This window comes from Chiroxiphia lanceolata, chromosome 2 (assembly GCF_009829145.1).
Source record: "Chiroxiphia lanceolata isolate bChiLan1 chromosome 2, bChiLan1.pri, whole genome shotgun sequence".
NCBI lineage: Eukaryota > Metazoa > Chordata > Aves > Passeriformes > Pipridae > Chiroxiphia > Chiroxiphia lanceolata.
The window spans coordinates 4,615,706-4,759,884 of NC_045638.1; the positions used below are offsets into that span (position 1 = coordinate 4,615,706).

The 144,179-nt window shown below is 43.9% G+C and overlaps 3 protein-coding genes across 11 annotated transcripts; all 3 read right to left on the minus strand.

Annotated features, from left to right (window-relative positions):
- Positions 1-21,332: 21,332 nt before the first annotated feature.
- PRDM15 (PR/SET domain 15) lies at positions 21,333-57,220 on the minus strand. Of its 5 annotated transcripts, none has more exons than XM_032678161.1 (25): positions 57,153-57,220; positions 52,815-52,860; positions 49,604-49,697; positions 45,808-45,961; positions 44,756-45,008; positions 43,520-43,639; positions 41,103-41,201; positions 40,108-40,332; positions 38,555-38,690; positions 37,290-37,471; positions 36,562-36,656; positions 35,592-35,679; positions 33,947-34,114; positions 32,596-32,690; positions 31,352-31,483; positions 30,794-30,928; positions 27,983-28,146; positions 27,175-27,254; positions 26,443-26,562; positions 25,687-25,818; positions 25,109-25,192; positions 24,752-24,924; positions 23,602-23,682; positions 23,051-23,263; positions 21,333-22,033 (listed from the first exon to the last, which is right to left on the minus strand). In XM_032678161.1, exons 2-25 carry the CDS (start codon positions 52,849-52,851, stop codon positions 21,557-21,559), a joined length of 3,537 nt encoding a protein of 1,178 aa, XP_032534052.1. In that variant the 5' UTR covers positions 52,852-52,860; positions 57,153-57,220; the 3' UTR covers positions 21,333-21,556. The 5 variants fall into 5 exon arrangements, with proteins under 5 accessions (XP_032534052.1, XP_032534049.1, XP_032534053.1 ...); XM_032678158.1 differs by having other exon boundaries at positions 24,752-24,927; XM_032678162.1 differs by having other exon boundaries at positions 21,557-22,033; positions 24,752-24,927; positions 37,290-37,414.
- Positions 57,221-60,901: 3,681 nt separating this feature from the next.
- On the minus strand, positions 60,902-100,169 carry C2CD2 (C2 calcium dependent domain containing 2). 2 transcript variants are annotated; one of them, XM_032678170.1, is made up of 15 exons: positions 99,798-100,169; positions 97,788-97,886; positions 88,202-88,321; positions 87,733-87,834; positions 84,498-84,620; positions 84,084-84,204; positions 80,789-80,897; positions 77,880-77,941; positions 76,250-76,380; positions 75,825-75,996; positions 74,992-75,105; positions 72,504-72,631; positions 71,086-71,398; positions 69,368-69,404; positions 66,386-66,495 (listed from the first exon to the last, which is right to left on the minus strand). In XM_032678170.1, exons 1-14 carry the CDS (start codon positions 100,092-100,094, stop codon positions 69,379-69,381), a joined length of 1,917 nt encoding a protein of 638 aa, XP_032534061.1. In that variant the 5' UTR covers positions 100,095-100,169; the 3' UTR covers positions 66,386-66,495; positions 69,368-69,378. The 2 variants fall into 2 exon arrangements, with proteins under 2 accessions (XP_032534060.1, XP_032534061.1); XM_032678169.1 differs by lacking the exon at positions 69,368-69,404 and having other exon boundaries at positions 60,902-66,495; positions 99,798-100,167.
- A 12,004-nt stretch (positions 100,170-112,173) lies between these two features.
- ZBTB21 (zinc finger and BTB domain containing 21) lies at positions 112,174-130,011 on the minus strand. 4 transcript variants are annotated; one of them, XM_032678167.1, is made up of 3 exons: positions 129,867-130,011; positions 122,059-122,113; positions 112,174-119,255 (listed from the first exon to the last, which is right to left on the minus strand). In XM_032678167.1, exon 3 carries the CDS (start codon positions 119,240-119,242, stop codon positions 116,066-116,068), a length of 3,177 nt encoding a protein of 1,058 aa, XP_032534058.1. In that variant the 5' UTR covers positions 119,243-119,255; positions 122,059-122,113; positions 129,867-130,011; the 3' UTR covers positions 112,174-116,065. The 4 variants fall into 4 exon arrangements, with proteins under 4 accessions (XP_032534058.1, XP_032534056.1, XP_032534057.1 ...); XM_032678165.1 differs by lacking the exons at positions 122,059-122,113; positions 129,867-130,011 and adding exons at positions 128,819-129,209; positions 129,255-129,523; XM_032678166.1 differs by lacking the exon at positions 122,059-122,113.
- Between the last annotated feature and the right edge of the window lie 14,168 nt (positions 130,012-144,179).

Here is a 144,179-nt window from a genome sequence, read left to right on the forward strand (position 1 = left end):
TCAAATCTGCTTAAGCTGTTATGCTTTAGTTAAAAAAAAAAAAGAAACAAACCCAACAGTATATAAACAGCTTCATTAGTTAATAAAATTAAAAAAACCCTTAATTTGGATTTATTTCCAATTTCTTTTCAAAAGCACCTCGAGAGAAAGGAATAAAACAAAACTAATCAACAAAAAAAAGCAATTCTCTATTTTCTAGCATAAAATATGAAAATTGAGATATTTTGGCCAGATGCACGTCAACTATAAAACCATTTAAATACAGGCATGGTCAGAGCTGGTAGCTCACAACAAGCACCTAATGAAATGCAGAGTTGCTCAGCATCCCTGTGTTGACTTGCAGTCAGTGAAAAATCGTGTTTCCTTAAGAATGCAACTAGAAAGCAGAATCTACCCCCACTGAGCAAGTCTGCACAAAGCTGCTTGTGTGTTTATACAACCTAAATGTTCCCAGGTCTGGCTCCATGGCTCGAACATTCCTCTTCCCAAAGCAGAGACCCACCCGCCTCTCGGCTTCTGCGTTTCCTGTGTGTCCGACAGCAATATCACAGGTTTCCTTGTGCTTGGATGCTGCAGGATTCTTTCCCAGCAAGTCATAGCTGTTGTGGGAACCTCTGGGGACCTGAGGGAGGTTGTGGTTAGGTCAGGGGAGGACTGCACTGTTTGAGTGAGGCTGATTATGCACTGCAAGGTGAGCAGAGCTGCAGCCCAAGCTAAAACACACCTTTGGCTCTAACCAAGCCCCGAGTCGTGGAAGCAAGTAAACAGATCTGCATGGGAGCTACTGCAAAGTAGAAAAGCCCCTCAAACTTTCTGATTTGAAGGCACAAAGAATGGAATTTCCAGGTAGTAAAGTCCTGGCTTTCCAGTATTTGTAACACAGTTGCCCTTGTTTCGTATACTGATTTTCTTAACCATAGAATCATAGAATGGTTTGGGTTGGAAGGGACCTTAAAGGTTATCTCATTCAACCCTCAGGAAAGGCAGGAAACCTTTCTTTAGACCAGAACGTTCTGAGCTTCCTCCAATCTGGCCTTGAACACTTCCAGGAATAGGGAATCCACAGACCCTCTGGACAACCTGTGCCAGGGCCTCACACCCTCACAGAGAATATTTCTTCCTATTAGCTAATCTAAACCTGCCCTCCTTCATCTTAAGGCCAGTTCTTCTTGACCTACCACTCCAGACCCTTGTCTTAAATTCCTCTCCAGCTCTCTTGGAGCCCCTTTAAGCACTGGAAAGGTCTCTAAGGTCTCCCTGGAGTCTTCTCCAGGCTGAACATCTGAAGTCTGCAGTTTATTCCAACCTGTTCTGTACAAGGTGACCTTGAAAAAAAGTATGTTTTATTTTAAAGAGCTCTGACTTGCCATGTTTCCTTATGTGATCTCATAGCAGCCTTTCATTTCTGACAGTTCTGACAAGCAAATATTTTTCTGAATTTAAACAGAAACGACTCAGTGGCAATGCAAATAACTTATGAAGATTTATTAATTAATAACCTATAGCTGTCAGTTGCATTAATAAACTAATACAGCACTGAGACAGTTTCAGTATGCTTTTCATTACCAGTTTAATTTAGGCTTAATGAAATCAGTTGTTTATCAGTAAGTCAATTTTATCCTAAACAGAACAACAATCTGTTCAAAACACCAGCTTGAAATTTGAGATCTTCTGTCAATCAGTGCACCTACTTTCCATCACCAAAACATCCACAAATCTTAAATATGTTCCAAGCACTTAGAACCAGAACAAAAATACCACCTCTCCCTTCCTTTTTAGCACATCAACACACAGTTGGTTGAGGTAGGGAGTGTTCTGGTGAAGAAAATGCTTACTGGATTTTCAGCAAAAAAAAGCAAAGCTGGAAAAAAAGTAAAAAAGCAAAAAAAGCAAAAAAGCAAAGCTGGAAAGGAAAAAAAGTTGCTTTTTGACTTGAAAGTAGTTAAATACTCATTGGGTTTACTTGCAGAGATTTTTTAATCCAAATCTGGCTCCTGGGGAGGCTCTTTCTTCGATAATCAACAGTCCTTCCCATTTGTGGACAGTTTCCCAGCATCAGTGGAATGTCACACTGTGCCATGGCCACCAAGGGAAGAGAGGCAGTGCCAAGGGAAAAGCTTTTCTGCTGAAACACAGACCTAAGGATGTTCTGTTGCTCACTTTCATTGCTCCAGTTCACCAAGCATGCAAAGCCAAGAAAACTTCTGTGCTTCACAAAAACAATGGCCTTCCTGGAGCAAACCCTGCTTTCATGCAATTGACTTACATGAAAAATAGTAATACTTATTAAATCACACATGCATGTTATCAAAAAGCACATTGAATCTTAGAAATATAAACAGAAATAAGAGCACACCCACTTACTGTCTTCTGAAACTTGTCTCCTTGCATGATCAAAAATCTTGATGTTGTTGGAGAACATCCCTCCACAAATAGGAGATGATACAACCTTGTCTTGAGTGTGGGTTCTTAAGTGCTCCCATAGCCTACACCTTCCTTGAAATAGGCCTAAGCAATCTAAACCACACAAACAATAAAAAAAGCTGCATGAGTACTGTCGTCTTTCTTATGTAGAAAAAGATTATTACATAGCTATGTCTTACTGTTAATATGTAACTTATATATGTATACAGACATTGATGTGGTCCCCTCTACATCTTCCTACTCTCTGGAGAACCAGGATGGTGGGGTAGTGAGTACATGACAACTGCACATCTCCAAGAACTCTGCCTGCTGATCTCCTTTTTTGTTTTTCTTCACACTTTCTGTCTTCACATTTACATTCACATGGTGGTTAACCACAAGCAATCAGCGATCCACCAAACTATCTTTGCATATAAAAAGCTCTGTCCTCAGATCTCTTCAGCTCAGGAATGCTCTGGTGCTGGGGACACAGTGCAAGCTTTAACAGCAGAAGTAGAAAGCTCTGACAGTGGACACGTGACAAGGGCAAAATCCCAAGTAGTTTTATGTTTAGGTGTAAATAGAGCTAAAAAACTACTTTTAGGAAAAAACTTCAGATAGATGTAAAGAAGTATCCTATTCTCTCATGCAAAAAAAGCAGCCACAAGTGTGTCTTATCTACCTTACAAAGGTAAAATCTATGCAGAAGGCTACCTTTTTAGAAAGGTGAAAGATAGCCTAGACCCAATCAAAGACTCTAAAGAATCAAGAGGACTAAATTCAAATTCAAGAGCAAGAGGTGGGGAAAGATACAATATTCCTGATGATAAGAATAATCAAGTGAATCAAACTCAATGACTCGTTGGGTATCTTTTGGTCTCAGAAATTAATACACAAAATTCATTTCAAAGAGTATTTACCTAGCTCTTTAACCAAGTAGGTGCTTCGTATGTTCCATTTCTGCTATTCATCAGGACACTTCTGCAAGTAGAACAAGTGTGAAAGCTTTGATGACAACCCACATCCACTGCAATGGTAGAATACAGGCTGGTATTCCTGGTGCAGAGTTCTGAGCTACATTAACATACTCAGTAAAGGGACAGAATCTAAACTCCATTAAAGACAGAGGAAATCCTAAAACCTCACCCTGCCTACAGTGAGGAAGCAGGATCATCAGTGTCTCTGTCACCTCTGCAGAGTACAGGACACTTCTGATGGAGGGACCATAAAAAAAAGGCCAAGCCTGTCTCAGTCAGAAGTGGAGGACTGATCATCCTTCTAGTGCAACGTGAAGATTTCCATCTCTGTTTAACCCCAGATTCAAAATGTGACATACAGGACAACAGGTGAATCCCTGACTTTCTATCTGGACTTCCTGGCTTGACCTCAGACCTGTGTTGTCACAGTGGACTTGGCTGGTGGTCACTGGGCTGTGGTTGGCCCTGGGCAGCACCACCAGACCTGCTCTGTTCTTCTTTCTCGGGCCCTGTGAGGAGACTGCACCCTGTCAGTGATGTCCCTGCCTAACAGTGACCCTTCTCTTCCAGTTTGCCCCTTGCAGAGCAGCCCACTCTTGCTGTTCACTCATGAATTCAACCCAATTACTTACTGAGGGTCCCTGGAAAAGGGAGATCACCTTCTATCCATTGTCTCAGTGCCATGACAAGCTGCTTCCACACAGAGATGAGACCCACACAGAGATGAGACCTCACTGGCCTGCCTTTGCCTGTTAGGTTGTGGAGTGTGTGTGAATGGAAAATTGTCTTTCATGCCTGGACACCATGATTTACATGTCACTTTAAAATGGATGCCACCACCCGAATGTCAAGAACACAGACTGCAAAAGACCCTGTAAAACCCAGGACCTATTTTTTTGTGCTGAGGCAGGATCAAGTACACTTTGGCCTCAGAAAAGGGTCTTCTCAGTTCCCCAGTGAGACAGCCTCTATAACCTCAACAGGCCACAGTATTTTAAAATACCCTATTAAAATGGCTTTCCTAACTTGTAACTTGCACTCTCCTGTTGTAACTGATGGAGTCCCTTCACCTGTCCTAATGGGCTTTATTTTCTAAAGCTACGATCACAATGATATGTGAATTTTGTTCCTCTAAGGACTAGAGATTCTACACTATCAGGCCACTGGAGTGAGTTCCCCAGCCAAAAAAAGTCCAGCTGTCAGCTAATCTCAAGAGGAAAATGAACAAATTTATGTTGCCTTGCATCCACTGATGGGATTTTGTCATTAACAGCCAACCCAAAAAGCACTTTAACCCATAAATTGAAAAGAGACACATATCTGGGGGGGGGCTCACCAAGAGGGTTCCAATCGGATCTGGACTTTATTGACACATTTACAAACAAAGCCAAACTGATTTGTTTAAAGTAAGTGCAGAATGATCTGTTCCAGGGCAGAGTCCCACAGATCGCCTCCTTTTTCTTCAGCAGAAAGGCTTTTCTTCTGGAGAGGTTTCTGCTCCTACACTTGGTGGGTCTGAAGCTGAACTGCACACACAGCAAATACAGCCCATAGTTTAGCCCTTACTCAAGCAACCAAGGCATGTGCTATGAAAGACTGTCAATGGAATGTGGCTTCTCCAATACAGCCAAGGGCAGGACATCAGCTTTGAAGCCATGGCAATAATTTTAACACAAGAGGTAGCTACCAACACAGAGAATGCATTAAAAATGCTCTTTCTAACGCAGAGCTGGGAAAATCTAGGACGGCAAAAGGTGTGCTTCCCTTGATTTGAAGGGATCAGGGGAACAGAAAGAAGAGTGAGCTCACCTTGAAATACTACTGTGAGGGAGGACAACTGTGATCCTGCCTGATAGAATACAAGTGAAAAATCTGTTTGAATGGTATATGAACTATAAACCACAAGCAGACTCATGAGGAAACCCAACCTTGTTTAGTACTGGCACTTCGCAGCTTGGACTAATTGGGAGTTGAGGGCATTCAACTCCCAATTAGTCTAAGCTGAGAGTTGCTGATGGGTGATAGGAACTATTCTATTAAATCATGATGTATAAAATAGCAATGCATTTGCAATTATTTTAGATAAATTAAAAAAAAATCTGAAGATCTCTCGCAAGATCCTGTGTTAAATGTAGCACTAAGTGAATTTTGTAAGAAACACTGCAGTGAAATACTTTTTAAAATAGATTTTTTTTTTTTAATATGAACTACCTTTCCAGTGGCAATAAACAAGTTCCTTCCTGATTTGTATCAGCTTATTCCTCAGTATCATACATGAAGAACAACATGCTTATAAAACCATACGGGTTACTGAGGGTAACCTTAAACCAAAATAGAAGCACGGAGAAGACAAGACAGTTCTGGCAGGAAATCAACTGACATGAACATAGAATTAAGTGTTTTTAGAAACCCAACAGACACCAGTAAATATTGCAGTAACATTTAATTAACTCACTCCAACACAGACACTATTACATCAACTACAAAAATGTGGAACATTCTGCAGTATCCACAACACAAACCAGGCCCTGGATTTTCACCTACCCTCTCATGGCTGAAAAATCTGTCTAGGCTAACTGGGTGAGTAGTCCCCATCTTTGTGGCAGGGATGTGCTGTTAATGTGCTTCTGCTGATTTATTTCTTTGGCATATTTCTACCTTCTCCTCTCTCTCCACTTCTCCCTGCTCCTATTCACGGGAAGGACGTGAGGGCAGTGCAGGTAATTCCAACAGAGATGGGAAGGCTGCACAATGACTGAGCTGAATCAATGTGTCAGGATGCAGCACTGCAGGAGTCAGTACTTATGTGACATGGGGGACTAAACCTTAACTAGCCTCTGCTTTACTCCACAAAAATCCACACCTGAGAGTGAAAGTAGACTCATATTGCATTTTCTTCGGGTTGACACAAGGTGTCATTCGACTGCATCAACTGCATCAGTCCAAATTCAGTGCTCCCCTCAGCTCCCAGTAATTTAACCCTTAACCTCTTTGCTGTGCTGGTACAACTTTTGTAAGGCCACACCCTGAATTTGGGACAAGGAGTGATCTGGCTCTCAACCAAATCAGACACTGGGGAAGGGAAATGGGAAACAAACTGAAACTCCTTGGGCTGATGTTGCCATGCTGACAATGTACAGCTGATTAAAATGTAAACAGCATTCCTTTTTTTTTTTCTTTTCTAAGAAAAACATGTAAATGAAAAACCTCACATTTTATTTTGGATTATCTGGTTTTAATCATCCTAATCTTAGCAGAGTGGATTAAACTAAGCTGCCAGGTATTCTGTGTGTGCAGACCAGAGCCCTCACACAAGGAGTTAATCCAGGCAAACCCTGCATTTTAAATTCGTATTCCAATGTATTTCACAACAGCTCCCTAAGGGAGACAAGCCCTTATTTCCTCTGAAGGGCTTGAACAGGATCTGAGAAATCCAAAGGTCTTGTGTGTATGGAAACATACAGGCCTAATAAGGTGAATCAACTAAAATATTGAGCCAGACAGATCGAAAACCACCTTCACTTCTAACTCAGAGTAACCCATACGGGGCTTAAACCGTTTTAATTTGTTGGCACCAAACTTTGAGTATTTCACTGGAACTTTCTGAATATTCTTTACATGTAAACAGGAGGGAAATTTTTGGGGCTGTTGCCTGAGTCAGAAGCTTTACTTTGGGGGAATCTGAATCCGACACAGCAAGAGGTACCACGAGTGTTGGGGAAGCTCTATGGGTGATTTTCAAGAGAATTAATTCATAACTGTGGGAACATATTTGCAGGAGGGTGGGAAAGGTAAGCAGTTTTCCCTGCCCTCAAAATTCTCCTCTTTCACAGTGTGCCCTACCCCACCTTCTGGGTCTGGTGGAGCCTGCCTACTAGGTTGGGGAAACATTCCTTTTAATTAATAAAATTCACGACATAGTTTGAACTTGAAAAAACATGTGTGAAAATATTTAGCAGAATGCTACGGAGTCCAGGGTTCCATCAGCCAAAACTGCCCCACTTACATAAATGAGAAATGGAACATGAAATCAATTAAGTGATTTTTAAGCATGTTTTTCAAGCGAAGGACTGTGCTCACTGACAGATGCAGCAAAGTAAAATTCTGAGGGCTTTGAGCTTTTTCTGAATCTCTCCATTTTTAAAATAAATAGACCAGTCACGGCAGTATGTGAGTAAAGGCTGATATTGGTATGTATTAAAGAGCATTAGTACAAAAATAACTACTGTAAGAAATATGATTCCTGTAAGATACGAGACGTAACGGCAGTAAGATTTGTTGTAACAACAGTTTGTAATCAAACTATGCAAATAATCCAAAAGTCATAAGTAATGCTTTAGTTTTACAGCTTTAAAAAGAATGGGGTACTACATGTGTAATCCACTAGTAAATTTTATTTACAAAGGTAGAGTTTCTCACAGACTGACGAAACAACAGAACTCTCTCCATAAAATTCACTCTCAGATTTTTATGTCATTCCTTGTTTGATGTAAGGAATAATTGATGAAAAGAGAGGTGTCAAAGCATTATGTGAATGCAGATATGTTAAAGTCAGAGCCAAAGAACCAAATGGATATTCTAGTCATTCTCTCCAGGAATAACTCACAGAGAGGAGGAACTCACCTTTTATATGTGCAATGGCAAAACAATCTCCAAGCTGATATGTTAGGGGAAACTGGAAATTAATATAGACCTAGTAAGGTGAAGGTTAGCAAAGCAGAGCCTGGACTATAACCACCACCAGAAAACAAAAGTAATTTCACTCCATCACTGCAATATATTTACTTAAATATCACCACTGGTTCCAGTTCAAGGATGTGATGCACGTGAGGGAGACAATGTCTATGTAAAGCACCACCAGTCTGACATTCCCTTGCGTGGAATTATATTTTCATCCTCATTAGTGTCTGTTCTTAACCTCAAAAAGATAGTTTGCATCATTAATTTTGTCATAATTTTAATATGAAAAAATCATGGGTAATAGAGAAATGGGATTTAAGGATGATAACCTGTGAACCTTTGAAAGGCTTAGATTGACCTAAGGAAAAAAAGGATCAAAGGCCTCTGAAAAATAAATCTGTTGTTTTGTTCATATTCACCATTATTAAACCTACATCATGTGATGTTTGAAAATTTGTTTAGTTTTACAGCTTCTCAGTGTCTCAATTCAGTTGTTTCTTCTTCACCAATATTTTGTTTTCAATTATATCACTTAAGTGAAACAGAAAAACTCATACAACGTGAAAAACCTACTGTAGACCAGATAAAAATTTTTCCTGCACCTGTTTCTTTTCTAAGAAACTATCTTGCTCAACATACACCAAAGGAGATGGTAAGAAAATGTCATCACACTGTGGGTGCAAAGGTAATGCTCAGTAGCCATAAATAACAGCTGAGGTTCTGAGGCCAAGAGTGACAGAAAGTGCTTCTCCTAATGTCATATCAACATGAAGCCACTTTTCATCAGGAATGAACACCTTCAAGATGCAGAAAAAAATATATAGGCAATCACTATTTATATCAATATTGTTAAAACAAAGGATATCAACTGCTGTTGTCTTGGTTTACTTGATACAGAAATAGCACAGTCCAAAACAGAACAGGGAAAATGATTTTATTGAACACAGGACACCAAAAAGTGGTCAAGATAAAAACCATTTTTAGCTGAAATCAATCTCTAGCCACATTTGGACATTAAACTTATATAAACAGCTTGTTGCCAGATGTTGATTTTTGTTCCAGTAAAGCAAAAAATCCCAAACGTTTGCAGCTGACCAAGGAAACATCAGATATTCTGTTGCCTTTCTTCAGACAAACAATAAACACTCTGGACCGGCTATGAATACCAAGTTCATTTATTTATCTTTAAACCAGGTGTATTAAACATTTTCATATATGCTCTTAAAACACAAGGGAAGTTGCATCTTTGTCAAAAAGAATTGTTTCAGTCCCCTCAAAAGAAAGAAGATTTGAGTTCAAGGTAGAAAATTTTATGCAAATATCCCAGAATCCCAGGATGGGTCAGGCTGAAGGGACCACAGTGGGTCATCTGGTCCAACCTCCCTGCTCCAGCAGGGCAATCCCAGAGCACATGGCACAGGATTGTGTCCAGATGGCTCTGGAATATCTCCAGTGAGGGAGACCTCCACACCCTCTCTGGGCATCTTTTCCAGTGGTTTACATTTTCGTGGTTGCTACTGTAATAATCACGTGTTACTTGCAAAGATAGTGGGACACAGTGTTTCAGAGTGAGCAAAACCACCCAATTGTGAGTCAAATCTAAAGAACGCTGAAGTAAAGTTGGAAAGAGGGGAAAAAAGGCAGATACATATCAGCATTTCACTTGCATCAAAATTCTCCCAACAGCGAAAAAACCTCCTCCAGAGTCCTTGGGAACTGATGCCAGCTATGCCTGTTCTCCAAACATGAGAATCCTTTAGTGGTAAACTGTGAAAGTGGACATGTGCTGTCAGCGTTCTGGGATCTTTCGCCCCAAAATTCACGACTTCTCCACCAACCTTGCTCTTAAAACACAAGAAAGAAGTGACATTTTATGGAGCACTGAAATCTGCATGAAATGCAGAAACCTGCACGAAGCACATGAAATCTGCAACTGTGCCACAACACCGAGAATGCCCACAGTACTTACACGGGTAGTGACTTCATAATTCTGTGAGTAACCTTAGCAGAGAAGCTGGTAACTGCTATCTACTGGTAATGCAACTAGATAAAACTTGCAAATCTCAGTGGCAAACAGATTTTTTTCTCTGTCTCACAGCTGCAGCAATACCACAGTGCTTTGTTCCCTGAAGCACAGCTTTTTGCAGAAAGGCACTTCATAGATGTGATAGAAAAATTTTGTAAAATAAGTATTTTCGTAGGTATATACTGTGACACTCTTCAGCTTAGGTCACAGAGACATTGTTAATGTGGTCCAATTTACTTTTTTCACCTTTAATTAAAACTCATTCACCTTTAATTAAAATGTCTACACCTGTAATTACACTTGATTACAGTGTTAAGAATAAAGAGCAGGATACCCAAGAGCCAAACCAGCTATATTAAAAAGTCTGGTATATTATTGCTATTACATCCACAGAGACTGCCTGTAATTTTCTGCAGAATCGGATTTTTTTTGTTTGCTTTTGAGCACATTTAATACTATTTATATAAAAAGTGTAAAACCCAATACCCATCATAAATACACCAGTGTATGTACCCAAATAAGGCAAATATCATGCAAACAGTAAAGTTTCCATTTTTCTATAAAGATTCATACAAATGCTGCTTTAAACTTAAAATTATGTAGCAGACCAGTTCCCTGACAGGGAAAATCTCCGCCATTCAAAATAATTTGCTAAAATCTGCACGTGCTGAGGCCCTAATGTTAAAAAACCCTATTTAAAAAACCTTCAGCAGGAATTCTCATGACATCACCCTCTCCAGTCGCTTTCCGTGTAAGTAATAGCTGTCAAAAAAAACCCCAAAACCAACAAAAAACAGAAAACAAGATAATCAGGAATGAAGCAAAAAGTAGGTATAAGCCCTTGAATAAAGGCTTCGTGCAGTGGGGGTTATCAAAGCTGAGGTGCAGATAAAATGAAGTCTGTATTATTTTTCAGGAAAAGTGTAAGTTGGAATTATCTCCTAGGCTAGGAATACTCTTCCAAACTGCAACGTAGTCTGTGTGACAGGTGAGATATGAATGACCTGCTGTTTCGAGGGGGTGCTGTAGGTACCTGTCCAAGTGTTCTGCAATATGATTACAAAATTCCTTCATGCATTTCCCTACAAAGCAGCATTCTTTCCATTCACATGGTGGGATCAGCTCAGCGTTCCTGAATTTGCTTCCAGGGGCCATTGCCTAAAATTTCAGGAGCGCAGAGAAGTTTTAGTTATCACATTGCATTTCTGTAAAATTCTTCTTGTAAATTAGTGGTCAGGATTGCAGTCTCCTCAGTGACATGAACATTTAATTTATTTTTTAACTACTGGATGCCTTTTTTTAAGAAACTCAGGCCATATTTTGCAAACATTTACCCCTTGCCAGAAGCCACAGGTTGTAACATTTTCATTCCAACCACACAGTAAGAGTCCTGTGATCCACCATCAACAAGCATCTGCTGAGGGTGCCTTATTGTAGTTTAACTCCATGGCACGAATTGTAAAACCTCTTTCCACACAGAAAGCCAAAGCAACCATTACCAAGGAATGTAATTCCAGTCACTTTAGCCCAACATCAGCGTGGGCTCCCACTGAACGGGCTGGTTCCATTCACCTGTTCTTCTTCTTAAGATCCAGCTCTGGAATTGGCACAGCCAGCCACTAAATTGATGAGAAAATGGGCCCAAGTGAAAGCTGAGTTTTGGGGGGAATGATGAACAGATAAATCAGTTTTCTGCTCAACTGGATGCATGTCTGTATCAATATAAAGGAAGCAACAGGAATATAAACCAAGGAGAAATAGTCCCACTGTTTTTGTTTTCCTGACTCTGAACAGATACAACAACAGCAAACTTTATTAAAAAAAAAAAAAAAAAGAAACCTACTGGCCCCTTCTCCATGGTTTTCCCACCTCCCTGCTCTTCCCTGTGTTACCAGCTTCCAAGATCTGCCAGTTCAGCTGCTGAGAGAACCACTCCCTAACTCACTTTATTCCCAGCACTCTTGGATTAGTTTTAAGAGTTTAAAGAGCCTCCAAGCAGATCAGCTGATGGAGCTCAGTCAGCAGCAGACTTGGGAAGGAGGATGGCAACAAGCAGCTGGGAGGAGCTTCTTCATTTTCTCATCAGCCCATAAAAATCTGGAAGACAAACTCTGTCCAATAGCCTAAAGCATCAGCGTAAAAGCCTGACTCTGTCTTCCCTGCTGCTGATTCTATTGATTAAAAAAGTTGGGCACTGACATAATGCCAGGTTAAAAAAAAACGTGTGTGAAAGTGGAAAAATGAGCAGGAATCGCTGTGCCAGCTCCATGGTGTTAAGCACTGACACCATCAACATAAATGGCAGCATCTTTGTACTTCCAGCTACTAAAAGTACTGATCTGGAAGTATTTCCCTACCAGAGAAGGCAGGAAATACTTTTCCTACTGTAAAGCTTCCAAGAGAACTGACGGTCTTGTGTTCCAAGTGGGGACTCTTCCCACATTGTAACAGTTTAATCTAAACTGCTACAACCAACCTTTTCCTTTCACCAGTGCTCCAGCTCGCTGACCTGGAGCAGGAAATCCTGGCATCCCTAAAGACAGAAGGAAAGGCAAGAAGAGTAGTGTTTATGCTGCACATTAAATAATCCATGGTCAGGGGACTTTATTAAAGTTATTCCAGCCGTGGCATTAATACTACTGGAACAAAATATTTCAAGTTATAATTATTCTAATTGACCAACGCCGGCATCCATAATATCCCAACGAGCAAACTGAGAGGCAGAAACCACCAGAGGGAAAACTGGGAGTGACCTTGAAATCCTCCTGCCCATAACGGCACAGCCCCACCTCGTCTCTAAATCCCACCTGAACCACCCACATCTCCCTTTCCTTGTCTCTACATCCCACCTGAAGCACCCACATGCCCTTTTCTTATCTCTTCATCCCAGCCAAACAACCCAGATCCCTCTTTCCTTGTCTCTACACCACAGCTGCTCACTCACCCTCTAATCCTTACATTTTTAATGTTGTCTAAACCCACCATTTTCAACATCCTTCACACAAAACACCTTTAAAAGTGAGAGTGTACAGCTGGCAGTGGAGACCTGGAAGGATCTCCACGCACAGACCACACACATTCACTTACTTCTTCCAAACTGGTGAGTATCCTGTGTGACCAGAATTTGTGATTTCTCATGAGCATTAATTGATAACAGCAAGTTCTTGCTCTACTTGAATTACTTCTTAAGCCGCTCTTCATTTTGATAAAATGCTTACACTTAATTTCTAGACATTTTTTGCCAGTAGGTAGAGTCAGAAATCCTGGCTGTGCTTTGAGAAGACGAAGTAAATTAAGAAGGAAATGTGTATTCTGTATAATTAGAATGACAGATATCCCTGTACTAACTACAAATGCTTTCAGGGGTGAGCAGATGACTTTAAAATACCGGTAGGAAATAGAGCACTCTTTCCAAGATCCTTCAGGAGGGAGCACCTCATATCTCTATTCAACCCACTTCTTACCTGAATAACCACACAAGTGTATCGTGCCTGGAGGAAAATTTAGTGCATGTTGGGATTTGCATGTATTTCATGGGAAAAAAAGTAGTGAAAAAGGGAGGAGAGTGAATGAGAAGTAGGTGCATTTGCCTTCAGGACAAAGTTTCTCATTTTTCTCTTTGATTATGCAATCTAAGCTCTTCTTTTTTGTGTCTTTAAAAATGGTGCTTTGTCACTGTTTCCAGTCTCTTCAGCAAAAACCTTCTGTTTGCATCAGCATAGACTCCACAGGAGGGCAATAAAGCAACTATTTTTTACTTTTAAAGACACACACAGCCCCAAAACCAACCTGCTCCTGCCCAAATACCCCTAACCTATGTATCCATATTTGCAATATAGCAACCTGGAATTTTACACCCTAACAAGGGCCCTTGGGTGCAAGTGCCATCTGTACATCTGTCAGACAAAGGTGTTCATTCCTTTGAAAGCTCAGACTAAGGTCCTAACACGGGCATGGGTGTGGAGAGAAGGGAAAAGGAGCATGAGCATGCAGTTAATTTATTATTTTTTTTAATCTACCAGCCAGCATAGCAGATTGAGAGCCATTCTTTTTTCATCTACCTCTCCTTGGCACAGAAAGGGTTCGAACTTCCTCGCCATTTCCTATAAGGAGCTGATTTGATTTTTTTAGGGGGGTTTTTTGACTGTAAAGCAACCCTTTATTCCAGTGCCATCCCCTTGACAACACTGGTGTACCTGGTATCATGGAGGTCTGTTCTATGCATGAGAAAGGACAGTCACTCTTGAGAAAACGCTGCCTATGACCTCGCTTCTGCTCTTCCAAAAGCAGTGAAATGTGGGCCTTCTTCCTTATCATTGATCATCTCACTCCTTGGTTTCTGCATGTTGCTGCACATAACACGCCGAGCGTGTGAATTCAAACCTTGGGATTTAATTTATGGTAAATTGAACACACAGTGACACTTTACCCTCATACAAGTAACAGGACACGGATTCTGCTAGAAAAAAGGTGCCTGAATGCAATAATCACTAATTAGTTCACAGCCCTGCAGCCACCACAGCTCATCACACAGCTCAGCACAGCAGGCTGAGCACGTGTTCTCTCACGTTTCTTAGCTGTACTTCCAGTGTTCTTTGTTGCCTCTCAGGTCCCTTTTTATCCACAGTTTTGAATCCACTTCTTGATGCTGAGAAAGTTGGGGCTTGGAGAAGAGAAGGTTGTGTGGAGACCTCACAGCCCCTTCCAGTGACCAAAGGGACCTACAGGGAAGCCAGAGAGGGACTGTTCGTTCATCAGGAACTGGAGTGATAGGACAGGGGGAATGAGTTCAAACTGAATGAGAGGAGGTTTAGATTGGATATTAGGAAGAAAGGCTTTACTGTGAGGGTGGTGAGGCCCTGGCACAGGTTGCCCAGAGAAGCTGTGGAAGCCCCATCCCTGGAAGTGTTCAAGGTCAAGTTGGATAGGGCTTGGAGCAACCTGGGCTAGTGGAAGGTGTCCCTGCCCATGGCAGGGGGTTGGAACTGGATGATCTTTAAAGCTGCTTCCAGCCCAAACCATTCTATGATTCTATGATAACCAGCAACAGGACAAGAGGAAATGACTTCAAGCTGGGCCAGGGGAGATTCACACTGGTCATCAGGAAGAATTTCTTCATGGAAAGGGTTGTCAGGCATTGGAATGGGCTGCCCAGGTGGAGTCACCTTCCCTGGAGGTGTTCAAGAAACAAATGGACCATGGCACTCAGTGACAAGGTGGTTTTCAGTCACAGGCTGGACTCGGTGATCTTGGAGGCCTTTTCCAGCCTAAATGACCCCGTGATTTTACGTTCACTAAACGTGAAAGATCCGAGTCCTGGAGACACCAAGGTTCCTGAGCTCTGTGAACACAGCCAGCTGTGCTGGGAGGAGATACTGGAATGGGCACATGGCTCGAGGGGAAGGCTGGCAGAGCTTTGCTGGTGTCTGCTCCCAGTAACAACACCCAGCGCGTCAATCCCTACGCGAGGAATTCTGGCAAACGAGCCAGAGCATGTGCAGCCTCCTTCCCTGGGATACCACCACAGCAAGAACCTAAGGCTCAGGTGGGCAGGGAAAGGGTGGAAATCTGTAGAAAACGAGTACCATTAGTGTCTCCTAATTTTAACTCCTCATTCTGCCACTATTACACCTTTTTTTTCTTTTTTTTTTTAGCCTTTTTTACTACACTTCCAGGACACGTTGAAAGTTTCTTAAAATCAAAATCTGCAAGCAAACAGAACAGTACAGGAAAGCACTCAACTGACAGAAAAAAGTGAAAAACTTAGCTTTAGTTGAAATAAATCCCCAAAGTCAGTATTTTAATTGCTTTTGATATCAGCTGCTCTGCAGCCATTGCACCAATAATGAGCTTTTCTGAAATGTTAGCAACTAACCAGGCACTGTGACTGGTCAACAGTGCTCATGGATAAGGCAGAAGGACAAGAGCATTTCACTGCAAATGATGATGAAATCCTGACTCTGGGGGTGACACTGAAGTCCCCTGAAAAAGTCTCACCCTCAGTGCCCTTTTCACTTCATATGTAGTGACAGGACAAGGGGGGATGGTTTCAAACCAAGAGCGTTAGATTAAATATTAGAAAGAAATTCTTCCCTGTGAGGGTGGTGAGGCCCTGGCACAGGTTGCCCAGAGAAGCTGTGGCTGCCTCATCCCTGGAAGTGTCCAAGGCCAGGTTGGATGGGGCTCAGAGCAACTTGGGCTAGTGGAAGGTGTCCTTGCCCATGGCAGGGGGTGGGACTGGAAGATCTTTAAGGTCCCTTCCAACCCAAACCATTCTGTGATTCCATTGCAGGGGCTGCATATGCTGAGTCCTGTCTGAATTGACCCAGCAGCAGCACACATCCAGAACAGCCTGTCAGCACCCAGGGGGAAAATAAATCCGGAAGAGCTTTCTCAAAGCATTTTAGGGCAAGAAACATATTTTCCAATCACGGTTGTACTGTATGGTGAAGTACCTGTGGCTTTTTACAGTGTTCCAACATTTTTCATCAAGACATTTTAACAGCTTCTTGCCATGCACAGTGCAGACAGCACAGCAGTATCTCAGCACCGAAGAAAATCACTCTGACTTGACAAAAAACATGACAGAAATACTTTTTTTCCTTTATCCTGTTGCCACCGTGACACTTGGGGTGTGCTATAGGGCAAAAGCCCCTGTGTGAACACAAACCTCAGCAACTCATCTCCATAAAACACTTTTCAAGCAGAGCTTTACTGTGCATCATGGTGTGGATGAGCAGTACCTCCTCCCCTATCTTTCCTTCTCCCTTTACACCAGATCACAGCCACCATGAAAAGGCAGCCAAAAATACAAGGTTTTAAAGACTTTCCAACAGGTAAACCCACATCAATAATAAATGTCAGGCCAAAAGGAATCTGGAGGAGTGACATTATTACTATTACTTTAAATAGCACCAAGGAAATCTCATTGCTGAATAATTCCCAAAGCAATGCTAACAAAGCTATTCACCCCATGCATTTGCATGTAGCACCTATAGTTTGCATATAACTGTCATTTGGATGTATGGTATTTATTCCATTCCTAGTTTTGAAGATGAGAAACTGAGACATCTTTATGCATGCAGAACACCAGCAAATCACTCTGACAAACTGGCAGGAAACTCAGTTCTTGAAATAAATCCAAGTGTTTCCCGGCTGTTAACTTCAGACAATGTCAGAAACAATAAAATGGTACAGAAATGTAGCTGGTTAGACTGACAGGAGACTGACTGGTAGGTTTGTGCAAAAAGACTCACTTTTCATAGTGACACAGCTAAAAAAAATAAATTACTTTCAGAGAGCACATTAGCACTTTATACAGTTGTTTTTCCTGAGAGAACTCACCACACAACACAGCCAAGGAAGGCTCAATCTCCTCTGCTTTCTGTTATTACCCAGTAATGAGCTATAAAATCAATACTTTAGAACACTACCTCATGTTTCTGTATACTGTGGGATCCATAAAGTTCTGTGAGATAATGACTGAGCTCATTGCTTTTGATACAAATCTCTGTGATTTGAAGAAAATCACATTTCTTCAAATTTGAAGAAAAAAAATGTTCGATACCTTAATGAAGGAACAGGAAAGAATAACACTGGTAGAGAAAGGGTTCTGTACCTTGATGCTCTTTTACTTCAGAGCCTGTGTGCCACAGACAGCATTCAATTAAACAGTCTCAGCAGTAAACAATGACAATACACAGAACACTACACAACATCAGTCCTTTGGCTCCAAGTAATTCCAGTTTTCGACTGAACAGTTGTTATGCAAATAACCTTCAGGTCCTACAGCTGAAGAGGCAGGTAACAAATGGGCAAAGGAAATTTGGATTGCACATCCCTTAACGGAGCTTTTGTCTCTTGTGCAGCTTGAAAACAGCATCGGTACAACTTTGGTATCCACCTGAAAAATGCTGGGCTGGGAGAGCAGCTGGACAAGAGTCACTTGCTTGTCCAAGGTAAGCTCTGTGTCTGAAAAAGCAGCTATTTCCAATCTCTCCAAATAAAATAATTTGAAACAAAAGCAAATGCAAGAATTTGGTTTTTTGAAATGTTTTCGTGGTGCAGCACGCCCAAGATACAGTTGTGTTCTCGTAGGGATGCCAATAACAGCAGTAATAATAAAGTCATGCTGAGAGATGATGAGGTACCATAGCAAGGGTTGCAGGGAAAGTCACTCTGCTGTCTCAAAGGAGTGCTCTGGGAAGATCAGCTTGCAGAGAACTTTCTATTGCCTGACACAGCCAAAGCCCTTCCAGTGGTTATATTTTTCCTTCCTGAAGTAAAACATTATTTAATTTCTAAGTAAGAACAACCATCCACTGGAACAACCTCCCCAGGGATGTGGTGGAGTGTCTGTCACTGGAGAACGTAAAGATGCAATTGGACAGGGTGCTGGATAATGATTCCATGAATCTGTAACCTCATCCAAGCTCCCTTTCCCTAAAAAAGGATGGACCAGATCATCTCTTGAGGTGCCTTCCAATTCTATGATTTTGAGGATACTGAGAGACTAATGAGGGATATTTCTAAGCACTCATTGTGTGATCATTCCTTCTAAAATCAGCTGGAATCAATCCCTGCCAGAAAGGCAGGGATCCCACCTGCCTGGGTGGGAATATGAAGGCCAGGTAGTGTGGGTGGCAGGCCAGGCCCCACAAGAGTACAGAAAACCAGGGGACCACATCAGGGTAAAGAGGTTTTGTAAAGCCAGAGAGGTCTCTAGTGGTCCATTACCTCCATGTGCAATTCTTATCAAACAGGAAATGATGTGTTAAAATGATGCAGGTTGATTCAGTGCAGCATCAGTGCTACTGTCAGTAGTATTAACATGGAGCAGATGGATTCTGCTAAGGCAAAACCCCTCTTTTTTTTCCCAGTCAAAACCTTAATCACCTTTTACATATGTCTAAACAAAACTTTGTTGTAGAAATTCTATATGCAGCACTGTAACCCTCCATCTGTGTGTATATATATATATATATATATATATATGTGTGTCGTTTTAGATGTTAGCCATCTTTTATTTACCACAACAGCTCAATCTAGGGCCTCTCCATTTGCCTGCCTTCCCTTTTTTCCCTGCTCTCTCCAAAGTACCCTGCCAAAAGATAATGTGCCTTTACCAATTAGGCACCAAACATGGGGGAAAAAAAGAACTTCCAAGTACATAAACAGCATATTTTGTAAATAAAACCTGGCTTCCTCTTGCCCAGCAGGTTTGGTGTGAAAGGGAAGCATTTGTGGACAAGACAGCTGAGGAGAAACTTAATTAGCTCAAGCCAGTGGTGAAATAATCCAGGAAATCTCCTTCTTGGGATATTGGGAGTCTAAAAAATTACAGCATCTCGTGATATTGTGTGAAAAGTATCTGAGGAAGACAGAACAGGGTAGGGAATGACAAATTCTCCTTCCCACACCACTAAAAGGTATTGTCTCTTTCTGATACATATCCTTGTCCCATCAAATACAGCTCTCTCCCATGCAGATATTTTATAGACTTGTTGACATTTACAGAAAAGTACTTCTGCTCCTCTGACACACAAAATCTGTCACCAGAAACCCCTTATTTACACATGTCCTGCAGCTTTACACAGAGCCTGGCATAGCAAGGCTCTGGACACTGCTATGGCACCAAAAGAACCACTGGAGGTTTATTTTAATATCCAGACATTTATACTTTGGAAGAATTTGTTGCAGAGATCATAAGGCATCCTTTAGGGGTCAAGTAGTCCATGTTAATAGAGACTTTCAAAGCTGAAGTCATTCCTATTCGTATTTTTGCTAATACACAGAACATTTTCATAACTATGATAGGCACAGACAGGATTTTTACAACCATCAATCCATCCTCACTGTCAAACACAGCAGGTGCTTTATCCTCAGCAAGAACCTCCAGCAAGGTTCTGTGGCTCAGTCTGCTGCCCCAAAGGACCTTGTTCTTCAGCTGGAAGGACAGATTTGCCTTTCAAGATTCCAGGCAGCAACATATTATATATATTATATATATATATTTTTTTTTTTTTAGTTTATTCCTTTTTGCTATCAGCTCTTTTTTTTTTTTTCCTGTGGGAACAGTACTATCTTCTTGACATGCAAAAGTCCAGACTGCACATCAATGTATGGAGAATGGAACGAGAGTGAAGTGTCAGCAAAGATGTCTTTGACCCAACCCACTATTTGTATCCCCAACAGTCATGCAAACCTTGCCCGTCATACACTGGGGCACACTGACTCCATGTGGCAGCACACAGAAAATGCTTCAGACATTCCCTTTTCCTGCATGTCACACAACCCCGTGTGTGGCCATGGATTTTGGAAACACTTCTGGAAACAGAAGGAATAGAATCCACACGTTATTTCCGTGAGAAAAGGCAACATGGGGATGAAAAAAAATCAATGAATCGTATTGGCAACAATGTTTTTCACACAAATATTCACCAGGAACACACAGTAAAGTACAAAGGCTATATATATATATATGTATATGTATATATATATAAAAAGAATGCTTTCTCAAATGTTTATTACACGATGAAATAAGTCGAATTGAAAAAAATTCACATCCTGAACTTGATCAAAGGGGACTGATTGCTCTTCAGGCCTATTAGCTAAAAGCAAGATTGAAAGAGCAGGTTTGAAAAATTACATAAAACTGTATCACATTCTTTTTTTTTTTTTTTCAGTTTGCAATTGGTTTGATTCAAACTTGACTAGAAGACCCTAAAAGTTGCTTTAGCATCAGACCAGCTATCTGATTCAAGTAGCACTAACACTGTGTGATGGGTACAGGGCTTTTCCCATGACTAAAATGGAAATACTTTGTAAAACTGGTATATTTTCTTCCACACCACACTCATGCCCACCCCAAAACCCCAAATTCCACCTAGTTTTACCAATGTTGTTAAGATACAAGACCTAAAGAAGATAAGAAACAAAGACAATTATTGTTTTGCCCATTTGTGTCTTCACATTTCAGTCTCTACCAGCTGACCACAAGTACATTCCACTCACTGTGAACAAGGTCTTCACATTTCACTTCCAGACTGCAGAGAAGTGACATGGTATGGCTGAAAGGGTTTTGTACATCACAAGTGCTGTAACATTTAGGATTTCCCTGCTTTGGTTAAGGTGTGTGATGATGCACCTGTCAAATCTCAATCTTACTGCACAAGTGCAAGGGGATGCTGAATTTGTGGTGAGATTTTTTTTTCCTTTTTGTTTTTGTTGTGGGTGTTTTTTTTTTTTTTTGTTAAGACAGTGCAAGGTCTAGAGACAGCACGAGAATCTCAGGTCAGGGTGCTGCAGGGTGCTACGCCAATTTTACCTCACGCCTCACTGTATATAAACATTTTCCCGTCTCTGTTTGGTATCCAGCAAACAATCCTATTAGAAATTTTCCAATGTTTTGTGTTTTTTTCCTTTTTTGTCTCTGAGTACAGTCCATTTCAAAACTTCCCAAAGTTATAAATTAATAGCTGTACATCTGCTGCTGCTGCTCTGTCTGAACCGGCTGCTGCCCCGGCTGCTGTTGCGCCGCCGGCGCCTGGGGCTGCAGGACATCAGTCTGAGGCACTGACCTCCAGGTCAGGGGGTGCTGTTCCGAAATCTGGTTCCCCAGAGGAGCAATGGAGTTCACCAGGGTGGTCAGGTTTATAAAATGGGCCACGGACTGGGGGTTGGCCGCCTCTGGCTGGGGCTGGATCTGGACGTCGTTCTGGCGGTTGTGCAGCATCGCGGAGCCGCTGACGGTGTCGAAGGTGACGGTGAGGATGGAGTTGTCCAGCTGCAGCTGGCGCTCCGGGGCAGTCAGGTGGCCCACGGCCACTGGCTGGAGGTTTGTGAACTGGGTCCCGGCTGCTGTTGTGATGGGGGTGACGGTGATGTTCGTGAGCCCCACGGAGCTGGAAGGGGCCGTGACGTTTGGGTCGCCGAGGGTCACCACCACCTGAGGGGAAACACAAAGGTGACCTCAACCCGTTTGAAGGGAGTTCCAAAATGCAGCGGCACCGGAGAGGAGTGAAAGTCTCTAAGGAAGTCCCCCGAAGGCTCGGGCTCGAGGGATTGGGATTTTCACAAAGTAAGAACAGAAAGATTCTGACTGCAGTACTCAGATCTGCTGCCTTAAAAATAAAGGACACTAACTAATACCACAGAAACTAATTTGAAGGAACTGTGACCTGAAAAGTGACAAAAACACTTTTCTCTTTTCTTCCTGGACTCTTGTTGAAGAAAAAGAGAAATTTAATCTAATGTAAATATATTATTTCATCGTAAAAAAAAGAAAGTTGTTACCTATATATATATATATGTATGTAAATGAACCTTGTAAGTATTTTCCCCTTCCCCCAATGCTGAGTAGTTGTGTTTTGCCTGAAAACTCTCTCACACTGAAGCAAATTGTGGGAGAGGGGCTTGAACTTAGAAATTGGATTTTTGAGGGTCTCAAACTGTGACACAACCTTAGACCTTGCACCTGACTACCAAATATCCTCAAGGAAGACCACCTGATGGGCTCACACGTTGCTATTGCCAGCAGAAGAAGTCACACACAGAGGGGAACATAGAAAACTTGGAATATAACAACTTCCAGGTGCAGAAAACTTGGAATATAACAACTTCCACACATAGCAATACGATGGCAATGGGAGAGGGGGATAGGCAACATTCAAAACAACCAGCCACATTAAGTTTCCTGCTTTTAATCTCAATTTTTAATCAGCCAGTTAGTGGTACCTGGCAAACAAGGAGATGGTAACACCAAAGGAAATGAAAACAAACATAAGGAGCTTACTGGTCCAACTCCTTGTTTTTTTTAACGTCTCTATCCATCTTTGTATTACCACTGTTTATGAAATCAGCTCCAAATGTTCAAATCACACTTTTGTGTTTGCAATTAGCCAAAAACAAAGGGTTATCCCTCTAAGCAATGCCTGCAACTCGTCACCCTGCTGCTGGAGCTCACCTGCTGGATGCTCTGTACAGCTGAATTAGTCTCATCTCCAACATTCCCTGTGAATTCACCTTCCTTCTCTGTGTATTCACTGAAGGCAGGGTCCTCAGGCACTTGAGCTTCCTCCTCCTCACCCGACTTTTGTTTTCGTTTCTGGCCACGTTTAGGAGCTTTTATGTGCTGTTTCCCTTCTGGTAATTCGCCCTGTTCCAAGGCTAATTCCGGCTGGAGCAACACAATTCCAAACAAAACATCAAGTCCTTTTGCTTAATGAAGTTCCAAGTGAGAGCCTATCACCTGAAGCTGTTTTACTGTCAGTTCTCAGGCGAAGAAATAAACTTTAGGAAAACCCGATTTTGGGGAATGAGACTTCATCCTGTAATTATTTCTGTTTTACCAGCACCCCTGTTACAGAACCAAACAGATCAAGAACCTGCAGCTGCTTGGACATGTTACCCTGAGGCTGGCTCTGAAAAAGCACATTCCTCACCCACAGCCTGTGCTCAGCTATGTTATGTACCAAAAATATCCCCACCTCACCCTCCAGTGGGCCTGGAATTTACCTGAACAATCCCAATCGAAGAGGCATCAATGGTAGTTGTCTCTGGCAGCTGCTCTAAATCATCAATCCTCACTGAAAGGATCTGTAGACAAAGAGGTATCAGCTGGTGAGCTGCAGTCAAACAATACAGCATCTCCCTGATAAATCCTGTCACAAAGCCCAAATGATGTAATCTAACATTTTACACGTATCATTTAACAGGAAGGAGTTAACCATGGCTTTTTTGCTAAATACTCTTTTGGCATAAAGTCTTCTCATTCTCACTGAAAACCAGCAAAGTTTAAAGACACCAATAGAAGAATATGTTTGTTTTCACATTCTAGACAGAACACAATCCACTGGGAAGTGATCAATTATATAGAAAACAATGTGTTTGAAAAAAAATACTGTGTCCTACTTCGTTATTTTAAGCTGAATCTCTACATCTCAGCTCATCAAAGAATAGAGCATTTTTAATCCCCAAATCAATAAATAGAGCACTTTGTTGACTTCCTTCACAGTCATCATGATAAAACAGCAAAGCAACAATAATGATAAACTGGTAGTCAAAAAAAAAGAAGCCTCAAAGGGAAGGGACAAGCCTCAGTCAAACCTAAACAAGGAATGCTGAGGAGAAACACAGCTATTCAGAAAATTAGAACACAGAAAAAACCCCGTTGGGGTCAGACAAAACATCCCTCTAATCCAGATTCTCTCCAGTCAGCATTCATCTTTAATACTGAGAATAATTTTGTATCATCAGCAGATGCTGCCACCACCTCTCTATTCACCATTTCTTTCAGATCACTTCTGAACACAGGGAACACAATGGGGAAAAAAGAATCCATTATACTCACTAATAGATGAAGACAAAACATGAAAAAACACACATTTAAGCTGAGGCAGAGAAAGAAAAGGGGTTTCAATAAGCAGAAGAACTTCATTTTTAGGGACTGGCAATCAGATCTGTTTACTACTAAAACATGTAACAGAGTTTAAATGGCTGATTCAGTTAAGTGCATGTTTCACAGACACTACCTAAAACTGGCTCCAAAAAAAGCAGGAAAAACAGAAAGAAAAAAAAAAAGTAATTCAAGTCACTGAAGGCCATAAACTTTCCTAAAAAAAACAACCCCCCAAACCAAACCACCCCACAGTCCAAACTAACTCACCTCTGGATGTTTACGCCTCATGTGCCGACTCATGGAGGCTCTGGTAGAAACCTTTGTCCCACAGAGTTGACAGCTCTGGGCTTCCACCTTATCATGAGTGAGCTGGATGTGCTTCTGCAGCATGTAATCAGTGACATACTTCTTATCACACACTGAACATGTCCACTGTTTTCCTACTGGTGGCAGATGGAAGGAAACCCAACAGATGAGTATCGTAATGTCAACACCTCAACAAGAGGAACAATTTTTTGTGTCTGGTAACAGGATATGCAACACCAGTTCCGAGACTGGCAAGACTAAAGTAAGCCTAGGAACAGAATTAAGATGTTGTTGGATACTGTTTTTTAGAGGGTTTACCTGTATGAATCAGCTTGTGAGTCTCCATTGTGTTTCTCTCACTAAATGTCTTCCCACAGAGCTCACACATGAAATCTTTGATTCCTGCATGAAAAGCACATTTAGCATCTGTCAAAGGAGCCTAAGGCATCTGGGACAATCCAGAGTCTCATATTACTAACATTAAAAAAACATAAAAACCACAGTCAAACAAGCAGAAGAAGCCCAGCTTCACCACCTACTTTCATCTAAGCCGTGGCACCATATCCGGCAGAAAATAAATCCAAGGGAAACTGATGTGGGAGGTAAAATTTTGGGAAATGAGAACCTGAAGACTAACTTAAAACAAAGCCAACGCTCTGGACCTATCCTAGACCAAAACAACCACTCTCAAAAAAAGCAAAGCTTGAAACCAACTAAACTGTACCTCTCCAGTTGTAGAACAGGTGATCTCAGCTGAGAAGAGGACAAAATCTCACTTTTCAAAAGGCAGAAAATACGTATTTTATTAGTTTTCTTCACAGTCCCTGACTGTTCTAGGTAAGAATTCTCTACTGGGAAGCATTTAACTGATTAGGTGCCACTTTTAGAGCCCTCACCTGTGTGTCTTTTGTAATGCTTCAGCATATTGACCTTCTGTGCAAATTTTCGGTGGCACTCCTTGCACTCATATTCCTTAATCCCTTTGTGAAGTTTCATGTGGTGACGAAGTGCATGTTTTGTCTTCATTCCTGTGAGACAAAAGGTGCAGCAAGACAGTTACTCCACTGCTCCCACCTTCAGAGAACTCAGGACGATCATGTTGTTACCCAAGAGCTCTAAGCTTATATTTGCCGCGAGTCCACAACTGCATATTTTTAATTGTTTATGTAGCAATGCACATTATCATTATTATTTTAATTCCAAGAAAAAGCTCTGGAAAACATCTGAATAACCACTGAGGAAGAAGCAAAACAGCACAGACAAGCAAAGACAAAGCATCATTAGAGGTGTCAGACTTACTACTCCCTTCCACTAAAACACCAGTTCAGATTTGTCCAAGTTATAACACGAACAATTAAAAAAGTCAAAGCAACTTTGACATTTAAGGCTCTTACAGAGAGAAATTATTCTATTTCTTAAGCCTGAAAACAAGTGTAGAATTAAAAAAAATAAATCAGTGTTTTCTTATAGGCCACAAAACAAAACTATAAAATTGGGGGTAGTTTATGTAATCCTAAGGCTCCTGATTCATACAGTTACTACTTCTCAAAAATGCAGGATTTACAGCACTCCCAGATCTTCCCAAGTCTTAATTCAGACATTCACCTGCTATTCAGTATCACAATTAATGGAAAACAAGGCATCAGACATACCTTTGCCACACTCTGCACACAAGTATTCTCGGATATTATCATGGACTCGCATATGTTCTTTTAACATGTCTTTCCTAGCAAATGATTTGCCACATTGCTCACAAGCATGACTTTTTACACCTTAAAAATAAATTTAAAAGACAACATAAACAAAAAAAAAATGTTAATGAAAAATGTGCATCTCCTAAAAACTGACTAAAGTGGTGGCTAAAGAGGGCAACAGCCCCCCTGTGCTGTTAACCACACCTTTCATGCATATTGTAGCCCAAACTAAATTAGCAGACTTTGGAGAGAGAGGAAAGCTGTTTTTTCATGTGAGATCTGTAAAAAAAAGAGGTAAAGCCTGAGGTAGGAAAATACTGAGTAGCATGAAATAGTAATGAGCTGTTGAAAATGATTTTGCAGTAGCAGTTTTCAGCCTGTGTAATGGCAAGAAGGTGATATGGATAAGAATCTGGGGAAGTACAGAACACAGAATTAGGTGAATCCTGCAACATCACATTATCTAGGAATTTGGATTGTGTGCCCAGATCAAATCTCATTAATATTACCTGCTTTAGAAAACCAGTCTACCCTAAAAGCAAAAATATTATTTATCTGATTGTATCTTACAGTAAGAACCCGTAACTTTTTTCCTCCAGCCAAAAAAAAAAAACAAAACCAAAAGGCAGGCACTGACAATAGAAATTTCTTTTTTGTATTGATAATTATAAAGAAACACAACATTTTTACCTGTATGTATAAGCTTATGTCTTTCCAGATTTCCTATACTGTTAAAAATCCTTCCACAGATTTCACATGGGTGGATGTATCTGAAACCAAAGAGACCAAAAACTGCGATTCTTTTCTTGAGACAGAAGTGATTTTCAGGCATCTCTGTCAGTAACTGTATTTCATTTGCTAATACTAATTATTATAAAAGTTCCTTGAAGCTTAAATTTTTTAAAATGAACCTTAAGAAACCTGTAAGTTGATCGCAAGCTTGGAGCAGCCTGGCATTGCTATTCACTCAAAAAATAGTTTCAAAAAAAAAAATTTATTAAAATCATCTATTTATAATTTGCAAAGCCCAAACTGCAAGGCTGTTGACTAACCATCTGTGTGAAGTCAATCATCAGTGATATTTACCTCAAGCTTTTAATAAACATTTTAACACCCATTATACTGTTTCAGATATTTTAGTACAGCCCAATTACACAGAATATGCTGAGCTGGAAGGGACCCACAAGGATCATCGAGTCCAACCCTCAGCCCTGCACAGGAGCATCCCCAGAGTCACACCCTGTGCCCCAGAGGATCATCCAAACCCTCCTGGAGCTCTGGCAGCCTTGGGGCTGTGCCCACTGCCCTGGGGAGCCTGTTCAGTGCCCAACCACCCTCTGGGGGAAGAACCTTTCCCTGAGATCCACCCTGACCCTCCCCTGACACAACCTCAGGCCATTCCCTCGGGTCTTTGTCACTGGTTCTCTAAAAGCACCAGGGGGCAGAGCCACTGTCACTCCAAGAAGATGGTTCCTCTTATCAGTGCCACATGTCTTACTTCTGCACCTTGGGGTCAGGCAGGTTCTCCCGGTGGATGACCATGTGCGCGTGGTACGTCGCCTTCAGGGCGAAGCGCCGGTTGCAGATGCTGCAGCCGTAGCCCTTCTCCTTGTGCACGTCCATGATGTGCTTCAGGTACTCCTTCCCTCTGCCAAAAGTCAGCTGGGGAATGAACCAATAGTGAATGAAAGGGGGAAAAAGTCCTCAGGCACAGCAACGAGCTGGGAGCGCGTTGCCAGGATCTCAAGTTGGCGCGAGTTGATGTGAATACCCTGTGTATCACTGAAATATCCTGTGTATCACTTCAATACCCTGTGTATCACTGAAATATCCTGTGTATCACTGAAATATCCTTTGTATCACTTAAATATCCTGTGTATCACTTCAATACCCTGTGTATCACTGAAATATCCTGTGTATCACTTCAATACCCTGTGTATCACTGAAATATCCTGTGTATCACTTAAATATCCTGTGTATCACTTAAATATCCTGTGTATCACTGAAATACCCTGTGTATCACTTAAATATCCTGTGTATCACTTCAATACCCTGTGTTTCACTTCAATACCCCGTGTTTCACTTCAATACCCTGTGTATCACATCAATACCCTGCGTATCACTGAAATACCCTGTTATCACTTAAATATCCTGTGTATCACTGAAATGTCCTGTGTATCACTAAAATGTCCTGTGTATCACTTAAATACCCTGTGTATCACTTCAATACCCTGTGTATCACTTCAATACTCTGTGTATCACTTCAATACCCTGTGTATCACATCAATACCCTGTGTATCACTGAAATATCCTGTGTATCACATCAATACCCTGTGTATCACTGAAATATCCTGTGTATCACTTCAATACCCTGTGTATCACTTCAATACCCTGTGTATCACATCAATACCCTGTGTATCACTTCAATACCCTGTGTATCACTTCAGTACCCTGTGTATCACTTCAATACCCTGTGTATCACATCAATACCCTGTGTATCACTTCAATACTCTGTGTATCACTGAAATATCCTGTGTATCACTTCAGTACCCTGTGTATCACATCAATACCCTGTGTATCACTGAAATATCCTGTGTATCACTTCAGTACCCTGTGTATCACTTCAGTACCCTGTGTATCACTTCATTAAAAATCCGTGAAAGCTGGATTTAGGCCTGAACCCCTTTGGCCATTACAAGGCCGCTGCTACAGGACATCGGTTCGTTTGGAAAACCTGCTTGAGATGGTGTCTCCACTTCTTACACTGCACAAGAAGAGGACCCCAAATTATTCGTGCACTGAGGAACAGCCTTGAAGAGAGCCATGTTTAACCTCCAGCAGCTGTCAAAGTGAGGGTGCCACAGGTGGAAGAAAAGTCTGCTGGGCTCTGAGGGCATGGCAAGCTCTAGTCTGCACAGTCAGCTTTGGCACTGGCTTCAGAAGAGTTGGAATTTCTAGGCATTGCAGGGCAGTGACTCCAGCTCAGCTCCTGGAAGTGCTAAAGCTGTGCCAGACAGGTGCTCCACTACTGAGCTCCCTGGGCTAAGTAACCCTGCATATCCAAAATGATCCAGTATATCCAGATATGCTACAGAACATCAGGGCAAAGTGCCATAATGACACGATCTTTTGCTCCAACTTTGGAATTAGTCAGGGTATTTCTGATAGCACTGCACAGCTTGGTGAAGGTGTACTTGGGGATGAGAGAAAACACAGAGAGATTTTGAAGAGCTCAGAAGAGAGCTTTCACCAAGACTCATTTGTATGTTGTTCTCCCTTTGGCTGTTCAGTTTTCCAGAAGAGCCTCCCCATCTCCTCACAGCAAATCTCACTTTCCACAGCTGCTCCCTTACACAACTCTTTATTTCACAAACACCTGCAAAAGTGCTAAAAACACCCCAGCTTCCAGAAAGAGCTTTCTGATCTAAATGGCCCAACTGCCCTCACTTGGAAGCACACAATTTCATGTAGTTTATGTACTCATGAAGTGTCAGGCAGGAAAATTAGCACACTGAAAGCAGCCATGTGATTAACTGCTGTGATTCCACACCTTCTGATGTTTACTGGCATAAGCTTCAAATCAGTTTTCACTTTATACCAGTTCACAGATAAGAACAGAAAACTCAAGGATTATTATCTCCAGGTTATAAAATGAAGGTAAGAGCTTTCACCAAAATTAAGTGGGCGCTGTGAAATAAGCTCTGATTTCCAGGGGTCAAGTCAGTGGCTTAACCACCAAAACTCCCCTGTCCCTATGTCAGTTTGGCCAATTTACTGAGTAAACTACATTCCAGCAGTACTCCCAGTGCCATCCTGTTAGTGACAGAGCAGCCCAAGAATAAGCAGCCACGCTGAACATAAGCAGCAGTCTTAATCCTCCAAACTGGATATCCACCAGAGGACCATCTGATCTCAGCAAAATCAATTTGTGGACTGTATCATTCAGAAATGCTGTAATGATTTTAGTTGGCACATAATCAAAAGGTGGTTTAAGATCTGAATGCTCCTTATTGATTTGAATGTTCCTTTAGTGATTCTTCCTCCGGTTTTGCTTGTTTCCTTCCACGGGTAAGCGAATATATCTGTATTTCTCTTTGTAAGTGTTTAGCATTCACCTTACAGAACACCACCTAAAGTGTTATGGAATAACATCACTACACAGATTAGAGGTAACAAGCACTGCAGACCTGTGGACTGGCCTTCTCTTTGAAAACCCTTAATGTTATTTAAAATTCGGAATGATTTACAGACATCGCCACTCTCCCATCCCCATCCCAAAACAAGTTAATTTGAAAGTATTTAAAGCTACCTGGCACCTTTTGCAGCTATACTTGTGAGGCTCAGAATCTGCACTTTCATCAGAGTTGTCATCATTTTCCTCTGATGAGATTCCAATTTTACCAATGAATGCTTCTCTCTGGTGATCATCCATGAGGGCTATGTCCTGTGCAGAGTGGGAAAGAACATTTTGTTTTAATAGATTGAACTTATTCTTCAAAAGGTAAAGACCTGTTCACCTTTTGTTGCCATGCAGACTGCCTTGCATTAACAATTGCTGTAATATTATTTATTTAAAATATCATCCTGCTTCATTCAATCCAGGTCAACAAAGTTCCTCTGTCCATGACTACACAACGAATAACTTAATTAATTTTTTTATTCAAACAAATAGTAATAATTTTTTGTGTGTATAAAAGGAACTTTTAATGTAAAGAGACTCGACTGGTACAGTATTACATCTATAAAAGAATCTTCATGACAACCACTGAGTGATACAATTCCCTTTCAATTCAATCCCTTACAATTCAGTGATAACCTAGTTATGTCAGAACAATCTGCCTCTTCTAATTAAATATTAACACAATACCTTAAAATGGACATGAATATGATCTCTCAACACATCCACCCTGAAAAATTTACGTCCACAGATTTCACAAGTGTACTTCTTGTCTCCATGTGTTAGAAGGTGTTTGTTCATGTTGCTCCTACATGAAAATACCTAAAAGCAAAGAAGGAAGGAAGGAATGAAGGCGTTTTGGACCATGTCCAGCAGGGCTACAGTTCTTTGTAATTTATCCAGTGGAGAGCACAGAATATATTTACTGTCTTTTTGATTCATTCTGGCCAGAAACATGTAGGATCTCCTGTTAGCCAGCCAGCAGGCTACCTTAGAAACTGCTGGCATGGCAAAATCCAGGGGCAAAGTTCCAAGGAACTGACTGAAACTGGCCATTCATCACAGATGGACTTCCAAAAAAGCTGCAGCAGAACTACATAGGGTAGAATTAGAAATATTTAGAGTGTCTTTTGAATCATGAATGTTCCACCTGTCTACAAAAAGATATATGCACAAAATCTGCCTTGATTGATATGTAACACATCCAAAGCATCAAAACCAGAGGTCTACACACCAGCTTAAGAGTTGCTCAGGTACATTTTGCACCATGAATCATTAACCATTTATAAAATCACTAGTTAAACCCACACTCTCTGTGATAACAGCAACTTAAGATCATGAGTGCTAAAAGACCCAAATGCAACAATGCCATTACTATGCTATGAGTTCACTTTGATTCCTAGTGGAAAATGATTCCCAGTGCACACAGTCAACTCCAGCTGTTTACATTCAGGCAGAAAAATTCCACTTTAAGTAAACTAAGCCATGAGATTTCACTGACACACACAGGGGCCATGTGTGACACTCCATGTTGTGCTGCATGTCCTGAAAAAAGGTCTTGCCTGAACTTAAGTTTTGTTCTTTGTCCTAACAGCTCCCACCATCACAGTGGGCTTGGATACAATGGAGCTATATAGGCTGTTTAAAGAGCAATGTCTTGACTGGGCTCCACAACCCCACTGGGCAGGCTGCTCCAGTGCTCTGCCACCCTCAGTAGAAAGAAGTTCTTCCTCATGTTGAGGTGGAACTTCATGTGTTTTAATTTACAGCCGTTGCTCCTCATCCTGTCACCGAAGAGAGCCTGGCACCATCCTCTGACACCCACCTTGGAGATATTTATATGTATTGATGAAATCCCCTCTCAGCCTTCTCTTCTCTAGACTAAACTGTGGTATCCTTGGAGCTACAGTGCAGACCTGGCTACACACACCCACCTTCCCACACACGGGGCATCCCGAAGGCTCCTTCTTGTAGCGAACCATGTTCTCCGTGCTGTGCTCAAAGTCTTCTCTTTTCACACGCCTCACCCCTTCACAGAACAGTCCCCATCAAAAAAACAAAACAAAAAAATAAACCATGGTTTTCCACTCCAATCTGCATGTCCTCTCAGGGGAGCACTGGGGAGAAGAGTGAAACACTGGGGAGGCCCTCGATGCAGGATTTAATTGATAACAAAAGGGTGATTTCTCAATTAAAACAGTGTCTTAAGAATATAAAAGCAGTCTCCCAAAGTGATGTGCTATGGCTTAATGGTTATTACACCAACTGTAAAATGTCTGAAAACAGACATTTGCTGTCAACACCAGGAAATAGGCAGATCTAGTAGGCCTTGGTACTTTAATCAAACATTTTCACTAAGAAGAGGGAGAGGAGGGAGAGTCTCTAAGAAGAGACATTAAAGCATCAGCTTTAATGCTCAGTGAGGATTTCAGACCTCTTTCCCTGCTCCTTTTAAGAGGACAGAGGGCTCCAGCTCCTCTGTGACAGCTACACGAGACACTTGGCCATTGCCATTCAGCCCCTTGTCCTCTGGCTCTCCTCTGGTTCGTGACACAAAGGTCTGAATCACAAAAAGAGCCAGTGACAATCAGCTATGCCCAAAACACAAAATTAGACAATCTGGCTCTTCTTTTTAAATCACCTTTGGTTTTATCATCTAAATCACCGAAGGCATTTTAATACATATTTAGCAATCTATGAAGTTTTTCCAGTCTTTCAGTACCTATAACATCCTTAGATGCATGAGATTCTGAACACTAAACTCTCATAATCTCATTCTCATATATTCTCAAGTGTTTGAAAGATAATATCCCACGGCATCCCATTGATACTATATTTATATAGTAGCCACTTCAGTTGTACATGGCAAGTTAATTCTCTGCCTTCAGATTTTCGAGTTACCACACAATTTTTTAAAAAAAGGAAGAATAGAATTCAAACCATAATTAAAATCAGCTAGTCTAAACCACTGCATAACAAGCCAAGCAGCTTTCACATGACTGTTAGTAGCACTGGATTCAATCACATGAGGCTGAAAAAAAAGGCAGGTGCATCTCCTAGAAAGTTTTTCACAGAATTAGACAACTCCCCTGCAAGATCCATGACTATTATTTTTAATAAATGTCACATTTTGCTGAAACTTGCTACTCTGGATCAGGTAACTGACAATAAAATAAGAAGACAGCTACCACTCAGAAGAATCTAATGCACACAGTCATTTCCCTAACTTTCTCACCTCTACTGCTGTTTGAGAGTAATAATTAGGTTGATCTGCAGTAAACTTACCTCCCAAGTGTCTTCTTTGATGGTCTAGCATGATATCCCTCCTGTAGAACATCTTATTGCAGATTTCACATGCAAACTTCTTATCCCCGTGCTTCTTCTTGTGTTTTGAAAGGTTGCTGTTTGTAGAAAAGAATCTGAAACACATCTCACACTGGAAAGTCTTGTCATCTGTAAGCAAGAGAAACCATGCAGAGCTCTTTACAGATGGACAGGGGCTTTGTATGCCTGTGAGGCAGGTAGTTCTTTTGTTCATCATTGCATGGGTTGAGGAGGGAAATGCAAAAGCATGTGTGTTTCTTTAAATTTATTTTTTTTTCAAAGGTAATAAATATATATGATGCTAACCTGAACATGGAATCTAGCATTTTAACTTCCTCACATGGGATATTTCCACTGTGGTCTAGCATACACCAAAATGAAGTTTTGGAATGGATTCTGTTACAACTGATTCGAATATTTAGTGTTGGTACAATCACTAAACACAGAGCAACAGAGCATTACAGTTGTGTCTAAGCACCAGAATATTTCTGCCACCATTGGCTCCTGACACCAGCCAGTATAGAATACTCCAGAATAAGGTATAAAACCTCAAAAATATACCATCACACAACAATAGGCCTATGGGGAATTTGTTTTGTAGTCAATAGTTGAGACCGTTCTTGGAACACAAAAACATGGTCCTGTAGAGGGAACCTGTCAGTGCTGCAGCAATCCCAAAGAAGTTACAATCTGATGCCTTGAAGAAAAGAGAAAACTTTGACCTTTTCAGTCAAAGGTTTGACTTGATGATCTTGGAGGTCTTTTCCAACCTTAATAATTCTGTGATTCTATTCTAGGAAAAACTGCTGCTTGTATTGGTCAGCTCAGAGGGAAAATGAGCTGCTATCCTTGAATAAACAGAATACTGAGGTTACTTGGCACTACTTTCCATTTTGCACAAGGCTGAGGTTTTATACAAGTTGCACCCTCTGAAAGGAAATAAGAAACCCTGCTTTGAATGGTGCCCTAAGGGGCAGTTACCTGGGGGATTCTGGACTGACAGTTATGGTGGGTCCACAAAAGTAAACCAGGATGTCATTTTCTAAGCATAGGATCACCCAGCATAAATAATATGAGTAATCACAAGGGATGGCTATGGGAGAAAAGGACAGGTTCTAGTGACATTAAGAAAAAAACATCTAGAGACACTATTTCCAAGTATAAAATGTGAAAAAGCTGAATAAAACTGAGATTCCAGAAAACTACAACTATTACTAGTACTGATCCCCTTTCCAGTTCCTCTGTTTCAGAGAAATTAGGTGGAACTTAGTTTCAGGAAAGAAAATCAAACAGAGATGGTGACAGGTTATCTGTGAACATACAAATGAAATACCAGTGAGGATATTAAGACAAGTGAGCAGGAGATACTAAACAAAGCAGTACCTAACTGCACAAGCTGCTCTACAGATTATTGGTTACACTTTTCTTATCAAAAAACCTTTTTTTTTTTTGAGGGAAACAGGACAGTTTGTTTCTTGTGATGATGATGATAAAAACCTAAATTCCTACTGCCCTTCTGTAGTTTCTATGCTTAGATGGATTTGTGGACATCTCCCCAAAATGGAGTAGAGATGCCAGAGGAAGTGGAAGAGTTATCCATTCTCACCTGTCCTGCAGTTATGGAATTCCAGTGCACTCTCTACCCGAAAGGCCTTTTCACACGTGGTGCATTTGTACCTGTACTCACTGTCAACCTGAGGATTGCAAACAGGAAGAGTTTAAGTTGGGGAAAAAGCCAAGTCATGTCTGACAGAGAAATTCTGAATCTCAACTACTTTTTCTGCTTTCTGTCTTTGTCAATTTTTTATTCCTTCAAGAGGACATTTAAGTACACATTGATGCAAAATTCTGATGCTGTGTCATCCTGCCATGTTCCTACATCTGAGCTATTAAAAAAAAAAAAGGCCATATAGCTACTATGTTCATGTCACAACCTTCCTGATAACCCCCCAGTCCAACACAGAGACAGAATGTTTGGGAAATAAGATGTGATCTGACTCATCCTCCAGAACAGATGGCAGCAATCTGAGAGCTAAGGACCTTGATGCCAAGCAGAAAAGGGAATATTCACTAATAAGGTGCCACTACAGGTGTGTTATTAATATTCCTATGGCAGCAGCACCAAAAGGCCCTCACCAACAGGCACAGTTCACACTCTTTGCCCACAGCTCACACATTAAAGGACACTACAGGTGGTGATAAATGAAAAACACAGGCAAACAAGACTGGAACAGTCCTATTTAGTACCAGAAACTCAAGTCAGATCTCACTTCTATTGCATCCAGGTCTAGCTAACTCCAGCTTGTCTTGCTGTAACTGATGCCTGAAAGCAACTTTCTATAGGAAATTCGGATATGGAAAAGGGTTTGTATGTGCTCAAAAGCACGTCCACACTTTGCAAATTCATCAAGCAGAAGATGTTACCTCTCCCCTATCAGTCTTGTCTCACTCCCACGGGATCCCTGCTCACAGGGAACCGACCTAAGCTGCCCAGCTGGCACCTGGAATATCACTGTACCTTCCCATCCAAACTCAGCAAGAGCCCAAGAGTCATTTCCAGAGTCATTTCCACTCACTTCGTTTCTGCTGTGCTTGTATGAAACGTGCTGCTTCAAGCTCTCCTTCCTGCTGAACAGCTTTGCACATTCCTCACATTTAAATAGTTTGTCACCTGAGGGGATCAATCAAGATAAAAGGACAGTAGTCAGTGATTGATTATAACCAACTCCAAGCAAGACAGGGGAAACCAAAGCACATGCAAACTGCAAACAAACAGGCTAGTGATGAAAAACAGTAATTCAGGAGATCTAAATAGTGGATTTTAACCATTTCCAATGATTTTGTTAAGCTCCCCCACCCTTTTTCGGTGATTATTTTTCAAGGAACCCTTAGAATAGGACACAGATCCCTGGAACTGCAGATCACAAGCTAAAAAGCACTCAGCTGACATTTACACAGCTCTGTTACCCATGTGCCTGTGAAGGTGAGGGTGATATATATATATGCATGTATTTTAAGGCAAGAATAGTTTTGGAATAAACAGTGCATCCTTGCCCTTACTTAAAAGATGTACTCCATTCAAATTTTAAATACTCTAGCTTCAGCTTTCAGCTGTTATCTTCTCATGCTTTGGTCTGCATAACTAAAAGAGTTTCCTAGAGAGAGTCAAGAGAAAGAAAAAAGGAAAAAGTAGCTCTCTTATAGCTACGTATCCCAATACATAAAATATCCCAGCTATTTTACTCAAAGGTGGAAGCAACAAGAGACAAAACGAATCCCCAGGTGAGGTGAAGAGCAAACCCACCATGAGAACGGATGTGCCTGCTGAGGTTGCTGCTGTTCTGGAAGATCTTACTGCAGATACTGCACTGATAGACCCGCTTGTGCTCCCCAAGCTGCTTTATCAGCTTCCGCCGTATCCTGTGTCTACTAGAGAGAATTAAACTTCTTTTGAGGGACATGGTGTTTTGGTGATGAGCAAACCTACTGGATCAGAGAAAAAGGCAGGGACTGAAAGGTATCCCACAGGTTGCAAGAGAGTTCCACCAGCTGGCAGAAGCTGGAGGAGTGTTAATGCTCAGCTCCTGGCAGGAGAGAGGGAGGGAGGGAGCCTGGATGGAGCTTCCTCAATGCCAAGGTGCCCCCCCCCCCGGCCACCCCCTGGAAGCAGCAGATGCCAGAGTGTGTCTCATTCCAGATTATCTTCACCCAGCACGAACAAGGCAAAAAGTAGCAGCAGATTCTCTTTGCAGGCCCCCTCAGAGGAACAGCAAGGATCTGTTCTGCTCACCCTCTGAAAACACCAGTGCTATTTCAGCTTGGAAACCTTGGCAGTTCCCAGGCAAAAGGCATTGCCAGGCAGCAGCACTGTGCTATTTCCCAGGACAACCACACTCTGAAATGCATTTTCGATGGCTCTGTGTCTGCTAAGAACTTTAATATATAGCATTACTAACTAATTTTGAAAAAATCAAGTGCTTTATTATAAAAAAAAAAAAAATAATTCAAGAGGCCAATTTTACCAAGACAAAAAGACAAAAAAGAATCCAAATTAATCAAACGATACTTAAGAGTCTCCCTGAGGTTCTGTTATACCTAAGTTTTCCCCTCCCACTGCTTTAAATCTGAAGTATCACACAAAACCAACATGAAGTCATTCATGAGTTAAGATGACAAGCAAGACTGAATAATAATAATAACAGTTAGCAAATTGGGGTTTTTAGCAAAAATTTCTTTGCCTGTCTTATCACCAACGTTCAATGCAGCTTGCAGCTGCAGGAGGCTTTTGGAACCACACTGAATAAAAGCAGCACTGTGATGGAAAATGAAATTCTCATTTATGTTCCAAAATTCTACCACCAATATCACACCATCTTCCAGTGCACAGGTCATCTTTGTGGCACTCAAAAGTCAGCTCTTCTAGTTGCAGCAGCAGCAGCAGCATCATAATCACACAATTTTATGCTGATAAAAAAGAGCATCTGTGGGCCCAGAAGTCTAGCAGAGCTGCTACATGCTACATAATCTTAATTAAACCCAAGAGGAAATCCTGCATCCCAGAACACTTACTTTGTCACTGAACTGATGCTATTTGTGGTGCTAGGCATCTTTCCTAAAACCAAATCCATAATCCTCTCCTCTGCAGGTGGAGGCAGGGCTAGCTCTTCTGGAGGGAGCTCAGTTACAATGTCAGCCACATGATCCACTGCAAGCACACCATAAAAATACAGCATTAATGTGGACAGCTAGAAATACAACCTCAAATGTAGAATTTGTAACAAGATGTGGCAACGGACAAATTAATCGTCCGCAAACACGTTCACAGAATCATAAAACAGGGTGGGTTGGAAGGGAGCCTTAAAGGTCATCTAGTCCACCCCCTCTTGCCATGGGCAGGAAGGTCTCTCACTAGACCAGGCTGCTCAGAGCCCGATCCAAACTGCCCTTGAATGTTTCCAGGGATGGGCATCCACCACCAGTCTGAGCAACCCATTCCAGCGTTTCACCACCCTCACTGCAAAAAACTTCTTCCTTATATTTAATCTAAACTGTCCTTCTTTTGGTTTAAAGCCATTCTGCCCTTGTCTTATCACACAGGCCTTGCTTAAGGTCTGTTCCCTACTCTCTTACAGGACAAATTTAGGCAATGGAAGGGGCTCTCAGGTCTCCCTGGAGCCTTCTACTTCTCCAGGATGAACAACCCCAGGTCTCTCAGCCTGTCTTTACAGGAGAGGTCTTTGTAGGTCTCCTCTGGACCCAGTCCAATAGCTCCATGTCCTTCCTGTGCTGAGGAGCCCAGAGCTGGATGCAGCACTCCAGGTAGGGTCTCATGAGGGCAGAGAAGAGGGTCAGAACCACCTCCCTCGAGGGCAGCCCAGGACATGGCTGTTTTCTGAGCTGTCAGCACACTCATGTCCAGCCTCTCACCCACCAGCATCCACCAAGTCCTTCTCAGATGGGCTGCCCTCAATCCCTTCATCCCCCAGCTTCTTCTGAGACCACCACCTTGCACTTCTTGAGCCTCATGAGGCTGCCAGATGTTATTTGTCAATGACAAATAATGCATTGCTAACAAGCCACTTTCAGGTCAGAGCAAGTGGCTGCTGAATGACAAGTAAGATGTAGCCAAAATCTCACAGGGAGGCCTAATTTCTTACCTTTCCAACCTGTCACTAAAGCGTCAGTTGGCCATGCATTGTAAAATTTCCTACTAGAACTTCCCTTCAAGGAAGATAATGCCCTGAAAAAGGCCTCTTTCAAGAATAAACCTTAAGGTCAAGAGGAAGATGTCTCCTCTTGAGAGGGAAGATACTTTCTCTCCTGTTCCTTCCTGCAGAAAACAAGGCAGGTCTCATAACCACTACCCCGTGTTTCTCTGGGACTCTCTATTACTAAAACCATCACAGGAGAATGCAGGCAATCTAAATGTAGGTCCTGCAACATCCAGCACAGACAAGGCCCTTGGAGATAATTAACAAAGCCTGTTAATTGTCTGCTTTGCTGGTCTAACTAAAAACCTCCACCTCTGTGCTACTTTCTAGGCCTTCCTGAGAAGCATCAATACAGATGTATGAGCGGATATATTCCTTAACATTTTCTCATTTTCTTAAGTTCTCTTTTACCTGCAGGATCTTTCTCTTCATCAACGACAGGAGGTGCTTCTGCTTTTGGTGTTTTGGCCTTTCTCCCCCTCCTGGCCTTTCTCCTGGAGTCTGTGCTGGCACTGGCTGCATCACTGGGCTCTGGTTGGTCCGTGGGGGGAGCCTCTGCTGGCTTCTCTGCCACAGCATCATTTGGGCTGGGCTGGGGGGCACCTTTGGCTTGTTCCAGGTGACTCAGCAAGTGCTCTGATGGGAAAGAACAAGAGAGTAAGGAGGAAAGAAACTGTCATGAAATAGTCCAATGGATCCAGTTGAAGCCCATCTATCAGGTCCACCTCTCTTTGCAGAGACTCACTTCAAATTATTTCAAAAGCAGTCCCAATACCTTCCTAAATAAGAGCATATCATTTATTTAACACTGACACAATTACAGGAACTGAATTTTTTAGGAGATTTGTTGGATATCACTGTTGTGATATCTAGTAAGGTTGTGCATACTAATAACAGGTACATTTTTCCAAATGCCCAAGTTATTTAGGGGCCTAAGCCCCCTTTTCAAAAACAATTCATTGAATGGTCAGAGCTTCTAAATATTTTTTTTTTAAAACTGCATAATATAGCTGCAAACAAAATGCAGAAAAAAATAAGTATCTCATTACCTTTACTAAATATGTGCCATAAATACCAGACAGAAAATATTACGAAGTATAAGCTGGCATCACTGACCTTCCACACTGCTCATTCAGCTCCCCATCCTTGATTTTCCTGATAGTCACATGTCATCTTCTAAACAACAGTTTTATTTCTTCTAGATTCAACAATAAAGTTGTTTGCCCAGAGACTGACCACTCACATCCAAAATATCACTGTTTTACCTTCCCTGCTACCCTTTTTCTTAAAGGAACACAAAAACTAAAACCTTTATCTTACTGCATCGTGGATTGTCATGGCTGTGGAAGAGCAGAATTCTGCTGATGGTTCTCAGTATTCTCTCATGAATTTCTAGCACTTCTTACCTGTCAGCAGCTGAGGCTCCTGGAAAGCAGATGAACACACTTTACACATCCACTGGCTGGGCTTTGCTTCTGCTGCTCCACTGCCTTCCGGAGTGTTCACTAAATCACAGCAAGAAGAAATACTGAAACGCCTTGGAAAGGGAAAGGTGGCAAATCCCTGTGGCTTTATTTATCTTGCAATACCTCACTGAGTATCACAGGTTACAATTTAAGCAGTATAAAAGGCCCATGGGGGCAGCTGGGATCACTTCAGGATTTTCCAAACATGAACATTTGAAACACCAGAAGATATTAAATGATGCCAGGAGAGAGTATCAGTGCTCTTGTAAAGTCCTGAGGGCTCCTTTTTCACTTTCTAAAGAACTGTGTTTATGAAAGTCATGATATAATGCAATTTTTAGCACCTTTAAAACTGGAGTTACCAGTGCTCTTCTGAGTCAGCTGAGGAAAGAAGCAGGAGAAGCCTCCTTGTTCTCTGTGAAGAGCATTGCAGAGTAAGAACATTTGGATTAATGGAAGTAAGGGTGAAGACAATGAAAACCTGGGTTTGAGCAGTTCCATTAATCAAATGTGCTATGAAACCACCATATTAATGTTTTGATTTAATGTTTTTTCAAGTTCAGGCCATATAGCGAAAACAAAGAAGAAATTAGGAGGAAAATGAAAAAAAAAGAGGAAAATGGTTACTCTGTTCACAGACCATTGTATTTTAGTCCTTGAATAATGTGTCTGAATTTGTCAAGAGGAACCAATAAATCTGGACCAATTCAGAGATTTTTTTGGCTCACACAAAGCTGAATATTCCACAGTGTACAATACTCCCTCAGAGGAGAAGGATGACACTGAAGTTTGGGTAAGTGAATGGCAGCACAGGGAATTCAAACTGTGCTTCAGTTTCTGCCACAGATTTCCTGGATGATCATTAGCAGGTCAGTTCATCTCTCTCTGCCTGAGGACCCCATCTGTGAGGGGACAATAAAGTTCTTCCTCCTTTTCAGTGTTGGCTCTTAAACCAAAATAACAGATTCTCTGAGGCAGAGGCTGTTCCCTGCTACAAGTTATGCTCAACATTCTGCACTACAGGGGTGTGATCTCATCCATGCTGTAATAAATAAATAAATAAGAAACTACTAGATAGTACAGCAACAGAAATTCCTTCTTCACAGGGTACATAAAGAACTTCTTGAGAGCTCTGTCCAGGAGGACAAAACCAGCAAACCTAAACCCCAAGATTCTGCATAACTGAATTTTCCCTGACTCTGCACTTCCTTTGCTCTTCAGCTGCCTCCAGCAGTAAGCCCAGAAACCCTAGATATGCTCTGGTTTGTCAGGAAGAGTCAGGTCCTGTTTAAGTTCCCACTTCCTCAGGCTTCTAGGGAGGCTTCAGGGCAACGTGGTTTACTTGGAACCACAGATCTGTCAGTTGGCAACTGCTTTGCATGACTTGAGGCAAACAGTCAGAATCAAAAGGAGAATATTTTGGTTTGGAAGCACCGAAACACGACATCAGTGGGAACACTTTAGGGTTCCCAAAATACAACAGGCAGCATTTTGTTTCTACTGAAGTTGGACTTTCAGACAGCAGGATGAAGGATGTGGGAGGGGCTGTTGAAATTCTTCATAATTTACCCCTAGAAAAATCAATAATGCCAAGCTCAAAGACAACTCCCCAGTCGACTTCCCATTTTTAGCTGTGAGAGTTACCAATAGGAACAAATGGATCTTCTAAAGAATTAATTTGTACACATCTGCAACAACTCTCCTCTTGGCTACTTTTAGTATTAATAAGCAAAATTTAGGAAAGTGACCTTTTAAAGAACAGGCCCAGAATGGTTTTCTTTGATCCTGATCTCCACACTGCGTACTCTGACTGTCCTATTTCCTCAGCCATATGTTCTTTGCCAAGAGTATCTGTACTGCTTAAAAATTTATTTAAATTTGAGTTCCTGTACTCCAGAACAGTCTCAACATGAATAGGCTTATGGTATTATTGTAATTTGGGGATGGCCAGTATTTTTGTAATTTCCAAACTGTTCTTACACCTACCCAACAGTCTCATGTTTTCTTCTGGAACCTGATCATTTGAACTGTTACACTTTGCACAGGGAGTCTGAAGATTTTCTTTAGGATTGCCCCCACTCCAACACCAACCACCTCCAAAGTCAGGAGCAGTTGTGTTTTTCATGAAAATCACCTGCCTAAAGGTTTGGCCTCTCTGTTTCTTTTCGACCTGCATATGTATTTTAAGCACTGTGCCCATGAAAATTAAAATCCAGACTTTCAAATCCTCTCTGAATTAATATTTGCTGTAAGATATATAGCCATATATATACAATTATATACATAGAACTGTTAGACCTAAGAGCTCTGTAGATCTGCTCTCTACCTCCTTAAAAAAAACCTGTAATTTTGCCTACCTGCTGGATCAGCTGCTGATATGCTGGATTTCTTCGGTTTTTTATGGGGTAAGACAGCAGAAGATTTTGAAGAGACCTTATTCCCCTCTTTATCAGATTCCATCATTGCCAAGCACACATCTGTGAAGAGGAAAACCAGTTCATCTTCTTTACTTTCCAGACCTTTTGATTCTGCTGCTCTGTGCTGAGAGCAGTAACCATAGTTGTGGTGGTTTGAAACCACCACAACAGTCAAAAAGTTTTACTCTGTAACAGGCCTGCAAATAACATTTTCATGTAAAATTTTAACCAGGATCTTCTTATACCTGAATCTCATGCAATGTGCCTTTAATATTTTGGAGTGTACAGTGAAAGTGCTGAACAGAAAGAGCAGGACATAAGTAATATTTTTAAATGCCCATATCCATGCAATAATACATGAACAGGTTAAACTAAAGAGGAAAAGGATGAAACCTCTCAATATCAACCAAAAAAATCTCGTAATTCAGAAACCTGTTAACTGCAATAATTCAGCTGTAGCACTTGAGATTCTGCTTATGATCAAGATTCAGCCATAAAGCTGATGGCAATGGCCTCTCCCCAAGCATTTGTCACCCCAAATTATACTCAGCATAGCAGTAATACCATTCAGGGAACACTCCCAACTCCAGAGCAGGAGGAAAACACCCTTGCAAACAAAGGGGCAGAGGAACAGCAGAGTTCTGGCAATTCTAATTCAGATTCTAAAAAAATCCGCTGCCTTTCTTTCCAATGCACAAACAGTCATGTGGATCTTATTCTAGTGGGTCCCATGTCTTAAGACAAATGTCTTAAGTTATTTCAGAACTGTGTAACAGTTTTGTGCAAAACCAAAACACTTTCACTGCAACTGAAGGGGAATGGCTTCCTTAGAAAATCTGCACATATGTTTAGACTTCACTGATACTCGAGTTCCTTTGCCCTTCTACCCAGAAAAACAGAAATGCAACCACCAATTCTTTAGTTAAGAACTATTTATCCAGTTTGTTCACTCTGAAGAGGCTCAGTCACCAACTAGGCCGTCTGTTTTCAAAAACTTGGCTGCACCATGGTGAAGAATCTGTGCTTTCTTCTTGCAGGGCACCCCTGTATGCAGGTTAGCCTGACTCAGGGGGCAGAGCCTACTGGATAAACAGCCCTGTCAACTACAACAGCAAGGGACCGTCAGTCCCTGTAAGCACTGGGCCCTTAGGAAGGAAGAAAGGCCCCCACACATACCATTGGCAACACTAGGGACCTGCTTCAGCACTGGCTTTTCCATTTTTTTGGCGTAAAAAGCTGCATACCACACTCGCAGCTCAGTCCCTGGCGGGATATCCTGGCAGGTGGTGAAGTAAATGTCATTGTCATGCTGGAAGGCAGTTAAGTTTTGATGCTCATACTCGGTGGCCGGTCGCACCATCATCATCCAGTTGCAATCGTCCTCGTTTGTGGTGTCAAAATACACCAGGGGCCCATCCTTCTGGAACACCTACCAAGAAAAACACGTGCATGTAATAAAACCCCCCGATAAATAACACAAAGTCAAGGAAGATTTTTATTTCCTGCTTTTGCAATGGCTTCTTTTCAGCATACACCAGAGACAAGGCAAGCGCCAACGCTGGCACGAGGCGTGTTTCATTTATCAGTCACACCTTCAGATGGGTAAGTCTGAGACAGACTACCAGGAGCAGGATGGGAACAAACTGACTTCCTATCCCAAGAATTCTTGCTACAGCCACCAGTTTCTCAAAAATTGGCTGGATGCAGGAGGATGGAGTGAAACACGCCGTGAAACACCCATCAGCCCAAGTCACATTCCTAAGTCTTTACTTCTGACTTAGGTATCAGTGAAAACTAAGACTGAATTCCATTTTTAGAGTAGCATTTTTCCTGCCAAAACTTGTCAAGAGAGGAATAAAACAAATGCAAGGCAGAAGAAAAAACTCAACTTATTCTGCATGTTCCATAAAGCTAAACAATCCAGTTGAAGAGTCTCATTAACTGCCATAGTTGTTGTCCCTCCTGTATCATCACATGCAGAAGGTGAAAGACAACCAGTTTTGCTGACTGTACCTCTTATAACACTTCAAACACAGAATGATCCACTAGTTTGGTTCTTCTGTGCCTTGCCCAGAGATTGTTTCTTTAACTCATCCATTACAGAGCACACCTAAAAGATGTTCCAAATAATCCCCCTACATACACTTTTTTCCATAGTTTCAGATGGCATAAATCCATCACAGGTAAAACTGATGGTTTGTTCTTGATTCTCACGTGCTGTGTCTCACCTTCAGGGGAAAAACTGATTCTTTTTCCACCTTGAGAACTCTCTTGCACTCAAATGGGCCGAACTGGGTGCGTTTCACCAGCTGGGTCAGAGCAAACACTCCTTCAGTCCCATCTTCCAGTTGCCTTATCTCCAAATTAGAAGGCAGAGATGACCTAAAAATTGAAGAGAGCCTTAAGAAAAAAATAATTACCCATGGGACAACACTGCAGGAACCCATGAAAGAAAGAAGTCAACATGTATTTCTCCAGTCTCTGGTAACAGCAAAGTTTTCTGATCAACACACCCTAAGTTCTGTGAGGGTTTATAAATAGAGGAAAATAACTACCAGCAGTGGAGGAGGGACAAATCAGTGATTACTTGAGAAAGCTCAGACTGTGTAAGTCCAGGAACCTACGTGGACTGGCTGCACCTGAGAATCCCAAGAGTAGTCCAATACCATACTGAGACTACTCTCAATTGTCTTGGAAAGACCATGGGCATCAGGGGAGGTGTCTGATGACTCCCCCTCTACTCTGCCCTCACGAGACCCCAACCTGCAGTGCTGCATCCATCAGGAAAGATGTGGACCTGCTGGAGTGGGTTCAGAGGAGGCCACGAGGATGATCAGAGAGCTGGAGCAGCTCTGCTGTGAGGAAGGTCTGAGAGAGCTGGGGTTGTTCAGCCTGGAGAAGAGAAGGCTCCAGGGAGATCTCACTGTGGCCTTTCAGTGGGCTTATAAAAAACAGAGAGTGACTTTTTTGCACAGGTGGATGGTGACAAGGGGCAATGGTTTTAAACTAAATGAGGAGAGATTTAGATTAGATATTGGGAAGAAATTCTTTCCTTTGAGAGCAGTGAGGCACTGGAACAGGTTGCCCAGAGAACCTATGGATTCCCCATCCCTGGAGGTGTCCAAGGACAGGCTGGATGGGGCTTTGAGCCACCTGGTCTAGGGAATGGCATCCCTGACCATGGCAAGGGAACTGGATGATCTTTGAAGTCCCTTCCAGCCGAAACCATTCTCTGATGGTGACTGAAGAAAGACAAATGTTGCACCCATCTTCAAAAAAAGGATTATATTCCAAAGGGAACTACAGGCTGATTTGCCTCACTTCAGCCCCTGGGAAAGCCATGGAACAAGACCTTTTGGGAGGCATTTATGGGCACATGAGGAGAAGGTGGCTGGAAAGAGTCCCAACTGAATGAATAAGGGCAACTCATGCCTGACAAACTGTTTGTTTTCCAGGACAAAATGACTGGCTTTGTGGACAAGGGAAGAGCAGTAGATGTCATTTCCCTTCAACTTAAGGGAAATTACTTTTTTTTAGGCTTTCAACAATTCTCTCTGTATCCAAGTTGGAATGTTATGGTCTTGGATGGGTACACAACTACTAGAGGACATAACTCATTGGGTGGTCAGGCTTAGAGGGTCATGATCAATGGTTCTTTACCTGGAGGCCACAACAACTGGGGCAACTGATGGTTCCCCTCTGCTCTGCACTCATGAGATCCTAATGATTTACTGCCTCCTTTTTTGGGCTCCCAGTACAGGAAAGACATTAAAAATGGGCTCATGGCAAAAGCAGAAGGGACAATATGCATAAAAATGAGTGGTTCAGCATGGATGTTAGTTCTGACTGGAATATCCTGAGGCCTCTTCCCAAATTAATTATCCTACATATCCTTGGTTATGATCATGCTTACTTTAAAAAATAAACTATATCCCTCCCCAAATTAACACTTTACAGACTTATGCAGATCAAAAGCTTCCCATCTGCCTTGTACATCCCCTATTACAAATACTGATACATTGATCACAAGTACTTCTGTGCAATAAAGATTGTTACTACACAGAATACACAGAAAACATCTTCCCAAAAAAATCACTGTATTGGTTTTACAGACCCCAAATGCAACTCTGTTTTTTCATGTCTGTGCTAACAGATGAAAAGCTAAAAATAATCAGACAGACTACTGACTACAAAAGTTGACACTGGCAGAACTGCTTTAGTGTCTACATGAAGAGAAATACAAGATAAGCAAATTAATTGAAAAAAATGTTTTCAGTTTTAAACATAGAATAAGCAATGTTAGAGACAGTGAAGTTCAGGAGATGTTTCTCAACACTTCTTTTATAATCTTTATGGTTTATTCATTTTATCTCTTCATTAGGACAGAGGAAATAACAATTGTGGTTAAACAACTAGACTGTTTTTTAAGAGTCATATCCACTTTGTGGTTAAATTTGCCCTCAACCTCAGACAACTCACTCTCTCAGCTACTGTTCCCAGATGTAAAATAAAGCTTGCCCTTACATTTCTTCTTTCCTTTTCTTATCTTACCTGATTTCAGTTGTAAACTGTTCAGGAAAATAAATACATTTTTCTGTTATACAGTTAGTTTTAAATTCTGCTTTCAAATCTGCTGTCCAGCAGCCCAAACTTCCACTAGGGAAAACTTGGCATTTGAATGTCAAAAAAACCCCCTGAAAACCAGTGCAAGCACCACATTTGCAAACAGTCACAGCTGGAAGTTCTGGACACTGTGGTAATTAACTTTCCACCATACAAATAAGTAAGAGCATTAAATTGCAAGGAAAAAGAAAACAGAAAAAAGGTAAGAAATAACAGTCATTCAATCTGTGTAGTGCAGGCTGGAACTTACTGCACTGCCCAGATTCTGTGTGTAAGAAAAGTGCCTCCATCCCCAGTTTCTGTTGTTCCTATTTTGAAACTACCCCCAAAGACAAAGCACCTCTAGTGTCAGGGCTGTTAACCATTAACATCTGCTGCAGCAGATCATCCTTGGCAGGCTTTTCCAGGCACAGGAAGGTGCTGCCTGGTAGGAGCTGCCAGAGCAGTTCCTTTTCCAGAAAACCAGTGACAGCTCCTGCACAAGTGCTGCCAGTGTACAGGGTGGGACACCAGCAGCATCCTGCCCCACGTGGCACATCCAGTATTTGTTACAAAAATATCCTGGGAATACACACTACGGCCTACAGAGCCAGCAGGTGCCAAACTTGCTGCCCACATGCCCATGTTTTCTGCCTGTGACTTCCCCAAGGAGAAATACAGAAGCCTTGAGCACATTATATAATCCATTTGAACTCCATTTGAACCCTCTTCCCTTTTTGGATTTGTACTACGTCTTCACAATAGCTGGTTCCTTTCCTGAGCCTTACATTTTACGTCTTAATATGAATTTTGCTGACAACGCCTGATTGTCTTTCTCTGTAAAAACCACTACTCAGTGTTGTTTGCTCCCAACTACATTTAGTCTGTTTGTTTCTTTTGGCAAACATGAGCGTTTCTGCTGGGCTGTCACAGATTTTCTGACAGAACTATTACCCCTAATCATTCCTAAAGACCCACAATAATGAGAACAACTTGTTTTGCTTCTAAGCGGAGGAATAATGGAGTTCATACCAAGCAGGAGGATACAGCACGAACGAGAAATCCTCACACACTTCTCTGAAACTAATACAGTGCATCTGAGGAGGGGAAAATGTGGCAGGTACTCAACCAAGACAGGAGTCATCACCCCATCTGGCACTACCTGACTTTTTGCCAGAAACCTCTGCGGAGAAACCAAATCCTGATGAGCAGCAAGTTATTTTTTTGGCTTCAGTTCAGTACAGCACTCAAGTGTGTGCATCAATTTTTCTATTTAATCAAGGCCATGTGCTTTCCATAAATTTCTGCAGCCCACTGGGACTTTGCTTTCCAGCTGTCAGCGACACCCATTAGCCAGCAGATATGTTTTAAAGGACTAACAGGGGTGTTGGGTTAGGCAGGACTAATTCAAACATTCCTTACCTTGCCCTGCTCAAGACAAAGGAGTCTTTGACTGTCACCACTGGGCCCAGCTCAGGACACTCTGAATCATGGTACTGCCCACAGTCCTCACACCCTGCAAGGAAGCAGAGAGAAAAGGTTGATAAAACACTTCTGTGAGACAGCCACCTCCTTCTTCCAAGCCAAACCTGGCACCAGGCAAAATACATACATAGAGAGGCAGATGTTTATTTGTATTGCTTAAAAGAACATGAATAATTGAACATGGAGTTGATAGCTGGCACCTGCATAGGTGAGATAACACACACTGTGATCAGTGCTATCAGAAGACAATTGTTTAAATTCTCTCTCAGAGGGAAAATAACTGCCTTACATCCACAGTAAATATTCTGCTTAAAGATGGCATTATTCTTCAGATAAAGTGCTATAACATGTAGCAGATAAAGAAAACCACATTACTACCTTCCCCAGAACCTGGTTTTTTAGAAACAGCTTGGCTAATGTGGTGCTTTCAGTGACAGGAGGCATAAATCAGTACCAGAACTGGCACAGACCTCAGCACAAGCATGTTTTGGGAGCCCAGCTCTGCCCAGAGCCATGCCTGGCCCACACACACTTCTCACCCACAGAGCAGGGAGACAGACCTCTAAGATACCTTCTGGTGCCTTTCCAAACAAGTCATCTGGCTGCACAATACACTTAGTTCACTGTCAGTTTACCTAAATTAACTTTTAGTTTAAGTGGCTGTAAATTACCCAGAACTGAGTGGTTCCTAAGAAACCATTTTCAGACCACGATAATTTGAGGCTTTCTAAAATAAGCAAACTTAACAGGATTCCAAATGCATATACATTGCTTTGCTGTGAAAAAATAGCTGCCAAACTGCCCTGCCTGGTCAGCTGCTGACACAGCTTCAGAGGAGATCATCACACAGGGGTTATATTCCTGTAGTGCCATTTCCACCTGAGCTCCACACTTACAAGGGCAAGTCAGGTAACCACAGTAAAGATGCAAAGAAGAGGATCACTACACCTTGTCTGGGAAGAGACATGACAAAAGCCATGTCATTCCAAGGTATGTCCCCTCTGGTAAAGCTACTCTGAACTCCTGACTGGAAACTTTTCTCCCCCAGGTATTTGTCCCAGTGAATAAAAGGACTTTTTCTAAAACAGGGGATCCCAAACTGCAATACACAGCTCCATGTTGTTTCTTCTTCTGGCAACAAAAACAGCTTAGCAATGAAAATTCACATATATTTGACAAACTGCAGTACTGACTGATGCAACCCCCAAGCCTGGCTGCTGCCTCCTGTTTGTGCTGCCTTCTGATGAACCGAGGAACGAGACAACCAGCTCTTCCCATCAGTTTATTTTTCAGCTGAATTAATTTCCCAGTCTGGCTTGCTGTACAGCACCAGACAGTTGTGTCAGAGCAAAGAATCCGTGGGGAAGTTCCATCCATGCAGCACCAGCATCTAAACTCAGCCTACAGCTGTCCTGTTTACTGTCCCACCATCCCCACTCCTTTAGGTGAGCCTGTAGCTCACACTGTGCTTAATATTCCTGAAATAACCTGGGCTAAATACAGATTTCCCAAAGCAGAGAGGAGCCACACTGGAATGTGTAAACCAGACTGCTGAAAAAAACTGGATTATCACCCACAAAGGGCTGTCATAACCAACGAGGACAGGAAGGAATAGCCAGAGCAGCAGCTTCTCACACAGGCTTTGCTGTCAAAGGAAACTTTGTGTTTTTCTTTTCTCCTGATTGCATCAAGGCACTCCTCACTTCTGCAAAGATAAGCCACTGTATGGGTTCAGACTGCACTGTCCACAATTACATGCAGGAATAAAACACACATTCCTCTCCCTCCTCTGCAGAGGAATGACCAGATCCAGGGGAATATGACACTGACATTGTGTGGCATGTCTCAATATCCAGGGGATACCTTACAGAAACCAAGAGATTACAGCCACAGGAGAAACAAAAATTAGCATGGGAATAAGGATAAAATACCTCCAGGGGGGACTGTATTCACAGACTCCTATAAAAAAATATTCCAAAACTCTCTTGTCTATGAAATATGTACTCAAGGTTGTTAATTCTGAGAGTGCACAGTATCATTTGTAACAACTCACTTTTTCAGAACATAAGCAGTCCCCACATCCCATGGGAAAAACTAATTACGGAGAGCACAAGAAAACTCGAGACATTCAAAGACCACAGACTTCACTGTGACTTTCTATCCGTGCAATTAAGGAATGGCATCACATCTCCGTTCTTGTTGCTATCCACCAGAATCTTTTTATGAAGGGGAAGACAAGGTAACTTCACCACTGGTATCTGCGACTCAATAAAAATGCCAGCAGTCAACACTATTTTTGAAGGAATCTGTGGTGGAAGGGAAAAGTGGAACTTTCTGATACAGTTGCCATAAGGTTAAAGTGCACCCATCAGGGGTAAAATACTGTGGATCCAAAAACCAAGGACACATTCTGGGCCCCCTCTGCTCACACAAGTAGGTAAGTGGACTCTGCATCTCTTAATTTTTTTTCACAGCGACACCAGATCCTGCATGTCCAGACAGGTAACAAAGGCAAGGCTGCAGGGCTAATGTGCCACTGGGAAACGAGCTACTGGCCAAGCTCCACCAAGGATGGGACACTGCCCATCACACTCCCTGGCACACCACTGCTGCAGCCTTCCCTCACTCACCACGATCCCACGAGTCCAGATCCCAGGCACATGGGGTTACACAGAGGGCAGAAACACGAAGCACAGGCAGTGAATGCCACGAGTGAGACTTGTCAGAGCAGTTGGTGCATCTCAAACTGGGCTTGTTCTGAAAGAATAATGAGCCTGCCTCCCCCTCCTGTGGAGGTGCAGATCTTCAGGTCAGGCCAGAGGTCACAGTTCCTCACAGACACCTTGGGGTTGCTAAAGCTGGCTGGATAAACAAAGGCTTACACTGGTGTTAGGCCTTCAATCTCACTTACTCCAGCCATGAAAAAGCTGTTCTGCTCACTCACATTCAGAGGTTTCCTTGTGTGTTTGCCAACAGAATCAGAATGTGTATGCTTCAATTACACACCCTCCTCTCTATTCCTCCATAAGCTTCTTTTAATAAAATATTTTTCTAAATAAAATCTTAGTTTGTTTTAGTCTTTAATTTCAAACATTCTGAGTAGACAAGCCACACAACATGAGAGTCAGATCTTTTTCCTGATACTTACAAATAAACATAATCTCATCACTGCCATCTTCAGCCATTTTTTAAACCTGCCAAAATACAAAAGATGAAGTTAGTTCCGAATGACTTTTACTTTCCATATTATGTAAACATCCCTTCGTAAAGTAACAATGTTGACTGGCCGAGAGCACACCCAAACATATTAATGTCCCTGCAGGAGTATCAATGGAAAGTTAAAGAAAGTAAAGTCGTTAAAACCCCCAGTGACTGCAGAAACAAGGCCCCATGCAACATTTTCCTGAATAGTAGCTTAAAAAGATTATCTCTGAAAGGCAGATTACTTATTTAATAAACACAATAATCCTAAGAACCTAAAAACTGCAGGTAAAGTCACAGATTTGTTCTAAAGGTTAAGGTTTATTGAGGTAATGAGCATCAGAAAACCTGGGAAAACAAATCCCATCTCTGACACTGGCCTTCCATGAAACGGTAACTCATCAATTTGCTTTCATGGTTAAATAAGGATAATCTACATTCATTTCATTTTTGTTGGCCTGTATTTATAGACTTGCATGAACACTATGTATTGCTCCTCAATGATTAAATTATGGCAGAAAGTCTGATTATTTATGGCTAAGATCACAACAGCAGGTAGCTCTCCCTTTTCTAACCATGAAAAGGCTCCCCTCTTCAAATAAGCAATTTTCCCAATAACCCAGTAAGAGGCAAAGCAACACGAAAATCGTGACCCAAGTCTAAGAGAGATGAGGCTCCAGAATCAGAAAGCATATTGGTCAAGAAGAAAATAGGAAGGAGAAAGAGAGAACCTGTGAGAGGGAGGAGGACAAGAGGAGAGGAAACATGACACACCAAACTATCAGAGCCCTGTTTGAAAATAGATAAAGCATTTGCTACTACTGCAACAAAAGTCAAGCCAAAGATATGCACAAGAACAGTCATTACTCAGGATCAGGGCAGGAGCAGGACTCTCTCCATTAGTTTACTCTTGAAGACTGATGCTCCATGTGCTCTGCCTGGCTGGGCTGTGGAAATAGGCCTCAGGTTGGAGCCCAGAGCAGCAGCTACTTCTGCACAGGTACCTCTCAGCACAGGTACTACACAATCCATTTCACTGCTTCAGGAAGGATTCCACACTTGTGCCAAGTGTGCTGCTAAAGCCTGGGAGCAATGTCTGATTCCAGCTGCACCCACACCCTGCTCCACCTCCAGCCTCCACCAGAAGCAGCAAACAGGTTCCTTCACCAACCCATAAACAACTCCCAGTTAGCAAAGGGCTCCATCCCCACACAGAGATGCACTGGAAAGCCATCACAGCTGATGGGAATACAAAGGGACACCTGGTCACTGCAGCTCTTGGTCATGGCAGGAGGGATCCTGTTACTCAGCTATCTGGGCAACAGCCTAAGGGGAATTTTGGTCATGGAGTATGGGCAGCCTGACTTTCCCACATGGTCTGTCCCAAGCTCTGCCCTGCCCAACTCCACCTGCCAACCGCAGGATCCCTCCTAACACCCGCTGCCCTGGGAAGGGGGCAACACTGCCTATCTGTGGCACAAAGCTGGGCCTTTTTCAGCTACAGCTTTTGGGGACTAAGCTCATGTAACATAACAAACATTTATACAAAAGCCCAGTGCCGAGCACAACAGCAAATTCAGGAAATTTCCCCAAAAGCTCTTACCCTGAAAGCACAGCAAACAATGCAACAGGTATTTAGGGAAATCCAAATGACAACGGTGCAAAACCAGCCACAGAAAGTGCATTGTAAGCTGATGTAAAAAATGGGTTTGCTTTTTAACCAAGACTTTATGTGGATGCTTTGCACTATTTCAAGAGGTGTACAAAGGTGTACTATTTTTAGATAGTTGATGTCCTGACAAGACTTTCATCCTAAATATGGCTGAATTAACAAATAACGTCCTCGTCAATGGTTCAGGGGGAGATGCAGTGCAGCCACACCAGCAATGCTGCTGTGTGACCTGCTCAGCAAAGGCATTCCCCTTCCAGGATGTTCCTGTGTTGCATCCTTGACAAACAGCAGATTGAGGATATGTGTTATTACAGCAGCAGCAACATCAGCCTTGTTCCAGGGCCCGTCAGATGAGAATAGCAACAAAGGGGTGGAGAAGTCACAGTAGCATCAATGTTGTTCAGGGTGATGGGGAGAAAGCGTGAAGGTCCCTCAGAGGTCCCTCACGCAGTGGGTAAGGACACCACACCTCACTTATCACCTGCATTAGCGCAGTTCTCATCTCTGCAGCAAAGATTTTTGTTTTGCACGTCGCTGGATTTCTGATCTGTCACCCACCGTTCCTGTGCTCGGCACAATAACCCACTGGGCTCTGAAACAACCCCCCCTATCTGCTTCAAAATTCGGATTTACAGACTCACGCTCCTCACCCATGGGCTTCAAAACTCCTCCCAAATCTCACATGTATTTCCCCAAGAGTTTTTGAGATACACGACACCGTGCCACCCGCTCCAGCTGGTAAACAGAGTCACAACGTTCCACGTGGGCTCACATGATGGCACTGAAGACAGGCTTCAGAATTTTTTTACCCTCTTTCTGCTGTTGTTCTGGGCCATGTCTGATTTTTTTTTTTTTCTTTTCAAGCATTTGTACCAGAAAAATACTCCATTAAGTCACTCATCCCACTGCCCATAATTCTGCTCTTGTCTTGCAGAGATAATCAAAGCTTCTTGGAATTCCAGGTATTTTTTATATGAAACAGAGAGCGATCATTAGCAGTGAATAATCAGGTAAAAAGCTACACGGAAGAAATAAGACCAGGTACAAGGCCTAATTCTGACGGCAGTAAAAGAGCAGAAAACCACATTTTTTTTCTGCTTGTATAATTAAATGGGTGACTTTGTGCCCAAGAGTAGAGCACATAGCTACATGCAAAAATTCCAGCTGCCACACGGGCCTCCAAACATATTTGGAACTTGAGGAAACCCAAATGAAGACACTGAGGGGCTGCAGCATCACAGGTACCTGCGTGTAGAGCATGACATGTGAGTTACTGTGACAGAACCACTCGTGCCATAAAGGATCCAAAAATGTAAAAACTGATGTAAAAACACACTTTCCCCTAATAAACTGCTGAAGGAAGAAATCAGGCTCCAGTAGTAAGCTGAGTAATTCTGATCTTGCAAATGGACTAAAAAAAAAATAGGCAAGAATAACTAAAAAGTAAATCCAACGCCTCAAAATCTGTGTTTGAACTTAATGACCAACAAGCTAAAATTAAAGTTTCCCTTTCTTCAGTTTTCCATTGGTTTGAGAATGGGCTTCTAGTAAGTGTGAATAAATAATTTGAAAGCACAAGTGGGTGGGTGCTGCAGATGCACGTGTGCAAGAACGCACTTAAAAATGCAGTTTTGCTCATGATGTAGTCAAACTTGTTCATGCTACTGCTCAAAGTAATTGCAGAACATCTGGCAAACTACAGAGAGGCCTTGCATTCCCACAAAATTATGGCCATTCTATCAGTTCTTGTCGAGGAGGAGGAGGAGGGGGGGTGATTGCCACACCAGTCGGGGGGGGACACGGAGTAACACACCTGCTGGGAGAGTCGGCGCCACCTGCCCTTCCCAGCGCTCCCCATCACCATGTGCATGAAGTATATGCAAAGTTTAATGAAAACGAGCGTACTGCAGAAAATTCACGTGTGCGAAGCGCCGCAGTCCGCGGCTTTCCCTCCTTTTGTCTCCTCGGGCTCCCGCCGCACCTTCTCCCACCGGGGCAGGATCGGCATCGCTACACCTGCCTCTTCCTTTCCCTCCCCCCTTCCCTTTGGATCACACATGGAAGCTCCCCCCCTGCCCGCCCCCACCCTCCCAATCCATTCCCGACCCCCTGCGGCCAAGCCGAGGCGCTTCCCCGCTCCCGGCCCCGCATCCCCGTGGCCCCGACGGGTCCCTCTCCCTCCGCGGGCCGATCCCCCGCGGACACCCCACCCGCGCCCCGCCGCCCCGGCGGGACCGCGCCGCCTCCACCCCCTCCCGGAGCCCGCCCGGGGCCCGCGATCCGGGAGCGGCTCCGCCGGGTTTTGCCTCGGACCCGCCTCGCCCCCTTCGCTACCGCCCTCCCGGCCGCTGTAACAAAGAACAGGCGGCCTGGAGGAGGCGGCGGCGGCGGAGGAGGACGAGGACGGGGAGGAGGAGGCGGCGGGGCCGCAGCCGCCGCCGCCGCCCCGGGAGCCGCTCGGAGCCGCCGCCGCGCCCGCCCCGGCCCCGCCGCGCGGCGCGGGGGGCGGCGGGAGGAGCCGCGGCGGGGCGGGCGCGGGGGGTCCCGGGCGGGGGGTGCCCCGGGGGAGGGCGCGGGGGGCGGGCGGGAGGAGCGCGGGGGGACCGGCGTTACCTGCCCCGGCAATGGCCAGACCCGGATCGGATCCGCGCTCCGGGTTCCGATCCGCTCCGGAAACCACGCGCCAGCGGAAGGCGGCGGGGCCGGGGCGCGGAGCAGGGCGGGAAGTGTAGTGCGGGGGGCGGCGGCGCTGTCCCCGTCCCTGTGCCTTATCCCTATCCCTGCCCTTATCCCCGTCCCTGTCCGTGTCCCTTCACCGCCCTGGCTCGGGATGCCTCCCCTCCGCCACCCGGAGCCCTTCCCGGGAGAGCGCCGCACCCGAGACCCCGCAGCCCTTCCCCGGGAGGCTCCCCCGGCTGCACTGAGCGTGGCACAGCACCCGCTTCGCACCGGCTGGATTTCCCTTCTCCTCCTGAGCAGTGCTGGCTGGAGGCGTCCCGGCGAAGGGGATCACAGAGTCAATGACAGGTTGGAAAAGGCCTCTGAAGTCATCGAGTCCAACCTGTGACCGAACGACACCGTGTCAACTAGACCAGGGCGCTGTGTTGACATGTCCAGTCCCTCCAGGGATGGGGACTCCACTACCTCCCTGGGCAGCCCATTCCGAAGTCTAATCACCCTTTATGTGAAGAAATTCTTCCTAATGTCCAACCTAAACCTCCCCTGGCGCAGTTTATTTCCTTTATTCTTGTCACCGGTTTCTTGTGAGAGGAACCCGACCTCCAACTGGCTACAACCTCCTGTCAGGGAGTTGTAGACAGCAAGAAGGTCCCCCCCAAGCCTCCTTTTCTCCAGGCTTAACACCCACAGCTCCCTCGGTGATTCGTCATCAGGCTTGTGTTCCAGACCCTTCCCCAGCTTCATTTCCCTTTCTGGACGTGCCTTGTGTTTCCAAAGCCAAGCCCTGGCCACGTACCTGAGCACCTGTGCCTCTGTATCCCAAGCCTTGTAGAGGTTCAGTGCGCCAGGATGAGAGGGCATAGCCTCGAGCTACCCCAGGGGAGGTTTAGATTGGACATTAGGAAGAATTTCTTCACAGAATGGGTTATTAAACATTGGAACGGGCTGCCCAGGGAGGTGGTGGAGTCACCGTCCCTGGAGGTGTCTAAGGAAAAACTGGGCATGGCACTCAGTGTCTAGTTGACATGGTGGTGTTGGACTCGATGATCTCAGAGGTCTTCTCCAACCTAATGGATTCTATGATTCCTAAGTCTCGTCAGTTTGGTGGTAGCAGGGTCTATCAGGGCCCAGCCCTGCTGTGCCTGACAGCAGACACTGCAGACACACATCACTCAGAAACCTAACCAGCAATGCCTATATTTTTATATAATGGGCCACCACAAAGGCTTAGTGCCCAGGAAACAAAGAGTGCTCTTCTTCCCCCAGGAGGCTTAAACCTTCAGTTCAGGGTACTTCACTACTCCCCATGTGAAGTGTCTCTGTGCAGCCAAGAACCCCCTCAGAGGAGGCGGCCACGGAAAGAACTACTCAGGCTTTTTGTATTCAAGGAAGGTGCCCCAGTTTTTAGCTCTTGCAAGAAGTGTTGCCTGCATCAGAGTCTCCCCAAAGCCTTATGCTGTGCCACTGTGGTGTGACCGGTTCACAGTCAGAGCACTGCTTCAGATTTAAAGGTGATAGAAAGCAGGCACCAGCTCTGTCCTCTCCAGGGGATGTGCTCTTTTCACGTCTGGTTGCATCTTTTAACAGTCGGCAAAGGCCGGGGCCTTTCTTGCTTCTCACCTTACCCATCCCATGAACCCTTCTGCACAAGTACCCAGTTTCAAAAGGGATGTGTAGAGAGTATTCACAGAATCACAGGATGGGTCAGGTTGGAAGGGACCACAGTGGGTCATCTGGTCCAACCTCCTTGCTCCAGCAGGGTCATCCCAGAGCACATGGCACAGGATTGTGTCCAGACAGTTCTGGAATATCCCCAGTGAGGGAGACTCCACACCCTCGCTGGGCAACCTGTTCAGTGCTGGGTCACTGCACAGCAAAGAAGTTCTTCCTCATGTCCAGGTGGAACTTCCTGGGCATCAGTTCCTGCCCGTTCCTCTTGTGCCATTGCTGGGCCCCCCCGAGCAGAGCCTGGTCCATCCTCTGCCCCCTCCCTGCAGCCCCTACAGACCTGGGGGAGGTCCCCTCTCAGTGTCTGCTCTGGAGGCTGAACAGCCCCACCTCCCTCAGCCTTTCCTGCTCCCAGAGATGCTCCATCCCTTCAGCATCTTCGCATCTTCCTCTGGACCTGCTCCAAGAGCTCCATGTCCCTGCTGTCCTGACGAGCCCAGACTGGACACAGCACTGCAGATGTGCCTCACAGGGCTGGGCAGAGGGGCAGGATCCCCTTCCTGGACCTGTTGGCAGCGCTCTTCCTGATGCACCCCAGGACATCGACCATCTTGGGACTGTCTTCTTGTTGGTGCTTGAGTAAACTGAAATAATGCAGCATTTGAATTTTGAAAACATTGTTCTTGGCAAGACAGTGTTAATTTTGGGAGGGGGAACCATTTATTCCTTCAAAATGACTCACCAGAAGTTTTCGATGAGCACAGGAGCAGTAAGGGGAGTTTCTTCAAGGATCTGACTGCAGGTACAAGTCATTTGCTTTTTCAAAGACCGAAGCCGACTGGCCTTTAGCTTTTTGTAGTCTGCTTTAATTTATTTTCCCTGTACATCTCAGTGCAAACTCACGTGGACCTCTGTCTAGTTTTTTCCAGCATCCAGTACACAAGGGTGGTTATCCTACTTGCAGTGCATTCACTTTGTCGGAATAAGTACAAAATAATTAAGAATAGTTATCTGTATGTTTAGAATGAATGTGAGTCTGGATCCTGTAGCTCTAAAATTATTATTTTTTTTTCAGAGTTAACATCACACTGTGAACTTGCACCTTACACCAGGCTGGCCTGGATAGAGAGATAATAAAAACATTCATTGTTTAAGAACGATGAACTTAAGGGAAGGGTGTGGTGCCAGACAGTGCTACGTCCATTCCTGCTCTCCCTCTGATAGGCCTTGTCACTTTTGCTAATGTACAGAAATGGCATCACACAAAGTATAAAACCTCTCCCCTGATTAGAGCAGGAAGGAAAAGGAAAAAGTTGGGAGACTGTTAGGAACTTTCAGCAAAGCAGTGAAATAAACAGGCATGTAAATGTGAGCAGTAACCCCAAGTAAGGAAACATAATATTTCCTTGTAAAAGAAGGGACAGCACTCACTTTTGGAAGGGAACTAGAAACACTGTTGTGGCTATTTTCATGCGAATGCCTATTATTTTTTTCGTTGGCTGTGTGTTCTGTTGTTTTAGTTTTGTTGTTCCCCCTGCCCCCCCACCCCCCCCCCGCTCTGTTAGGGCTTTGTGGCAGCACTGATTTATAACATAACATTTAAAATAAAATAATTGCAAGAGAACCTTATTCCCAGGCTGTTCTATTTTAGTACTGGCATCTTCTCCACAGGATCAAGGCCTTAAAACTCTTTCCCCTTTGCCCCCCAATTCAGGGTATTACAACATAACTGAGAGAAAGAATAATCAGTAACTGCAACGAGTTCCACAATTCCTTCTTGCCATTAAATTCCCATCCAATCCATGTTTCAGGTGATTTCTCAGGCAACAAGGGGGCCATCTGATAGGCCAGGGTTATCAGAAACAACCCACAGTGTCAGCACAGGGCAGGTAGAGAACTCTGCTCCTGAACAAACAGGTAAATGGACTGTGTTAAGCAACAGGTCGAATGAGTGAAGGAGAGTAGAAAACCATCTGTTATGCTTGGCTGGCTGGGTATGTAGGACAGCACACTACACAGAGACAATAGGCTTTTATTGTATGTACAGCAGCAGCTACTTCTTTAAAAAAGTCCTCTTCTCAGTTTTTTTTTAATGATATAATAAATCTGTACATTGTATATTTCTTAATTGCACCAACTTAAATTCATGGACACAAAGAAAAAAAAGAAACAAACACCACAGAAGAAGTGACCGTCACAACCTGATGCTAGAAAAAAATGTTTTACCTCCCCTGGAATATCAAAGCAGAATACACTATTGGAAAATACAGAGTTACAGTACTGGAAAGACTCCAGATCCATCCTTCCCAGTAATTTTCACACCATGCCAGCACCTTGCATAGTAGCAGTTTGGATATCCTGAGTGAAGTGGTATTATTCACCCTTAACTTAAAGCAATCACCCTTGTTATATAATTAATCTGGAGTTGTTTGTCACCAAGGCTGTGGCTTAGCAATGTACAGAAGCATATGCTGACTTTAAACACATGAATAAATCCACTTAGATCCTGTGGAGGTCAAAGCATGAGGTCAGCTGTTCCCACTCACGGCAGGAATGTCTTAGCCTGGAGCTGTGGCATACTTAATTCTGTACCAGGATAAGCACTTGTCTCAAACTTCAGCTCTACAATTCAAAACCTGCAATAAACTGAAGTGAAAAACCCAGGCAGCTCTTACCTTGGATAGAGCTCTTGCTCCTTGTAACCAAGAGCTACCAGAGCTGAAAAAGGTGATAGAAGAGCAAAATTCTTATTTTGCTTCCCCATCCACATTTGGTAGCATTTTATGTAGTTGACTTTTGCTTTTTCCTATGATACTCTGCACATCAAGAACACCAGAACTTTACAAGAACTACACAGCAGAAAGCTTTCACTTGAAAACCACCTAGAACCAGGGAGGAGATGCAGCACTAGGAAAGGCTGTAAAATTTCACTGATCCCCAAAACTGGTGTCATTGTCAGGCAATTTCCTCAAAAGAAGCAGTGCTGTGAGCCAAGTCCTCTCAAGAGCAAGACAGTAACCAGGTCTAAATACGGCCTGGAGCCCCAACCTCTCTCCCAAAGAAAGAGCAGAGAAAAAAGAAAATCTGACAGCATAAGAATAAAGCCCAGTATTTATGCCTGCACGGTGTATGACCTGTCCATTAAGCTGAAGAAGTTTGCCAAAGGTGATTTGCTTTTAAAATGAACTTTTTTCCATTCTGGCATTCCTTTTCCTTCCTGCCACCTCAGATTCACAAATTTCATATATTGTTAGGAGTGAAATGACTGTCATTTCTTCCTGGAGTGAATGGGATGAAATAGCAATGATCTAGGGATGAAGGCCCCGCCCCCCCTTCTCTTCAAAGTGACTCTGAAAGTGATCTCAGTCACTTTTAAAAAGTTATCTGGCTTGTATCCACCCTGGAGATATTAGGCAGTTTTATTGCTTTAATCTACAAAGAGAAATTTAATTCTTGTCCTATTTACTTGGTCAAAATTCACACTAAAGCCAAGGCAAATCTTGGTTAGGAAGGATGTAAGCTGTCTCCATCGAGGCAAGTGAAAAGTTCAAACACCATAAAGCAAAACAAGCCACAAACACTGATTAAGAAGGTTCAGCTATGGGCAGAAAAATTCTTCAGAAAGGAAAAGCCAGCCTTCACCTCTTAGTCCCCATAAAATAAATACCATGCCTTCTTTGCTGTACAGAACATCCAGAAATGCAAAAGTATGAGAAAAGGGACAAAAAGGAAAAAGTATTTTCACAGGTTGTTTCCAAGCTATTGTTCTGACACAATTAAACTGGAAGGCAGAAAACAAGAAGTCTTCAGTGTAATAATATTCTGTAGAGATTTCATCTACTATTCAAATGCATAGTTATCAAAATCATGAAGATGGCAAAACATAAAAAAGCAAAGTGATTCCCTCTGGCATCCTTCACACAACTGCACAGGACATATGCAGGATATGTCAGTGTTAGTTGTGCCAGTTGACACATCCAGTCCTCCTGACCCAAACCAGCAGTGTAGATACCACTGGTTGTCAGGATCCAGCTCACACTGACCTAAATATTAGTACCCCAAAAATGTACATCCTCAGATCTCCTGATCTTAAATGACAACCTAATTGTCTCAGAAGGGGGGAATGGGATTCAATATTCTGGGCCTTTGGGGTTGTCAAGGCTGAGCAACTCAACTGTCCCTTTGTGTTCAGTACCTCAGCTTGTTTTTACAACAGGACATAAGTTATGGGGAGTAGGAAGAGGTGAGGAACACACCAGCCAGACATAGATAGAACCAGCCAGTTCATCAAACCAAACGATGTTTATTTTCCTGAGGAGTGAAGGCAAGTAAAAAAAAACAAGATTCCCTTTTTACCCCAAATGCCTTGCTTTCCTCTTCTTAAGAATTCATTGTCTTTCCATACACGCGAGCTCAGACCTTCACGCACTTTGTAGTATAGAATGTTCTTGGTTCCCACCATCAAGACAAGCATTTAGGTGATCACCAAGGCCTTAAGAGGAACCAAAAAAATCACATCTTCAGTGTGTATCTATTCTTTGGGGTAGGCTAGGAGCAAGCCCTACTCCTGTATTCTGCAAGTTACTCGGTGTTATTTCCACCCCGTTCTACAGTACAAGCCAAAGCTTCTGTGAATGAAAATCCCAGTTCAGTAACTTCAGCAAGACTTCAAGCAGTGTTACTGCTTCTTTCCCAGTTCCACAGGTCTTTGTTTTTAGGGTAAGGGTGTTGCTACCCATGGAGCTCAGTTTGATTTCTTCAACTGAGAGACCAGTCGTGGCTTTCTCCTTCAGCAAACAAGACCGAGCATTTAAACGTGGCAGGGACTTGACCCCCACCCTGCCCTGTCATGCAGAGAGCTCCAAGTAAAATCAGGGGAAAAGATGTATGTTTAGAGAACAGGACATCAGGGGTTTTACTGCTCATACCACAAACCACTGCAGAACAAATGATGAAACCAACTCTGCAGTAAATTAACAATAAACAAAAGTGTTCAAGCACATTCAAGCTGGACAAGCCTGTAGTACTGAACTGGGATTTCTAAGCACATTACAGCTCTAGAAGATTCATTTGTAACCAATTTTCAAAATACAGGACATTAAAATGCCTTCAAGCGTTTTCATGACAAGCAGCATCCTTAAACATACAACTATTTGATAGTCTGGTCTGCTGTACTACCACAGTGATTTCTGGAGGTTACACATAAACAGTATTTTTTACACAGTTAAAAGACTCTGACAGTTCTGACAGTTCCTCCAATATTTTCCTGGTCGAAAAGAAACCAACCCCCCTCTACTTTGATATTCATTGTACAAGTATTTACCAAAGAATCTCGAGTCCATCAGAAGTTTTGAAATGTTTCTGTTCCTCAGTGACTTTCTATTTTTGATGAATCGTTTAAATTGAAAGCCCAAATATCTGCCAAAGAGTTGGGATAGCTTAAGGGGAGGAAAGGGGCCAGGGGGAAAATCACTATTGGCAAAGTAGGCACCAATCTATCACCCATTCATTTCAGTAATTTAGATGGAATGAATGGATGTTTTTCTTGGCCAAAGAGAACAGGCTTGGTCCTTTGTCCTCAGCAGGAATGTAGATCATGGAAAAGTACAGGTAAGCACAAAAGATGGTACCTATGAAAGACTGACATTTTACTCTTGATAGCCAAAACAAGAACCATGCCTTTACTTCCAGCAGTTTTTCATTTTAATTTAAAGGAGCCAGCTGCAATATTTAACAAGGAGAAAAGGTTAAAAAACTCATCTGACCAACCACTCACCACATGACAACACTGGCAGACCTAGGAACTGAAACTGAACTAAGGGAATTGTTATTATTTTTTCAAAAGCTTTCTTCACAACTGTGTTTTCTAAGATCCCAGTAAGTGTTTGGCAAGTAAAACAGGCTGTCTACTGAAAAGCACTGTAGGGTTAACTATGCTCTATTCACCACTTATTGCTCCTAGCTTTGCATTTGATATGATGGTTAATATACTCGTCTAACAAGTATTGGGAGAAGGAATTAGAGCCCCTAAGACAGGTTTTTGCATCAGCAGTGCAGCTTCTCACACAGGGAAGGAAAGCTACATATAAGACTCGGTAAATGTGTTGTTTGCGAGTAGACTCAGGTAGACTTTAAAAAAAAAAAAAGTTCTGTTTTGTTAAGCATAACTTCTGCACAGAACATTAAACAATGTGCTAGTACAGATATTTGCATAATTTATTGATTTATGGCTAATATCAAAGGCATCTCTCCACCTACATGGACCGAGCAGTTATTACAGCAGGCTACAGTTAATACAGTAGGATATCTGAATCAGCATTTTCCTTCTGCTTCTGAAAACTTACCCGTTTCCACATTACAATACAAACTGGATCTGGGTCTCTTTTTTTTTTTTTTTTTCCCTTTCAGCCTGACTAGAAAAATCAGTTGAGCCCTGCATTGCTACTGTTGCAGGCTGCAGTGAGGGAGCACAGTGGTGTCTTCTCTCTCTGTAGTGGTTCAGTCACATAACCTAGGGACAATGTTTCAGTTCTGAGCTCCCCGTTAATGTAAACCAGGTGCTCACATGTGGGTCCTCTTCACAGAGTGGGTCAGGATGGAAGGAACCACAGTGGGTGTTCTGGTCCAACCTCCCTGCTCCAGCAGGGTCATCCCAGAGCACATGGCACAGGATTGTGTCCAGACAGTTCTGGAATATCCCCAGTGAGGGTGACTCCACACCCTCTCTGGACAATCTGTTCAGTGCTGGGTCACTGCACAGCAAAGAAGTTCTTCCTCATGTCCAGCTGGAACTTCCTCGGCATCAGTTCCTGCCCGTTCCTCTTGTGCCATTGCTGGGCCCCCCCGAGCAGAGCCTGGTCCATCCTCTGCCCCCTCCCTGCAGCCCCTACAGACCTGGGGGAGGTCTCCTCTCAGTGTCTGCTCTGGAGGCTGAACAGCCCCACCTCCCTCAGCCTTTTCTTATCAGAGAGATGCTCCAGTCCCTTCAGTATCTTCGCATCTTCCTGTGGACCTGCTCCAAGAGCTCCATGTCCCTCCTGTCTTGAGGAGCCCAGACTGGACACAGCACTCTTCCTTATGCACTCCAGGATACCAGTGGCCTTCTTGGTCCCCACCTGCACCATTCCCCATCCTCCCTCATCTTCCACAATAAACCACATGGTTCTCCAGAGCCTTCACGATTAATGTAGCACTGCTTGCATTTGGAGGAGCAACTTCATCATCAGAGAGAAAAAGCGTTTTGGTAAAACAAACGAAAAAAGACCACTGTATTAGTGAACATCCTTTTATGCGAGTCACCAGCCATATTTATACTCTCTAGCACTGCTCTGTAAACAAATGCTCAACTGATGTGCAAGTATCCCAGCAGAGAGGGTCCGGTCTTATATGTACGGTTCTCCCGGAGCACCGTTCAGTTTGCTCTTGCTTTTGTTTCTGGAAAGCAGCTTCCTGCTCAGGATCCGGGACAGGGTGCCTCCCTTCTTGCGGCTCTCCTCTGACAGGGGCTGCTGCAGGTACACGAGGTCGTTGTGGGACTGGCTCATTCCTGGGTCCTTCTGATGGTGCTGCCGGCGGAAAAAGAGCTTCGCGCTTTTTTTCAGAATCCCACCTGTGGGAAGGAAAGAAAAGGACACTTGAGAAAGAACAGGCTGCTTTCCCTCTTGAAGCTCAGCTTCAGTGGCAGCCTGACTAAACAAAGCTGACCTTTGATTTCAGCTTCTAAAGTCAATCCACACATCTTGTGGAAGTTTCCTTCCTTACACACCCTTAGTTTCCAATGCTCTTCTGAAAGCTGCGTTAGTGGTCACACACACATGCACAGCCACTGGTGTGGGTTGTACACTGGGTTCTCACGTGTCCAAGAGGCAAAGCCAATCCTTCCAACCAATAAAGGGAGAAAGTATTTTACAAAAAGAATGGAATAGAGGAGGTAACGTTACTACTCTTTGTTGTTTCAGAGATCAAAGGAGGAAACGATCGGCCTGTGATACACCACACGAAGGTGGTATCTCAATTTGAGGTGAAAGAGAACAGTACCTGGCATTGAACCTGTGTGCAGTGGGCTCAGAGAAGCCAGGCAGCAGGTGTTCCACACAAATTCGACAGCACCACCCACAGCAACACTCATGAAGCATTTGCTATTTTAAAATCCTGTTAGGAGTAGCAACTCACTTCAAGCAGATTAAAAATAATATTACATCTGCTTCCAACAGGTTCAGCAATCTGCCCAAATCCCTTCTGCGGTAAATTAAGTTGCTGTATTTTGCTGTATTCCTTCCCTTGATCCCATGTCAAACCCAGCACGCAGCCAAGGCAACTGCAGCTGTCACCTCACCAGGGACTCATGTTGCCAGCACCAGCTACCAGTGCTCCTCTCTTTGCAAGCCTGGGTTGTTTTTTGCAGCCGTTCTGCCAAATTCCACCTTCCTTTTCCACGTGTGCACACGTGTGCCTGATGTGTGAGGCAGCTCGGCTGCAGCTGGCAGGGACACTGCTCCAGGCTACCAGCAACGCTCGACCTGCTGTGGGGACATCAGCTCCACGTTTAAAAGGAAAAGTTTGGTGCAGAATTGGGTGCTGGTGTTGTCCCCAGGTGGCAGGAGCCAATTTGAACAGAGGAGGACCCAGGTAGCAAGCCAACACAGGAGCCTTCTGGCAGTCAGACCAGTACGTGAGGACAGTCATCTCCCTGGCAAAGCTTCCACACCTTGTTCCCGGCACCACTATCAGGTTTCCTCATTCTTTCTCAGCCCGGCTATTAATTCCTGTAGCTGCACAGTCTTGACTCTGCTTTTCCTCCCATTGCAGATGGATACAAAAAGCAACACACAGACCAGTTCTTTCATGCAGTGCTGTGCCACAGCTAGAATTACGTGTTTGTCCCCCAAGGACCCGGCACGGGCCCCGTGTCACTTTGCACAGTGACAGCTGCAGAACAGGTATTTCATGGCAGCCAAACGTTGCTTTGTTCAGATCAGAGCACTTGCAAACATGTGCTTGGGTTTATTACTTTAAGGGCTCAGCACCTGGGAGGATATTCCAGTATGTTTTTCTGCCTGCAGGCTGCCGAGATGCTTCTCACAGGGATGAAGCAGAAATCAGCTGAAAGCAACTGGAACTCGTGGATTTGAATCTTGACTGCCCTCCCATCACCCTCTGATCGATCTGTTTGGCAAGGCAGCACCACTTCAAGCTGTTGTCAGCAGCATAAAAGAAGCAGTGTTCAACCCCAGGGCACTGACAGTTGTATTTAATATGCAAAGGCTGGGGGGGATCCACGAGGCCTCGCTGCTGTGCCGCTCTTGTTTGAGCAGGCAGCTGTTCTGCCCAGCAGCCCTGGCAGCTGCAGCTGAAGCTGTGCCAGCAGGAGCAGGACAGAAAGGCTTATCCATAAGCAGATATGTAGTCCTATCCATTCTGTGATTCAGGCTGACTTTCCACACCAGGAGTCAGAACCAAACCAAGAATGCTGCGAAAATGGGTGGCCTGGGACAACTCACTGCAGCCAAAAAATCATGGGCAGCGCTTCCCCGAGGCTCAGCACAAGCAGCAGCCCCCAAGCGTGAAAGCTCCCTGTGTTTTCTGGAGGTGCTGAGGTCATGGATGTCTGGAAGCTTGCCACATCCCCATCAGTCTGTACCAGTTTGGTGTGTGCTGCCTGGCAGTGGCTCCAGCTGCTGTGGAGACATGCAGCCCTGCCAGGGAGGCAGGGCAGGGCACATCCCCAGCTTGGCAATTGCTCGTGCTATTTGCATGCTCACTTCTCGAGTCCAACAGGATCCATATGCCAGCTCTGCCCCTAACACCAGGAGATGAGCAGAGAGCTTACTGTATGAGCTGGCTGGGCTACACAGCCTCCTCTGCACTAGTTCAGGGTGTGCTGAAAATGCTTGTGATCACTTCTGAATGTCACTTTTGTTAATCAAGGAAGATTTCCTTTCACATCTACAAGGATATGAATAGAGATTGCTTTCCATTCCTTCCCAGCTTCCAAAACAGCTTTTATACAGGTGGTTCTGCAGATACCTGCTGAGGGCCTGGTAGCTCTGCAAGTCAGGGTAAAAAAGCTTTACCTAGAAAACTGTAAGCAGCAGGTTTTAAAGTAAGTTTTTTGCCCGTGTATATCCAGTTATGGGGTCACACGTGGTTTGTATGAGCAGAGTTTGATTGACTATCAGATGTTACAGGAATGGGCACAATGGAGAGAGATTAGGAATGCAGAACACCCCTCCAAGCCTTCCTTACTGAGATTTCTGTGTGACCCACCTGAACAGCATGACCACCAGAAAAATAATTTGCTACAGCAGACTAATCTGCTGAGACACTTGAGCACAGGAAGGTAATTTTGGAAGGAGGAAAGAAGTGGATGGGGGAAGAAGAAAACAGGTGCCAAACTATGTTTTGCTTCAGTTTTTACAATGAGTGTCCCATTGTAAAGCTACATTTTCTTAGGGAAAAAAAAATACACAAAACCAACTTACTGTGTGGGTAATTAATTCTGGCTGGCATAGTAGTCCTCTTAAGTTTTAAAAGGGAATGGGTAAGAAAGAGGAAGTCAGAATGGTAAAAAAAAAACAAACCAAAAATATGCAAGAGTAAAAAAAAACCCAGTGCTAACCTTAAGACATTAATACAGATACAAGGCTTTTTAAAACAGAAGGGGTTTTGTTGGCTTTCAGTTTTGTTTGGGTTTTTTGTTGTTGTGTTAGGGGTTTTATATGTTTGTGGGTTTTTGTTGTTTGTTTGTTTGTTTTTTAAGGGAAAGTATTTGACAAACAGAAACCTTGAACTGTTCACAGCTAACTGAAGGCAGGGGGGTAGGAATGTTTTCCTATCTTACTCCATAAAAGCTACTCAGCTGTGACAAAGCGGAGATTCAAGACTTCCACAAAGACATCTGTGTATAAAGAAAGGGATTTGAGCCAGTTTTCTTAAAGTATTACTTTAAGATGATACAACTCTCTCAAATTAGAGATACTTTGCAGTTTTTAGCAGCCTTACACTGCATTGTGTGAAAAGGCTCTTTAGAAGGCTGATCCCTTTGCAACACACAGCACGGGGAAAAATAGAACTAGACAACAGCTCACATACAAACTTGCAGTTGCTTGTTTTAGAAAAACAAAAGAAGAGCCCAGAGGTTTTGCAATCTCTCCTACAGCTTCCTAAACTCTTCCAGGCTCCAAAATGAGACAAATCCCTGCACAACTAACCCCCTACCCTCACCCCAAACACACCCGAAACTTTCCAGTGCCTGACCATCTATGTGACACGGATTGTTGCTGTGCCACCCTGATCTCTCATGTGGAGCAATACAGCTGTGGGAAGGCCAGAGAAACTCGAGGCTCTAAGGGAGGGCCCTGACAAAGGGCTCCAGTGTCTGCCCTGTGTGGGGGGGCTTGCGATAATCAAGTGAAATAGTGAGGTTTTGTAGTGAGGATCTCTGGGCAAGGAAGGAACAGAAAATAATAAACCAAAAGGGGGATGGATATGGGTGAAAAACACAGTATTTTTTTCAATTTCAAGGTGCAGCCCATGACACTGGTGTGTGCCTGTTCAGGGCACAGTCCACTGCACTGGCCCTTGTGTCAGACATCCTAACAGTCCTAATACCACATAGACACAAAACAGTGCTCAGAGTTTAATGGATTTATCAAGGAAACACAAAGAATCCTAAGACACTTTCAAAATGCAGCTATTCAGGTGTGTAACTACCTAAGCAAAATGATCCAATGCTTTATTTACTTACTAAATTAACTTTTATTCCATTTTCTTTAGCAAACTACGTATTAATGAAATCAGTGAAAAAGGGAGAAACTGTTCACAAGGCAGCTTCTGGTTTCAGCTGCTTCCTGAACACACACTTTAGTGAGGGGAGTCCTGAGCTCAGAGGTGTGAAGTAGGAGAAGGAATGTGTAAAAAGCAACTATGAGCCCTGCCATTTTCATGTTAGTAATGGGGCCGCCCTTATGTTTCCTGACTGAGGGCAGTGTAAGAGAGCCTGAGCTGGCTCAGAGAGCAGTGGACTGCACCCTTTGTGCTGCTGGTGAGACAGCTTCAACCAGCACCACAGTCACATGGAGTTTAAGGACAAAAAAAAAAAAATCAGCAAGAAAGGATGAACTGCTACAGCACTGCCTGACTCTGCCAATTAGGTAGAGACAGCAGCCAGTCACTGAGGTGGAAAGTAAGGATCACATACCTTTGGATTTTTTCATGCTCCCACTTTCTGAAACGCTCAGTGAGCTCCCAGATATTTCTTCAGAGGTCTGGTCTAAGAGGGTGCTGGTGTCCCACTGTTGGCTGCCGTTCTCCAAACCCCAGGCCCTCTGGGTGCTGTGCTGTGGGCCGGTGTCAGGTACTGTTTCTGAGGGACCCAGTGACAGCTTTTCATCAGGGGTGGTTTTTGCAACAGCTTCCTCCACAGGGGGTGGATCTGCTTCTTTGCAGGAGCTGTCCATGGCTGCAGCATAGTCCATCATGAGTGAAGCTTCACTGTCCTGAGATAAAGAGGTCTGCCCAGTGGAAATAAGAGACAACACTGATAGAAGACATTCTGCTGGAGGAAAGCAAGACTCCCTGCAAAAGTTATTTTCTCCTCTTTACACTTGTATACTTGTATTGCTCAGGACTATCAGAAAAAGACCCTTTAATCTTCCTTAGCTTTACTGAAGAAGCACATAACCAAGTTTTAATCATGTTGTTAAGGCCAAATAAATGAAAAAAAAATAAATGAAGTACTTGCCTCTCACCTATCCCTGGCCCCACTACAAACAATAGGACTCTTTCCTGCATGTGCTGCTCTAATGAAGTATCAGCATACACAGAGAATCTTTTGGTCCTTTTAAGAAAAGAAACATCAAAGCATTTCATCTTATAGAAGGATTTGTCAGCTGTATCAGCTAAAACCAAATCCAGGAAGTCCCAGTGCCTTCATTTCCCAGGTAGATACATCTGGCACTGTGGCTGCTGATCCACTTTTTCCCCCTCATCACAGCACAGTGATGATGAGGGGATCCATGCCCACTGATCTGACTTTCACTTAGACCTCTTTAGAGGTCCTGTGCCCAACAGCAACACTGGACAGCACAGATCCATAGAGCAACCTGCAGGGAAAGGACTACAGGCAGGCACCAGCCATCAAATAGGACACTGAGGCTGTGGATGAAGAAAGTCTGGAGGAATGCTATATACCATGTGAAAACCAGTCTTGTGTTTGCCCTCCCTCTGGAACAGAGCCCAGGAGGTTTTCCAGAGGGTTTCATTTTAACAGCTCTGAACAAAAAAAAAAACTAGAGAAATCTTTCATTTTTCTTTTTCTGTGCATCTTCCCTACATGGGTGAAACACAGAGAAGGACTGATTATCTTCTGTTCTCACCCATATTTGTTTTCCCAAATCCCTAATCATTCCACTCCCATCCAAGCACACCTTGCATTTTAGTCAGGCTGTCAAAACTAACAATCAAAACCCTGATTTGGCTTAACTTGAAACAGTTACAGAAACAACCTGGCACGCAGACCTGGATTCTGCAGAGACAGCAGAACCCACGTTAATGCCACAGTCAGTGGAGCAAAGGCTTTTCCTAACATAATAATGTAAGGGTTGTTTTCTGCTCTACCTTGGACACCCCTGATATGATAATGGTGCTTTTCTTTCTAGGAGACTTCAGCTTCTGCTTTGCAGACTCGCTCAGCTGCCGAATGGCTGCTTCTGCCACGGGATCTGTGCCATTCAGTACCAGCAGCTCTGGAAAGAAAGGATTATTTCAGAGGGAAGAAAGGAAAAAACAGGAAAAAACAGAGCAAAGAGAGGCGGAGTTTGTCCTTGACTTAAAATTCACAGAAATTGGCAGAAATGGTACAAACAGCAGGCACACCAAAACAGCTTCCAGTTCACCACCCGGCCATCAGGTCTTGTCTTTCCCTCCCGCAACCATTTCTTTGGAGAAAAGGTACTGAAGCTGCACTTACAAACCCTCTCCCTGAGCACAAAGGGGTTCTTCTGGAAGCCTAGACAACACATCAAATTATTTCAATGCACTGCTACACCGTGATGACAGTGGTGAGAGCATCAGGTATCACAGTCACTAAGAACATGGTGCAAAGCTGGTGGATGACACTGCTTCCTCAGGTAGCTGTTTTGCTCTTTTTCCAGACATCCTTGCTCAGCATTTCCAAATTTGCTGTGGCACTTTGATAGGATGGGGAGGGCAAAGTGTCAGTCACTCTGCTCTTCATCAGCTGCCCCCAAAACCTATAAAGTGCACCTCCCCATTTCTCCCCTCCAAACATTGCACAGGAACGTAAAACCTTCTTTATAAAATGCTCTTTAGTGACAAACACATTTATTTTTAAGCATGGCCAATTCTGGCATCTGGTAATGCAAAGTACTTTGGGCACAGCAAACACACACTGATAATTCATCAAGCTGAGGAACAAACCAGGCAAAGAAAGTCAGCAAGACAAAAATCCCCATATTTAATTGTCTGAGGTGAGCTTTTCTGCTAAGAGTTTTAACAGTAAAAAAAAACCCCAAAAAACAGAGGCAGGAACAGCACCAGTGTTAATTAAACTGAGCAGTGTCTTTTGTTACTGTGACATTAATGCAATAAAAGATGAGGCCTGGAATTTAGGAGTATATATGTGCACAAGGGATGTGCATGTCTGCACACTCATCATAAACCTTTACTTTTCCATCTCCCCAGCCTCTGCAAAGCCCCCAGGAAGAGCTGAGACCATCCAGGCACTTGTTAATTCTCACTGCTGTCATCACTTAGAACTATAGCACCGATACAGCACCTTTTCCAGAGTGCTTGTTGCAATTTTGCCATGATTTTTATGATAACTGTTACCCAAGTTACCGCCATACCAAAAGCTTCTTTCTGTTTCTTTCATTTGGCTTAACCTTTCCTTCTAATGAGTAATTCTTCCTGCTGTACTGTATAAACATTTCCCAGAAATTCCCCTGCACTCCCATTAAAAACACTGTCTGTACCATTAGGGTCTAAGCTGCCTTCAGATGAGTTTTCCAATAAGTGTTTTGTACCTTTAATATCATAAACGCTTAAGGGAGTCAACTCAGAAGTACTGCACTATCTCAACATTTCCCAAATTGAGGCAGTAATATTCCACATTGCTTCATGGTATCATAGCACTTGTTAGCCTGGAGGTGGGAGAAGATTCAAGTGCTATTACAGCTATTCATGGTTAGTGCTTCATGCTCTTCCCCATATTTGTTGGCCCCATTTCTGTCTCTCAGCAAACCTTCTGACTCTGCCAGGAGCAGTCTAGATCATCTCCAGATTGTCCCATCTCCACTGAAATCCCTACAGAGCAATCTTAACTCCACATTATGTGTCACTGGCAGCCAGACTGGGTCACATCTTTTATTCCTGTTGCCCATAGAGCTACTAAAAGACTCAGTGGTGACCACACACAGGACTGAAGAAGATGCAGAAGATTCAGAGTTGCAGCTTGCAAGGGTAGAACAACCCTGAGTCAAAATCAGGTTTAATAAATTAAAGTGAATTTATAATTAAAGTTACTATCAATGCCACCTGCCACTGTGCAGGCACCTGTATGCCAGGTGACTTAGGAAGGTGGACAAACAGGCACAGCAAGATTGGGTATTTGCATTAGCCCAAAAAAAAGCTCAGGATTAAGGCTAGGAAGAGAATTCCATCTTCCTTACATCAGTCCAACCTCTGTCTTCTCTTCAGACAGAGGGGACTTCACAATGGCCTTAAGAGGTTCTTGTCACAGGGTTTTGATTTTGTGCAGCATCCCCCACGCCTTTATGAAAGGAGGAATCTTTCACTAAAAAGTAAGAGAAAACACAGCCTGGCTTTTCTGCAGTCACCTCCCCTCTCCAAACCACAGCTCATTGTTATTTATTCAAAACCAGTAATTTAAACTGCCAATGAAAACCAGACTTTTACTGCAAGGCTGCCACATCCCTTAACCACAGTGCTTTGTAATATAAACATCTCAGTGCTGTTGACAGGCAGCAGCCATATGGGTTGGCTGTTATTTTAACAGGATCACATTAATCCCACGTGCAGCAGAGAGAGACATGTCCTCATTAGCACCTTTGAATATTTCAATTACCTGTGTCTGAAGATGACAAAGTTTTGCTGACTGGAGCACCATGAGAATGGAGGGCTTCAACAGAGAAATCCTTTTCAGTCACCTTTACTTTAACTGGAGTTTTCACAGGAGAATCTGAGGACCAAGTTTTTTGGTTATTTGAACTATTTGAGACATTTTTTATGACATTAATAAGAATTTATTATACCTGTTGTGTCTGTTCAAAACATAAGTATTTAAGCAAGCTGTTTAATACACATTCTCAACACATGTTCTATGGTAACCTGACCCCAGAAAGACCTGTGAAGTGTAGAAATTTATGGTTTTTAAACCTTCTACTGTAATATGCTAGATGACACCCACTTAAGTAAAAGATCTGCTTGAACAACTTAATACTCATCTTTGTAAGACTTCATATCGAGACTGTTCACAGGTTTTACTTTCATATTTATCCCAAGAAGAACTGGAAAATCTACTCCTAAAAGACACACTGAAAAGGACTTTGCCACACACCAACCTTCATTAGAGATGATAACACAGATCAAGGTTAGAAGGCACAGGATGATCTGTCATCAGCAAACACCCTGAGAGTCTGATACATTTGTGAAAAACTATCCCCCAAAATCCAGGTCTTCTGCATTATCACCCTACTGTGAAGCTTTACAGTGTGTATTAAAAGAAGCATTAACTGTTCCTGTTGTAAGAACAAGGTTCCATGAAAATTAAAAACCCGATTCCAGAGGACACAAACAGCAACCCCACTCCAACACGTGAGAGAACTCTCTCCTTACATCCCATCCCGGTGCCCATGGATAACCCTGTGAGTGAGCACAGGAAGAACTGGAGCCCCTCACCTGTGCTGAGGGGAGATGCTCTCCCTTCCAGACGAGGTTTGGTTCTCACAGCAGTGACAGTAGTGACCACAGTCCCACAGGGCATCACAGTGCGATCCTTTTCTATCTTGGTGGCCAGCACTGGGGAGGAGACTTGCCTTGTCTTCAGTTCATTGGGTTCTATAAAAGAGAACTAAGGAGACCGAAAAAAAAAAGTCACCTTAGAAGCACAGTCAAGCAAGAAGGACAGTATTTCTGCCTAGTACTTCTTTAATGTTTCTGCTGATGCTCAAGAGCCAAACTCAAGAGCTCGTTCTTTTGGTGAGACACAAACACTGCACAATCAGAGTGTGCTACTCTGACTCAGCTACAAGCACAAGATAAGCACTTGCATATATTTCCAGAGGCAAAAGATCCAGCCCAAACCCATCCAGACCCAGAGGTACCTCTGCACTGATGGATCCCAGCCCAGGCCCTGGCTCCGAGCTGCCCTCACTGTTCAGGGCAAAGCTTTGCTGGCCAGAGGGTTGTTTCCTGAACAAGTCCAGAGGTACAGTCACCTTCCCGGATAAAGGACCTGGAACAAAGAAAATCAACAAAATCAGTGCACACCTAAGCTGTGAGTATGTTTAAGGGGGGGGAGATGGGAAAAGGGGAGGAAGAGCACAGGCAGCTAATTCCAGAAACTGGTTCTACGCCATGGGGCAGAAACCTGGCACTTTTCACAGTTTTCTTTCCATTTTATGACTATTCCTCAGCCTGGCCTAATACTGTGCAACAGGAAAGAATGGAGAAATTAAATACTACTATTTACTAATATTTACTACTATTTCTGGCCATTATTTTTCCCTGTATACGCAGAATGTTTAGGGAAAAAGAAAACAACTAGAAATAGTCCTATTAGGTCCTTGAACAATCCCCACAACCAGCTACCTGCATCTTTCATTCCAGAGAACGCTCTGGATTCCTGCTAGACTGGTGCATCATTGTCTTTCTCAATTTGAACTTCAGTGCAAGTTCAGAAGTTCTCTTGTTCCTCTCCTGACCTTTTTCATCTCCACTAGATTTAACAGCAAACTATTAGCAAAAGTGCTGCATGATTTCAGAGATGAAATCCTAGTTTTCTGTGAAATTCAAAGACAAGTAGGGAACTACATTACTCAGCTCTCTGCTCGTTAATATGATTCCACTTTGAGTCTTCTATTCCAATTTTGGGAAGAAGAACAGCTAAGCTGGTATGGGGGGGGCAGAGGGGCAGGAAGACAAATGTCAGTGCAATCCACTGGGACCTTTTTCTTCAGGAAAACAGACTGATAGTCACACCCTCAGTAGGATGTGGAACATTACTGGTGTTGTTTGCAAGACCCATTGTTAAAGATGCTTAGGTACAGGCAAGACTAAACTTTGTGCAAGGAACAATATACAATTGTTGAGTCTGTATAGATTCCACATTTTTGTTTAAAATAAAAAACTGCATCCATATCAGAGAAATTTTTTCAATCTTGTGCCTACATTTAACTTCCCAATCCCTCCAATAATTGCACATCATATGCAAGGTATCACACAAGTCTGTATATCTAGATTATTAAAAATAATTCTGCAACAACGGAGTCAAGTAGCAAAAAGGCTTCAGCCCCCTTTTACATTTAATCCAATATAATCAGAATGAGCATGTTTTATATCTGATAATTTTTAGGCAGCCCCTGGGGCTTGAAAAGGAAGGATTTAGGATTAACACTCAAGATTCCCCTTCAGCCACAGAAAGGCCTCGAACGCTTAACTTGAAACCAAAAAGGCTCACAGGGGATCTGTTAGAAGTTTAGAAGGCTGAAAAATATAGGATATCAGTACATGGAAGACTCAGTATGTTGAGAGTCTAGAAAGAAACTCAAAAGAGTCTCTGTAACCTTAACCCAGAGCAGGACAGATGCACCTGATCAGTGTATTCTCTCTTCTATCCACAGTTACTGATGGGTGTGACCATCAGTCTGGCCATCCAGAACTAAAAGGGGACTTGTCAACAGTCAGCAAAGCTCACAAGCTGATCATGCAAAGCAATTCAGTCTTAATACTTACTATCCATCTTTCCATCTTCTACTATTTGCAGTTGCAATGCTTTTGATTTGGCACTTAGTTCACTGTGAAGTAAACAAAACCACGTTAGGTCTTTGCAGGAAAGCAGATTTTCCTCCCTACTTAGGTTTTTCCCTGTTCCCCAGCTTTTCTCAGCCCTCTCCAAGCCAAGCAAGTGCACCATGCTGATTAGGGAGGTGGCGCTGCCAGGCTGCTGGGCACACAGGTAAGCCTCCCTAAAGGGATCACAGTCAGAAAACCATGGCCTGGTTCCCTCCACCACTGTGGCACAGCTTCAATCTCCTAAAATTTCAGAGGCTCTTCTTCTCCCCAGTAGCTGACAAACACTGCCCTCCAAGCTGATGTTGGTCCCTGGTCTGACAATTACACCACAGCACTAAGAAGCTTTTTTTTTTTTTTCCCCTGAAGGATCAAATTTGTAAGTCAAGATGCTGGAACATGTTCTTTCAAAAACCCATTCAAAGCTGTGGGGTTGCCTTGTCAAAGAAGGAAAGTGTCCTGCAAAAACAGGATAGACGCAAGAAAATAAAAGTAATTATAGTTTTAAGTGAGAAGAGTCAGTATCGCTTTTCCAAAATAAGGAAAAGCAACAGGGATGTTGCAAGAATTGATTTCTGTGTGACAGGACCAGTATGAACTATTGACAGAACTACTGGCATATGTGGCACTTCACAAGATGGACCAGACAACAGATACAAAACCTTTCCTCTGACTGAGACAGTGAAGCAAACTGGGTACCTGCTGAGGAACCCTCCAGTAAAACTTCATTTTATAACCCTCTCAGTGGGTGTTCTGCCAAAAACCCTAAGGGCATATATGTATTTTATTTTGCTGTGTCTTTTTGGTTGCAAACATCCCACCTCCATTAGATTCTGCGGGACACCATCTATGCAGCACATTTTAAGCTTTTCCCTGCCACTACCACCCTCTCCTGCACCTCCAAAACTTGAAAGGAAGCACTTTGTTGGTACTCTTGCTGCTTTTGCCACAAAGCTAAAGCAGAGCCTGACATGGTGTTCAGTACACTGGTCCTCAGAGTGGTGGATATTTTTGGCTGTGAAGAAAGAAAAGGGCAGAGGTGCGTGTCCGTGAACTTGAATGAAGTTCAGAAAAAATCCTGCCAAAATCCTAATCACTCATCTGTAAAAGTCCCCAGGCTTACCTCATGCACTTCTGAAAAGCAGTGTGGAAACCCCAGCATTATCCCTGGTGTCAAGGCCAAATTCCAGTCAAGTTAATCACATCCTGCCTGCCCTCTGTCTGCACTTTCAGTTGGAAAGGGTATTATTCTTACAAATTTCCTGTCAGAAACTGCTGGGAACCTGTCTGCTCTGCAGCATCGAGCACGGGTGCTGTTCCACCAACAGATGGCTGAAGTGATTCACAGACCCACTGGTGGCTGAAGCACTCTGTGATGCTCCAGAACAGAGAGTTGCAACAGAAGGGTGATTCTCCCCTTCTCACCACGGAGAAGAAATCACACCATGTTAATCCTTAGGTCTCGATGGCAACACAGCACGGTGTCACAGAAGAAGGTTGTCTGATCTGTGGCTTTCTTCCAAAGCTGTAGCTGCTCATAACTAAAATCAGACCTCACAAATTGTTGGTTGAAGGGATGAAGCTTCCTGGATGGTTTTCCACTGAACAGCAGGAACCAGGTGCACACACCTCCATCAGGCCACACAGAAAGGTGGAGGCCTTCCAGTGTTGTTCTACAATATCACTGTTTCTTTGCTAACTATAGTGACTTCTGATCATCTTCATCCCCTGCACATGCAGAGGGGTGTTCTCCAAGCCCTGTACAACTTGTGATGACTGGTCAAAGGTGAGGAGGAGCACATCACTCCTCGAGGAAGAGAGCACAGACAGGCACAGGTTCAGTTCCTTGTAACTAAATCTCTGCTTTGCAAGAGAAGGAACAGATCCGGTGGATGCCAGGCTGTGACTAGACAATGAAGAAAAATGTCACACAAAACCATGCAGCATTGCTCTCATATAAAAAATATGTATTTTTTATATATATGTAAAGAGGAATGGAACTGAGACAGAAGAGGGAAGCTACAGAAAGAACCAGAGAGATTCCACTGCACGTGTAAGTGCCTCTCACCTTAATAATCTGGTAGAAAAAATAAGAAAGCAGTGTCTGCAGTATGTTGTATGGCAGCACCTCTACACAATTCCCTTGGAAAGCTGCTTCTGCCTGACTGTGCATGTGCTTAAAGCCACTAAAGGAACATCCTCTGACCTACCCTGCCATCAGTGATTCCTCCTTCCTAAACTCGTACATACAGAAGCTACCAGGTATTTTTGCTCTGCTGTTGGAAAGTGAAAATGAAAATAGCTTTAGAACTGCTCCCTTTTGACCTTATTTACAGTAGCTGTGTGAATCACAGAGCATTGTGTAGGCTGCCCAAAAGTCCCATTTTTGTTCTACAGGAATAAAAAAAGCTAGTTAAGTTTTACTCTCCCTTTTTAGTCACAGCCACCATTCTTTCAGATGGTCAATCGTTTTTGCACATTTACTTTTTTCCACTCAGGGGAGTGAATGGAGAGACACTACATTCCCTCAAAAGCAGTTTTCAAGGTAAAGTGACTTCAAAACCTTGCTAACACTTTGTTTTGGCACTGTATGAAAGCACAGGGTGATTTACTATGCCTGTTACTGCTGTCATTTACTAGAATCTGATATCTACCATGGATGATCTAGAGACCTATTTGATCTCATGTCCACGCAGAGGGTAATTAGATATCCTGAAGTCCTCATCAGCTCCAGATTTTTCTGAGGCCATCCAACTGCTTGTACTTCAAAATGCCACTCTTCCCTCATACAGTTCAAGTACGAAAAGATCCTTTACTGCAAAAGTATTCTCAGTAGGTAATAAGTTACTTACAAGATAAACTCTTCCTTCCAAAAGGGATGTGCAGCATTTTTGGCTACAGAGCTGGAAAACTTCTGCATAGGGTCATTCAACTGAACTATACACACAAGGTCTGTGCTGCCTGTGAGGGCAAGAAAAACCAAGCCATTATTACTCCACCAGCAATAGGCCACTTACCCAAAAGAAAGCAAAGAACCCCTTTCATTGCATCCTGCACTTCAGAACAGACTGTTGCAAACACTCTCTCACCCTCCCACAGAATAAATTCCCTCCCTTGGTTTGTACAGCGACAACATTAATGGCAAAGGTCAACATTGCATCACCAGTGTCTTATGTGCTGCTCTACACAGTGTGAAACATGACAACCCAATTTAAATTCTGGTGTGAAGCAAGAAAGTGAAGGCATAAAGAGATCAAAAAGGGTGGGGAGACAGCACGGTGAGGAGGTGGCAGTGTGGGTGTGAGGCAGGGAGAGAGCAAAGTTGCCTCCAGCTGCCTTAAGAAACCCAGAAGTTTTTAAAGTCCCTACTGCCCACAGTCACAGTGGTTTATTTGGACATGGAAACAAGCTTTCTCTGCTGGCAAGTGACTGATGACAGCAGTGCTAATTCACAATGGCTCTGTGGACTGCGGTTTTTAACAAGTTCATGGCATTTTAAAGCACTGCTGCAGCCTTATCTCTGCCTTGATCTTGGAATTTGATAGTGTGGCAAATCGGCGTATTAGAGTAGTCATATTGCTGCTCCAAGGGGGACATAGTTTGCAAAATGTGTTCCTCTTAAAACAACTTCTTTTGTAAGGCTTTCACAGCCTCGGAAAAAAATTTCAGACCCAGAGTTCCTAAATATCAAGGAAAGTGACAAAAAAAGCTCAGTGCTGACTGCGTGCAAAGCGAACAAAAGATGCTGCCTCCAATTCTCCAGAATATTTACTGGTTTATATTTACTATCATCAGCTTTCAGTTGTCCTCTGCTGATGACTCAGGGCTGTGGATCATCCCTGTCTCAGGCACAGAGGCAGCTTGGGCCTGGCAAGGTTATTAGAGGAGACAAAGCACGGCGTACACGCAGCTTATTTGGGATCCAAGCTGACCCTGGAGTAAGTAGTTGAGCTGCTTTCCCAGTGAGCTGAGCCTGAGTTAATGAACCTGGGGTGGTTTCTGCTCACCCAGCCATATGTCCCTGCAGCCTGTCCTGTGCTCAGCAGCCCAGGGCAGAAAGACCTGCACAGCTCTGCCTGAAACTACAACCAGAGCCACTCACTGATCGTACCCAGCAGGGGACTGCAGCACTTCTGCCCTGCACACCCTGGTGTAAACAACCAACAGCTTCTTCCTTAACAGCAGAAATCACTTTTGCCCTAGATGATTCCCTGTGGACTATGCAGTACAAAATCCAGGGTAATCTTTGTTTACATACACAAACTGAGGAGAGAAAAATGAGCACAGCCCATAAGCAGAGACCAGTTCTGCTACTGGTTATTCACCAGTTGAACTAACACATCAACAGCAGAGCCACAAGCTCCTATAAACCATGTTAGCATCCATGATTTATGATAAATCATACTTGGTTTATGATCATTATCATGGATGATAAATGGTCAAGACAGACAAACTGCCCTTCTCCAACCCTCCATGTACCTATGCAGGTTGGCCTGAAATACTGCACAGTCTTATGGGGTCTCAGAGTTCCAACAGGATAATTAATTATGGCAAGATAAGGACAGGAAAATGGAAAGGAACAATAATTAAAAGGCAGCAAGCTATGTCCAGCAGATAGCACCTTTCCAGCTGTGCAGCATTTCCACTGGATTTCAAGTGTACCAGTTAAACCACGGTGTGAAGTTTTGCTTCTCATACTCAGTTCCAAATGTTTACACTCCCAGAGTTGCTAAGGAAACAGCAAAATTCCCTCCATCTCCTTTGACAATAGCAAATGGGGATTTTGCCTCCCAACATCTGTGTTCCCAGAATAGAGCAACATTCACTGTGCACTCTTCCTCTCATTTTCAGGGAAGGTGCAGAGAGGTTTGTCATAAGGTCAATCTTCTACTCTATGCACTGTATGCACATAAAGGTATCTCATCTCATGGCTTTTAAATGCAGTCAAAATGACTTGCTCTTTTGGAAAGCTTAATTTGCACTACAAAATTGTACAGTAATAACAAATCACAGAATCATAGAATGGTTTGGGTTGGAAGGGATCTTAAAGATCATCTTGTTCCAACCCCCCTGCCATTGGCAGGGACACTTGCCACTAGACCAGGTTGCAGTTTCCAGTACAGTTTTATTTATAGAGGACATTTCACAGCACAGAGTTCCAGAACTGCTTTAAAAATAATTTGTTTTTAAAAGAAAAAACAGCCTGCAGAAATTTTTAGGGGAATCACTTCCAATCAGGATAAGCAAAGCAGCATTATGCAAGAGTCTAGGGCAGAAACCTATTACGTCTAACTGAAAAAAGGAGTACAGCAAGTAGGATATATTTATCCAAAACTTGTGCCTTGCCTAATTTAGCAGCCAAAAGCTTCCATTAAAAAGACTGTTACAGAACTGTTTAGTGACTGTAAATAACAGAGCCTCAAATTCGTATTTCTGCTGACAAAACCTGAAACGTTCCTCCTCGTGCCTCAATCAGCAACAGAGGCCTGACTGCACTTGGAGAAGTCTGAATACTTGTAAGACAGGCTTGGTGCTACTTTGCAAAACCAACACAGCAACTTCACTAGGCAGTGACCTCCTTCCTGGCTTCAGTCTCCACTTGCAAGAGGTACTGCCTCCCCTACCCCCAGAGGTACTTCCTTAGGGGGAGAAATCCTGACAACAAAAGATCACCTCTGAAGAGTTTACACAGAGGAGAGTTTCAGATGAACCAGAAAATTGCTCAGAAGTAAAGAAAAGCAGCTGTAAAAATAAGATAACACTGAATCAAACCAATGTCACTGCCAACAGTATAAGCCAAAACCTGCACAAGCAGGACTAAGTCAGCACTGGCACCAGTTGCCCAGAGAAGCTGTGGATGCCCCACTCCTGGAAGTGTTCCAGGCCAGGCTGGATGAGGTTTGATCCAGTGGAAGGTGTCCCTGCCCACGGCAGAGGGGTTGGAACAGGATGATCTTTAAGGTCCCTTCCAACTCAAACCATTCTATGATTCCATGAAGTCTGTTTCTCGGAGTAAAGCAATTCCCTTTTGAGAGAAGGTCGTAACCCAGAACTTCCACATTATTTTGCCCGAAAGGAAAAAAAACAAAACCCACCAAACAATCCAACCCTGCCTGAACACGAGCAGCACCTCACGGGCTGCGTTACCTGCAGCACGGTGATGGGGCGGGTTTACCGCGATGTTCTTCACCAGCAGCTTGAGTTCATGAGCCCTTGGAGGTTTGGGAGGACTAGTGCCCTGAGGGAGAAGGCTTGTGTTCTGTACATTCTGCAAAAGGCAAGCAGAACAAGAGGGATTATGGACATGAAAGCACCCCGGGCTCATGTCACGCTGATGTAGGGGAACAGAGATGAGACGGGGTGTAACCCAACAGAGAGCCACGGGCCGGTGTGATCACAGAGCCCTCACTGCCAAAGGCTACGTTGCTTCAAAAAATCTCCTCCAGTTGTTTCTGATCACACAACAGTCTTAAACTTGCTCATTTGTGAGTCACGGATATGTAATAAAAACACTAAGCAGAAGGACGCTTCTCAAAGGATTTTGGCAGGAGCAAGACTTACCTGGACCTCCTTTGTATCTGCAGGCCTCACACTCAACACCACAGATGGAGAAGCTGAGCTAAAGAGGTTCTTCAAGACATCTCTGAGCGTTTCAGGTATTGCACGTGTCCCTGCTGCCTGTCCCTAGGAGGAAACAATCAATAAGGCTTCTCAAAACTCAGAATAAGGTAAGGCAAAATTAAATTTGGTGTACCTAAACCACCAAAGCTATCAAACGTTAACCTTGTCAGAGGGAGACGTGGTTTCTGTTGCCAACAACAGAATTTAACAAGAGATCATGCAAAGAATTACTTAAATTTCTATGTTGTGCATTAAAGGAAAACTAGAGTTAAACAGTTAAAAAAGTCACATGCTGTTCTGAGAGCTAGGAAGACTATTAGCCAGAAGTTTCACTAACAGCTTTTATCTTATGATGGGTGTTTTAAAGATTTTGTGCTGCTCTGCACTCCGAGGAGCGAGCAGATCAGGTCATCAGATAAGCAGATCGGCACCGTTCCGCAGATTTAATGGGAGTTATGCCAGCCTGCAGCAGCTGAGGAGAAACTAATCCTGTGCTGCACTGACAAAAAAAATATTACAGCATCTCCTGGAGGTCTTCAACCTTGCTGAAAAAGTGCACTGCAAGGACAGGTACTCGTGATGCTCTGGGGGACTGGCTTGTGAGTTTGCCCGTTCAAAAAATGTCATGGCTGTCTGTGCTCAGCACCACAATCTCGGAGGGATCAGAACAGACCACAGATTTTGATTACACATGTAGCTTCACGATTGGTATGATAAGGTGTGTGAAGACAGTGACCTGCCCCTGCCCTTTCTGTGTTCCTGGAGAATGCCTGCTTCCCATAGCATGGTCCTCAGGAATTTTCTTCTGCTCAGCTGCCTACAGGGAGTAGATTTTTAAACTGAGCTTTCCCAGAAGGGACAGTCTGACACCCAACAGCTCTGAAGGTAGCACAGGAGAAATCTCAGTGAGGTTTCTTCTTTAAAGAAAAGATTTAAGCAGGAGACAAACATCTGACCTAAAAACAGAGGACTCATCCATCTTTTCCCATCTGATACCACACTGGGAGACTTTACTGTTGTGAGGTTACACAAGAGGCCAAACAGATTTGGAGTAACAGCCCTTCCCCAATTACCCAAGTGTTACAGAAACATTTAGGGTGTTTCATAAAAATCCCAGGAATGTTGTGTACAGAATGCCTGCTTTACTGCCTTCTTACCCAACTGGCCTCTGATGACAGGTTCAAAACATACAACAGCATTGGCCAGTCCCACAGAAACTCTGCTGTACTCACACCATCCTCCTTCAAACAAGAGCCAAGGAAAGAGGCACATCTGTAACCTGAAGATAATACTTGTCTACTTTAAAAAAGATTTAGGTAAATTAGGCTGTTTAAAGCAATTTCCATGTCAGCAATTTCATTACTTAAGTTATTTAAATAAGCAGATAAACTGTGGTTAGTCCTTGCTGTTTTGGAGGTAATTTCCCTCCCCTGCCTTTACCTTAACACTGCTTGATGAACAAATCAAATTCTAAAATCCCGGTTGCCACTTGCTTTGCCATCAACCTTCTCTGACATTTGTTATTTAAAAGAAACAACAACAACCACAGTCACTGGACTTCTACTCATAGGTATTTTCTGTTGTTTCCATAGTTACTTGGAAAAGAGATCAATTAAAGAGCCTCCTGTCAGCCCAACCTCATTTTTAGCCATCCTTACTCAGAAAGTCATGCTCCACCACGACACCCTCAACAGGGCAAGCCCAAAATGATGAAGTCAACAGGTTTCACTTTGGGTTTGACATGGGCTAGGGGTGCACAGCCAGTCACCACAGCCAGATTGGGGCACACCAGCACACCAAGTCACCCCATGCAAACCCAAGCCCTACGAGTCAGCCAGGTTGCCAAACACAGCTCAGGTTCACCCAGCCACTATCAAAAGAAAATGGGTTGTTATACCCAGCCTGTGTGATGACAAAACCACTGTGTAGATAATCACAAGTAATTACAGGTATTTATTTGTACACACGATCTCGCTTCCAAAAGAGGAAAAAAAAAACAGGACACAAAAGCTGACGCTTGAGTTTAGGAGCTGAAGCAATTTCTGAGGTGTAGGTTGCTCACAGGTTTTAGATCTTTGTTTATTGCCTCCCCTCTTCCCTGAGTGCTAATAGAAACTTCAAAGGGAAAATAAAGCCTTTAACTATTAAGAACTTAACAGGCTCATTCTAAAAACGTGGGCAAAGCATAACAAGTTGCAACCCTGCAACGCTGGACTTGGGCACCTCTCAAAAAGCTGGTTGTGAAGTCCAGTGACTGTAGAGTCATCTGTGTTTGTCAGGAATAATTTAATGACTGTTCAATATGTGGATAATCAGCATGACACCCCAGCACGTGAGGGTCATTTACACTGCTACGTGTGCACAGTAAAATCTACATTAAAGCACACTTCAAAAGACTTGTCTGTCTTTAGTTATGAGTTTCACATATTTGTGTACAAAAGCTGTGGTAATAAATTAGGGCATTCAGTACAGGTCTTTAGAAGTAGCTCTACAATAAACCTATTTTTTAACAAGGCCTTCAGTCTGAAAAGCAGCTTCACAAAACACAAGCAAGTCTTCACCCTCTGTTGTAAGAAAGGCTTAAGTCACTACATTTATGCCAAAAAAATATAATTGTGAAGGGTCAAAAGCAGAAGAGAACCTCAGTCATGAAGAAACTCTTTCAGGGGATGTCCCAGTAAAACAATCCCCAACAAATCAGTTGTTTATATACAAAGATAAGGTGAAATTCCAAAAGCATCAAAATATTTTTTAGATCGTCCATCATTTCCTTAAACAACTGTATTTTTTCACAGCTATTTCTGAACTATCATTACCAGATTTCAAAACTGGTTTAAATTAAGGAAAGGAGCAACTTTGCAATTGGTTTGATGAGGATACCATTACAGCTGGGTTTTTTAATTATTTTAGAAGTGCTCAGAGAGAAGGTATTTAGGAACAGACGTTTTTCACACTTTTGAATTTGGACAAAAAATGTTTGCAAAGTTATTTGTCCATGAAATACAGACTTGACTTATGTCTAATGCCTCAGTAATCTCTACAGATGATCCCAGATTTCAGAGATGGAGGGGGTTTGGTGACTGAGCCATGGCAGAGGCTTTACACTACGTTTTGGACCGAAGGGATGGAGACCTGTTTTCTCTACCACTACAACAAATAAAACTTACTGACTGACCTCCTGCACTGCTGGCTGGATTTCAAAGTTGATTTCATTGGTGTTAATGAGGAACCACTCAACTTTGACATCTTCTCCTTTGTCTTTCACAGAGAGCTGGAGCTGTAGATAAGAAAGCAGTTATTGGAGAGTGTTCTGGTGTCCTGTCGAGAAGCTGTAGGCCAAGCCCCATACCAAGGCTTGACAAAGGAAGAATGTTATAAGTAACTTCACAGTGACAATCCAAGAAGGCAGAAGGTGCTTAATCTTTGTGAGTGCATGCCAGTAAAAAAAGGGAACTGTTCTATACATCCGACTGTTCTACCCAACGTGTTATTTATCCGTAATTTATGAATTTACCACTTGCCCCGGAGGTAAAGTGTAACGTTACTAAATGTTTTACCAGTGTTAACACAAGTGAATACGCAGCCTGCAAACAGCTGCGGGATGAAATGAAACAAAACAAAGGGAAGAGAGAGGAACCCTTTACCTGCAAGTGAAGTGGAGACAGTTTCACACTGTAGGACTGAGGTTCGGCAGCCGCGGGCGAAGGGTCAGAGACGGCGACAACAAACCTGACAGAATCCCCCACAACATTGCAAGAAACCACCTAAAGAAGTAAAAAGGGCGAGGGGAAACAAAGAAAGAGAAAAACAAGTTAGTCTTCAGATGGTTGGGTGAAAGCGAGAAAGGAACTAAGGAAGGACTTTAGGCTATCAGAATTATGCCAAATTCCACAGGTGGGAAATTCCTGAGCAATTTCATGAATGTTCCTGCCTCCTTCTGTACGTTCTTCTAAAAAGATGTAGTTCCAGTGTTCAATTCTGCACATGAAATTTAATGCCTGCAAATTATGGTGTTTCTCAAAATTTCTTTTGTATTATTATCTCACTCAAAAGTAACTCCCCACCTGACAAAGACTCCTTTCAATTTCATATATCTAGATATTAAAAGCTCAAAGAGGCAGTTTTGCATAAGGGAGACAAAGATGTTTGTTCTTCTTCCTCTTCTGCTCAGAACTAAGTAGCCTGACACAGGACAGTTGGTTTTAGTTTAGTGGTATCCTACAAACGTGAAACTTTGGCATAACCCTGCTGCTACAGAAGAGGATTTTGCCTGAGTAATTCCAATTCCCAGGGGGATGGGAAAGAACAGGAGCCTTCAAAAGTTTATTCAAGCCTTTGGCCAAACCAAGAAAGGTCCTGAAATTTGGTGACAAAACTAAACATCTGGGAAAACTCTGTATGCCACCACACTGCGACAGACTTTGTTGAGTCCATTCCCTCACTTTTACAAGCAGTAATTTAACTTGTTATCACATTGAGTTTACAAACACCAAATAGCTTTTCCTCCCTCTCCTCTGCAAACTGACTGGGGTGTTGGAGCTGCCAGGCAAAATTCCTGGAGTGTGCAGGCTGGTGGCACAGGAAAAGCCCCCAAGGATAGAAGTCAGAAAACATTCATTACACCACGATCACTTTGCAACCAGACCTGCTGGCTGGAGACATCTGCTTGTCACTGTCCCTCCTCTGTGGTTACTGTCCCCACAGCTCCACTGGAAAGGACAGCTGAGCCCTCCTTAGACTGACTCAGGCGAAGGTAATCAGGTCAATGCAATGCACAGACAAATTAACTCGCTGTGAGATCTGTCTGACAGAAACTCTGCATGATGCTATTAAACTGTGTTTGTGCACTCACTGCTCCACTTATGGGCACTGGAATTGAAGCTGAAGGCTTTAAAGTGAATCACTGTTCCTTCTGGAAGATCCTTATCGGCCTCTCCTTAAATATATTTCATCTCCCTGGGCTCTCTAGGGTGCGTTTTAAGGATGACCAGAGCATTATCGAGGGTTTCAGAGCACATCCATTAAGGTAGAGACTTAATTACAAAGGAGAAGGGGGTGGGGGGGCAAAGATGACAAATAAAAATCCCAACCACACCCACAAGCAACAAGATTTGCCTTTTCAGGTTTGTCTTCTGCAAATTATAGTTTAGAAGTGGACAAATAGAGAGAGCTCACCTCTCCCCTTTCTCCAAGTCTAAATGCCCTCAGAAGTGATTTCTGACATTAATCCCAGACAATCAACATGAACACCCACTATTATGGTCAAATATAAAAGATTTTAAGGTATTTTTAATAGCTAACAGGAATGAAGAGCTCAACTGCTTATTTCACTTGTAGCTGAGTTGAAACACAGAATCACTCTATTCATGATGGACTGACATGGTGGCTCTTGGAACACCTCAAAAATAAACAGGTTCTTCCCTCTTTTTAGAGGGAAGAGGAGCAAAAAGGACAGGCCTGATGCAAAAGCTGCTGAGACTTGCATGTCCTAAATGCAGTGGTTTATCATCCATGCACATTTCATCCACACATCCACAGGATGTTCAGTGCATGCAAAACAAGTTGGACTTGCTGCACATGTGCTGCAGAGCCAATCATCTGGAATTTCTGGATGTCCAGGAGCCAAGCTTGCCAGGTATGTGGTTGATTAATGCTTTAAAAAAAAAGTGTGGCCAGAGAGTTTATGTGCCACTTGTTTCTTAATCATGTTTAATTCCAAGTAAAGCATGGAAACAGACAATGAAGGTGGTGGAACTTTCGTTCTTGTCAAGAGATGCTAAATTATTTTTTAAAACTATTTTTACCTTTAGCTTCAAAGCCCAAACCAGTACAGTTTGCACTTTTAGTCTCCTTGAGGAATTTATTTTCTGCCAAGACATCTACTAAGTCCTACCCCTCTTCTGCCCTCACTTCTAATAAAATAACTGTGGTCTTCAGGTACAGATGTGTTATTTTTTTAATCCAATCAGAAAAATGAGCAGTTCCATGTTTGTAAATGGAAAATAACATATCTTTATATCAGTTGAATCTCTTCGTTTTGGGATCAGGATGGATGAAGGGGTCAGAATACTGAGAGCAGTAGAATTCTGGGCTAGAATTTGAAGAGAAAGCGACTTTTTTTCCATTTAAGATCCTGCCACAAGTGGTGAGAAGTTGATTAAAGAAACCACAACTATTGTTTCCCTTGTTAAGTGACCTTCCTTTAGAACTGTGGATGACTTTGATAGACCAGAGCAGAAACATAAAGGCCAATTTCCCCAGGAGTCACACAAAGACAAATACTGAAGCTTTCTGTGCTGTGCTCCTCTCCCACCCATGCCCCCCATCCAACCTGCTTCCTCAAATTCATTTTCTCTGCACAGATGAAGAGCTGGAGAAGGGATGATCAGGCAAAGCATCCCTTTCTGGTCAACAGGGGAGAGAAAGAGGAAGGACAGACATCCAGAGGAACCTGAACGGGAAGAGAGTTGCCCTTCAACTTCATTTATGTTCCTCTCTCTCCCACCCCACTTACCAGGGACATCCCCGGTCATCAACACTTTGTGGTTTAGAGTCTAGAAAACTGTTCATTTTTATAACAAGCAGCTCTTGAAAAATTAAGCCCTGTACAGCAGCTAATTCTGGACTCCTGGAGGGGTCACCCCCAGCTCTCTTTTGTGATCCTACATCTGGGCAAGACAGATCTTCTAAGGAGGTAAAGCAGCAGCACAAAGAAACCAAGACCAAGGTATTTTCCCCCTCCAGCACCTCCCCTGGCACAAACAACCCATCACCAGCCAAGGTCTCTCCATGTGCTTTGGGGATCCCCCATGAAAGGGGTTCCCAGCCCTTCCTTGGGTACTTTTGCCTGCAAGGCTGTGTCCCTGCTCCTCCTCAGTCCTCTGCCATCCCTTCCCATACTCAGCTGACTCCTGGCACGTGATCACCCCCATACCAGGGTTATTCCTGATGCTTCCTCACCACCCTCCAGCCTCCCTTCTCCACCCCTGACCACACTGGCCCACGATGGGGGTGAGCTGTGGTGGCAAAACTCCTTGGCCCAACTGGGCTTTGTCCCCCCATGAGCTGCAGGTGCTGTGACACAGCTTGCTTACAGGTATCTAAAACTGTTAGTACAATTATCCTGAAAACAATTCTCTTCCAGACAAACAAGAGCAGGAACAAAGGAGACTGAAAAAGCACTACAGTTGGAGCAAGACTATTTTGCTGAGACACTCAAGTGCCCAAACTTGTGCACTCATGGCTATTAAAACCCTTCCCCTTGCTTTGCCCTCCCCCTCTGTATCTTGACATTTTCCCTTTGCAGTTCCTCTGGACAGAGCTGCAAAATCTCAGTTTTTACTCCTTCCTTCATCTCAAGAAGCACCATGTTGCCCTTGCTCCTCACACGTGGTGTCCTCTCACCTTGAGGTTTCAGCTTTGGCATTGGCACCCCAACAATCTGCACCTTACACGTTCCCTTTTTGTTACTCCTCCCTCCCCTCTCCAAGGGCAGCAGCAGGTTCCCTCCCTGAGCTGAAGGGCTGGGACTTCAGGGGGAAGTTCTGACAGACCTGATGGGGAAGATCTTCTTCACCTTCCCCAGGCCCTGACCACATCACACGTGTGTGTAAAACCCCCAGCGGTACAGGCCTTGATTGCCTTTTTTTGTTTGTTTTCTGGAAGGAAATCAAGTTTTATAGCACGTGGTATTTATTTGCAGAAAGAACAGGTTACTCGGGGTTACTCACCAGTATGTAAGCAGCACAAACATTTAACATTTTCACAAGAAAATTAGTATTCACCGTGAGGCAACCACACAGTGAAAGCTGCCCTGATCTCAACTGTAGGGATCAGATTTAGGATCCTCACAATTTCCCATATTTCTCCCATAGAAATATTTCTCCCATAGAAATATTTCTCCCATAGAAATATTTCTCCCATATTTCTCTGGGAAGGCTCTTTTTTGGCATGGAAAACTTATCTTCTCAATGGCCACACAGACAGTTTGTGTGCTTGGTTTAAAACTTCACCAGAAGATAATTTTTCCAGTCAGAAACTTGTGCCTCTTGACACAAGTTAACTTGACACAAGTTAACACTGAGCTGTTCAGAAAAAGAATTACATGATCTTCTTTGTTTACCAGAGCCAATGCCTTAAATTCTTTGAGGGGGTTTCTCCAGCCTCTTCACCAACTCCTCTTCACCCAGTTTACCAAGTGACACAGACCAAATGAAGGAGAGAAGACAAATAAAATATCTAACCCAGGCACAGGTAGGTGTGGATTTTTAGAAGCTGGTATCAAAGTGAATTTGCCTGCAAAGGCAATGAGACAACCTCAAGTCAGTTTTCCAACCTGATGGTAAACACCACGGTGAAGGCAGGGTGAGTGATGGAATGAGTGCAGGAGAGAGAGATTCCAGCTCAGCCACAGAAACAAGGCAGAAACTGATAAAACATGTGAATTTATCCACTCCTTTGAGAATGACACATACAAATTCAAGTACGTGGGGAAAAAAAGGGGAGAGGGAGTAAAACAAACGAGCAGGGAGTACAAGGAGACAGGACAGGAAGAATTTTCAATCCACCTGTCAAGTTAAGTGAGTATCAAACGGTGCAAGGACAGGAAGCAGTCCTCACACTTCAGAAGGGGGGAAACAAATAAACACCAGAAGCAGACCTGCTGGTTTGGCCTCACTAACATGCAAGTCTTGTCAAACCACCTGAGGGACAGCACAGCTGAAGATACGGAGGCCAGTAAGAGACAATGAACCCCAGGAGAGGTTTGCCAGTTTGTGCTACAGTAGCTTGGACAGCAATTCAGCTGCAGAGACAGAATGTACCTGTGTGGGGGTGCTGAGGCATCCCTGCTCCCTGTGCCAAGCCGGCAGATGTGGCACAAGCTTTCAGGAGGCCCACACACATCTGCAGTAGCAACCGAAGACAAGACAGGCCACCTGACAGTGCCAAAACCAGTGTCATCTCCAGGGAAGCAAACAAACCCCCAGCCTGATGTGCTCCTTGGACAAGACACCCACTTCTGAAGTACCTTGGATCGTTGTGCTGTTTTGTCTGTCATTCCCACGTTAAGGGGAACGGGGATGTGCTTTCGGATAGGGAGAGGACAGCGAGCAAGGAGGTGAAAGCTGGAAACAAGTTACAAAGGAGCCTGTCAGGTATCAAACCTACTGCACAATTAACATCCAAAATCCCTCAGGAGAAACCTGAAAGAAAATGCGATGCTCAGGAAAGCAAGCTGGGAAACAGCAACACAAAGGAAGACTAGGACATCACACAGGAAAGCTGAAAAACCTTGAAATGTAGGAGAGAAATGCAATACAAAATGTGCAGTGCGTGTGTTAGTGTAATAATTAACAACTACTACTCACACAGAGAACATCTTATCACTGGGAGAACACCACAGGGAGAGAGACCTGGATGCAACAAATCAGTCACAGTGTGAAGCACCCACAGGAGGCAGATTGGAGCTTAAAACCCCTCAAGGAAGTACTTTCAGGGACCAAAAGGTGCTACCTCCTTGCACAGTGAGACCTCACCTGTAGGGCTGTGTGTCACTTCAGCCACCAAGTTCAAGAACATGGATTTAATTGGAGCTGCTGCTGAGAATGGAGAAGAGACTTATGAGCCAGGACAACGTTGTGAAAGCAGACTTAAGGAGCAACTTATGTAGCCAAGCTAAACAAAAGCGGGAAGGAAATACAATTCCTTCATAACACATTTACTGACAGCAAGAATCATGGAAGAAGAGTAAACACAGTAAGGATAAAGGGTTATACTAGCACAGAAACTGAAAAAAAAAAAAAAGGCTGCATGGGCCATAATTCTACCTAGGTTTGTAAAAAAACACCAGTCACTGAAGCAGCAAAGCTCTGGGACAGCTTTTCAAGCAAAACTGGAGGTAAAAGACAATATATCAACTTATTATCACTCATTAAAGGAATGGCACTCTGAAGAAATTTTATCCCTTTCCAGTTAAGCATGAAGCAGAAAAAGAAAGAAGAATTCTGTGGTTGCCTGCTCCTTCCAAACCCTCTGTGCCAAGTCCCCAGCAAGAGAATCTTCCTTTTTGTTGCCTTTTTTGTTGCTGCCGCTGTTGTGAAGCTCAAATCCTCTGGAAACAGACTGCACTAATGGAAAGGCTGGCAGAAATAGCTAAGAATATTCCTAATGTTTACTTTATTAAAACAAAACAACCAATACCACACAATGAAAACAGGCCACTTCATTCTATATATTTAGGCTCCGGCCCAAAACTGGGAGTGAAGGCGACACATAAACAGAGGCTTTATCAAGGAGCAGTGTGGTGTAACCTTCAGCCACAGAGCAGCTCTGTTCCCATCACAACAGCTTTGGCCAAGCTGAGAAGCAGCAGCATTCCAACCGTGTCTGCAGCATTTCACCGTGGAGCAAACACAGTTTCACCACTTCCAGCTTCTTCAAGGCCAGGACAGCGGGTACATACCTAAGGACTGCAGGTGCCAGCCCATGTCCTGGTCATAAACAGGGCTGACAGCAGTAATATAATAATTACAGTCTGCCTGGCTGTTCTTTTGGAGCAAGACTTCCCAGGCTCATCACCTGGCTGTGCTCCATGGCCCAGCACACAAGAGGACAGAGGACCACCCACCTGATAAGAGGCCTCTATCAGCACACAGCTGCACGAAAGCATTGCACATCCCATGTTTACTGCTATTTTGATCCCTCGCCCTCAATCCTCTGCTTCCTTTGATGGCCACAACCCTTCTGATGCAAGGTCTAAGTCATATTTGAAACGACGTGCAATAAATCAAACGCTGGCTGCTGAGCCAAGGCACCCACACGCTCCTTCCATACAGATCACAAGGAAAGCAGCACGTTGAACAGGTTGCAGGAAAAGAGTCTTGTGTGAGCTGATGCCTCAGGCAAGTGCAGAGCTCTGTGGGATGCTACAACACTGACAAACACACAGCACGTGGTCACAAACTGCATCCAGAGCCAGTCGCACCGGTAGAGACTCACAAACATGTACCAGAAGCTTGAGTTTGGACAAACTGCAAAGAGAGATTTCAATTTCATATGCAAATACTGAGAGTTTGAAGAGCAAGGGGAGGGGGCAAAAGAAAACACCACAAAAAACCCCTTTGGACCCTGGTATTACCTGAGGAATATGTAAGAGACAATTATCATATAGGAGAACTCCTGAGGTGTTTAGAGAAAGGTATGCAACTAAAGAAGAAGGGAAAGTAGGTACCAGAGTGCCACTCTAAGGTTATTATACACTGAAATTCAAATAAATACTCAGGTTGTAACCTTAACTGAAGGAGTAAGAATAATTTAGAGAAATTCTTCCAGCAGCTGTGTACAAGGCTATAGAAATGGGTTTTTTGGAACAGTTCAGAACAACCCAGAGGATGAAAGCAAACCTGGTTTAGTCGAATAAATTTTTAAATGTGCTTATATTTAAGCTGCTTTGAAACCACATTAGATTGCTGTCTGCAGTGGAACAGCTCGATTAACATGCTCAAATGGTTCAACCAAAGGTCAGAGAGAAGGACCAGAGACTGCACAAGGGAGGGCGGAGGATTCCAAAGCCACAGGTACAGGAGAGAAGTTCCCTGGATTCAGGCTGCCAGGGAGTCAGAACCTACTGCTTCCAGCTGCCCAAATTTCACCACAGCAGGGGAAGGTGCCCACAGGGCACTGTGGGCACTAACTTACCTCCCTGCTATGGCAGTCAGAACCTACAGGTAAACAACACCCAGGTTAGCTGGGGACTGCAGCATTGGGTACGACAAGACTTCAGGGGAACCCAGGACTGCAGCACTGTGCCTTGGTTCTGGCACACAGGCACCAGTGTTAGCCTGGAGATGATGATGCTCTCGCTGCCCAAGGGCAGCCAGCAGACCCAGACCTCCTCCTGGCCATCTCCCATGAAAACACATTTCACAGAATCAAGAATCAGCTGGGTTGGAAGGGACCTCCGAGATCATCAAGTCCAACCCTTGCAGCCCTGCCCAATTTTCAGCAATGTTTTAGAAACACTGCACTGCAAGACAACAGTTTTTTGTGCTGTTACTTGCCAGCTTTTATTTGCAGCAGATCTCCCCCGGGTGCTGGCTTCACACATTACACAGCACATCCCTTTCAGACCCAGCAGCCCCCTGTCCTTACAATTCCCCATCCTGGTGTCTTCCAGTGGCACAGAGTTAACACTTGTGCCACCTCTACAGCCTCACTAAATCCAGTCTCTCCAGCCCCATCTCTGGGAGAGGAAAAAAAAACAACAACACCACCAAATAAAAAGAGAGAAAACAAGTGCACAAACAACTTTACAAGTTCACAGTCCCCCAGCTGCCACCAGTCAGGGTGTGCCTCTAAGTTGTGTATCAGGCAGATAAGCATGCATAGTTTTCAGAGGAATCATAGTAGAGCTGCTTAACATCTAAATCAGACAAGCAAAGCAAAATAACAGAGCAAAACTAAAAGAAAAGCTGCAGGCTACTTTGATGCAGGTGCCTAAAGCTGAGCACAAGCTCAGATGTAAGTAGCACTTACAGTCACTAGGACAAAAATTCATAATAATAATAAGCATACACAGATCTTTTTTCCCTTTTAATGCATTTTTGCCCTGTTCTAAGAGCCACATTCTGCCTTATTTTAATTTCACAGGCACTAAAACACCTCCCAGTATGTGCAGTGGGAGAGGAAGAAAGAAATCACTTGCTCCTCACAGGATTCAGCACAGTCAAGACTTCACCCCCAGGGCTTTGCACCTCTTCCAATGATCCTTACTCAGCTCCCACTTACGAAGCAAACCTGTCATCAGCCACACAAACAGCAAGAGGCAGACAAGGATGTTTTCCTGTCCCAGAGGAGAAATGTCCCTTTCTTTCTTTCTTTCTTTGTGGAGTCTCCACCCCACACTTCAGCAATAGGATGGGGAACCATCCTAAGGACTGTGGAGGTGGGGGAGAGGGCTCTGCTCTGTGAGCTCATTGAGGGCGTACCCCTAAATTTGGCATAACCCTGGTTATTGTTCATCTGGTAGAAGCCCTGGAGCACCTTCTGCTCGTGACTTGCAAAAGAATTGAATCAATGCAGAGGTTTATTAGAGAGGTACCCTCTTACCAGCCCCTGCAAACGCAGGGCAAGGGTACAGGAGTATTGACAAATAAAGTTCCCACCTACGCTAATAAAAGGTAACATTTCCTGCCCCAAAGTACACCGGAACACAACGAATCCAAAGTTTACCTTCTCTTCAGCTGACTTTACAACACTAATAACTTCTTTAACTGCCAGCTCAAGTGGTTCTGGTTGGTCATCTTCCTCAAACGTGAGCAACTGAGAATCCTGAGAAAGAAGACAAAAAAGAACCATCATTAGGTGACAAAGCCACTGCTTGAAAACAAGTGATAAAAAATGCACCGGAATTGCAAATGTATGCCAAAACTTCTACGTATTAATTGCACGACACCTCACTACATAATATAGGGTAGAGCCTGAAAACATATACTTAGGACATAACCATGGGCCTAATCATAACTCATCTTTCTCTGCAGTAGAATACCAAGGTGCACAACAGTACAGTGCAGAGCAAAGCAATCGAGTCCAGTGAAACTGCTCCTCTTGAGTAAGGATTTATCAGTGCTGCAGTTTGAAAAGGCCTGTTTGCTTTGGCCTAATAATATGGCTGCACTAGGCTGTGCCAAAACTAAGAAATCCCAAATATCATCTTTCAGAGGTGAGGAAAGAAGGCTTCCCCTCCCTAGTCCTCCCTGTCTGTGACGGGAGGCAGTGCCGACAGCCACCCAGCCTCCACGCAGGCAGTGAGGGGAAGGCAGGGTTTTGGCAGTGAGGTCATACTTTCAGAAGCATCAGCGCTGCATTCCCCACCTGCTCCCCGCACCGGGCCGTCAGCCCCGCTCCCCTCGTCACCCGGCCTTGTTCTGCACGCAGGAATTTCATTAGCTGCGTGCCGCTGACATTGTTTTGGGAGCCTGACAGCGGGAGCACGGCCACGCTGCAGTGCCAGGCGGGGAACTCGGCGCTCCAGCTGCTCGCCCGGGCAGGGAGGGTGTGCGTGTCCCTGTCAGAGCGGCTCCGGTCCCTGCGCAGGGACGGGAAGCTGCCACTTGTGCCCGGTTCACTTTCAGTTCCCAGCACCTGTGCCCGAGCTGTCTGGGCTCTTCTCTTCCACAAGTGCAGGGCAAACGTTCATTTCTCAGCACAGCCCCTGCTTTTCTCCTCGTGCAATTTGAAAGGGCGGACGAAGTATTTTCCTCCCGCTGCCCTAACTCACAGTGGTATTTGGAAAGTGTTAAATTTATATTCCTTATCTTTCATACACACATGTTGCCCCACTCTTCCTTCTTCCCCAGCCTGCTCCCTGGCGTGCAAGAAGAACGGAACCTCCTAGGTCTAAGAAGTCTCCCCCAGGGAGAGAGGGATGCAAGGAAATTTGGAGACCTGGGGACATGCTGCTTCCTAGACAGTTTAGCCTCAGCATTTTTCACTGACACGACATGGATTCAGTCCTCAGGACAAGGAAATCAGGTTGCCACAGCCTCGCCTAAGCTCCTCACCTCTTAGACCCGAGCATACCATTACACACCAAGGAGCAGGATCCCACGCTGCGCCCTTTGCGGGAAGGGCAGGGTGGGATGGGAAGGATTGCCATCCTCCCTGACCCAGGTTAAAAGCAAACTGACCAAACCCTGAGCATCCCATCACCCAGCGGGTCTGAGGGACGCCAGCCTTTGGAGTTACACTACACACACACACGGGTTCAGCAGGGCCTCAGGCAACACTGGGGAAGCCCAGTTCTGGGAATTATTTGCCGAAGGACGGGCCGCAGGCCCAGGCCAGGAAGTTTCCATTGTTTCCTCCTCCCCACGCCCGAACAATGTTATCGGCGGTGCGAACCCCCGCCAGGGGCTGCGGGGGTCGCGGCTTCCCTTTCTCCCCATCCTTCCCAGCTCCCACGCGTGCGCCCATCCCGTGCCTCTGCCCGGCTCCTTCCTGCAAACCCCCGCCGAGCAGCCACCAAACGCACACGTGTAAATACACAAACACACGGAGGGGCAGGAACGCGCCGGCAGCACCCTGGTTTATCCCCGGAGCAAATCGCAGCGTCCCTAGGAGCGGGGACAGCCCGGAGCCGCGTCCCTCCCATCCCGGCGAGCGCGGGGCGCCGCCCGGAGCATCCCGCCCGGGCATCCCCCCCTCTCCCATCCCTCCCTCACCTGCATCCCCGGCACTCACCGCCCGCTCCGCCGCCTCGGCCCGCAGCGCGGCCACCCAGGCCCGCCGCCACTGCCGCCTCCAGCTGCCCCGCGACAGCGCCCAGGCCAGCACCGAGCCGCCCTCGTCCAGCAGCTCGTCCCGCGGGCCGGGAGCGGCGGGAGCCGGGAGAGGCGGCGGCGGGCGGCGGCGGCGGCGCCGCAGCGCCAGCAGCGCGTACTGCACCAGGTACACGGCCAGCGTGGCCAGCGCCGCCACGAACAGGGCGACCAGCGCGCCCCAGCGCAGCTCGGCCAGCCCGCCCGGCAGCCACGCCATGGCTGAGCATAATGGGGGCCGCGGCTCCGGAGCCCTCCCCGCCGAGCGCTCGGCGGCGGCCGCAGCCCCGCGCTGAACTCGACCCGCGGGCGGAGCAGGGACCGGCCGATCGGATGCCCCGGGACGCGCCGCCTGCCCCGCCCGCCCACGGCGCAGTCCCCGCCCCGGGGCGGTGCGGGGGGAGCCCGGGCACGGACACGGCCCCGGGGATGGCCTGCGGGGAGGGGACGGGGGGTGATGGGCTTGCGATGATGGGTGTCTGGTGCCCCCGCGGGTAGAGGGGGGTGGAGGGGCTCGTGGTGGGCGCCCGGTGCCCCCGGGGGGTAAAAGGGTCTTGGGGTGGGCTCCTGGTATCCAGGGTGTAAGAGGGGTTCGTGGGGGATGCCTGGTTCCCGGAGATACAAGGGGGTAGAGGGGTTCGTGGTGGGCGCCCGGTATCCCGGGTGAGGAGGGGCTCGGGGTGGATACCGGGTGGCCGGAGGTAGAGGGGGGTAGAGGGGCTTGGAGTGGGCGCCCAGTGCCCCCGGCGCTAAGAGGGTCTTGGGGTGGGCTCCTGATGGCCCCGGGGGTAGAGGGGCTCGTGGTGGGCGGCTGGTGATGCGGGGATAAGAGGGGTTCGGGGTGGATGCCTGGTGCCCGGAGGTAGAGGAGGGTAGAGAGGCTCCGTGGTGGGTGCTGGGTATCCCAGGTGTAAGAGGGGTTTGGGGTGGATCTCTGGTGCCCTGGGTATGAGAGGGGTTCGAGATGGATGCCTTGTGCCCTTGGAATGGATGCCTGGTGCCCCGGGGGTAGAGGGGCTCTGGGTGGGCCCCTGATACCCCGGGGGTAGAGGGGCTCTGGGTGGGCTCCTGATACCCCGGGGTAAGAGGGGCTCGGTGTGGGCAGGGGGCAGGGGTGGGTGTTCTCTGAGCTGGTGCTTCTCACCAAACCTCGGGCAGAATGGGACGAAAAGAGTGCTCCCAAGGATGGGCTAAAAGGGGGAGTTGCAGTAGGGAGAGTGAAGACACAGGTGTCAAATATAATAATTTTGGTTGTTTTTCATGCAGCAAAAAGTTTCCCCTTCCCTACTGAGTGATGCCGTTTGAAAACTAAGCAACAACTGCAAATGAAAAGTCATGTGAAGAGCTCTGCGTGTCTTTGCACACATAAATAACCCTTTTAATGTCACTTGAGGGCATGGTGGGTTGGCTACAGATGGGCCTGGCTTCCTCCCCCAAAAAGGAAGATCATATAATCTTTGTGTTCAGGAGGCTGAGGTTTACTCAGCTGGTTTGTGGCAAAATTATGAATCCCAATGGATGAAATTGCCACGCTTCCCCTCAGTACCAAGCAAGCATTCCAGGAAGGCACCCCTTTACACGTCAGGATAACACTTGGGAGTCTGGGATCAGCCTTCATAGACTGAGGGAACAGCCAAGGAGATTACTGGACATTTATTTTTCCCCTCTGCTTCCTATGGAAGGGTGAACATGAGCTTCCCTTTTCCTCCCAGTGCCTCCTGATCTCCTCTGCTCAGGATGTCAAACTCACTGGAAGGAGGAAAAAAACCCAATTCCATGTTTCATTGTGATCTGCAGCCTGGAACATCAATTCAGGACTAAGCACTTTCTGCAGACTGTGCTGAATGTCTGTTGTTATCAGTAGGAGGTTTGTGATAAAGGGGAGGAAATTGTGTTTTGATAGTAAATAAAAGTTCCAGAATTATTTATTTTTGCCACGTTCATTTTCAGTAAGTTCCTGTTTGGTTTTCAGAGTGCTGCCTTATCAGCTTACCACTATTTGTGTCCTCATTTTTTTACTGCCTTTTTTTGCCTGCTCTGTCTGTGTTTATCCCTGGCAGCTCCCATCCAAAGAACCTCACCTGAATTTTTTTTTCTCAACCCATGTGCTAAAACAACCCGTCATTGAGGCTGTAGTGAAGTGTCATTGTAAGTTCTTGCTCTGCTTGGGCTTTGGCCTTTTTAAGGGCAGAAAGATATTTTTGCAGCTGGAAACTGGAATTGCAGCCCCCTGGAGTGTGTGCTGTGGATCACAGAGGGGAATTACCAACCCCACAGTGCTGGCTCTGGTGTGGGAGCTGTGCAGGTGGAGGTGATGAGGTGCAGAAGCCATGTGGGCTCACAGACCAGAGAGCAAATGCTTGTTTGCTGGGCATTTTCAAGCACATTCATGGCTAGAAGCAAAGGTAAGAAAAAAGGGAGGCGAGTGCAAGGCAGAATCACGGAATGGTTGTGGATGGAAGGACCTCTGGAGGTCAGATGGTCCAGCCCCCCATTCCAATCAGGGCCACTCAGAGCCCATTGTCCAGGACCATGGCCCGATTGATGGCTCTTGAATATCTCCCTGGACTCTACAACTTCTCTGAACAACCTGTTCCAGTGCTTGGTCACCCTCACAGTGAAACTTCTCCTTATGTCCAGAGGGAACCTCCTGTGTTTCAGTTCATGCCCCTTGCGTCTCGTTCTGTCACTTGGGCACCACTGAAAAGAGCCTGACTCTGTCCTCTTTTCACCATCCCTTCCAACATTTATATACACTGATAAAATCCCCTCCATGAGACCTCTCTTTCCCTCCCTACCCCAGTTCCCTCAGCCTTTCCTCATATGAGAGATGCTCCAGTCCATTAATCATCTTAGTGGTGTTTCACTGGACTCTCTTCAGTGGAGACACAGCATTTCAGGTGTGGTCTCACCCCTGTTGAGTAGAGAGGAAGGATTTACTCCCCTCAGCCTGCTGACAGCACTCCTCCTAATGTAGTCAAGGTTGCCATTGGCCTTCTTTGCTGGAAGGATATTCGTTGGCTCATATTAAATTTGCAGTTGACCAGGACCCACAGGTCCTTTCCACAAAGCTGCTTTCCAGCCAGCTGGCCCCCAGCATGTGCTGGTGACTGGAGTTGTTCCTCCCTGGGTGCAGGTCCCCTTGCTGAACTTTGCAAGGTACTGTCAGCCCATTTCTCCAGCCTGTCCATGTCCCTCTGGATGGCACAACAACTCCCTGCCGTGTCAGCCATGCCTCCCAATTTTGTGTCACCAGGAAATTTGCCAAAGGTACACTCTGCCCCACCATCCAGATCATTAACGAAGCTGTTGAACAGGATTGAACCCAGTATTGGCCCCTGGGGTCACCACTAGTTACAGGCCTCTCTCAGTCTTTGTGCCATTGATCATCACCCTCTGGGTCCAGCTGCTCAGCCAGTTTTCAATCCACCTCGCTGTCTGCTCATCCCAGCCCAAATTTCATCAGCTTCTCCATGAGGATCTGATGGCAGACAGTGTCAAAAGTCTCAGCAGACAATGTCCACTGCTCTCCCCTTGTCTACCAAACCAGTAATTTCATTGTATGAGTTTATATTTTCTTTGGTGAAACCCTCCTGATTGTGACTGATCACCTTGTTCCTCAAAGTGTCCAGGCTTAGCTGCTCCATCACCTTCTCAGGGATTAAGGCAAGGCTGACTCCTGGCATCCTCCATTCTTCCTTTCTTGGAGTTAGGAGTGGTGTTTGCTTTCTTCCAGTCCTTGGGCACTTCTCCCAGTTACCATGATCATTTACAGATGATGAAGAGTGGCCTTGTGATGAGATCTTCCATCTCCCTCAGCACTTGTGGGTGCATCCCATCAGGGCCAGTGGACTTACATGTATCCCATTTGCTTAAGTATTCCCTGACCTGATCCTCCTTCACCAAGGGTACATCTTTGCTCCATACCTTGCTCCACCTTGGTCTCTGGAGCCTGGGATTCCTGAAGGACCATAACACCAACATTTAATACAGTATTTTAGAATAAGAGGGCTCGGCCTCTGAGAGGAGGATCAAGTTGCTGCCTGAGAAGCAATTTGATAATTTTGTGTTATAAATACATTGTCCACATTTGCATCTATAAGATTAACAGGGTTAGAACATGGTTTTATCTGCTGCAGTTGGTTTACTGTAAAGATATAAGAAGAATGGGCTAGTTAGGGGTAAAAGTATTTGCTTGGGATACAGGGAAAGCCCACACTCAACTCACTGACCAGACACCAGGCAGGTAATTTAGAGTGCACCTGCATGATACCAGGGAGCAAACTGGAACAACCAGAGGCATATTGCCATTTTAGCACAGCTCTGTACGTAGATTAACGGACCCTGCTGAGAGACCAGACTGATTAACTGGGCTAATTTTAAGATCCAGACCAGTATCTTTGCTGTACCAGCTTTTCTCCTTAGGGTTTTCTGATACAGCCCTGCATCGTGGCAGACAAACCTGCCCTTAGCTTGTCCCGTGTTTCAGTTCCCCACATTTGTCACACAGACAGTTTTCTCTAACTGGCAGGAGTTTTGTGAGTCTAATTAGTGAATGTGAAATGGCAAGAAAGACTAAAAGATAACACTGAGATGTTAGGAACAGTTTTCCTTCATGGAACTTTATCAGCTATCTCGTCACTAGAAATACTTAACATTTTTACTTTTGAAGGATACCAAAACCATGTAGTGGCTAATATTTAGTTATTTTCTTTTTTTCATGCGCCTTGTGAACTTGGAATAGCCCTCTCTGAACATTCAGGATCTCACCCATCAAAGCCTCGCTCTGGGGATGTGATTAGTAAAGTAATCAGTTTTTCATAATTCTGTGTACTCCGAAGCTGGGAGCTGTGAGTCTGACTTGCTCCTAGGCTCTGATAGGTGCTATATTTTTATTAAACAACTTCTGTGTTTCCCAAATCCCAGATTTCCTTTTAATTAGCAAGTAATATATATATATATATAGATATCTAGATATATAGATATCTGTCAGAAATGTAAAATGAGGGAGATTGATAATTCATTGTGGTTGCCTCACATGTCCTGTTTTGGTCCTTTGAAGTACGAATTTTGTGAACTGTTTCACTCTGTTTTGGAAAGGCAAGAAGAAAACTGCAGACCTGGAGCTTCCTCTGGCCTAGAGTGATGTCAGAGTAGTTCTAGAATGTTCTGCTGGTAGAGCTACCTGAGGCACATGAGCAACAAAGAGATGAAACATCTCACTTGTTCGCTGATGCTGCCAGGATCTGCAGCTGCTCTTTCACCCTGCAGACAGAAGGCAGGCAGAATTTTAGGGCCTTGACTGTTGGTGTGAACTCTCAGCTTTGTTGCAGGTGGGTGGAACGGTGGCTGGGACTTGACACAGGTAAATGTGTGTGACAGGGTGGGACACAGCAGGGCATACACTCAAATCTACCACCTGGAATCTGAGATCACCCTGAGTCCCACGTGACAGACGTAAGGAAAGGGAACAGGATGAAACCACAGCTGCTTTAATCGGTTTCATTTTTAAAGCTGTGAGCAGAACAATGGCAAAGAAAAATATTATGGAGTAGGTTCAATCACTGCACTTAAATGGTCACTTACATGATTGCAGTGCACAGAGATAAAATCTACCCAAACCTTTCCCACTAATTCTCTGCCTCTGAGCTCCAGAGTATATTTTCTACACATGAAAGAAAGAGAAGGTTCCTAAGAGGCCACACATGCAGCCTAACACAAAGTCTGAAACAAGTGCTTTGTAGGGCAGTATAATAGTGTGAGATTTGCTTTGTCTGGCAAAACTGTACTTTGACCAGCAGAGCTCTATCCAGTGTTCCAGGACTCTTTTACTGCTGTGCCAGAGACAGGTAACAGGCGTGTCCTTCCACCTGCTGCCTGTGGCAAGCTTGCTCAGGAGGGCAAGGAGAGGCACAATCCTAAAGCCAGAAGATGGTCCTATCCTTATGTGCAGTCTGTTTTCTGTAGCCCCTTTCTAGGTGAGATTCAGCATGTGTGACACATCTCATCTCTTTTGAGTCAGTACTTCTGAGGCTTTGTGACAGCTGCCTGAGAAGGAGAGTGATGGATGTGCAAAGACACGGAGCAAGGGCCAGGTGGGATGCTCAGAGGAGCCTCCTTGGAAGGTGGTCAGCAGCCTGGCACCAAGCAAGCTTTCATAACTCTGAGCTGGCATGGGGGGCAAGGAGACTGGCTGGTGATCTGGAATAACCCCCTCAACTCCTGCGTTCCAGAGAACATAATTTTCTTAATGAAGGAGCCTTGTTCCATACACAAAGAGCTCAGAGATGATGACATCATTAGACCTCCACGTTGACTTCTCTTACTTTCAGTTCTTTTCCAAAATCAGGAGACACCTGATCTATCCAAAGACCAAAGAAGAAGTGGCATGTCCACCATGACCTCACAGTAGAAAAACTTCAGCTCAATTAGGTCATTCAGTCCTTCTTTGCCCAAATGCCTACATCTCTTAATTGCTTAAGAGGACATGCTGCCAGAAGCTGAGTTTTTCATTAGATCAGAAAATTGCTTTTATAGCTTTGTTATTATAAGTGGTATTAATATACAGTCCTGGTCCTAAAAATGTCTTGGAAAAACAACCATGCCCCATGAATATAACTGTTGACAAACTGCCTAAGCTTCAAAGTAAATGGGTCACAATGTTCCATTTTTACCAATCATAATTTTGAATTGTGTATTTAGACATAAAGCAAAGCTGCAAAGCCATGTTTAAACTCTATCAGAACCACGGACCCAAGCTGGTACACCTTGGATACTTTACTTTCTTTTGAAGGCATTCATGCACCAGAAATACAACCTATCAAGAGGTCGTGGTTTAACCCCAAAACCAGAACACAAGGAAAAAGAACATGAGAAAACAGACAAATAATTGGCACCATGGTGTTTGTATTCATTGTAGCACACCAATATCCCACACATTAATTTTATAAATGCCATTTATAAGTGTCATAATTTTGTCATATTATAACAATTTTGCTTTTCCTTGTAGGGTCATACTTTTCCCTCTCTCCAGATCTGAATTCAAACTGAAAGAGAGAAGGTTTAGGTTAGATATTAGGAAGAAATTCTTTACTATGAGGGTGGTGAGGCCCTGGCACAGGTTGTCCAGAGAAGCTGTGGCTGCCCCATCCCTGGAAGTGCTCAAGGCCAGGTTGGACGGGGCTTGGAGCAACCTGGGACAGTGGAAAGTGTCCCTGCCCATGGCAGGGGGGTTGTACCTGGATGATCTTTAAGGTCCCTTCCAACCCAAACCATTCAGTAATTCCATGATTCAATATCTGGTAATTAATCTATTCCTAAGTGATCACAGTTTTACAAAAGGAACAAAGGCAAACAACAGACATTTTTTCTGGAATTGCTGACAATTGCATTTATTTTACTACTGGTATCTGACGCTGCAATGGAAGAATGAAAATTATTTTCAAGACTGTTATTTTTTATTATGACGATGACTCTTCAAAAATATATTTACCAAACTTCAGTAAAATGCGTGAGCTTTTACAAACTAAAACACGACAGACAAGCTTTTTTTTTTTTTCCTTTTTTTCCCCCCCTCTTTTCTTTCCCCTTTATTTTCACCGATTCTATTCTCTCCACCAGAGAGCGCCAGGATCACCAGAGGTGGCGATGCTGGAATTGTGAGGCTGCAGCACTCTGAGCCGCTTTCCCCAAGGACGGCACTCTAGACACGATGGGGGATTCCAGCTTCGTGAATTTTCTCGCCCGTGGGTTAATTTAGGCTCAGAGTTGTGTCCAAATGGTTCAGGCTTCCCATGTCCAAGCTAGAGGTGAAGAATCTCCTGACAAGGAACTACTGGAGGGATCAGTGCCTCTCTCAAATCTTGGGATCCAGCCCAGGAGGTGGTGACTTCCCAGGAATGTGGGCTTCTCCCAAGCAGTAAAAACCCCTCAGATGTTTGAGGACACCAAGACCAACTGGCTTTGGGAATGTTGGGCATCAGAAAGAAGAAAAGACTCGGTCAGTAGTAAAAGAAACCTTAAAGTTTTTGATTGAGAGCAGCAGCACTTCAAGGAATTTTATAGGAACCCAACAGCAAGAGTATGAAAAAAAGGCTTTGGAAAAACTCGGAACCCTCTCAGAGAGCAGAGAAAATGCTCCAACTCAACTAGACAGCTAAGAAAATCCAAGGGCACGTGCCAGTTTTGTGTCAATTTGTCAATCCCAGAGCACACCTCCATGGATGCAGGGCTATGGCTAAAACACTTGAGTGGCTCACTCATAACATGGTTATACAAATCCAAGGATGACATAATATGTTACGGCCCCAGCAAAGGGCAGAAAGCTTGAAACTCCTCAGTCCTGAGGTCACATTATGTTCAAGTGGGTTGACTTTGTTTTACCACAACAGGTGCTGACCACAACTAATGCTCCTGCATTTTCTTAGGCTGGGATGGACTGGCCTCCTCCTTGGTGTTCCCAACAGGGAGCCAAGGAGTCAGGAGTCTGGAGGTGCATCTCGCTCCCACTCTCAGCTGTCAGCCAGGCAGAAACCACACTGCTTAGTGAAGGAAACACCGGAGAAGACACTTTTGGGGCAAAGTGTGTTGTGACACACCTTTGGTCCAACAGGGAATTTTCTCTGAATTAATTTCCATGTAACTAAGCCATATTTAAGCACACTCACATGCATTTTTGTATACACAAATGCATACATATAGAGATGGTGCTTCATCTTCAGTGTGATGCTTCTGAGTGTGGTTCTTCAGGTGGCTGGGATGGTGCAGTCCTTTGTTTCTGGCTCCTCCTATTGCCTGTACACAGCATTAGAGGAACAGAACAGACTGTAGGATCATGTCCATAAAATGAATGTTCTGTGTGATTCTGCCCATCTTGAGCCTTGTATTTGGTAAAAAACTACCCAATTTCGAATCTCATTTTAATATGTATGGATCTCCTCCAGACTTGTTCAGAGTGCAAGTTTAGTGGGTTTACATTATTTTTTTTTTCCTCGTGCTTTCAAAAAATGTGTTTACGTGCCTTTACTAACCTCAGTCAAATTTTTCCTGAAGCAAGCGACCTGAATGCAAGCTAACCAAGCAGAGTTTTCCTTCTTGTGGCATTTGGCTGCTCAGCTGACTGATGGGTAAAGAAGAGGCAGCAGCAAACCCTGCACAGCTGTGGTTGGCACACCTGAGGAAGCCCTCAGGATGTGCAGCCTTCAAAGCCTGATCCAAGAGGACCAAAATTTCCCCTGGTGCAAGCCTGTAGAGAAAATATTATTAAACAGCTTTATGGGAAGTTTTTCATCCCTTAACCTGTTTCATAGACTTTATAGCATAGAGTAATGGATCATAAGAGTAATGGATGCAGTTTCTGTCAGCCAAAAAGGGTTAGAAGGTGTCGTACCTCAGGAACACCTCAATCCTTAGGGAAGAAAGGAAAAAGTGGCAACCAAAATAGCCATGTTCATCACAAATTACACCTTAAAACAGAGTCTGCTTTTTTTTGTTCTTCTTGTTTTTGGCAGGGCCACAGCATGGGCTCTTCTGTATCTCACATCCTTCTGCTGCTGTCATGGTACTTTCTCTGACCTCTTCTGGCTTGCTGCCCTTTGTTCCTTCCAGAAATGTTATCCATGGAGGTCTAATAGTAAAGATGATCCTGTTAGTGTTTGTATATTAAAAAAAATGAGTGGAAATGGTTAATATCATCTGAACAGAAAAGTAAAACATTACCAGATTTGTTTGCAGAAATGGACAACTGGGATGAGAATAAAAATAGCCATGAAAACAGGTGCAGTGCTCATGACATTATCTTCTTATCATTTTGATTTGCTTCTTGAGTTTTGTGTCAAATACAGGCTGTATGGTCTCCAGAGTAGGTGTTTTCTGTGAGGGATTTAAGCAGAAGTTTGTCTGCTCTGAAGGAGTAATGGAGACAGGCCTGTGTGTTGATCCTAACTGGATGCAGGAAGAGCTGGAGGAATTCCTTAGGCTGAAAGGAAAAAGAGGGAGCCAGATCTCTGCGCCTTGAGACTCTGCGAATGAGTCAGAGAGCAGCTCTCTGCCCTCTCTTTGCCTTTTCCACAGCTCACCTAACTTTGGAGGAGCAGGGATGCTCCACAGGGGGACAGGTCAGGAGCCCCTTGTCCCTGTTTTCAACTCCTCTTGAGCTTGGAGTGCCCTTTCCAGCCTTGATCTGACCAGTTGGCAGAGTTGGTACTTCAGCTGTGCCCTGTGTTTCACCTGACCTATTGCCCCACTCCTTCTAACAACACAGTGCACACAGTGACAAGCACTGGGGTGAAAAGGGCAGGGAAATGTTCAGCACATCCTCTTGCTGTGCAAGTCTCATCCTTCCCACTGAGACCATTCCTTGATATCCAGTCAGTGGTTTGTACAAAACCTGTGGGAGATTAGCTGTGGAGACCTTCTCTCCTCTGTCAAATGTGAATGAAACTGGTTTGACCAAATTGCACAAGTTAAAAACGGCAAAGGGAGGCAGATGTGGACTCCAAGAAGCTGAGAAAACTGGCCTAAGCATTTTGAAAGACAGGTCTTATCTAGTTTGAAGAGGGGAACTGAGTAAACCCTGCTTCCAAAAGATAGAAAGGTCATTTTCTGCACCACGGGAATCCACACATTACATTCCCACACTGTGTTTTGAAGAGGGAAATGCAAGCAGCAAAACTGCTTTGGAGGAGGGCACTGCAAAATACCATAGAATTCCTGACCGTGTCTTTCCAAACATCTGTCTCAGTCCAGTTTTATAGGAAGGAGACAGTCAGCTGATGTGTGTTCCCTCCTCAGACTCTGATTTCATAGGAAGCAGAATTTGGGCTGTGCTCAAGTTTTTAAGATTGTCTAAAGCAGTTGGTTTTCTTTCGTTTTCCAGTAAAAGGTTCGGGTGGGGCACCTACTAAAACAAACAAAAAGCCACTATTTTAGCAATGTAAAAGTAGCATTTACATAAAAAAAAAAAAAAAAACAAAAACAGAACAAAAGACGTTTTTTTACAAACATGCTTCCCACCCCGCAGACACAATGGTATGTGCAATAACATCCCACTTTGCCAAGAGATTCCAGCAGAAGACACAGTAATTTCAAAAGAAACAAAGTGTAAGTTTATTGGACGCCAACAGTTCTTAGTCAAGATCTAAGTAAAGAAAACACACGGTAGAAAAAGTTGTACAAAGCAGCAATGGATTTACATTACATTAAAGAAAAAGTTACCTTAAGCTATTAAGTCTCAGTCCTAAAAAAAGTAAAAACCCATCCAGGTGTATTGAACGGATATAGAATGTATAAGGTACACAGGATTATAAACCCAGCATCCTTTGTCTGACCTCTACAATCCTTTAAAATGACAAGTGATTTTGTGTAACTAACTGGAAAAATTCTCTAGCAAATGTATTGGATAATCCCAATTTTTAGAAACCGTAGGAATCTGTTCCCCTGTACCCAAGCACTAAAAGTGATCCCATTTTCCTGCTTTTTAAAAAGGGACACTGTCAAGAATAAGCCTTAAAATATGTACTTGAAGTGTATTTTGCATGTTACATTGCAAAGGGGAGCTTGTCCTGGTTTTATGCACATATTTGAATTAAAGATGCTGCTGCAGTAGTGTCTTTGAAAGATAATGTGTATTGCTGGGAAGCTGGAAAAAGGAAAAATTGGATTGAGTCCTTTATTCTGGCACAGTGAGAGAAAAAGCAACATGAAAAATCAGCTCAACCCACAGAATTCAGATACATTTTCCAGACATCCCTGCAACAACTGAGGATTCCTGGAGTGGGCATTTTCATGCTCAAAAGCAGCTCAAGTGTTATGACTCAATTCTTCAATTTTATTAATGTCAAGTATTTCTAATACAGGTAAGTACCCAACCTTTCTCTTGACAGTGTCCCTTTCTGTAGAGCAGTTACAGTACAGTTTTTCACAAGTCATTTTAAATAAACAAGAATCAATGCCATTAAAAATACCATCAGGCTGTGCTCAGCAACAACAGAAAAAGATTTTTAACACTGATTCATTAACACCAACACTTAAAAAATAAAACCAAAAACCAAAACAAAACAAAACAAAAAAAAAAAACAAAACAAAAATAAATCCCCAATAAACCCCAAACCCCTAAGTTCGTTTTGATTTTTAATTAAATGTTCTGGTAAGAAAATGTAAACAATTTCATTGAACAGTATAGGCACATGCCAGATTACAGGCTCATGCCAGATATTTGCACCCTCACTGTGAAGAGCCAAGAAATTAGGCATAGTCTGTCCTTATCCCATGGGAGGAGCCAGTTTTAACACTGGAAGCTTGGAACAGAAACAAGAGTCCATGTAGAGCTTCAGAGCAAACCCAGGTGTCCTGCTTGGGGGGAAAACAAACAACATCAGGCAAAAAAAAGATCTCCTGGATGTTCCTGCCTAAACAGGAAATGCAGGAAAAGCCTCTTACAGCTGTTTGGGGTCAGAGATAAGGAAATATCTCAGTTCTGAAACACCCCAGACAAACCCTGCAGTCGACCACTTCACCAACTGTCTCCTTAATTACCTGTCACAGGGTGTTTCTCTCCCCCTTACCAAAAAAAAAAAAACACCCAAAACTAAAGACAGTATCATTCCTGGTTCACATCCTTTGTTTTTGTAAAGCTACACCCAATTCTATATGCAGGTTTTATGGAGAGGAAAATTAATATCGACTTTTGGTTCCAGGACTTTAAAAAACAAACTCTGTACGTATTTTGCTGCCATTGCTCATTTTCAAGGTTGATCATGGTCCCAATTCAGCAAAGAACTTAAACACTTTAAAAAAAATAAATTAAGACTGATCTTAATGGACTTAAGCATAGGCTCAGAGGCTTTGCCAACACGGTGCCTGAAAGGAAAAAAAAGTCCCAAACCAAAATACATTTCATGGCTCAACCCTGCTCCTCTTAAATGCAACACAAGTTTCCCCTCTACTTCCACTGAAGCAGGAAAGTTCACTGAGATTTACCTGACAGATTATAAAAATAGCAAAAAAAGAGGAGAATTATAGATTCTAATCTATATATTAAAACATCTGCACATTCCTGTCACAAGTTTTAAGAAAAAAAGCAAAACACTTTTTATATTTAACAAGACCTCTAACTTTGTGTCACTTTAGTAGACAGCTATAAAATTAAACAAAATATGCTCAAGACAGGCTTTTGTATCAATAAATTTGCCTTTTATTTTGGCTGTGGCCAAACTAGACACTCTTCAAAAGACCTTTATTTATAAACAAGCAACTAACATTTTTTTTCTCCATAATTTAACTTTTAAAACATATATTAAAGTTATATAAGTGGAAGCATATTTATTCCGTATCCTCCAAAATAAACACTTCTATCAAGGGCTTTTTAAGATACTGTATAAAAGCTAATAGAAAACCAGAACTGCTATATAAACATCTCATATTTAAATTTTAGAGATCCTGAATTCCTTTACTAAACAACAGGAACCAAATTTAAAAAAAAAAACCCAAACACACAGAACACGCTTGAAGTTGAAAACAAAATTAAAAAAAACCCCCAAACAACCAAACAAAAAACCCCCCAAACACTGAAGAAAAACTGAGGAGGCTATTTAGACCAAAAATATTTGATGGATTTTTTAGTACACGAGGAAGAAGGTCAAGGTTTCTGCGAAAATGTTGCACAAGATTTTGATTTAAAGTGTGTAAAATTTCTCATCCTATCACAGAGCAGAATCCCAGCTGGAAGTGAGATGGCTCTGACCCAGCTGAGCTCGCTGCCACCTTCCTTTAGAAAGAATTTTACATCTATGCTTTGAGACTGTTGTGTAGGGGAATAACTGAGGAAAACTCAGGAACCGTTTTACAAAAACATGTTCATATTTTATATGCACCGATTTCTTAAATACATTTGAAGGATACTTAGTGGGGCTTGATGTTTTTCTGATTTTTTTTTTTTAAGCCAGGTTAAGTGCAATTACCATTTTAGTTTGAAATTGTTTCTGGTAGGAAAGAAATTTAGTCTTATTGGGTGGAATAAAAAAAAGTCAGTAATGGAAACGTCACTATTAAGCAAGTACCTTCTTTAACTGCAATGCCACTTAAAGAGTTTAACTGATATTCAAGCAAATTAGCCTAATCATATTCAGCTACAGTTTGCCTGGAAGAGGCCAAAAAAAGGACAATATGTTACTAATAGAAGTGTTCAGTAACAATTTTAGATTTTGGTCAAAAATGAAGCAGAAGAGGCTTGAAACTAACATTGCAAATTTTTTGGTAGCTGGAAAAAAAAAGTCAGGGGTCCGTCCTGAGCTAATTCTTTTAAACTTAAATTACAGGAAAAATAATTAAAAATCTGTTGGAAAAAAATGGTGGCACACTTGGGCTTTCACTGAGAAAAATCTACTCTGGTGTGTGCCTGATTAAGGATGCTCATCCTCAGATTCTTAGGAATTACATTTGTGCTTAATTTTGATAAATCTTAAGTGTCGGCTTGCAATTCTTCCAACTTTTGAGTCTGGGATACTGAAAGAACAGTCACAGACATGGTTACACACAGAACTAAAGCCTCACTCCGGCTCCCCCTGAAACTGGTGACCAAACTCCGTGCTGGTTTCAGCAGACACAGACTGGGCTCTGACTCAGCAGTGTGGAATGACATCCCCCCTCTCCCAGCCCTGCAGGGGGAAGGTTGGTCAGGATCAGAAACGCTGTTTGCGTCATTTACCTTCGCTCTAATCCATCACCCACTCCACCGAGTTTAAATTCCAGCAGAAGAATTTCTCACTGCTAGTTCACCTCATGCCTCTGGGAAAGTATCTCCTTTACTTACAGAAAAATTTGGACCCTTACTATAGCTCCTGGTAAATATGTATGATCCTACTTACACTAAATGCTCCAGTTGTGATTTGAGGCAAAATAACGGAACCGCATGGAAGTGGTTCCATTATTACCACAATTTTCAGCAAATTGGAAAATTGAAACACAGTATCACATATGATAGAAAAGCTGCAGAAAGAACTACTCTATGCATTGTATCCATAAAACGCTGTGATTGTAGTGTGATTTTCTCCTCTGCTTTGAGCTGGATATGCAACGCTTAATACAAATTTCAAATACATACTTTCTTCATTTATACAGGTGTCTATATAAATATTTACATTTTTAGGTTCTGTTAAAACGTATCTTTGTACTCATGGCCAAGCTTATGACTGTGTTTAGAAACACAGCTCATCTTCTGTCCCTCGATGAGCTCTCTCCTGTTGATTTAATAGTTATACATTCCTTTGTAGTCAGAATTACAAACAGTTGTACAAATAGTGGAAACAAAGCTATGAAACTTGTCTGACGTCCATTCAACCCCAGTTCATGTTACAAACAGTACCATTTGCATTATGATGGCTGTTATACAATGACTTCAGCTACCCAAGTATCCATAGGAAATTAGTCTTTGGGACATTATATAAAGCAAAGTACCCCCACTCTTGATTTTCCTTAGAAACTTAAAATTAAATGGCTGAGAGCAGACTTGCTGCTACTCCTTATATAAAATCTTAGTAATAATATTGCTGACTTTAGATTCTATTTTAATTTGCACAAGTTCCATACAACAACAAAACAATTCCGTGTTCCCTTAAAATAGCAAACATTCGTATCCAATAACATCAGGACTACTCAAAGTTGAGGTTTATTTGTTATTGCTAAAGGTTTCTAAGACCTAAGTCAATACAGCAAGACACTCCATCCGCCTCCTCCCTAACTGCCAGTGCATGGCAACCATTTATATGGAGCTCGTGTGTTGGCTTCCTTTTTGAAAACAAATTAATGAAGTTGGTTACAGTATTTCACTACTATAAGCTCACAGTTAGAATCCAAATCGTTGTTGCTCTTTCATTTAATATATAACTTTATATATAATACACACGCACACACCAACATCACAGGATGAAGATCCATGCATACAATCCAGATGCAATCGCATTTCAGTGTTAAATGAAATAAAATTTATACTGTTACTATCAGATCCCAGACCACAGGATTTTAAATTACTCTGCTTTCTACCTAATAACCAAGTTAGCTTCCCCTAATCTTCAAATCCAAGCAGCATCACAAATTCCACGTTTTTCATCATTGTTTTGATCCTCTTAAAATTTCTAGTCTGTGTGGCAGACATGCGAGACCCTGAACACAGCTTTGTAAGGTTTCTGTTAAAGCTTAATTGTGTGTCTGTTCGTGGCTCCAGAGACTAAAAGCCGTCTTGAAAGTCCTGTGACAGAGTTTGCACATGTATTGTCTTTTAAATGTGATTGCTGAGAGCGGCGGGGCGTGGTAGAACAGCGTGTCTGACTCCTGGGGCACGAACAACTTCTCAGTAGTACTGGAGCTCTCCGGCAAGCCCGTGGGGCTATCGGGCTCCAAAGGCTGGATTTTGGGCAGCGGCGGGGGCGGGGGTAAGGGCGGCGGGGACGGGGAGTTAGCTGGTGGGCATATCTCAGGCTCCTTGTTCGTGGCTTCCTCTGCAGCCTGCGACATGTGAGACTGGAAGTGGCTCCACAGCCGGAAATTCGTTCGGAAGGCCTTGTTACACACGTGGCAAATAAAGGGCTTCACGGAGCACAGGAGCTCCTGGTGACGCTCCAGCTGCTTGCGCAAGGTGAAAATCTTCCCACACTTCTCACAGGGCCACAAGTTGGCATCCTTCTTGGAGACCACTTCCTTGGGTTCCCTGCTCGTTTCGGTGACCTCATCCTCGATGTCATCCGCAGGCTCTTCTTTGATCTGGATTTTAAACTGTTTGGAGACACTTAAGTCCTCAGGTAGGCATGAGGAGTCTTCAGAATCGAAGTTGATTTGTTCTGACGAGTCACTGAACACACCATCCTCCTTTGCAGCAACAAAGTTGTTCATTTTATTGGACTCTGACTGCGGGGGCAACCTGGACGAACTGGTTATTTCCCCGTTGTGATCCATGAGAGGTAAGGAAAAGTTCTCTGACGGAGCCATCGTGTTTTGATTGTGAACCTCAACCTGATGGCGCCAGATGCTGAAGGATGATTTGAAGGTACGCATACACTCGAGGCAAGTCAGCTTCTTGTACTCACACTTGCTTTCGTGCTCGTGCTTCAGCTCTGGAGAAGAAAACCTAAGGCTGCAGTAAGGACAGACAGTGGCGTTCCTACAGAGTCGCTCGTGATTTCCCTGTTCGATGAGTGAGGAGAGCTTGGCATTGCAGAGCCGGCACTGATAAACCTCCTTGTTCTCCACTGGGCTTTCGATATGAATGTGATCCTTCTGCTTAGGAGCCTTGTTCCCTCCAATGGGTTTCTCCCCTGGGTGCATTTTTATGTGCTGTTTGAACTGAGAGAGGAAGCGATAAGCTTTCCCACAGTAGGTACAAATATAGGCTCCTTTGGTTCTCGACCTTAAATTCCTCTTGATGACCTGCTGTGCCTGTGAAGCGGACTGGCCCTGAAAGCTCTGCTTGCCACGTCTCAGTTTCACGATCAGAGCTTTTTTGATTTCCCTCTCCCTCACTATATCAATCAGTTTTCTCTGGAATTTTTCATCCAAGAGGGCGTGAGAACTGGAGGCCGGTGAGGGGTTCTTCACGATTCCATGCTGGGTCTGGCAGTGCGTCCACACTTTGAAGTTGGTGTGAAACCTCTTGTGGCATATGTCACAAGCGTAGGGCTTCTCTGGATTATGATACATGTTAACGTGACGATGAAGACCTGCTGTTGATCTGAAGATTTTAAGGCAGTGTTTGCATTTAAATTTTTTATTTGGTCTTGCTTCTTCCATCTCGCTGTACTCATCCTTACTGACATCAGAATCAGGAAAATCAGCATCGAGGTGCGGAGGGCTTGAGCCTTCCTCAAAGTTCTCTTCTGAGCCAGGAGAACCCTGCTCATCCGCCTTCAGCTTCTTGAACGGCAGCATTCTATCGTCCTGAAACCTCCTTTTTGCCGGAATTCTGCTCGGTTCCTTGTGATCATCCTCGGTTTTAAAAGCAAAGTCTTTATTTGTCGAGGCTGAACCATCACCCACCGTAATTCTTATAATTTCAGCGGGATCTGAGAGTGGACTGCTCGGTTCAGTTTTTATCCGCACCTCCGAGAGAGGGGAAGCCACCTCCCTGTCAGTGGACTGAGAGGCACTGAAAGACCTAAGGCGATGTGGGTGTATTACCTGTGGTTTCTCATCCAGGACTGACTTCTCCGATGACTCTTTCAAGGATGACTTCTGGGACACGACGTTAAATGTTTTCTGGGAATCGTTAGTTCCCGGTGAGGAGGAGGACGATACCTGTGCAGGTTTTAGGTCAACGGAAGGTGAGTAAATAGGAACCTGGCTGTCCATGGACAGTGACCTCCGCAGAAGACTTTTTACAAGGGGCCCACTTCTGTCAATACTTTGGTTTTCTGGGCCAGACCCACTAGATGGGATTACCAGCCCTAACTTTGAGTAGTACAGCAAATTCCTGTCTTCGCCTTGACCGTTTCCTTTTCCTGCCTCTCGCAACAAAAACGTGGATTCCGATGCCCCATGCAGAGACAAGACTGGTGGTCGTGGTCTCTTCAGTGACATCTCCACAGCCTTTCCTCTCAAAAGCTGACCACTGCTTCCTGGCTCGTTGTCTGCAATTTCCTTCTCTGCTAAAGGCATCTGAGGCAGCACCGTGTTCCTTTTCACCAAACCACCCCTGCCCTGATCCTCCACAGTTCCAGAAGTTTCATGAACCTTCGTATAGCCCAAAGGACTTTCTTTCAGCCACCTCCTTTCAGTCAATGATACGTTGTGAAGGGTTTCAGTTGGTTTTGTTATTTGTGGTCTGCTGCTAGTTTTGACCGCCACAGAGGGCGAAGGTTTAGGAGTATGGCTTAAATCATGCTGTGTTTGATTTATGCTCTTCGCTTGTGCTTCAATTCTGTTCTGACAGACGATGACACTTCTCTTCTGGGAACTACTTTCATCTTCATCTTGATACAGTATTTTCTTGATAGGGCAAGCAGGAAAAGGAGCTTGAGGACTCTTGGAAACGATGTTTGTGAGAAAGGATATCCCAAGACTGTAGCCCAGCTCTTGCACAGCTGCGAGACTGCCTTTCTCAATGAACAAGGATGAAGAATAAATGTAGTTCAACACGTTATCAAAAGCATCCGGCTCACAAAAGTCGAGTTGAAACACCGACTGAGACTCGTTCTCCTTGTTTGTGAACAGAGTCTGGAAGTATTCGCTGCTGGCAGCCAGGACGTTCTTATGGGCTCGAAATTTCTGGTCTCCCACTATGAGCACAACGTCACACAGCTGCCCCTTGAGACGCTCCTCGTTCAGGGTGCTCAGAAGGGAAATTGCATGTGCTGGGTTTATGTAGTGCAAGAGCCCCTCCATGATTCTGATGCCTCTGAAAAAGAACAACAACAACAACAAAAGTTGTAGGTTGCCTTGTGTGAAGGGTAAGAGGTAAAGCAAACACACCTAATCCCCCCTGTACTACAGTAAACTGGCCAAACCACCAACAAACAGTGATTAAGGAAACGGTTTTGTTTGGAGGAAAGGTAGGGGAATGAAAACAACACTGTCAGTTCCAACAGATGCACAAGCATGGGAAGAACCAGCTCATCTGACCACTTTTGATTACCCTGTTAATGGCTGATCTTAAACCAGAAATATCACACCACAAATATGATGAGTGGGCTGTGTTCTTTTCCTGCAATACACAGGGAGGAACAGTTCCATCATTTCACTCTCTATCTCTGCTTTAGCTTTGTGAAGATCTGTCTTGACAGCTGCATTGATAAACTTTCGGATCAGATGTCTAAACTTAGTTATACCAACTCACCTTTCTGAGCTTAAGCAACCCTGACAGTCTCCTGCTGACCAAACAAATTAAGGGGGTTTTGCTGTCACTTTTAATAGGATGATGGAAAGGGCATTAATACTGGGAAGGGAGAAGGAAGCAGGATTATTGTCTGTAATCTAAATTTATCACGTTTGTTTATGCTTAGTAAGTGCTGTTAATTATATACTTCCAGCAATCAAATATGTGTCACCTAAGATTGTACTGGCAGGATCTGAGAAATGTCACAATTTTCACTGAGGTATCCCTGCATTGCTTTGCTCTATCTCTGCATTGCTTTGCTGTAGCTGAAAAGCAACCAGAGAACTGAAGTCCCCATTTTATTCATTAGCAGGAGAGCACTTTATGCCCACATTCCATATATTGAGGAACAGTTAGCCTGGGATGCATCTAGGAGTACAACGAGCACAAATTAGGCTGCAGTGAAGAAATCTCCATGTTCCATGTGCTTCAAAACACAACCTACTCCATACTGCAGGATGTCTCAATAACTCAATATACTGCTCCTGATTAGAGCTTAACAAAAAAAGAGAATCACGTTTTAAGTTAGTGTAAATCAAGAACTTCTGGGGCAGGAATTGTAATTTATACATCTGTGCACAGTGACACACAGAGACAAATCAGCAATATCCAATTTTGCTTTTTGTTTTTTTGTTTTTTGTGGACATTCTTTACACTGCCTTCCTTCATGGTGGTATAAAACACGTCAATGATGTGTCTGTTAAAAGCAATTCTCTTCTTTCTACAGCTGATTTGAGAAATTACTCTTTAGTTTATGATTTATACATATAAATACATAGACAATGAAAAGGTTTCAGTGTCCATCAGCTTACAAGCAACACTGTAAAGTTTATAAAAATAAAAAAACAGTACTAAGAGGCTGTAACCCTGTGATTAATAAATGAGGGTGGTAAAACTTACAACAAATGGATACAAGTAAGTGATCAAAGCCTAAATTGGTATTATTGAGAAATGACAGAAAGGGTGCTGCATCTCTGGGCACTGAGCTGCCACTTCTGCATCTGAAACTCCCAAATGACTTCACAGTGCCATGGCAATAGGAAAAGCAGAATGCTGTTTCCTCACCAAATCAGTCTGTATCGAGTGTTTCAGTGCCTTGCAGTGTCATTTCACAAACACTAATTTATCCTTAATTCACCTCAGACAGTTATAGTTATAATGCATAATCCCCCCACACCTCCATCTAAAAAAAGCAGTGCAGTCACTCTTAATTTGAGAAACCAATCTGGCTTGGTTTGCTTTCTGTGTTTTGCTTAAAAATACTAAGGGGGATGAGGGATGGTTCACTACCCCTCTCCCTTGTGGGTTACACTGCAATTTAAAGTGGTGGGCTCTGAGCAGCCCTAATCCAGTTTCAGGGTCTGAGCACCCATTAACACCTGGAGTGTTACTGGAACAAGTGTTCCAGGAAGGCATCTTTTCCTTTAGCTTCATCTGGAAGAAGGTGAGTTTGCAAATCCAAGTGATTCATCTGGGATGCAACTTGCAGAGGGTTTATGGAGGTAGCAGATCAACGGTGTGCTCAGGGAGCTTGAACTAGAACAGTGGTGTAGAGACACCCAATACACGTTGCTGCATAACCCCCACCTTCCAGGACAGAGTGAAAATACAGTGTGTCAGTCACATATTTTGAAATGTTTTCAAATATTTCACTGTAATCTGCTTTGCCCAGGCCTGGCAAAGACTGGCAGAATAAACACCATGTAATTGCTATGTGTCCCTTTGTACATCCTAGCACAGTAACTCAGTGTAACCAGCAGAGACTGGTGGAAAATCTACACATCTAAAGCAGAGCCCAACAGTCACCCATCCTTCTTTCCCCATCCTCCTTTTTTATTCCTAGAACACCTTCGATTCACTACATATAACATGACAAGAGACAATCATCCCTCCCTTTCATGCTCGTGGCACAGCCTCTTGCGTGCAGTGAGGGAGGGTTTGGTGCAATGTAACTGTGTCACTTTAACAGTAACCAAGGCTGCAACGTACACAAATGGCAGGGGAACAAAGTAATCCTGCAAAAGCAGCTTTAATCCTGGTATTTCCTAATTCAAGTGCTTGACTTTCACCTTAACAGCCTTTAGACACAACAGGCAGAAATAAAAGAAACTATACCAAGATACCAAGAAGCAAAACTAGAACTGTTTTGCAGAACTATTTTAAGACATTTACACAGACCATCTAAAAGCCTGAAACGCTTAGATGTGGAAAAAAAAATCCAAAGATTACCTGAGCAAATGTACAATGTGTTAAAATTTCACTACATGAACACTTTTCAGTAACAAAGTTGATCCAAGTTACTCCTGCTCTCTCTTGTTCATCTTGCCTGCACACTGCAGGTCACTCCTCCTCCAGCTGTGCCAGTATAAATACCTGCAGGCCTGTGTGACACAGCGGATCAGACACTAAATAAAACCCCAGAATTATTAATTTTCAAATGCTGGTCAATTTGGATATTAAACCACAACGACTGCATTGGCATAACTGAAGAGGCAGCAATTGGAGCAGCCACAGGAAGACAAGAACTTCTCCCAACAGTGTCCCCAAAGCCAGTGTTTGTCTGTTTAGCCCCACACAAAAGCTGTGTCTGGCACAGAGTGTAGATCCAGACCTCTGGAGTCTCCTGTAATACTAGATCTGGTTCAGGTGTTTGAGGACTCTTACTTCTCAGCTAAAGATTACTTTGCCATTAGCTACCTAAGTTCTTTCCCCCAAATAATCTGCTTCTATTCTCTCCAACCATTCTTTCCAGCTGCCTTCACTACTGACTGGAAACAAAGCTCTTTTTATTTTCTTCCATGACGTTTGGGTGACATCAAGGAAACAGCAGGAGTGTATCAGGAAATCTCCCACTGTCTGTGTGCCACATGGCAGAGCAGCTGCTGGTCCTCAGGAGGAACAGTGACAGTAAGACTACAAACCCAGGAAGGGCAAGTGCAGCAGGAGCACCTGAAGCCTTCCTTCAGGAGGCCAAGAAGAGATTTTGGTGTTAAGTCTTCACAGAATCACAGGATGGGTCAGGTTGGAAGGGACCACAGTGGGTCATCTGGTCCAACCTCTCTGCTCCAACAGGGTCATCCCAGAGCATAGGATTGTGTCCAGATGGGTCTGGAATATCTCCCACCTTCTCTGGACAACCTGTTCAGTTCTGGGTCACTGCCCAGCAAAGAAGTTCTTCCTCATGTCCAGGTGGAACTTCCTGGGCATCAGTTCCTGCCCGTTCCTCCTGTGCCATTGCTGGGCCCCCCCGAGCAGAGCCTGGTCCATCCTCTGCCCCCTCCCTGCAGACCCTACAGACCTGGGGGAGGTCCCCTCTCAGTGTCTGCTCTGGAGGCTGAACAGCCCCAGTTCCCTCAGCCTTTCCTGGTCAGAGAGGCTCCAGTCCCCTAATTCCCTCCATCAACAGCCCTCTACTGATGTCAGCAAACTAAATTTCAGAAACCTAAGTACTGTATTTGGTACAAGATTGCTTTTATTTTATATTTTGAACAAGGATAGAAAAAGACATCTCTACTATTTCAAAATTGCTTCCAGGAAAAAAAAAAAAAAGGAAATCTCTACTCAGGAAAGCTCTACTCAAGGAAAGAGCGGAAAGGTTCAATCTTTGGCCCAACAGTTTTTTGGTCTTCAACATCCACCTGTCTTTGAGGTGGTAGTTCCCCTTCCTTTCCTCTGTCCCTTACTGTCACACCTCCTCCTCCCAGCTCTGTGGTACCCTTCTCTTCCTTTCACCAGCTCGGCTGCTCATTTCACCTCCCAGTGAGTTGATTCAGATCCCTAAAAATGAAGTAGGAAACAAACCAACCAACAAAATCAATCCAGCTTTTTATATCTGTTGACTATTTTCTAGGACAGGAGCTTGATACCTCACTGAGAGGTCAGATGAGCATCAGAGTTGCAGCAAGAGAAGCCACGAAACTGCTCATTCTTTGTCAGGAAGTTGTTCCACCAGCTTCACCCACCTGAGATTTCATCTTTAGAAACAACGAAGTCACCAGCACTGAAACTTTACGGGCAAGATATCTGTGTGATCGATCTCAGTGTAACAGCTACACACGAGCAACTAAGAGAAGATGTTGATGTTGCCTCCTGACATCCATTACAAGGACACAGCTGTCAGCTAAAGCTCCATTAACAGCGTGTTGGGGGTGGAACTGGGAAAGACGATGCTCTGAAGCCCTTAATGAGACGCGATTTTGCAGCAAGGAGGCGCCAGGGCTGTGAGAAACAGCAGCTGGAAGCAGGGAATACAAGGACGGAGGAGGAAACACACGCAGAGGAGACAGGAACCAAGGGAGACTGAACAGGGGTTTCCTCAGGGAAAACACACGGGAAATGTGGCGGGGGCAAACAAGCAAAGAAACATGGATTATAAGACTCAGTGAGTTCCCGGGGCATCCCCAGGTAAATGCGGGAATGTTGCACTCTGTTGTGAGTGCTTTGCAGAGGATCTGATGGCTCTGGTAATTCAGGTGCTGTTTCAGACACAAGGAAGGAAAAACATCTGATTACTCATCACAAGTCCAGATGAAAAACAAACACACACCGCGCTTAAGCTTCTACTCAAGGATTCTATGCAGGGTTTTATTACCGGAGTTTGACAACAGTTTATAAAACGTCTCTTCTCCCATCAACAGCCTTTGCAACACACTCTCCCATATTTCTAATATCTAATTTAAAACTACTCTCAGTTTGAATATTGTGCAGTCTCTCTATTTTGTCCTACGCAATGGACAAATAACAAGCAGTTACTCTGACACAGCCTAAAAATTCTCTTAGAAATTAGAGGCTACTTTTCATATTCAGATCACACCCTTCGTTTCCCCATCTGACACTTAAAACAGCTCCTCCTGACTTGCAGCAAAGTGCAACATGTCAGAGTAATGTCACAAAGCTCCTCTTGTCCTTCTCATTCTTGTTTACAAACCCGCAGCACTAAGGGGGCACTTTCATCTCACTCTCAGTCCAGTCTAACCAGGGATTGCTCCTGCAAGGAGCAGCTGGTGTCTCCTCCACCCCTAAGGAAGGACTGGCTCGTGTCAGAGCAGTAAACCGTGGGATTGCACAGCCAAGGGCTGTGAGAGGGCAGGAATATGCACTGGCTGTGAGCTCTCCTGCTTCTTCCCGAAACACTCAATGAAGATTAAATCACAATTTGACAAAATACTTGTCCTGGTCTCAGTGTCTCAACCAAAAGGTGTGTAACTCACCCTCCAAACTGCTGTGAACTAAATCAAACTATCGAAAAGTTTAAAAATACTTTTCACTAAGGAGTTCTTCTGCTTCCATTCCCTTGAGCTTTGTGATGTTAACCTTTCTGGTGGGACAAGACCAAAAGGCTTGATGGCCATATAATTTAAAAACCTACAGAAACATCATCTCCAGAAATATTTCATATGACTTTTTTTGGTAAGAGATGCATGAAATCAAGAATTTGAAGAAGGGGAGATGCACAGCAAACGTGTATGCTTGTACTCTTTCTACAGGTAGACTTTATTATTTTGTTGGTAATGCTGAGATATCAAATGGAATAATATTCATTACAATCATTCCTTTGCTATTCCTTTACACTTTTTCTTTGTTTAACTGGCCTAATTCAGAATAAATCTTGTCTACAGACTGCTTTTAATTTTGCTGGTATAGTCAAACTGATGACCCCCTAATTGTGGGCATATTTCTATAACTATAATGTGGCTTTTTACAGGCGTATTTTAGATAGGAAGAGAAGCCAATTATACCCATATAAGGTACTTTTCTATCAACAGAATTGTGTTTACACAAAGGTTTCTTTAAAAAAGAAAAAGATTTGAAGGGGGAGAGGTCATACATTTAATCTGAAAAATGCACAACTGATACAAAAACGGAGCCTAAAAAATTGCCAAGTGAGAAAGTTCTGGTTCAGGGAATGCAGGTACCTTCCTCCCACTGAAGGGATCCAAAGAAAATGTCATTCTGCCATCACCAACTATGGGCAAGATACTGGGAAGACACTACAGGAAACTGGAAAAGGGGAAAGACAGCAGCAATTTTATTTGAGTTTTACATGAGATTTACAAGGTCATCATTGCTGAGAATGAACTGCAACCTAAAGATCGCTCACACTGTTCAGTGCTGAGGTAGGATAAACCAGGGATAAGGAGATTAATGCTCCAGGACAAAAAAGGGGAAAATATTTCATCAGTTCCCAAAGAATGCAATTTAATTGTAAACAAATTGCCATGAAAGGACAAGTTTTGCAGCAGTTTTTTTTGAAATTATTTGCCCCAAGGATTTTTCAGGCCTTTTCATCACAGACTGCATGGAAAGAATTTGCACAAGACGTGGTGTTTCACTGAATGCAAGAGGGAAAAACCCCCTCAACAATCAGGACTAGGTGATTTTGAAACTTTCCTGGTTTTTGGTGGGCTGCAAAATGGTGGTGGTGCTGTTGGTAGAACGAGCTTAGGGAGGTCAAAGAATTGCTCAACACATTCTTTTCTTGTCCATAAAATATGCCTGAACTGTTCCGGAACAACATAATACATAAAGCAGCCAATAAGCAAAGACAACAGATGATTTTTTTAATTTATTTCACTGCTGAATGAAAGAAAACATAAGAGAACTGCTGTCTTTAATATTATCATTAAAGGAAATAAAAAGGAAATATTACAGTACAAACAATACTAAATTATAACTATTTTGGGAATGAAACCCCCTCTGCACAGAACATCGTTTTTAAAGCAGTGTTTCCACTTGCAACGAAGGATTTTGCTGCTTCTGAAGACTTTTCTTCCCTTCTGGGGATCTCAGTTGATTAAATGCAACAGACCCCATTACAAAAGAGCTCACTTGCTCAGAAGTTTAACGACAGCTGCAAACAGTTGCAACTGCAGCGTGTGACTCAGAGCGTGGCCCCTCCCAGCGCAGGACAAACCATGTGCCGGTTACAGCCCAATTTCCTCTCCCCAGCTCCTCCTTCCTCTCCCGGGTGAGTCTACACTTGTTTATTATCACTGTCGGGCAGATAAAATAAACTTCAAAACCCTGAAAGCTATAATGGGAAATTACTTTTTTTTTTTTTTTTTAACAGCAACTGTTTCACAGCTCCTGCAGTTCAAACCAAAACAACTTCAGTACAGTGAGAAAGCTCAAGGCTTTATGTGAAGTTGTCCTGTTAAACCCAAAGGTTGGCCTGCCCATTACTAATTCTAAGGAAAGCGTGGTCAGCACCAACTAATTAATTCTCTGTGTACAAGTGTTCTCTAGCATCACACACAAAAAAAACCCCAACCCATGAGCTCATAAAACCTAATTTCTTAGTAATACCCAGCTTCTGGTGATGCAGAGGGTTCTCTGTGTGAGATGTTGAATCCGAGTCAGCTGGCACAGCATCACCCTGGCACTTGGAACCTACACAGCAGGAACAGGAGGCACAAATGTTCACATTTATTGCTAAATGTACAGCACAAAGAGGACTTCAAGAACTTCTCAAAAGCTAGTGCCTCTTTTTATATTAAATAAGAGGGATAATATGTGCTAGAGGATAAGTTACTTTAAGCATTAAAAAACCCCACTCAACTCATTATGACTTTAATCCTGTTCTGGATCACAGGGAAATGCTGAAATCAGCCAAGAGCAGCACTGAGGGCACAAGACACTCACTTTCAACTCCAATCCCCAGGGGTTATCTTGGCTCCAGCAGAGCCAGGGGAGCTCCCAGCTGGAGGAATCCCTGAGAAATCCTGGCCTGGCACACACTGTTGCAGCTGAAAACTTCAGAGGTTTGTAATTTGCGACAACTCCCTGCCAAGTCCCTACTGAGAACACGTAAATGACAGTTCTTTAAACGTTCACAATCCAGTCAGGGTGGGTGGACTTTCCACGGGTGAACAAAGTGTTCTTATGAGATTTACAAGTGTAGAGCATGTGGGTGAAACACAATTCTGAGAGAAAGGGATGTCGGATCCCCTTTCACCCAAAGGATGGCCACATAATTTGGGGGGTTTTTTTGCAAACAAGGTTTATAAAAACTGTTGCTTAAATTCGCTCAAAACTTCCCCTCAAGAAGATCAGCATAACGCTGGTGGAAAATTTTAGTCAGAGCAGTCAGTGTGAGCAAAGTCACAAGAGAACACAACAACTGTCTGTGTTCAGGCAACACACACATAAAGTGGTACTAGATTTACCTGTAGTACGGATTTACTACTCGTGATTTAATATCAAAAGTACATATTTACTACCCCTGATTTAATATTCCTGTACAGAAATACACTCAAAAAAAATCTATTTTCATATTAATTTATCTGAGGATAAAAAGATTAATTACAATTTAACCGAAAGATCTTCAGTGTATTCACAAAAAGTCATGAGATTGTGTAATTCATCACAGTCTCTTCTTATATGTACAGCCCACCCATATTTTCACTGTGAGTCCAAGTGCAAAAAAACTTGAGCTATTAAAGCAAGTGCTATTTAATTATTAAGATGAGCTTACTCAGCACATGATGACATTCCACAATATTTCCTGTCTCCTAATAACTCCTTTAAATTACGTTCCTGTGCCGTTCCTTTGCATGAGCTGCATCCAATCTGGATATAATGTCAGCATGGACTTTAGGGAGGATTACAGTAAAGTTCTTTCTGACAGCTGTGACCACGTAAAACATCTTCCATGGCTTTCTGCAAAAGCACAGCACTAAGGGTTCCTCCACCTGGCTATGAAATGTACTTCATCCTGATGAATAAACCAGCCCAACAGCGCTCAGACTAGCAAAGCTACCCTTTGTCTACAAAATCACAGGATGGGTCAGGTTGGAAGGGACCACAGAGGGTAATCTGGTCCAACTTCCCTGCTGAAGCAGGGACATCCCAGAACACACAGCACAGGATTGTGTCCAGACAGTTCTGGAATATCTCCACTGAGGGGGACTCCACAGCTTCTCTGGTCTCTGTTCTAGTGAACTTCTTCCTCATGTTTAGGTGGAAATTTTGTGCATCAGTTCCTGCCCGTTGCGTCTTGTCCCATTGATGGGCACCCCCGAGCAGAGCCTGGTCCATCTCCTGTCCCCTCCCTGCAGACACTTATACCTATTAACGAGGTTTAGTACCTGCCTGTACATACACCCCGCAGGCACCTCGCTGGGGGAGGATGAAATGTGCTCTCCCTTCCAGACACGCCGGGGAGCAGCCACGTCACCGAGGCACAGCCTCTCCCCATGTTTCAGAGTTCGGATCGGAGCCGGGTCGGAGGGGGAAGCAGCGGGACCTTCAGTCCCTCAGAACCCCTCACACTCCTCGGACAGGCGGTCACTTGCACCCCTCAGGCGGCCGCTTCTTCACGCCACCGCTCCCTGGTGTCCATCGGCGGTCCCTGCTGTCCCTCACACCACCTGGTGTCCCTCACACACACCACAGCTCCCTGATATCCCTCACACCGCCGGCCCCTGGTGTCCCTGACAGCACCACGGGTCCCCGGTGTTCCTCACAGACACCACCGACCTCATACACCGCCGGTCCCTGGTGTCCTTCACAGACACCACCGACCCCACACACCGCCGGTCCCCGGTGTTCCTCACAGACACCACCGACCCCACACATCGCTGGTGTCCCTCACATCACCTGGTGCCTCTCACAACCACCGGTCCCTGCTGTTCCTCACACACACACCACAGGTCCCCGATATCCCTCACACAACCGCCCCTCACTCCCCTCAGGCGGCTGAGCCCTCCCGCCCGTGCCGGCGGGTAACGCGCTCCCGAGGCGCCCCCGCTGAGGGAGCGCCGAGACCGCGAGTCCCTGCTCAGCCCTCTCCCCGCTCCCGATCCGCCTCTACCCTTTCTCCTCCCCTCCCTCCCTCCCTCCCGGCCCATGCGATGTGGCGGCGGCCGCGGGGGCACCGCCCGCCCGCTCCGAGCGCCTGCGCCGAGCCCCGGGCGAAGGAGGGGGGAAGAGTTTCGTAACCGGCGCATGCGCGCGGGAGCCGCATCCCCGCTCGGCGGAGGAGGAGGAAGGAGGGGGGGGGGAAGGAGGTTAGAGGAAAAAAAAAAAAAACCACCTCAGAGTTACGTCAGGAAAAGACGGATTTGTGCGCCGGGGAGACCCGCGCCGCGCGGGCAGCCCCCCGGGACGGGCGCGACACGCGGGGCCGCTACTCACCCTGTCCGCCTCCCCTCCCCGCTCGCCCCCCTCCGGGGCGCCTCCTCTCAGGGCTCGGCCCGCGCTGCCGCCGCCGCCGCCGTGATTCCATCCATCTTGAATTTGACGTCATCCCACAACCGAGGGATGAGGTCATCGCGGGGAGCGCTCGTCACGTGCGCGGCGCCGCGATTGGCCGGGCCCGGGTGGGGGGGGAGCGGGGGGCGAGGGGGCGGCGCGGCGGGGGGGGCGATGTGAGGGGACGGGGATGGGGAGCGGGGTCGGGACGGGGGTGCGGATCCCCCCCCCCGCCCGCCGTGCTGACACCGCGGGCGGAACGCGCCCCGGCCGCCTCCCTCCGCCCGTCCCGCGGGAGGGAAACTGAGGCAGCAGCCGCGGGACGGGGGGTGCGATCCGGACAAAGGGCAGGTCCCTGCCGTGTGTCCCCCGACGGTGACAGTGGCACTGGGATTCGGGAGGTGCCGCTGTGGTAAAACCCGTACCCCTTCCCGGGCCTGGGCACCGCGTGGGGGGGAACCAGCGGGAGCGTCCGTTTAAAATTCACCTAATTTAATCGTCTGGTGGTTGGGTTTTTTGGAGGTTTTTTTGGTTTTTTTTTTGTTTTGTTTTGTTTTGTTTTTTCTGGTGGGTCTTTAGTATTAACTTTGATCTTATGGGATTTTTTTTTAAGCGTAAGGGGAAGATCCAGTGTGCTTTGGAAAGAAGCCCCACGTCTAAGTGGCACATGTGGCGTCCTCATAAACCACCCCCTCCCGCCCCGTTCCCCTTGAAAGTCACCCACCGACCTCCTCAAGCTGCTCACAGACCCCCTCACAAGCCAGTCCCTGTCCCCCTCACAAGACGCCGATCAAACCCTTCACAAGCCACCCATCGAATCCTTCATAAGCCACCCACTGTCCCTCTCACAAGTTTCCCCCCTGTCCCCCTCACAAGTCACCCAGTGTCCCCCTCACAAGCTGCCCATTGAGCCCCTCACAAGCCACCCCCAACCCCCTTGCAAGTCACCCAATGTCCCCTTCACAAGTCAACCACTGTTCCCCTCCAAAGCCACCCACCATCCCCCTCACAAATCACCCACCGTCCCCCTTGCAAACCAGCCTACCATCCTTTACAAGCCACCCATTGAACTCCTCACAAGCCACCCACCATCCCACTCACAAGCCGCCCATCGTCCCTGTCACCCACTGTCCTCCTTGCAAACCAGCCACTGTCCACCTCACAAGCCACCCACCGTCCCCCTTACAAGCCACTCACCATCCCTCTCACACCCCCTGCCCCCCTCACAAGCCGCCCATTGAGCTGCTCACAAGCCCCCCTGTCCCCCTTGCAATCTCCCACTGTCCCCCTCACAAGGCTCCCACCGTCCCACTCACAAGTCACCCACCAACTCCCTCAGGCCACCCAGCAACTCCTTCAAAAACCAGACCCCTGCCCCCTTCACAAGCCATCCTTCATCGCTGTCACAAGCCACCCACTGTCCTCCTTGCAAACCAGCTACTGTCCCCCTCACAAGTCACCCACCAGCGCTCACAAGCCAGTCCCCTGTCCCCAACATTCCCCTGACAAACAGCCCCCCATCCCCTCACAAGACACCCGCTGTCCCCCTCATAAGCCAGCCCAGCCCACCCCCCCTCCATTATCATCTGGGAGGCACCTGCCCAGATCCTGGTGGGTTTTGGCTCGGACCCTCTGTAACTGCTGTACTCACTCATCTCGATGCCATTTGAAAAATTATAATGGCCATTATCATTGCTTTAGGCTGGCTTCTCGTTGTAATTATCCACTTGGAATTAAGTACCTGAATAGGGTTTTGTGTGTCAAAATACTACTATTAAAATAGAAATTAGAATTACAAGATTTCTCTTGTTTTTGTTGAAAGCTAATCTGGCACGTTATCTTTTCATTAAGGACAGCTCTAGAGATTAACATCTAATCCCACTGTGGTGTTTTCAATGTGCTTTTAGATATCCCACCTAAGTCACAAATACTCCAGAGCAGCTACTAGAATCCCTGCAATGTGTTTAATGATGTGTTTAAACCTTTTTTGGCAACGATTTTTTGCAAATAGGCTAAACCCCAAGTAAGAAAAATGGTGATATACCTGACTGGGTCCAGCTCCTCTTTCCCCTCTTTAGCTGATTTTTTTTTTTTTTTTTGGGTCATTGCAGTCTCTTTTGGTGGTTTTGGAAACTTGGGATGCTTCCTGTGAAAGGAGTGGGTTTTTTCACCCATGGTCTTGTGCCCTGATGTGAGTGTGGCTGTGCAATGAGCCAGAGGAAAACCGAGCAGGCTACTTGGTGTCATCTGGAAAAATTCCCTGCTCTGGTTTGCCAGACAACGAGTGTGTAGACAACTGCTCTGGCACAAGGACCTGCTGTGGTGATGGGAACAAACAACTGGGAAAGCAGTTGCATCTGTTCCCATAAACCAGTTTGTGCAGTGACACACTGGCTGTGCTGCCAGGGGAGGATTTGAGAAACCAACCTGAGCTTGGAAATCTGTTAACTTTTTTCTTGTTTTTTTTTTTTTTTTACGTGTACTCAGTTATTTCTCAGCCAAGCAGAAACAAACTGATCTTGCATAATTTCTCATCCATGCTTCTCCAAAAGGGCCTGTGGCACAGAGGGAGGATCTCCGTGCTGGAATTACCCCGCCAAAACAAATTGTGTTCTTTAAGGTGTGTACACACACACGTGTGTAGTTTGTCTTGCCGTGCAGGTATTTATCAGTATTTTTAATTTGTCAGGTTCCCTAGTGAAAGTGCAGCCACTAGAACAGAGTCCATGTAGTGTGGCTTATATAATTCTATTGGAGCGAGTCCAGAGGAGGCTGATAAGGTTGATAAGAGGACTGGAGTACCTCCCCTATGAACACAGGCTGAGAAAGCTGGGGCTGTTCAGCCTGGAGAAGAGCAGATTGTGTTGAGACCTCAGAGCAACCCTCCAGTTTCTGAAGGGGCTACAGCGAAGCCAGAGAGGGACTCTTCATCACGAACTGTAGTGGCAGGACAAGGGGGAATGTGTACAAACTGAAAGAGGGAAAATTTAGGCTAGATATTAGGAAGAAATTTTGTGCTGTGAGGGTGATGAGATACTGGAACAGGTTGCCCAGGGAGGTTGTGGATGCCCCAACACTGGAAGTATTCAAGGCCAGATTGGATAAGGCCTTGAGTAAAATGGTCTAGTGGAAGGTGTTCCTGCCCATGGCAGGGGAGCCGGGACTAGATGATCTTTAAGGTCCCTTCCAACCCAAACCATTCTCTGATTTTCTGATTCTCTGTAGTTCTCACCTTAAACAGATGATTTAAGAAAATTTTGAATGTAATTCTCCAAGATTTTGCGATTCAAAAGGGCATAAGACTCAATCTGACTGCATTTCATGATCAAGTCTGATTGACTTGTTATTAAAGTTTATGGATGCCTTATTTCCCCGTAGATCGTATTTTTCTTGATTCTAGTGAAATCTGGGCAAAGAATCCAGTTCTGTAGAAATATTTGGGGTTTAAGTTGTCTCTAAGTAGGTTAGATTTGTCAAAGGTACCACTCACAATTATTTGAATACATTATTGTTCTTCAAGAATAGCTTGTTTATGAACACTTTTCCCAACATTTCTAATTTTAGGTGCTTTGATGGAGGGCTTAGTTTGATGCATTTTTCATCCATATGTGTGTGGTTGCAGCTGTTATTACCAGATGCAAGTTTGTTCAGTGTAAGGTTTGTTTTCCATTCCGAGTATCCAGTAACTACTCAGATTAACTTTTGATCATACTTGCCAACAAGCTTAATCGCTGGAATTTTGTTAAAAACTGAGTCCCTGCAAAGAGCAGAATGCAAAGCAAACTATTAAAAAAAAAGGGTGATTATACATGGACTTTGTGAGAAATTTGCATGTAAAAACTAAAACACTGGCACTGGTTATGCATGTAAGTATGAGAATTATTATCTTCTGTAGTGTAAATATTGCCCCAAAGGGCAAAGTTTTGTACTCTGAATAGTTCAGCTTTTTTAATGGTAACATTTGTTTGACTTTCAATATGAAAATAGCTGGAATAAAATCATATCCTGGAGCTAGTCTGTCGTTTTTTTAAATCTGTAGTTTCAGCCCTTTTTTGATGTAGAGACCCTACATTTTTTTTTCAACGAAGGCTTGGACCTTGTGTGATTAATTTAAATCTAATGACATCAGGTTATTGTCTTTTAGAGAGCCTTAGAAGTATCTCAGACGCCCTTAGGCAGTCCTGTATTAGCAGCTGAGAAAGAGTTTTGCAAAGAAGAGCTTGTTTTTGGGGAAGGGGAGACACTAAAGAAAGAAGAACACACCTCTGAAGTTGCTTCATTACAGTGGGGGAACATTGAGAGAGATGTTAAAATTATGATTTTGGTATGTTTTATTTAAGTTTTATGTCCATATGGAGAGGTCTCTTCTGTACTTTGGTAGCTTTAAGACAATTTCCTGCTGCAGGATCCTTCCTCCTAGGCAGTGTGGCTTTTCCAACTCCAAAGTTCTCCTCCAGCTGCTGTAAAAGCAGGAACATACCACCCCGGAGAGAGGGTTATGCCTTCCTTGTTTCCTACCAGAACCGCTGGAACTGTTATTGCCAAGGACATATTGCAGAGGGAGATAATTAATCTCTCAGAAACTGCCTCCTCGCTCAGCTGGCCCTGAAAATCTTATCAGTGGAGCAAATGCTAATGCTGAGGAGCACATTGTGGCTGTGATCCTGTTCCTTCAGATACCAGCTTCTGTTCCAGAACTTCTGGGATGTGGAGCGCTGGGATCATAGAGGACACTTGAACGAACCCATTCCTTTCAGCCACTGTTGAGTGCAGCAGATGTTTCTGGGAACTCCAGAGCTCTAAGCTTTACTGATTCCAAATATTCTGCCAAAACTTAACAACTTGCCAAAATACAAACACAGAATTTCCTACCAGCTCCTCACTGCTGACAGCTGTGCATGGAAAGGGGTGCCTGGATTTTTATGCTTGTTTGGTTTTTTTTTTCTATTTCTAATATATGCATATGACACCTCCCATAACAGATTCTAGCAGGTAAAAAGGAATTTTACTTTTTCTAGTTTAAAAGTCTCACTTGTCACAAAAGTATGGGCACTTCTCAGTATTCAGAGAGACAACCAGGCAGGGAGATAAGCATTGAGAATATTACAAAAGTAGCAGTGTTTTCATTACTGATGCGGTGCAAGGTAGACAGACAAGACTCTTCCTGAAGATTTACATTTCTTACCAGGGAAATAACTGTAAAACTGTCAAATGTAAAACTGTCTTCATTCCTGGTATTGCAGTTTCTGAGTGCCAAGTCTTGTGCTTTTTTAGCTGTCACCCTCATTCTTCTGCAAATAGCACAATCTAGTTAATATTTTCCACTTGGAGTCCACGTGCAACAGCTCAAACAGTTTCACATAAATGCTGCAAGACAGAGACAAGCTGCATGGTAATATTAATCCAGCAAACTGTTAAGTATTAGTAAACACATGCCTATTTAAAAAGGTGATTGTTCCACAGGTCAGGCAGTGACTCAGAGAAAAATACTACAGGTATTAAGGCATATGTTCTCTAAGTGGTTCAGATGGTCATGGTTACTATGTTTCTTATTTAAAAAAAATAATATATCTTCATCTGCAAATAGTAAAGGGTTTCAAATTCGTGGATACTTCTAAAAAGCAACGTTGATAAAGAGCTGCAGGAGCAACTGAAATAGAAAATCTGTCCCAGTGCAGCAGACAGGGTTAAATTCCATGTTAGCAGTTTTCACAGCTCTGCGTAACTTCAGCTGGAGTTCGGTGTCTGTGCCTTCTAAAATTAAAATCCCGAGTATTCTGATTACAGTGAAAGTGTGTAAGAATATTAAAAAGTGGCTTTGGTTTCCTAGTTACAAGTGTGTTCATCCCAGCTCATTATTTTAGACAAATAGTATGTGAAGAAATTCAGGATGAAGCAAACGGAGAGATGGATGATATGGGAAGCATTTTCAATAATTCTGTCCAGACAATAAGTCTAAGCAAGGAAAAGCAAAGAAAACTGAAGTGTCTGGTGCTTGTTATGAAATAAAGGGAAGCTTATGCTTTTGTTCATGTTCAGCAAAGTTTATTTTCAGGAAGAATAAATGGAATGATACTGCGAAATTTTGCATTAGTGCAATAATTCTGTTTATTGTCCTTTTTTCCGGTAAACGTGGCTTGAAGGATCAAGTTTCTCAATAGAAAGCAGGGCTGCAGCCTCAGTTCTCTAGAATTTTATATAAGTAAATCAGGGAGAGCACCAAAGAGCTATTAGTGCTATGGTATATTTTAAAAGTGAGCTTGGTGTTTTAATTCCTCAGTGTCAGTCAGGCAGTTTGGCCTCAGAAAACAATCTTCTGGGGTTGGAGATTACACAGAGATGGACAGAGTTGCAGCAAGACCATTTGTGTTTGTGCATTGCTAAGGTGCTGGAGAAATGTGGTGTACGTTGAGTAGATTATTTTTCTTTTCAGCAATTGTATCCAGACGTTAGAGGTGATTTGTTGTAAGTTCTCATCAAGTAAAAAGCACAAAAGCTAGGAAGGAAATCTATTGCCTTGCTGGAAAAAAATGGTGTCTGCATTTCTTTGTTTCACCAAATGGTGCCAGAAGTGTTTGGTTTTAGATGGTATTTTTTGGTTTGTGCACGTACTATACCCGAGGGTGCTGTTGTGTCACCAGGTCATTTCATATATGATGTTAACATGCTGGTTCTGAGGCCACAAAATGTGCACGCTGAGGAGAGGTTGCAATTTATAACAACTTTAAACTTATTCTCCCGCCTTTCTGTGCACTCTAAAGACATGGCCACAACGTGCTTTCAGGCAGTGAGCACAGAAGTTCTGCCCTGTGACAACTGAGGGTCAGCTTTGTGCCTCTGTGGCCTGTGCAGTCTTCCAGATGTCACATCTGCACTGATTTATGCATTACTGAGTGGAAAGCTCAAGTGGCGAACCAAAAATAACCAAGATACCAAATTAGTGATGTCTTTATGTTCAGCCTACTGACTGAATTTATTGTCGATTCTGTACTGTGAAATCACATTCTTTGCATGACGAGTTCAGACCCAAAACAAAATGGGGATTTATTTAGTAACTGTTGCTCTACAGTTCCGAAGGACAGAAACAGAGCACTGGAAGAGGCCTTTTCGCCTGACCTGCTTTTCTGTCAATTTAACGCTCTTCCCCCACCCCCCCAGGTTCCCTGTGGCAGTTCATTATATTGGAGCCAATGGACAAGAGAGAGGCCGATTGCCTCTCCAGCACCAGCATCCTGCTGGGAGCTGGGAGCGGCTTCAGTGTGTTATATTCCAGGGATTTGAATGCTGAACGTGAAGAGGCAAAATTTGGCCGTGCCATTCCACAGTCGGCTTCCCCTCTCTCAGTTACGCAAACGTTACTCTCTCCGGTGTAATTCTCTTAGTTATGTTCACAGAGGTCATAGTTCTAGATCACATGTGATCAGTACGGCTGGAATATGTCCTGGAGAGCCCCAGGACAAGTGTTTCTGTTTGAAAACAACCCTGATGGTAAAATCACAGGCATGAGCTGCACTGTTTCGTTTACCAGACTCCTCATGGTCTGATGACTTCTTAACGGCATCTCCCTTGGTGTTGTTATGGACCTTCTTGGGGGGGAAAAAAACCCGCTACCTGAAAAACAAAAAAAGAAAAGGTCTAATGGATAGAGCTGCCTGGACTTTTAGTCAGAGTTTGAAGTCTATTACCAGGAATCCTCACTTCACATCAGGGTTGGAAAGAACCAGGGTCATGAGATGGAAATGACAGAAAGGAGGAACTCAGAGCTCTGCAGTTCTCCGACCTGAGCTAGGGCTGTGTGGTGGTGTAGGTGCTGCACCTGTCTCATGCACCACATCTAAGCATCAGTTTTGCTGCAGCTGTGGGCTTCCACCTCACATTTAATGTAGATTTTTGGGCAGACTGCAGCGAAGCTTCAGCATTATGCTCCATGTGGTGTGTTGCCACAGGACACTGTGATGTGATGTTTCTCTGTGCAAATTACAAAGCTAATCAGAATAGTTGCAAAAAGGATAAAAATAAATGGGCAAATCTGGCTTTAAGCTTTTTTATTTTTTGTACTTTGTGATGTTTGTTTGTGTGAAGCATTATTGCCTGTACTGCACATATGAGAAGACATTGCACTAGCTATGATAGCTGATGGCTCAGAACTAGAGAAATCTTAAACTGACATTGGACCTTGAGGTGAAATTGCCTGCAAGGTTGTGCAAGTATATTTTGATGCTGAATTAAAAGATTATGGCACTTATCTGGCCAGTTAATGGCTAATTAAAGCACTGAAAATACTGAGACACTCAAAGTGACACAGAAGGACCCAACTGTTACACTTCAGTGTATCTGACTGCTGTTTCTCAAAGTCTCCTCCTATTTCCAAAGTAGCACAAAGTTGTATTAAAGTTATCTTTAAATACAAAAGGGAAGTTGGAGAGAACCCAATGAAAATACAAATTTCTCTTTGTATGTGGGTGATGGAGGCAGCTGAAATGGGAAAAGGCAGAAGGTGTCATATGCCAGGATGGCGTATCAGGGGATTGCTGCTGGAACCTGACACACAGGAGACATCAGCATTTTCCAGGCTGCTACTGGAGTATTTGAGAAATCTGACCCCTGCAGTCTTGTCAGTGGACTCTGGACTTACTGAAGGGGCATATTTGTTCCCAGGAATCTGCAGAAACCTGTGATGTGGAACAGGAATTCTCTCCTCTCCAGCAGGCCACTCAGCTGCCTGGATATGGGGTTTTCCCCCTTTAAGCAGGACATTTTTTCATTTAAATTAGGACTGTAAATGTCCTGTGAACATGTGGAGGATCTCTCTGCATTGGAAAATGATTCCCCACTGCTTCCCAACTGCTGCAGACCTGTAATTGCACTGAGAGCTGGTCTGTTCTCATTTTATTTATTAGGACAATGCTGACCTGGAAGAGAGAAAATGAGAGGGGATTCTGTAATTCATTACATATTTGACATCTTATTTTAAAAAGCTGATAAATTGATTTTTAACTTATTTTATATCCTTAACTGGCAGTGTCACTCTTAGAGATGGGTGGTACTTTGGGTGTTCCCTGGCTTTTGTGGCTGAGACCTGCAGAAGGGCAGACCTGTCCATTTTAGCTTGTAATAGATAAATTCTCCACTGTACCTGGATAAAGCTGTAGCAACCAACACTGTCTTATGGTTTCTGTTGGCCAAACATTTTTGAAAGATTATGCCTGGAATTATTTTGCTGTAAAAGCTAAAATGACACACTTTCTTCCCTTCTATGTTTCATCGTTCCCTCTATTTTAGGTCAGATGATTCATCTCTGCATTACTGTTTCTGCATTTCCATTGCCTTAATTGGGTCTTTTGGAGTTATCATAGTCTATATAGAATTGTCAATGCTATTTCTAACAACATACAGATTTGTTACCTCCCTCCTTCTCTTTGTTCCTCCCTTCTATGCCAGGGAGGGTTGGAACTATAAGATCTTTAAGGTCCCTTCCAACCTAAACCATTCTGTGATACTGTGATCCTGTGATCCCTTTCTTCCTCCTTCATCTCTCTTCTCTGCTTTCCCTGATTCCCCCTCCTGACCTCCCTCAGTCACAGGTGGTTTCTTTCTTCCTGTCTTTACTGCACCACAGCTTTTCAGGGAGTGAGCTGGAGGGTTTCTCTCACTCTCCTGCTAAAAGGTGACTTGTTTTCTTAAGCCATGATTTAGCTCAGAGGAAAGTCCTCATGACTTTTCGTGCTGTTTTAAGGTACAGCCAGGTATCTACAAAAAACCCTTGCAGGCAAAGGATGTCAGGAGATGTCCTGGACCCGGACATTTATTGAGAATTTCAGATACTACATCAGCAGTTTCTAATACTCATTTTTAGCAGGAGGACCCAGTGCCCAGAGGTTGCTTTTCCTCCCATTATGAGTTTTTCCCAGCAAGGTTTAACAGAGTACCACTGGCCACCTAAAACTGAAAAATCTGGCTGGAATTTAGCTAGTGGTGAACAAAATAAAACACTACTAAGGATGGTGAACATCAAAGTGTTTAATACTAAAAAGTGCCATCCATGATGCCTTATTGTTCCTAAATTTGTGTTCAAAGGTGGTGTGTGCATTTTCAGTTTGAAGGAAGTGTTTGAGAAGGAAGCGTTTGAAAAGGAAGCAGTTTGTCATTATTATTTACATGGAAACTTTCTGTTTGGGATTTTAAAATCCTGAAATTAAAGAGGACTATTAATTATAATCATGTAATACGTCTCTGCAATTAAACAGTATGCAAAGCCCTTCATTAACCCTGCACTGAATTTGTAGATTCTGGTAGAGCTTTGCCTTTTCTGCTCACTTGAAAGACCTGAACCTTTCCAAATCATCTCCTCTCCTATGAAAACTTAGGAAACCAATGAGCATTTGCTCTCAAAATATTTTAAGCAAAAAAGAGGTAATTAAAGTTTCCAGCTTGGGAGCTGTAACTTCAAGAAAGACGGGAAAAAGAAGGTTATTTTAACAGCAAGGATTATTAAGTACTTGAAAAATTTGCTGAGGGTCATGGTGGCTTCCCTGTCATCAAGACTGGATCCCTGTCTGGAGGCTGTGCCACAGCTGGTACATGTGTCCAGTGTGTTCCCACAGGTATGGTGCTGTGTCCAGAGCCTGGGGGAACATTTCAGCAGGGAATTTGCCCCCCCCAGATCTTCTTGAAGCTCCAAATGTGGCAACCTGCAGGATAATGCTGAGCGTGCACAGCCAAACTCTTAATTCCTTCTGAGCTGCATCCTGATTGTTGTCACTCAATAGCTACAGAGTTTAGTGAACTACAGAGATCTGAGTTTTTCAAACTGCTGAAATTTCTGGACATCTGTTTAGCTTCAATTATGGGCTCACTGGAATAAAACCCAGGCAAAACTTTGCGTTGTGTCACTAACGGGTGACCTAAAAATAATAAATTCAGGGCATTCTCTCAAGATATAGCAATAATTTCCTGTTGCCTGGCAATGTCTCTGGCACTGAACACAGAACTGGGAGTTTATTTTATGATGCTGTGCAGAAAAATTTGTTTACAGTTTTCCACTGTGATTCCCCCAAGAGGAAGAACCCGTGGCTCAAACAGCAAGAGCAAACATTAATGACACCTTCTATTCATCTTGGCAAATTTATGACCAAGTTTCTGTTCCTCTTTATGTATTTCCATAAATATTTACGGACAGACTTGTCTTTTCTTGAATTCATCCCACTTATTTTCAGTGAGAATTAGCTTGAACTTACCCTAAACAGCTTATTATAGCATAATAAAAATTTTAGTTTGTTTTTAAGTACTTCTTTTTGAATAACCCTGACTTCACATGGCATGCAAAAATATTTTTATATTTTTTCAAGGAGGACTGAGGAACTTTCTAATGCATTTCTAGATGACATTTTATTACCCATACATTTTGCCTGGTATGGTTTAAAGGGAACCTTGTACATGCACAATGTGCTGTGCTTGATAGAGGAATGTGAAGACCAAAATTTCATAGTATCCTTCAGGCAAATAAGCTGCTGCATCCACTCCTGAACAACAGTATTTACTATCACTTGTAGGACTGGGATATTTTTGTGACTGAATTCAGCCTCAGCAATAAAAAAGGACAAGTTGAGTGATTTTGTTCTCCTGGAATATACTGCTAAGAGCAGGACAGGAACCTCCATGGTTTCCTGGGCTGGGATAAGTTTTTCCTGTGACCTGGGAACACAGACCCAGTGTGTGCCTTCAGTCTGCATTTTTTGGGCAATACATTAACACTGGAAATAGGCTTGTATGAACTGACTCCACGAAGAAAGTCATGAAATAAATCATGCAGAGCCGTTTCAATGACAGCCACAGTGGATCTATTGCACATTTAGAAAGCAAATCCATGCTAAAACCACCAGTTTCAAACACTTCGAGTTTCTTCTCTCCGTTGGTATTTTAACATTTGGTCAATCCCTCTGATAACTGTAAATCCCCAAATCTCCTTTTTTGGTCAATTCTATCAGAGAGGATCCTGCTGATGAAAGGAGAGCTAATCAAAATTAGGCTTAGCTGGTGATGAGCTCAACAGAGCGAGTGAGATTTTGTTCTTGTTTTTCTTTTGTTTACATGGTAACTGTCTCTTTCCTTTTCCTGTACAAATGGATGTCATTCAGCACGGCCGAGATGTGCTGCCCTTTATTTGCCGGGAGAAGTTTCTAATAATTGAGCCACTTGACTTTTCAATGCAAACAAGTATTAATATGCTGCCAGCTGAACTCTGTGGCATGTCAGGAGCACCCTGTCACTCCTACCTCCTAAAAATACTGAATTCTTTTGTTCCTCTAGGAAAGGTGACAAAGTTGTCCAAATCCTCAAAATTCACTGTTTGAGTCACATATTTTCTTTGCAGCATCTTGATGGTTTTTAAGCATAATCTCAGCAGCAACTTCTTTTCATAGCACAGGAAAAGTAAATCAGACATCAAACTGATCCTAACTCAGGCTATCAAACGCTTTTTGAAGGGAATAGATTTTGAACTGGTCCTTAAACAGGGGAAAACAAAATAAGTTTCCTTTGTTTTCATAGCAGCTAACTGTGTAATGTGATTTAGCTTGAATGCAGAGGCTGGAAGGAATAAACAAGTTAATAAGGTGCTGTGGGACTTGCCTTTACGTTGCACATGTAAAGACTTGTTAAGGATAGAGGCTTAAACTAAACTGATGGATAAAAGCTTCTGGAGGGTGTTTACAACATCAAGCTCAAGCACCCAATGTGTAGGGAGCTTTTCTCTCCTCATTGATTGCACACAGTTGCAAGCTACTGCTTCTATTTCTTTCTTTTTTTTTTTTTTTAATCCTTTGCCTCATCTACCTGTACCAGAACTGTTCCTTCCTTGTCACATTTGCTTTCTGTCTAAATTGTGATGCTTAAAGAGTGAAATAATCATGGTTGAAAAATGGGTTTTTCAAGATCAAGTCTCAACAGGCTTATACAGTTCCATCACTTTTAATTTAAATATTAACAGTGCTGAATCAAATACAATTCCACTTGCAATAGTTGTATCTTTGCATGAGCACGAGTATGTTTATACACTTATATATGCTTTTTCATACCTGAATGTATTTGTTGATATATACAAAGCATATTTGTGTATGAATATAGACCAGTATGTATATAAAAATAAATTTATATGGTGGCAGAGACGTGTTAAGGAACAAACCCAAGCAAAAGATTCATCTGCATTCAGTATTCAGACTGATAGAAATGTAAAAGGGGAAAGACAGAAGAGGACCTAAAAGTAAATTAGATGAAAAAGACCTTTCTGTTTAGATAATCTTTAGTGCTCTTTGTAGGAATGCGGAAGAGATTTTTGAAGTGGACACTGAGCTATGTGCATAACCCTTACCCTTTTGGGAAAACAGCCCTCTCAAATCTATTTTTAGACAACTCTAGGCTGAAAATCAGCCCGTTTCGTTAGGGACTAAGTTGCATAATGTAGGCAGATGACTCTTCAAAATTTAGATGTTCGCTTTTAAAAAAAGAGGTTGAACTTCCCATTTTTGTACTTGGCTCAGCAAAAGGAAAGGGAACACCAGTACTGGTGGAATTTGCCTTTGCTTCCTCTTGATCAGGTCTCGGTGTTTCAGCAGCATCTTACAAGCAAAACTGTTCTGACTAATCCTTCTTTTCTCTGCCTCGAGGATCAGAGAATTACGCAGAGCCCATTTTTCCAGGTGTGCATCACCCTTTGCTCCAAATTAAACTCCAGGTAATTTGCTGAGTGTTCGGCTGCTTCCCGGCACTTGCTGTGGCTCCTCAGAGTGCAAAACTGCCTCAGCCATGCCATTCTTGATGTGGAAATGCTGCTTTAGTTGTGGATCATACGGTAAATCCTTTCTTACTGGACCCTTGTTATCCATAGAGATATGTCTGTTACCATGAGGATACTTTTCTGTGTCCCTCCACAGCATGAGGTTCCCACCTTGCTGGTAAGGGAACGTGCTCACCACATCCTGAGGAAGCCTCAAATTCCAGCACTGACATCAGGGTGATTTTCTCAGACTGATGATTAAGGTTCTGCCCATCTGCTGCTGTTTATAAGCCCTTGGGGCTCATCATGTGAACTTTTCCAGTGCCTAAAGTTGCGTTAAGTGTTCTTGTCCCTCTTGCTTCTGGAAGGACAAGGTCTATCAAAACCAGATCTTTTGCAAGCAGGGAGTGGTGTTGCCCTTCAATGTTTTTCCTCCTGCTTAGAAACAGGGGCATATAGGCAAAGCATTCATCTACTCTTGT

Excerpts from the sequence above, each read along its gene's own strand:
- ZBTB21 (XM_032678165.1), bottom strand. The coding sequence starts at position 128,928 with ATGGGGAGAGGCTGTGCCTCGGTGACGTGGCTGCTCCCCGGCGTGTCT. Across the intron at positions 119,256-128,818 it reads CGGGGTGTATGTACAGGCAG|AGGCATCAGAATCATGGAGG; the intron begins GTACTAAACCTC and ends GTTCTTTTTCAG.
- C2CD2 (XM_032678169.1), bottom strand. The coding sequence starts at position 100,094 with ATGGCGTGGCTGCCGGGCGGGCTGGCCGAGCTGCGCTGGGGCGCGCTG. Across the intron at positions 97,887-99,797 it reads CCGAGGCGGCGGAGCGGGCG|GATTCTCAGTTGCTCACGTT; the intron begins GTGAGTGCCGGG and ends CTTCTTTCTCAG. Across the intron at positions 88,322-97,787 it reads TAAAGTCAGCTGAAGAGAAG|GTGGTTTCTTGCAATGTTGT; the intron begins GTAAACTTTGGA and ends TTACTTCTTTAG.
- PRDM15 (XM_032678158.1), bottom strand. The coding sequence starts at position 52,851 with ATGGCTGAAGATGGCAGTGATGAGATTATGTTTATTT. Across the intron at positions 38,691-40,107 it reads TGAAGAGAAAGATCCTGCAG|TGGATCATGTGGCTGACATT; the intron begins GTAAAAGAGAAC and ends GTGTGCTTGCAG. Across the intron at positions 23,264-23,601 it reads CTTCGATTGGGATTGTTCAG|CCGGAATTAGCCTTGGAACA; the intron begins GTAAATTCCAGG and ends GTGTTGCTCCAG.